Raw genomic sequence first — 144179 nt, forward strand, 5'->3', positions numbered from 1 at the left:
TTGCCAAGCCAGTGGTAAGTCAGGTGGCACGACAAAGGCCCCCCTTATACCAATGCCTGTGGTGGGGGTGCCCTTTGAACGTGTGGGGATTGACATTGTCGGTCCAATGGAACCACCAACAGCATCAGGGCACAAGTTTATACTGGTGGTAGTGGATCATGCCACCAGGTATCCTGAAGCTATTCCCCTTAGGACCACTACAGCACCTGTAGTGGCAAGAGCCCTAGTTGGAGTATTCTCCAGAGTGGGCTTCCCTAAGGAGGTCGTCTCCGACAGAGGTGCAAACTTCATGTCGAGCTACTTAACTGCTATGTGGAAGGAATGTGGTGTCAGCTACAAGTTCACTACACCCTATCATCCACAATGCAATGGGCTTGTTGAGCGATTCAACAGGACCCTGAAAGGGATGATTCATGGACTACCTGAAAAGCTTCGGCGTAGATGGGACGTCCTGATTCCCTGCCTTTTATTCGCTTACAGAGAAGTCCCACAGAAGGGGGTTGGCTACAGCCCTTTTGAACTTTTGTACGGGCATCCTGTAAGAGGACCCCTGTGTTTGGTGAAGGAAGGATGGGAGAGACCTCTCAAAAAGCCTGCAACCAGCATAGTGGACTATGTGCTTGGTCTCCGCTCGCGGATGGCTGAGTACATGGAGAAGGCATCCGAAAACCTTAAGGCCAGCCAAGAACTCCAAAAAGCTTGGCATGACCAAAAGGCTGTCTTGACTGTTTATCAGCCCGGCCAGAAGGTGTGGGTGTTGGAGCCAGTGGCCCCAGCAGCACTCAAGGACAAATGGTCCGGGCCCTACACCATCCTGGAGAAAAAGGGAGAGGTCACCTACCTGGTAGACCTTGGAACTCCCCGGAGCCCCACAGGGTGCTCCATGTCAACAGGCTCAAAGCATATGTCGACAGGAAGGACATGAGTTTGCTCATGGCCATAGATGAGGGACAGGAGGAGGAGAGTGACCCTCTTCCCGACCTGCTCACTCAGAATCCTGACGATGGATCGGTAGACGGTGTTGTCTTTTGTGGCAGCGTCTCCGAACATCAACAGGAGGATTGTAAACAGGTTCTTCAATCCTTCCGGCATATGTTCTCTCTAACACCCAGTCAGACTAATTGGTGTAACCATGCGGTTGACACTGGTGACAGCTTGCCCGTCAAGAGTAAAATCTACAGGCAGCCCGATCACGTTAGAGACTGCATCAAAAGTGAAGTGAAGTACAGAAAATGTTGGAGCTGGGAGTCATTGAACCCTTGGATTGCCCCTGGGCTAGTCCCGTAGTTCTAGTGCCGAAACCTCACACCCCGGGCGGTAAGAAAGAGATGAGGTTCTGCGTAGACTACAGGGGTCTCAATGCAGTCACTAAGACTGATGTCCACCCAATACCAAGGGCAGACGAGCTTATAGATAGATTGGCTTCGGCCAACTACTTAAGTACGTTTGACCTGACAGCTGGGTATTGGCAAATCAGGTTAGCTGAGGACGCCAAGCCTAAGACAGCATTTTCTACCCCTGGTGGGCACTATCAGTTCGTGGTGATGCCCTTTGGTTTGAAAAATGCACCTGCCACCTTCCAACGGTTGGTGAATCACGTTCTCACTGGGCTGGATGACTTCTGTGCGGCGTATCTTGACGATATCGCTGTCTTTAGCTCCACCTGGGAGGATCACCTGGTCCACCTGCGGAAAGTGTTAGAGGCTCTGCAAGCAGCAGGCCTCACTATCAAGGCTACCAAGTGCCAGATAGGGCAGACACAGGTTGTATACTTGGGCCACCTTGTCGGTGGAGGCCAAGTTCAACCACTGGAGAGCAAGATACAGTCAATCAGGGACTGGGCTCCTCCAACCACCCAGACTCAGGTTCGAGCTTTCTTGGGCCTGACTGGTTACTACCGAAAGTTCGTCAGAAATTACGGATCGATTGTGACTCCGCTCAATGAGCTGACGAGTAAGAAAATGCCAAAAAAGGTTCAGTGGACAGCGAGCTGTCAAAAAGCATTCGATGACCTAAAACAGGCCATGTGCACGGCACCTATCCTCAAGAGTCCAGACTACTCCAAACCATTCATTGTCCAAACAGATGCTTCTGAGTTGGGTGTGGGAGCTGTTCTATCTCAACTGAATTTTGATGGTAATGACCAGCCCATTGCTTTTATAAGCAGACGGCTGACCCCCAGAGAGAAAAATTGGTCAGCTATAGAGAGGGAGGCCTTCGCTGTGGTGTGGGCCCTGAAGAAACTGAGGCCATACTTGTTTGGCGCTCATTTCAAGATTCAGACCGACCATAAGCCCCTCCTATGGCTAAATCAGATGAAGGGTGAAAACCCCAAACTGCTTAGGTGGTCCATTTCCCTACAGGGGATGGACTTCACAGTGGAGCATAGACCTGGCACTGATCATGGCAATGCAGATGGACTCTCCAGGTATTTCCACTTAGAACAAGAAGACTCACCTGGTCAAGGTTAGTTTATTGTCCCAACGTTTGGGGGGGGGGGGGTCATGTCGGAGAGTAGGGTCTGCAATCCTATGATCACCCGGACTTTTTGCTTTTGTTTCACTGGTTTACGAATTTCTCGGCCTGTGGGCCTGCTAATCAGACCCACAGCCTAGCTGTTCTCTCACTAAATTGATGTGTGTACCTTAGGTGCATTACCCAATTGGAACTGGGCCACCTTGTCAGACCCTGTAACTCAGGGCATCGGTGTACCCAGGGCCTACCAGGGGCTGAAGCATGTATTATGCCACCCCTGGATGGCCATCTAAATCTGACACAACTGGCTGCACGACAGCTGGGGCAACGTGGCGTACTCGCTCGTTGCTTTAGGTATAGTATCCCTATATCTAACCTTACAATGGACACCCGAGTTCCTATCAGTCACTCCTATGGCAGGCCTTGACAATCCTGAAGGCAGAGTGCATGGAACCGTGTGAATTGGGCTCTGGCACGAGCCGAGCCCGGTTGCAGCTTGCGGAACCAAGACCCAATGGCTGTTCCATGATAACGCGTATCATATCGGTAACTTCGGTATAGCGTTATCAAGACATGTCGAGTAAGGTGTCATACGAATCGGGATGCTGCCCCCTCACCAATTCTGGCGACGAGGTTAGCATTCCGCCCTTCTAGAGGGACACGACATGTATGTAACTGTGAACCCCGGGTAAAGTTAACTGAAGCCTCAGCTCCACAAAATGGACGCTGCCACCACAGACACGAGTCTGACCTCCTGCTGCTGGGAGTCCTTCCAGCGAGGAGAGCTTGGACAAAGGGTTTCCTGTCAGGGGCGGTGTTCGCACCATCCCAGACAGGGTTTTGTGTATTCTGGGTAGGTAGGGCTTTGCAAGAAGGTGACTGCGGAGTGGCACCCCGGTGCTCACTACGCATCTGCCGGCTAGAACCAGTTCCAGGGGCGCGCAGCCCCTGACCTGGGGAAAGTCCGGCAGGGGAGAGGGGTGTAACTACCCCCCTTCCTGGTCCCACCCCTAGGGCAGGACCTAGTCATGTACCCACCCCTTTCTTTAGGATAAAGGCTGGAGCGGGGAACCTTCCAAATTAGATCATCTTTGAATCAAGAACTACTTTCTACGAAAGGACATTCGAGACTCTTCTCAAGATTTCTCCCTTGTGGCTAAGGAGTAGTCACCCTGCACCCGCAGGCACCATCTAAGAACTCTGCGGTTTGCTGCAAGTCCTTCCTCAGGAATCCGACGACCCAGCTCGACGAGAACCGGCTTCCCTGGCACCTCTGACCTCTACCCACATCGTCAGCTCAGCTGAGATCTGTGGGTGCGACGAGACCTCAAGGGACCGGCCATCATCAAAACCTGCACGCTTTCTTAAACCAGCACGATCACCGAAGGAATCCTCTGGTGAGTGCTCTGGGGTCCGAGAAGCCCCGACCCTGAGCCGCTCCAGCATCGAAGTGCAGTCTCCCAGCATCTCCACGATCTGCGTGGGGCCCTTCTGCTTTGCTGCTCAGCACGTTGTCCGATCACTAGCCGCTGGCTTGTGACCTCCTTGACGACATCCGACAACCACCGCTGCTGGTCTGGTTGCTCCAGACCGGCCTTTGCTCCCTTTTACGAGAGGAGCACCCCGGACCCTCCTGGTCCACCCAAGACGCCATTTTAGGCCCACCACGTGGCCCTGAAATCTGCCAAGGCTTGTTGCCCCAATCCTGGGCCCAGCGACGCCGACAGCATCAACCTTCGTGGGACAGCTCGCACCTCCATCCTGGTCGCCGACAACGCCTCCTGGTCCGTGAGACTGCAGAGCCTAGCGTCGCCCACTCACCTGGTCGAGGTGACGGCCATCCGGTGCCTTCCTGGTACCCTCTGACTACTGGCTAGTAGTACGAACTTGGTCCCCTCTGCTTTCAGGTATCAACGATCTCTGATCCAGGCTTGGATCTCTACGAACTATTCTTCACTGGTCGCCGGCCAGCAACTCCTTCCTTCCGGCTCCTGGCTCGTCAGCGAAGACCCCCGACGCCTGTAAGACTTGTGCAGCCGCAGCCCTTGGGGCTAGGTAACTCCGGCATTTCGGTGCCCGCATAGCCTCCTTACTTAAGGGTCCCGAGTCCCTCGCTTCCGACTTGCCTTATCGGGTCCGCCCGAGACCACTAAACTTTCTGTGCCCTCGGGCACTTGTATTGATTGTGCACTTGAAGTATTTTCCTAAGAGTTTTGTTCTGTGCTTAGTACCCTGTCCTCATAAAGAGTACAGGGCTGTTGTGATTCTAATAAATATACTGTTTATTTTCATAACACTTGTGTGGTGTCCTTTCACTTGGTGTTCAAGAGGTATGTGATGGTATAACAGCTGACTTAACACGCCCTCTAGAGTTTAGCCCAAAGACTGCTCGTATCCACGCTACTAGGATAGCTGGTCTAAGGTTGACTTACAACCAATCACCATAAGGGTCGTTTGGACCGATGCATAGTGGTCGCTAGAATAGTGAACACTGCATATCGGGCCAACTTCTCACACCCATTGTTCCTGAAGCCTTGCGTCCTCCCTAGGTCTAGTTACATTGCCCCCGTTATCCCTAAGTTCAGGTAATTCTGGAAAGAAAAGAGAATGCACTTCTCTCATGGGATTCTGCGTTCCCCAATCGGTACATCTCCGATGCATTCGCTCACGATACTGCAAGAGAGTTGCCACATTCTGATATACTTCATCGGCCTGTAGGTGGAATTTGTGGGCTCTGTCTCTTATATCCTTTAAAATTTGTGGGGCATACCCCTCCTCAAAACACTGTTCCCATAGCAAAATCAAACGAATTGCCATCTTTTCTAAAGCTAATTGTTGTGCAACAGGCTGGTAATCTTTCATAGTACTCCAAATATCCTCCATTGTGTAAATAGCATTCCGCATCCATTGGGACGCCTGGTTTATTATAGTTTTTCGTTCTTCCATATTCAGCGCAGATCTGGTATAAACCCGTGGGTCACTCGGATCCGACCCCAAATTTTTAGGGGTCGTGTCTAGGGTAGCCAAAGCTCGAGGATCTATCATACTTCGAGCCGGAGGGGTGAGAAATATTGGACTCGATATAGACGGTACAACCGAATCCGGTTGTAATGTAACCAGGGGTGAAGTAGAGGGTCGGAGCGAAGGAGGGGGAAGCAGTGCATTCCGTACAGACTCATCTAGCGGGGCCGTAGCCATTGCTCCTAAAACATTTCGTATGGGAGGTGCTGGCGGAAGTAGGGGCGCCAGCGGAGGCGCAGGCGCTGGCGCAGGCGCAGGCCTTTGGTGAGCCAATGGCACTGCTGGGTATAGACCTTGTGTGCTTAAGGAGGAGGTGGGCGAGCTTCTAACAACCCTTCTAATTCATCTCCTGTATCGGGTCGAGTCACATAACTTTTGTCTGTTCCTAAACGAAATTGTCTATCCATTTGAGCAATATTTTCCTCCAGTTTTCCTTTATCATAAGCTATAGCTTTTTGAGTTATAGTTTGTCCAGATTTAATCCTTCCCAATTTCTCTTCCCTTATTCGCCGTCATTTAGCCTCCTTTAACCATAGGTTCAAGGAGTCAAACATAGACTGGCAACTTTTCTTCATTAACATTTTATTCTGTAAATACGATATTTTGTTTTCATCAAACGACCCTGTGAGGGGCCATTGCAATTCAGCATTATCTCTCGTATACTTATTCCATAGAGTATTAAATAAAATTGGTGTAAGACCATGTTTAACATACATATCGAAAAAGGGGCTTCCTTCGGGAGGGACAGGCTGTCTTTCTTCCAGCCGAGCATCTCTCCGACAGCAGCACCCAAAACATAGTTTACTAAAAGAAGGCATGTTAACAACAATATTACAACTTTTATAAATTCTTCAATCGCTTCTTTCATACGGGCGCGCCCTCTTCACCATTCACTCTCATATACTCTTCCTTGTTCTCTTTATACAAAGCGTCGCAAAAACTGCAGGGTTACAAACATGAGCTCTACACAAAATCAAATACAAATGACATGTCCTTTAATACGAACGGAGCCCGTCGACTCCCGTTCGGGGAATCAAATTCCAAAGAATTCCAGCAAATACAAATAAGCCTCTTGGTAGAAAGACCACAAACTCACTACTTGGATATCCCCTGGTCGTATTCTGGTTGGGCCGGTGTTTCGGGGCACAAGGCTCCAGAACCCTGGCTTACCCAGCTGCTCCCAGGGCTTCTCCTGAGTGAGTCTGGCCGAGAGAACACCCCGTGCTTCGCAAGGTACCAAGTGCAATTTCACGAAATTAAGACAAATCCAAAAAGGTGTCTGCCCGGGCAGCCCCTGCACCTCAACGCCAGACCCTTTTCCTGATTCCCTCGTGGTCCGGCTTCCCCGGCCACCGACAAACAAACAGTTACAATTTCCAAATGGACACTTCCTTCAAGTATCCATTTCCAATCTTAATCAGAAAATTCACTCACCTGGTGCACTCAGGTCGATCCCGACATCTCCACTGCCAATTTCTAGACAGACCGACTTAGTCTGTGTTTCTCTCGGGTTAAGCCCGTAGGACTCCGGCGTAGGGTCTTCCGCAACCAGTAGGGATACTGGGTTAGAGGGCGCGCTTTTCACTAACGGGTGTCTTTAAATAAATACTTCTCGTCCACCCATCCGGCCAGAACTCCTCCCTGTCCCTTCTACTACTGATTACAGGAGGGGACGACCCAAACGCGGAGTCCCGGCGGAGTCGCCAATTGAAGGATCTAGATTTCTGAAGGCCGGACTATACTTACCGATAGTCCATGGATATATAAATATATCTATAATAACAGAATAACAAGGCAGTCGGCAATGGAGAAGGACGTATCGTTTATTGAATCAAAATACAAGCCCTGACAGGGGAGCCTCTGTCTACACGACCCATGGAGGTGCGCAGAGGAGATTAACTAATCACACATAATACAAAGTATATATACGTTTCACATATTCTGGTTAACACCCAAAAAAGGAAGTACACAAGTCGTCCATTAGTCTACAGGAAAACCCATTTAAGGTTCTTACACATTTGTCAATAGCTAAGCTAAAAGCTATTCCAAGGGTAGGTCAGTGAGGTGCCCTTTTCGTCTATCTTAGATCCGAGGAGTACAGAAACGGACCCTGCTAGAATGTATGCATCCTACAAAAAAGGGCAAGTGTGACCTTGGGTTTCCCTGCGCCATGTTCGAACGAGAAGAGAAGCAGACTTAGCAATATAGCCTGGTTTCGTATCCTGCGTTATGCCATGTAACTTCTGAGACTTTGTACGTAAATGAAGGGGGACGAAACAAGGTGGCCCTGACTATATCAATAGGTCTGAACGGACCTTCATAACCTATCATTAAGCTATCTTACAATATTTGTTCATTCGCGATTATTAAATACGTATATGCGGTTATATGGTGCATAGTGGGACAATCATGATTATATATGATTTCATATTCCAACAGTGCCCGTACTCCCCATTAACAGTTTTGCACCCCTGCGGAGAAGTGCAGGTACTCACTATCCCTGTGTACCTGTCTGCTAATGAGAAGTGCCCATACTCCCCATTAACAGTTTTGCACCCCTGCAGAGAAGTGCAGGTACTCACTATCCCTGTGTACCTGTCTGCTAATGAGAAGTGCCCGTACTCCCCCATTAACAGTTTTGCACCCCTGCAGAGAAGTGCAGGTACTCACTATCCCTGTGTACCTGTCTGCTAATGAGAAGTTCCCGTACTCCCCCATTAACAGTTTTGCACCCCTGCAGAGAAGTGCAGGTAGTCACTATCCCTGTGTACCTGTCTGCTAATGAGAAGTGCCCGTACTCCCCCATTAACAGTTTTGCACCCCTGCAGAGAAGTGCATGTACTCACTATCCCTGTATACCTGTCTGCTAATGAGAAGTGCCCCTACTCCCCCATTAACAGTTTTGCAACCCTGCAGAGAAGTGCAGGTACTCACTATCCCTGTGTACCTGTCTGCTAATGAGAAGTGTCCCTACTCCCCCATTAACAGTTTTGCACCCCTGCAGAGAAGTGCAGGTACTCACTATCCCTAGGTACCTGTCTGCTAATGAGAAGCGCCCGTATTCCTCATTAATAATTTTGCACACCTGCAGAGAAGTGCAGGTACTCACTTTCCCTGTGTACCTGTTTGCTAATGAGAAGTGCCAGTACTCCCCATTAACAGTTTTGCACCCCTGCAGAGAGGTGCAGGTACTCACTATCCCTGTGTACCTGTCTGCTAATGAGAAGTGCCCCTACTCCCCCATTAACAGTTTTGCAACCCTGCAGAGAAGTGCAGGTACTCACTATCCCTGTGTACCTGTCTGCTAATGAGAAGTGCCCGTACTCCCCCTTTAACAGTTTTGCACCCCTGCAGAGAAGTGCAGGTACTCACTATCCCTGTGTACCTGTCTGCTAATGAGAAGTGCCAGTACTCCCCATTAACAGTTTTGCACCCCTGCAGAGAAGTGCAGGTACTCACTATCCCCGTGTACCTGTCTGCTAATGAGAAGTGCCCCTACTCCCCCATTAACAGTTTTGCAACCCTGCAGAGAAGTGCAGGTACTCACTATCCCTGTGTACCTGTCTGCTAATGAGAAGTGTCCCTACTCCCCCATTAACAGTTTTGCACCCCTGCAGAGAAGTGCAGGTACTCACTATCCCTGTGTACCTGTCTGCTAATGAAAAGTGCCCGTGCTCCTCATTAACAATTTTGCACCCCTGCAGAGAAGTGCAGGTTCTCACTACCCCTGTGTACCTGTCTGCTAATGAGAAGTGCCCGTACTCCCCATTAACAGTTTTGCACCCCTGCAGAGAAGGGCAGGTACTCACTATCCCCGTGTACCCGTCTGCTAATGAGAAGTGCCCGTACTCCCCATTAACAGTTTTGCATCCCTGCAGAGAAGTACAGGTACTCACTATCCCAATGCATCTGTCTGCTAATAGGAAGTGCGCGTACTCCCCCATTAACAGTTTTGCACCCCTGTGGAGTAGTGCAGGTACTCACTATCCCTGTGTACCTGTCTGCTAATGAGAAGTGCCCGAACTCCCCATTAACAGTTTTGCACCCCTGCAGAGAAGTACAGGTACTCACTATCCTAATGCATCTGTCTGCTAATAAGAAGTGCCCGTCCTCCCCCATTAACAGTTTTGCATCCCTGCAGAGAAGTACAGGTACTCACTATCCTAATGCATCTGTCTGCTAATAAGAAGTGCCCGTACTCCCCCATTAACAGTTTTGCATCCCTGTAGAGAAGTGCAGGTACTCACTATCCCTGTATACCTGTCTGCTAATGAGAAGTGCCCGTACTTCCCATTAACTGTTTTGCACCCCTGCAGAGAAGTGCAGGTTCTCACTATCCCTGTGTACCTGTCTGCTAATGAGAAGTGCCTGTACTCCCCCATTAACAGTTTTGCACCCCTGCAGAGAAGTGCAGGTACTCACTATCCCTGTGTACCTGTCTGCTAATGATACGTGCCCGTACTCCCCCATTAACAGTTTTGCACCCCTGCAGAGAAGTGCAGGTACTCACTATCCCGGTGTACCTGTCTGCTATTGAAGAGCCCGTACTCCCCCATTAACAGTTTTGCACCCCTGCAGAGAAGTGCAGGTACTCACTATCCCTGTGTACCTGTCTGCTAATGAGAAGTGCCTGTACTCTAAGTATGGGCGGAAAATCCGTTACGCTCGCGGATTTTGCGGATTTTCGGTAAATTTGCAATCCGCGAGATTTGCGAATTTCAAGCAAAATCCACAAATTCGCACGCAGCAGATTTTTTTTGCGGCGCGCGGCGTTGGTGATACAATTTTTGCGGCGCGCGGCGTTTATCATCGTTTCCCGAGTTGTTTTTCTCGATATTTTGCGAGTGCTGCGCCATTTTGGATCTTGCTGTGTGATCCTGCGGGAATTTGGCGAGCGCGATTACGTCATCGTGGCTTGCCAACTTGCACAGCAAAAGTTTGTCAACGCGAGTACGGCGAGATCACGTCTCGCGGTACTTCGCAATTGCGAGATTTGAGATGCGGCGAGCAGCAACAATCTCGCACAAGCGAAAATATAAAATTTGCAATTCTGCACAAGAAATCCACCAGCAAGCAGCATAAACCTTCTTGAAATGATGATTTTTATCTAAATAACTCCTTAGGTTGACATTTGCCTGCACTTTTTTAGCGAGGAGTCCATTTTGGGGAGGGGGGAGGGGGGTGGGAGGAAGGAAGTGCCCCACAGTCTTCAACTTCCTGTTCCTGTCCAGCAGGCTCCTCCCAGTGCTTTGTCCATCTCCTGGTCACTTTTCATTTGGATCTGGAGCTGGAAGGATTACTTTTTGTGGATGCTGCTGGATATTTGGATTTGAGGCCTTTTTGACTTTCTTTGGATCACTGTTGGATTAGAAATTTTACAAGTAAGTTTGTATGGGGCATTACAGTTGCTGCAAATACAATTTTGGAATTTTCGATGTTTTGGCTGTTTTGGGGCCTTTTGCCCAGGGGTACTCAGTGGTGGGTGGACTGAGTCTTTCTGTGGGTTGTCTTGAACTTAAACATCATGGAGGGCATGGATGGATTGGGATTGTGCTGATGTTTCAGTGATTTTCGTTTTTTGGGGCTGTACTTGTGGCCTTTTCACCAGGGGTATTTAAGTCTAGCATGGGCCTAGTCTTTCTGTGGGGTGTCTTGAACTTAAACATCATGGAGGGCATGGATAGAATGGGATTGTGCTGATTTTTCAGTGATTTTCGTTTTTTGGGGCTGTACTTGTGGCCTTTTCACCAGGGGTATTGAGTCTAGCATGGGCCTAGTGTTTTTGTTGGGTGTCTTGAACTTAAACATCATGGAGGGCATGGATGGAATGGGATTGTGCTGATTTTGCAGTGTTTTTCGATTTTTGGGGGTGTTCATGGGGAGGGACAGGCCATGTGGCTGGGGGCCATTTTGAGTGCTGCTACAGGCCCTGGCCATGTGCTGGGAGGCAAGTGGCCATTTTGAATGCAGGCATTGTTGTTAGGCCTGCAACCATTTTGCCTACTTTTCAACCTTTATGCCCAGGGGTAGTGAGTCTTGCATGGGCCTAGTCTTTCTATGGGTTGTCTTGAATTTAAATATCATGGAGGGCATGGATGGAATGGGATTGTGCTGATTTTTCAGTGATTTTCGTTTTTTGGGGCTGTCCTTGTGGCCTTTTCACCAGGGGTATTTGAGTCTAGCATGGGCCTAGTCTTTCTGTGGGGTGTCTTGAACTTAAACATCATGGAGGGCATAAATGGAATGGGATTGTGCTGATTTTTCAGTGATTTTCGTTTTATGGGGCTGTACTTGTGGCCTTTTCACCAGGGGTATTGAGTCTTGCATGGGCCTAGTCTTTCTGTGGGGTGTCTTGAACTTAAACATCATGGAGGGCATGGATGGAATGGGATTGTGCTGATTTTTCAGTGATTTTCGTTTTTTGGGGGCTGTACTTGTGGCCTTTTCACCAGGGGTATTGAGTCTAGCATGGGCCTAGTGTTTTTGTGGGGTGTCTTGAACTTAAACATCATGGAGGGCATAGATGGAATGGGATTGTGCTGATTTTTCAGTGATTTTCGATTTTTGGGGGTGTTCATGGGGAGGGACAGGCCATGTGGCTGGGGGCCATTTTGAGTGCTGCTACAGGCCCTGGCTATGTGCAGGGAGGCAAGTGGCCATTTTGAATGCAGGCATTGTTGTTAGGCCTGCAACCATTTTGCCTACTTTTCAACCTTTATGCCCAAGGGTAGTGAGTCTTGCATGGGCCTAGTCTTTCTATGGGTTGTCTTGAATTTAAACATCATGGAGGGCATGGATGGAATGGGATTGTGCTGATTTTTCAGTGATTTTCGTTTTTTGGGGCTGTACTTGTGGCCTTTTCACCAGGGGTATTTGAGTCTAGCATGGGCCTAGTCTTTCTGTGGGGTGTCTTGAACTTAAACATCATGGAGGGCATGGATGGAATGGGATTGTGCAGATTTTTCTGTTTTTTTTCCGATTTTTTTGGGGTATATAACTGAACTGATGTTCCTCTGTCTTACATTGTTTTTAGGTGCACAAGACTCAAGAGAACCACCAGTGCCAGGAAGAAGTCCTGCAGCGGTGTGTGTGTGCAGCATAACATCACGCAACGTCACGTCTGGCCTCAGACAACTCTATAATTCGTGCAACTGCGGCCTGCTGTCTGACCTGCTCTGAAGAAGATGGCCCCCAAAAAAGGTCTCCGTAGCTCCTCTAGCAAGAAAGTTGGGAGCAGAAGAAGCAAGTTACCAAGGAGGCTGGTGTGCCAACCACCACGTTTTTTGGGAGCAAAAAAAAAAGTACGCCTGCAGCAGCAGCAGGATCTGCTGGGGACCAAGCTAGGAGCAGCACCCCCGCTCCATTGGGTTCAGTGCCTCCACCACCACGCCAACTTAAGTCAAAGCCCTTGAGTGCTTCAGAGGCAGTCAGTGTACTTCTCCAATCACCATCGACCAGTGATGTTGGCTCATCGCAAGAAAGTAGCAGCAATGTCCCTGAATCAACACAGCTTGTTGTAAGTCATCTGACAAGTGTTGAACAACCACAGCCGCAACAACAACACCATGTGCAAGTACAAGCCCAAGTACATGTGGAAGGAGAGGCAGCGCAAGGAGATGCGCAAGCAGAGGTGCATGGAGGGTCACAAGTGCCCACAATAGTTGTTCCTCCCGACGTAGGGGCACATCAGGAAATCGACAATCAAGGCGAGGTATCATTTGAGGAAAGCCACTCCTCCTGATGATCATTCATTGTCTTCCACACCCCTAGCAAGGAAGAGATCAAGGGTGAGGTCTACATCTTCTTCAAGCACACCTCCTTCTGATGATCGGGATGAAGATTGGGAACCACCAAGGCTGTCTGAGAGTGAGGCACACCATGATCTGACAAAGATACCTAAGCGTAAAAGGAAGGTCGTCGAAAAACTCCTAGCTATGGAGTGTGATGAGGCACAACAAGAAGTGACGCATACTGCTGCTGGTGAAGCCTCTCACGATGACGACGAGCCAGTCATCATAAAGGTCACTGCAGCCCCAGCGGGCATGCAGCAAAGAGACATTTTGACCCTATCCCGAGAAGCTGCTGAGCGTGATGATGATGATGTCGACGAGGAGGCAATGGAAATGGAAACACAACAATCATTAGATTTGGAGTTAACTAGTACACCAACACCTACCGCTTCCATATTTCTTCCTCGCAAGAAGGGACCTCCATCCACCTCGACCTCAATTCGTGGTGGTGAAAGTGCAAAACGTACTGAAGTTCGGCAATCCACATCCTCCACTTCATCTGGCATTAGCAGCAGGACCACCACCACCAGTATCGCCGCCTCCTCCGGCCCCGAAAGACATTTCAAGTCTCCAATTTGGGACTTCTTTAGTGTTTGCCCAAAAAAGGAAAACCTCGCCATTTGTAGCATTTGTAAGCATGCAGTTAGTCGTGGTAAGTTTGGTACCAACTATGGTACCGGAGGCCAGAGAGGTCATCTTGAGAGACAGCACGCTGTCCAATGGTTTGCACACCTAAAGGAGATCAAGGAAGCCGGAATTGCAAGTCAAGAAAACGTTGATGTTTCATCTGATGATGACGAGGAGGAAGAAGACGTGTCAAACACTTCACTTACACCCAGTACCCCTGTCAGCAGCACAGCCCATGTGAGACACACTAAGAGTGTGGGAGAGAGTGAGACATCAATGCGAAAAAGTTCATCAGCGAGCGTAACTGGGTCGAAGATATCATCATCATCCCGTAAATCTTTGGTCCAGGGCAACATTAAAAAGATGTTGTTTACAGAAGCGCAATATGAACGCAACCACCCACTGACGCGTCTGTATAACACTAAGCTGGCTAAAATGCTAGCTCTGGACCTTCTCCCTTTTTCTTTTGTAGAAGGGGTTGGTTTTCTAGAATTAGTGGCAGCGCTCTGCCCTAAATGGAAGGTTCCTAGCCGGTTCTATTTTGCCCAAGTTGCGGTTCCAGCACTACATGAAGATGTTCTGAAGGTGATTGGGGCAGCTTTGCAGAAGAGTGCTGTTCACACTATGCATCTGACAACAGACATGTGGACCAGTGGCGCAGGCGCTGATTACATGTGCATCACTGCACACTGGGTCTCTTTTTCAGGGGCTAAAGCAAAGCTAAACACAGGTGTTGACACAGACATTGTTTTTAAAGCTGCTCGGAAACATGCAAAACTAGCCATGTTTGGTTTGGAGAAACGTCACACAGCAGAAAACATTTTGGATGTCTTTAACACAAAGGTCCTCAACTGGCTGTCCCCACTAACATGCCAGGTTGGTTATGTTTCCACGGACAATGGCGCCAATATAGTTAAGGCCATGAGGGAGGGTGACTATTTCAGAGTACCGTGTTTGGCGCACTGTATAAACCTGGTTGTCCAAAAATTCTTGGGTAATAAAGGCAGTGCAGCGTACAGAGTATTGGACACCTGCCGAAAAATGTGCAACCATTTCAGCCATTCTTTTAAGGCCCGGAAGCAGCTGAGGAGCCTGCTATATCAACGTCAAATGCCAGTGAAAGCACTCATCCAGGAGGTGGTAACACGTTGGAACTCAACCTTCTACATGCTTGAGCGTCTGTATGAGCAGTATACGGTACTCGATCAATATTTCTTAACAGAGGGTACAGCTCAGGAGGACCTGAGGATGGGTGCGGCGCAATGGAACATAGTTCAAAGCCTGACACGCATGCTTCGTCCTTTTGAGTTCTTCACGCGTGCAGTCAGCAAGGAGGACTGTAATTTGGGAAAAGCTATCCCATTGTTGTACATGCTGGAAGATCAACTGAAGGAGGTGTGTTCTGTGTTTGAAAAAGATGTAAAAAACCAAGACTCTTTTGTTCTGGCTGAGAATTATTAGAGCTCCTACAAGGTGATGAACGTCTTAAAAAGATCCACTCAGAAGAGGATTACATTTGTGCTACTATTCTGGATCCACGCTACAAAAAGGCGCTGGCAGGCCAAGCATTCTTTCCTTTTGATGATGAACATGTTCCAAAGTACAAACATTGGCTAGCCTTGTCAGCCAAGAGGTTTGAAAGAGAACGGCTGAAAATTGAAGGAAATGGCAGTACATCAGCAGGCCATCCCCAGTCAAAACAATCCACTTCTGCACCTGTGGCTGTGGCACAAATGACCTCTCAGCCGTTAAAGACACCGGCAACCGGATCATCTGCACCAGACACAACAGAAACATTGGAGGCTGAAGAGGATTGGCTAGCTCTGCGTGGGTTTGGTTCTCAAAAGGTCAGAGGCACAGCAAGAGCTAAGCAAAGTGGAGGAACCTTGGATGAGGACCTTGAGTCGATGGTGAAGGACTATCTGAATGACTCAACAGAGGTCTATGTTAATTCTGACCCATTGGCGTATTGGCATGGGAAAAAAGAATTGTGGCCACAGCTCACCAACCTGGCTTTAAACTACTTGTCTTGCCCACTCGCAAGCGTGTCTTCTGAACGTGTTTTCAGTGCTGCTGGTGGCATTGTAACTCCCAAACGGAGCCGCCTCTCGCCCAAAAATGTGGAGAGGTTAACAATGATCAAGATGAATCAGCACCTCATACCACCAGATTACAGAGTACGAGAAAGCGCGCCGGATGAAGACGAGGTGGCCAGCAACATAGATGAGGGAATTTCTACTCTGTCAGGTGACACTGAGCTCACCCTGCCTGAATTCTCAGAGTATGATGACGAAGCCTTATTCTCATTCCTGGACCGTGATACCGAGCCCTGAAAATGAGACAACGAATCAATAACTTTCTTTTTCGTCCTTATTCACTTTTATTCCTGTGTGTCTGTCTTTCTTTGTTGTGCACAGTTAATATATTTCAAACTTTAATCATATAATCACAAAAACAAGCCCATCAGCAGAACTGTCTTCACTGGTTTGCTAATTGATTTGAAGTTGCCGCAGTCTGCATTCCTCAGGTTCACAAGTTCAGAAGAACATGCTCCTCTATCCTCCTCCTCCAGACTCCTATTTCCATCAAACCAGAGGGCTGGTTTACGCCCAATGAAGAAAGACTCAGCACTTGTGGGGGTGTTGTTCTACCTCTTTGCAGGTGAGTTGACGGCTCTGGGACCATTGTTGGGAAGCTCTAATACCGGATAAAAGTGGTTTGGACCAAATCCGAGGCGCACATTTTTTAGTGTTTTTGCTGACTTGCTTGCCTTTGAGGTGCTCTTAGGGGGTGTTCCGTCTGTTTGTGGGTGAGTTTCGGGGTCTGGGAGCACTGCTGGGACACTCTAATCTTGATTGCATTTGCTTTTCAGGAAATCCGTGGTGGCAACCCCGACTTATGGCCTAGCTACGCAGCGCGTTTGGACCGAAGGCCGAAAAATATTGCAAGTATGAGATTTTGCTTTTGGCCTGTTTGGGGGTGTTATGCTTTTTGGCGGGTGGGTTGGCGGGTCTTGGGGCATTCCTGGGAAGGTCTAATACCGGGTAGAAGTGGTTGGGACAAAATCCAGGCTGATTTTTTTTTGGCTATTTCTGACATTTTGCTCAATGTAGCGTTTTCGGGGGCCTGTTTGGGGGGCTTCCTGGTGTTTGTGGGTGAGTTTCGGGGTCTGGGAGCACTGCTGGGACACTCTAATCTTGATTGCATTTGCTTTTCAGGAAATCCGTGGTGGCAACCCCGACTTATGGCCTAGCTACGCAGCTCGTTTGGACCGAAGGCCGAGAAATATTGCAAGTATGAGATTTTGCTTTTGGCCTGTTTGGGGGTGTTATGCTTCTTGGGGGGTAGGTTGGCGGGTCTTGGGGCATTCCTGGGAAGGTCTAATACCGGGTAGAAGTGGTTGGGACAAAATCCAGGCCGATTTTTTTTTGGCTATTTCTGACATTTTGCTCAATGTAGCGTTTTCGGGGGCCTGTTTGGGGGGCTTCCTGGTGTTTGTGGGTGAGTTTCGGGGTCTGGGAGCACTGCTGGGACACTCTAATCTTGATTGCATTTGCTTTTCAGGAAATCCGTGGTGGCAACCCCGACTTATGGCCTAGCTACGCAGCGCGTTTGGACCGAAGGCCGAGAAATATTGCAAGTATGAGATTTTGCTTTTGGCCTGTTTGGGGGTGTTATGCTTTTTGGCGGGTGGGTTGGCGGGTCTTGGGGCATTCCTGGGAAGGTCTAATACCGGGTAGAAGTGGTTGGGACAAAATCCAGGCTGATTTTTTTTTGGCTATTTCTGACATTTTGCTCAATGTAGCGTTTTCGGGGGCCTGTTTGGGGGGCTTCCTGGTGTTTGTGGGTGAGTTTCGGGGTCTGGGAGCACTGCTGGGACACTCTAATCTTGATTGCATTTGCTTTTCAGGAAATCCGTGGTGGCAACCCCGACTTATGGCCTAGCTACGCAGCTCGTTTGGACCGAAGGCCGAGAAATATTGCAAGTATGAGATTTTGCTTTTGGCCTGTTTGGGGGTGTTATGCTTCTTGGGGGGTGGGTTGGCGGGTCTTGGGGCATTCCTGGGAAGGTCTAATACCGGGTAGAAGTGGTTGGGACAAAATCCAGGCCGATTTTTTTTTGGCTATTTCTGACATTTTGCTCAATGTAGCGTTTTCGGGGGCCTGTTTGGGGGGCTTCCTGGTGTTTGTGGGTGGGTTTCGGGGTCTGGGCGCACTGCTGGCTATATATACTTTACTTTGCAAGAGGTTTGAAGCAAATCCATGGTGGCAGAGGGGAGTTAGGGCCTAGCTGCAGAGCGCGCGCGGAGTGATTTGGGAAATTTGGGAAAAACTGACAAAGTCCCCATTTTTGTACTTTTGCTCTTTGGCTGTTTGGGGGTCTTCTACTCGTTTTCTCCTGGGTTGACGGCTCTGGGGCCATTGCTGGGAAGCTCTAATACCGGATAAAAGTGGTTTGGACCAAATCCCAGGCGGAATTTTTTTGTGTTTTTGATGACTTGCTTGCCTTTGAGGTGCTTTTAGGGGGGGGTTCCGTCTGTTTGTGGGTGAGTTTCGTGGTCTGGGAGCACTGCTGGGACACTCTAATCTTGATTGCATTTGCTTTTCAGGAAATCCGTGGTGGCAACCCCGACTTATGGCCTAGCTACGCAGCGCGTTTGGACCGAAGGCCGAGAAATATTGCAAGCATGAGATTTTGCTTTTGGCCTGTTTGGGGGTGTTATGCTTTTTGGCGGGTGGGTTGGCGGGTCTTGGGGCATTCCTGGGAAGGTCTAATACCGGGTAGAAGTGGTTGGGACAAAATCCAGGCCGATTTTTTTTGGCTATTTCTGACATTTTGCTCAATGTAGCGTTTTCGGGGGCCTGTTTGGGGGGCTTCCTGGTGTTTGTGGGTGAGTTTCGGGGTCTGGGAGCACTGCTGGGACACTCTAATCTTGATTGCATTTGCTTTTCAGGAAATCCGTGGTGGCAACCCCGACTTATGGCCTAGCTACGCAGCGCGTTTGGACCGAAGGCCGAGAAATATTGCAAGTATGAGATTTTGCTTTTGGCCTGTTTGGGGGTGTTATGCTTTTTGGCGGGTGGGTTGGCGGGTCTTGGGGCATTCCTGGGAAGGTCTAATACCGGGTAGAAGTGGTTGGGACAAAATCCTCGCGGAAAAGCCTTTTGGCACTTTTTGTAACTTAGGGTTCGTTAGGGTTAGCCCTAGCAGCAGGATTGCATGTGTTTCGGGGTGTTATAGATTTTTGCAACTGAGTTCTGGGGTCTTAGAGCACTCGTGAGAATGTGTAATTTTGGTTGCAAGTCATTTGAAGAAAATCCATGGTGGGAAAGGGGGGATTTGGCATAGTTAAAGAAAGCCTTTGCCGCTATTCTTAACTTAGGGTTCGTTAGGGTTAGCAGTATTTCTATTGCATGTGTTTGGGTGGGGGTTTTCGAGTCTTGGAGCGATGCTGGCTATGGATACTTTTGCTTGGATGATTGCAAGTGGTTTGAATGCAATCCACGGTGGGTAAGGGTGTACTTGGGCCTACTTTTACTTTCAAAGTACGTTTTGTCACCAGTTTTCTGCTAGGCCTCGTTTTTTGAGATTTGATTGGGGGTCTTCTACATTTTTGCGACTGGCTTTAGTAAGGGTCTGGGACCGTGGGAGCACTGCTGGGAAGATCTGATTTTGTTCTAAAACACAGTTTACAGTACACCTAGCTTGAGGGGAAAGATCCGCTACATTAATTTGCCCCTACTTATTTATCCTTCAAAAGGTGACTCAGACAGAGTACGCACTTTCAAAAATATTGTATGGCTGAGATACCCGCCACCCCCTCTCAACACAATCCCCAAGAATGGGAATACGGAAACGGTTCTGAACTTTTGGAAGGCGGGAGGGAGTTACCCTCCCGGCCGTATTTATTAAAATATGAAACAAAATTAAAACATTAAAATAACAGTTTCATATCATGTACAATTTCATTTCCACATTACGATGTTCTTGGCTAACCTTAACACATCTCTAATACAAAGGTTCTCCTAGCCGATACTAAACATCCTGCACATGCATTTCTAAAAATTGAAATTGTACATCCTAACATTACGGGCCAACGGCAAGGTCGTAACCGGTGTCAGATCCCTAACCCAGAACTCCCCCCTCACTTGTGAGGGGCGGTCGCACAGAGGACTACACCTTTTGTGCCTATTTCCAATTTCCCTTGTCTTGACGGGGGCCCCATGTTAACTCAACGCCATCTTAGTGGTCGTTCGAGGACTCGTGTGAGGTGTCTAGAAGGTAGCGTAGGCAACCGGAAGCAACCCTCTTCGGAATCGAGCTCTATTCCAAGAAACTCAAGCGAAGTAAACAGTCCCACAGTCTTACCTGGCGCCAATGGCACACCGAAATGACTCATGAGATCACAAAATTCGTTCAAAGCCTGTGCACATTCGGTGTCCCCGGCTGCCCCCAGGAACAGAAAATCGTCAAGATAATGCATAACATGCGTAAACCCCGTTGTTGGACAGGCCACATGAAGGGCCGCTCTCCCCCGGCCCGACCAGGCCCGAGCCCGGTCACGCAGGTACCACACACCACCATTACACGTCCACCGTCCCCTCAGGGACCCCTACCCTCGAACATGTCGACCTCGTGGGCCCGATCCACTGCCGGCCTGCGCGCCCATCCTGGGCGCCATCTTGGACACTCCACCACGAGGCCGCCTGGCCCCCGATCGACCCCAACCCTGGGCCTGGCCAGGCCTCAGACATCCCGGCACCACCATCCACCCAGGAGGTGAGCGGGCTACTTGGCAAGTCAATGGGAGAAAGAGGTGTCGATGGCTCTCCCCCGCCAAGTGCCGCTCGCCCATCGCCTCCCCGGGCGCTGGCTCCACCCCCCTGCTGGGTGTCTGGACTCCCTCATCCCGGACCTCCCGACCTCCAAGTGCGAGGGTCCGGACATCAAAGAACACCAGCCCTATAACAGGGGCAGCTCCAGAGCAGGAAGGAGTTGTATCTTGGAGTCGAGAGACGCAAAGAAGAACTCATCCTTGACGGACTACTGGCGCTGCCGTAGCTCTGTCTTGTGCACCATCGTCTTGCCTGCTGGCGCTGCCGCAACCTTCGGAACCTTCTTATCCTTCATCGTCGTCGGGACCTGCTGGCATGGCCGCGGACCGTTTGTAACCATCATCTTCATCGGGACCTGCTGGCTCCGCCGCGGACCGTCGTTTCCTTCGTCCATCTCGGGACCTGCTGGCTCCGCCGCGGCCCGATCATCTAGAACGCCGAGCTCGAGGATTGAGAGCTATTTTCATCTTTTTGGTAACAAGACTGTCCCGCTACCCTTTTCCCAAACCAGAGACTAGAATCGAGGGGACCCCTGAGTCCAGACCTCCTTGTACCATTCCATCGTAACCTTAAAGAATTGCCTATAAAGTCTCGTTGAACTTTAACCTTGTGTGGTGTCCGTCTGTGGGGGGGAAGTTACTTGTCTGTACGATCGCTGGAGACGGCTCTCCCCGGAGACCTCTCCCCTTATCCTCGGCCGACCCTCCCGGTCCGTCTAACATTGGTGGCCAGCGGCGCGATCCGAATCACCGCATAACCGTACGGAGAGTAGCTCACCCCACAGCGAATCACGATGACAACTAAAGAAAGCGGATCAACGGAGAAATTCCAGATGGAGAAATTGGACGAGTACAGCCATCGTGAACTAAAGCAGTTCTGCATCGAACTAGGTATCGCTACCACCGGACTAAGTACCAAAGACGATTTTAAGCATGCCCTAGAATCTTGGGCAGAAACCGGGGCTGCCGGAACCCCCGATCAAAGCATCGCAGCAAAAACCACCACGGCCCCTGAAGAGCGAAGAACGGGTCTCTCGCAAGACGAGATCCAGGAACGAGAAAAAACCCGACTACACGAGCTGGAAATGGCCCGGCTCAAAATGGACGTTGAACTTAAGTTGGCCGAACAAAAAATCAACTTAGAGCACCTGCGTCTCCGAGAAGAAAGAGAGGAGAAACAGAGACAAAGGGAGCTCGAGGAAAAGAAACTGGCATATGAACATGAGCGGAAACTAGCCGAGATCGACCTACGCAAGCAGAATAAAGAAGTAGGGGTGTCCGAGCAACCCCACACTCCAGGGGCAACAGAGAAAAAGGTACACATCCCCAAGGATGTCGTTCGAGAATACTTCCGAGAGGACGACATCCAGCAATGGTTTAAGGCCTATGAAATCGCTATGACTGCACACCGGATCGATAGAAGCGATTGGGGAGCCGGTCTATGGGGGAGATTCCTCAATGAGGGCCGCGATGCCCTGCTGCAACTCCCGGACCATCAGATGACCTCCTATGACCATATGAAAGCTGCACTCCTCACCCGCTATGGCCTCACACCCGAGATGTACCGTCAGAGGTTCCGAGACTGCACCCGCATCCCGGGTACAACTTGGGTGGACTATGTAAACTACTTTAGCCGAGCCTTCGAGGGCTGGATCAAAGGAAGCAAGGTCACAACCTACGAACAACTGTTCAATCTTATGGTATGGGAGCATCTGTCGAACAATTGCTTCATTGAACTCCGCCAACACCTCCTCGACAGCAAGTTAACGGATCCCCGGCAGCTCGCAGCCGAAGCTGACCGGTGGGAAATCACCAGAGTGGGCCGAAATGGGTCCTACGAACAGAACCGGAACAATAATGGTCAGCACCGTCCCCGAGGAGGAGGAGGAGGCCAAGGACGCGGAAGAGACAACGCTCCGGTCGCCCCCGCTACCAGCACCACCCCCCCGGCCAACCGGGGCAGCACCCCAGCGCGACCGGGATATCGAGCCAATGTTACGTGCCATCGATGCCAACGAGTCGGACACTATGCAAACGACCCAAACTGCCCCCAGTACCAGAGCCCAAGACCCCGCCAAGTAGCCGCTGCTGCTCTGGGGGAGGAACAGATCTCAGAGGAACAAGAGGAATATGAACAGGAACACCAAGAATGGGAGCCAGCCGCCATGGCTCTAGCCTGCCTAGGGGGGAGAGACATGATCCCGCGGGTCCCCCTACCCGCTAACACCCAGAAGTACAGCCAATGGGTGAGCATCAATGGACGCCGGGCCGAAGCCCTTCGTGACACCGGGGCCAGTGTAACAGCCGTCCGCTGTCACCTGGTGACCCCAGAACAGTATTTACCAAACATTCTCTGCCCTGTACGTTCAGCCGATAACTCGGAAAGTCTGTGTCGGATGGCCTGCGTCCCCTTCGAATGGGGAGGGGTCTCCGGCATGTTAAAGGTAACGGTCCGAGACGATGCCCCCGTAGACTGCCTCCTGGGGAATGACCTTGAAAGCTCTCCGTGGGCAGCCGTAGAACGAAAAGAACACCTGGGGATGTTGGGCGTCCCGGACTGGGCGTGCGTCACCACCCGGTCCATGGCCGCCCGTGCCAACCCCCGCCCAGAGGAACCCGAATGGCCGGCGCCACCGCCTCCGGTCGCCCCAGCCGAAACCACCGACCGTGACGTCCCCCCCGAACCAGCTCAACCCCCAGACCTCGCTAACCTCGACCAGTGGCCTCAAGAGGGGGGGCCCACGCAAGAACAATTCCGCCAAGAACAAAAGACCTGTCCCTCCCTCGAGGGACTCCGCCAGCAAGCGCTCGCCCAAAGCGCAGGGGATACCTCCGGAACTCACTGGGTCTACTGGGACAATGATCTGCTGTACAGTGAGCAAAGAATCGCGGAGCTGGGGGCCAGCCGAGTACTGGTGGTGCCCCTCCGTTTTCGAGACTTTCTGCTAAACCTGGCCCACGATGTCCCCCTGGCGGGACACCTGGGTCAAGATAAGACCTATAGCCGTCTAGTGACCCACTTCTTCTGGCCCAAAATGAGGAACGATGTACACCAGCATTGCCGATCTTGCCCCACGTGCCAAGCCAGTGGAAAGAGCGGCCGCAAACTAAAAGCCCCCCTGCAACCTTTTCCCGTGGTCACCACCCCGTTCGAGAGGGTCGGGATAGACATCGTGGGGCCCCTGGACCCGCGCACAAAACAAGGCCATCGATTCATCCTGGTGCTAGTGGACCACGCCACCCGCTACCCCGAGGCTGTTCCCCTGCGAACTGTGACAGCCCCGGTAGTCGGCCGGGCTCTAATGGGATCTTCTCCCGTGTGGGCTTCCCCCGAGAAGTCGTCAGCGACAGAGGCACGAACTTTATTTCTAAATATATGAAGTCCCTCTGGCAACAGTGCGGGGTTACCTACCGGTTCACGACCCCCTATCACCCTCAAGGAAACGGACTCGTTGAGCGGTTCAACCGCACGCTCAAAGGGATGATCGGGGGGTTGGAAGAGCCCCTCCGTCGCCAGTGGGACGTGCTGCTGCCGTGCCTCCTCTTCGCATATCGAGAGGTTCCCCAGAAGTCCCTGGGCTTCAGCCCATTTGAACTGCTATATGGACACCCAGTGCGGGGGCCGCTCAGCCTAGTCAAGGAAGGCTGGGAGATGCCCCCTCTAAAGAACCCACCAGATGTCTTCCGGTACCTCCTAACCCTCCGCAACCAGACCCGGCGGTTCAGAGAGCTGGCAAAAGCCAACCTAGAGGCCAGTCAAGAGGACATGAAAAAGTGGTATGACCGGAATGCCTCCTCCATCGAATTTGAACCTGGACAACGGGTGTGGGTGATGTCCCCCACCGAACCCTGCGCCCTGCAAGACAAGTGGACAGGGCCCTTCAAAGTTGTCGAGCGCAAGGGTCCTGCCACCTATCTCATCGACATGGAATCTTCCCGGAACCCCCTCCGGGTCCTCCACGCTAACAGACTGAAACCCCACTTTGTGCGTTCAGAACTCAGCCTCCTGATGGCCACAGACAATGGGGCTGAAGAGGACTCCGAGCCCCTCCCTGACCTCCTACGGACTCGGGAGAAAGACGGCTCCGTGGATGGGGTCCGACTCTCGGAGGCCCTCACCCGAGAGCAACGCCAGGAGTGTCGAGTCCTCCTATCACAGTTCGCCAGCCTGTTCTCCCTCGCCCCAGGTGTCACTTCCTGGTGTGTGCACGATGTGGACACGGGGGACAGCCCCCCTATCCGCCACCGGGCCTACCGCGTGCCAGATCGGGTACGGGCCTGCATCCAGGAAGAGGTAGCAAAAATGCTCACGCTCGGGGTCATCGAGCCCTCAGACAGCCCCTGGGCCAGTCCTGTAGTACTGGTCCCCAAAGCGGCCGCCCCTGGCGCCACACCGGAACTCCGGTTCTGCGTCGATTACCGGGGCTTGAATGCGGTCACCAGAACAGACGCACATCCCATCCCCCGGGCGGATGAACTAATCGATCGCATGGGAGCTGCCCGCTACCTCAGTATTTTCGACCTGACGGCGGGCTACTGGCAAATCGGCCTCACACCCCGGGCCCAAGAACGTTCTGCCTTTTCCACCCCCGATGGCCATTACCATTTCAAGGTCATGCCCTTCGGCATGAAGAATGCCCCAGCAACATTTCAGCGGCTCGTCAATCAGGTCCTGGCGGGGCTCGAAGGGTTCAGCGCCGCCTACCTAGACGACATCGCTGTATACAGCCATCATTGGTCCGAACACCTCCACCACCTCCGAGTAGTGCTACAAGCCCTTCAGCGAGCTGGCCTCACGATCAAGGCCAGCAAATGTCAAATTGGTCAAGGGTCTGTAACCTACCTCGGGCACCAGGTGGGAAGCGGCCTGGTGGCCCCTCTGCAGCTCAAAATTGCCGCCATCCAGTCCTGGCAGCCCCCCATCACCCAGACCGAGGTACGAGCCTTCCTGGGCCTCACGGGCTATTACCGCAGGTTCGTGAAAGACTATGGTACTATAGTGGGGCCCCTCACAGAACTCACGTCAAAGAATCAACCCAAGAAAGTCAACTGGACCCCAGAGTGTCAAACAGCATTCGAACAATTGAAAGCAGCCATGTGTTCCGCCCCTGTGCTCCAGGCCCCCGACTACAGCCGGGAGTTCGTCGTCCAGACGGATGCCTCCGACCATGGCATTGGGGCAGTCCTGTCCCAAGTGAACACCGAAGGCCTTGACCAGCCAGTGGCCTTCATCAGCCGGCGACTCCTACCCCGAGAACAACGCTGGAGCACCATCGAGAGGGAGGCCTTCGCCGTGGTATGGGCCCTCAAGAAACTCCGGCCCTACCTCTTTGGCACACACTTTCGGGTGCAGACCGACCACCGACCCCTGCAGTGGCTGATGCAGATGCGGGGGGAAAACCCGAAGTTACTACGTTGGTCCATCTCCCTTCAAGGGATGGACTTCACGGTCGAACACCGGCCTGGGCCAGATCACGCCAATGCAGATGGCCTGTCCCGGTTCTTCCGCCTTGACGAGGAGAGTCCCCAAGAGGATGGGTAACTCTCCCCGCCTTCAGCTGGGGGGGACGCATGTTGGACAGGCCACATGAAGGGCCGCTCTCCCCCGGCCCGACCAGGCCCGAGCCCGGTCACGCAGGTACCACACACCACCATTACACGTCCACCGTCCCCTCAGGGACCCCTACCCTCGAACATGTCGACCTCGTGGGCCCGATCCACTGCCGGCCTGCGCGCCCATCCTGGGCGCCATCTTGGACACTCCACCACGAGGCCGCCTGGCCCCCGATCGACCCCAACCCTGGGCCTGGCCAGGCCTCAGACATCCCGGCACCACCATCCACCCAGGAGGTGAGCGGGCTACTTGGCAAGTCAATGGGAGAAAGAGGTGTCGATGGCTCTCCCCCGCCAAGTGCCGCTCGCCCATCGCCTCCCCGGGCGCTGGCTCCACCCCCCTGCTGGGTGTCTGGACTCCCTCATCCCGGACCTCCCGACCTCCAAGTGCGAGGGTCCGGACATCAAAGAACACCAGCCCTATAACAGGGGCAGCTCCAGAGCAGGAAGGAGTTGTATCTTGGAGTCGAGAGACGCAAAGAAGAACTCATCCTTGACGGACTACTGGCGCTGCCGTAGCTCTGTCTTGTGCACCATCGTCTTGCCTGCTGGCGCTGCCGCAACCTTCGGAACCTTCTTATCCTTCATCGTCGTCGGGACCTGCTGGCGTGGCCGCGGACCGTTTGTAACCATCATCTTCATCGGGACCTGCTGGCTCCACCGCGGACCGTCGTTTCCTTCGTCCATCTCGGGACCTGCTGGCTCCGCCGCGGCCCGATCATCTAGAACGCCGAGCTCGAGGATTGAGAGCTATTTTCATCTTTTTGGTAACAAGACTGTCCCGCTACCCTTTTCCCAAACCAGAGACTAGAATCGAGGGGACCCCTGAGTCCAGACCTCCTTGTACCATTCCATCGTAACCTTAAAGAATTGCCTATAAAGTCTCGTTGAACTTTAACCTTGTGTGGTGTCCGTCTGTGGGGGGGAAGTTACTTGTCTGTACGATCGCTGGAGACGGCTCTCCCCGGAGACCTCTCCCCTTATCCTCGGCCGACCCTCCCGGTCCGTCTAACACCCGTTATTCTTGTGAACGCCCATTGAAGAAAACTACTGAATTTCTCAAAATACGCACAAGATATGGAGCAACCCATCGGCATACATTTATCCATGTAATAGCGTCCCTGAAACATGAAACCAAGGAGACGCTGGTCGTCTGGGTGTACCGGGAGCAACCGGAACGCTGACTCGATGTCCGATTTGGCCATCAGCGCTCCGGGCCCCAGGCGATTCAACATGGCGACGGCCTCATCAAAAGATGCATACCGCACCGAACAAACTCCCGGGTCAATCGCATCGTTCACCGAAAGACCCCTCGGAGCTGACAAGTTATGTATCAACCTAAATTTGCCTGGGTCCTTCTTGGGGACTACTCCCAGGGGTGAACAAACAAAATCAGGAACTGGCGGTCTGTCATATGGTCCGGCAACCCGACCCCGGGTCACCTCTTTCCCAATCTTTGCTTGAACCACAGTTGTATTCTGCAGAACCGACAGTTGGTTCCTACATTGTGTTTTACCCTGAAAATTCCCCGCCGGGATGCGGAAACCATACAAGAACCCGTCTCGCAACACCCCAGCGGAGCTATGATCCGGGTATTCATTGAGCCAAGGAATCATTGCCATGGTATCAACCGGGGTAGGTAGAGGCACCCCTCGGACTATTTCAGACCTGTTTGGCGCCCCCGCTACTTCCCGTGTCACCCGTTTTGGCTCTGCACATGGTCTCGGGATGCGAGGACTGCCCACACCCTGTACATTCATGTCTAAACTTGCATGACCCCTGGGGCCTTGTACACTTGCCTCTGTTAAAACTCCAGCATGCCCCTTTTTTACCTGAGTTGCCATTGGTCCTTGAGTGTTGATCATTGCCTGATCCCGCCCGAAAGGGCGCCCCAGACGAGTGGCGGGAAAACTCACCCCCGTTCCCCCCCAACAATGGCGACTTTGCCATGCCCGATTTCTCCATTTTATGCCAGGAAATGGAGTCGAAACAATCCCACGTCAGAGATGTGTCGAACTCCTTGGACTTACGGAATATGCTATCGTACAAGAACCATTGATTACCCTCATATGTCTGAGAAAACTCCATGATACGTGTCTGATACACGGGTAGTTCAGCCAACAGTTCGGGCCTTCGTTCCCCCATAATTGCGGTGAACATCCCAAACGCTCTGCCCCAATTACCTATCGTTTCGTCAACTCTGAAGGCGGCCATTTTTGCGCGCCAAACACTAGGGTGCAGAAATTCCTTTTGAATTTTCACATGCTAAATCTCATAATGATCAGTTAGTAAAGAAAACATGTTTACATATTTATCAGCCCATATCCTCTCTCTGACTTCCATCGGGATATGCTGAGCCACTTTTTCCCTCCTTGAGGGTACTGACCCCTCCCCGGCCATCGGCAATAGCTGCTTACCTGAACCGGTAGCTGTGACCGTAGTCGTTGCCGAACTCACGCCCGCTACTGGTAGTTCCACGGGAGCCTGCGGGGGAACAAGAGGACATGGTGCCTTCGCAGCATCTTTCGATTGCCGCAACTGCTTCATCACTGCTCTGGCCTCATCAGCCGTGGCCCCCTCGCTATCCTTCCCCAACCATGCTGCCAACTGTGCAGCCAGTTCGGGAGGCATATCGTCCCCATTCACGGGGGTGACTACAACCGGAATTGGTTGCCCCTCGTTCGGGACTGGGATCGGGGCCTCAGTTGGTGTATCCGGGTGTGCCGGCGGCGCCTCGGGAACTGGGGCCTCCCCCCCTGACGCTCCCTTCTTGGCCCTTCTACCTCTCCCGTTAGGGACTACTCCCGGCAATGCTGGTCCAACGTCACACCATTCATTGCCGCCATCTGCTTCTTCATCTCGGCCATGTCTTTCACCAGCATGCGGAGCATCTGATCAGTACCGACCCGTTTTCCGACTTTCTTGCCCGGCATCGTCCAACGCTGACTTTCTGAAAGAACAAAGACAAAATTAAATCCTTCAAAATTGGCTCTTCGTTCCGTCTCGAGCTCACGTGCAAACGGGGAGGTGCAGCTTCAGAGCACAGGAACAAGAGGATGCTTTCTTGGCTTGTCGCTCCTTTTATCCTTCTTCGGGCGGGCGTGGACCCACCTCCAATCCGCCTCCGGGGCGTGGCTAGCAGCTTCGGTGTCTAGGACAACCTACTCTTGGGCGGGAAAAGGCGCGCCCCGGCTACGCCGCTTCGGGCATACCAGCCGAGACTCGCCTCCCGCCCAAAATGGCTTCCCGGGGGGATCGGGGTACTCCACCATACTTTCGGGGGGACCGAGTGGTCGCCCCTTTCCATACTGTCTACTAGGAAAATCAAAGTGTGACTTTTTGCACTCCACAGCCTACATACCTTATATTTATTTATCAGTGGTGTTGTAATATTATATCACTTCCTGTTTTTCGTTGAATAATTACAGGCCGGGTTTCAGTCTCTGCAATGGGGAAAAAAGGATGGAGTCAGGCTTCACATTAACGAGCCACAATTCAGCATCAGGCAGGCAGTGGACAGGGTGTCTTCTGGTCACCAACATTGATGGACGAAGCGTCAGCTGCAATGGAGGAGTGCCGCTAATGAGAGGAATTTTTTTCTGAATGCAACTTACTTACCAAATTCAACAGGACAACTACAACAACATACAGATACAGTATCCTTAGTGTTTTTCTCTGACTGTGACTGCATTTCTTGGATCTCTCTCTGCTTCTAAATTGATCCCTTAACACATCACTTAGTCCACTCCACTATCACATCTGCACCACACATAGTCATTTGTAAGTGCTCCTATGTAATTCACAAGTCGCAGCACGCCCCAGCCCGTAGAGGACTGGGATGGCCCCAATGATGAAGCATGTCACCAAGGGGCAACCCTGGTGAGTGAGGGGACACCTAGAAAAAAAGCAATTTCTCCTTTTCTATCTACTATACCTTCCAGATCAACCCGATTGAGTGTTGTGAATGGATTTATAGTGACCAGCAAGGCTCTCAGGTATCTGGCTACAGAGACCTTATGTTGAATATAGTTATCAATATTTCCACACACGCCCTGTACTGTCGCATTCTTTCTTCCACAGTTGTCGAAAGTACTACTTACTTTTCACTGACATGCATGCAGTAGTGCATGCACTTTCAAAGATTGATGGATAGGTTTGTACCCAAAGATTTGTTTATGTTCAATTGTTTGTCCATGCTGTGCTTTTTTTACAGGGTGTCTTCTGGTGACCAACATCGATGGACTAAGCGTCGGCTGCAATGGAGGAGTGCCGCTAATAAGAGGATTTTTTTTCTGCAGGCAGCTTACTTACCACTTTCAACAGGACAACTACAACAACATACAGATACAGTATCCCTTGCCTTTTTCTCTGACTGTGACTGCATTTCTTGGATCTCTCACTGCTTCTAAATTGATCCCTTAACACATCACTTAGTCCACTCTACTATCACATCTGCACCACACATAGTCATTTGTACGTGCTCCTACGTAATACGCAAGTCGCAGCACGCCCCAGCCCGTAGAGGACTGGGATGGCCCCAATGATGAAGCATGTCACCAAGGGGCAACCCTGGTGAGTGAGGGGACACCTAGAAAAAGAGCAATTGCTCCTTTTCTATCTACTATACCTTCCAGACCAACCCCATTGAGTGTTGTGAATGGATTTATAGTGACCAGCAAGGCTCTCAGGTATCTGGCAACAGAGACCTTATGTTGTGAAGTAGTGTGGCTCACTGGTTAGAGGCGGCAGACCCGAGAGCAGAGGACGGCCCGGGACCAGGGTTCGATTCCCGGCGCGGCAGGTTTCTGGACCAGGGTCAGCGGACTCGATAATTCTCTCGCCTCGGTGCCCACTCTGATCAGCGATCACACTCGGCAACTCTGGGCATTAGCTTGCCTCATCTTCACTAACGGCCCCACCAGACCGCTGGGGATGCCTGGTCTCACCCTGGAGATACCCATTAAGGGACCATCTCTCAGGGAAGCCAGGAAGGGTTTCGCAGCGGTCGAAGCGCCTTGGGACCCTACGGGTAAGTAGTGCTCTATATAAATGCCAGTACATTTACACATTTACATGTTGAATATAGTTATCAATAATTCCACACACGCCCTGTACTGTCGCATTCTTTCTTCCACAGTTGTCGAAAGTACTACTTACTTTTCACTGACATGCATGCACTTTCAAAGATTGATGGATAGGTTTGTACCCAAAGATTTGTTTATGTTCACAATTGTTTGTCCATGCTGTGCTATTTTTTCTTGTCTCCCAAAACCTTTCCCAAAAACCCCCGTACCCATCCATTTTTCAAACCCTAACCCTCTTCCCCCGGGCTGTGTGGTTTTGATTGATGTGTGACTAAATTACAGCAATAAATCCACACACTTGCTGGGGAGGATAAGGTGATAGCAACAGGCTGGTGAAGAAATCCGAAGATATATTCTTACTCTGCTTGACAAAGACCCATGGCTAATGTCAAAGACTTCAACCGAATTAGTAGTTATACTTTACCATTTGTTAGGCTACAATGTGGCACTGTTCTAGTGTACTTCTGTCACCTGCTATATTCTCTATTGTACGTTGAATTGCTCAGGAGGACAAACCAGATTTAATTTTCTTTTTTTTCATAGGCATGCAACTGCCACTGTGTCACACCACTAGTACCACCGCTATGAGGAAATTTTATCCGACCAAGATTGCCAACCTTATTCGCTGTTTCCCGTGGAGCCAGCCCTGGGTCTAGCCCTACTTTCAAACACAAATTACAGGTAATATAAGCGTTTGGTGGTTTGGGGGTATAATGGAGTATTAGGAGGAGAGACGAGAGACTGACGGTAGTACTACTAAAGTCCTAGGACTCTTGGATTCACTTCACTTACTCTGTGAGAGGCACTTAGTGTTGAAAACATTTGGGCATTTACACTTAAAGGAAGAAAATGGAACTAAACTTTCAGGAAAACAAAGTCACTGTTAAACCCCCACCCACCAGGCAAGCAGTAAAAAACAGGTATGCTCAGATAAAGTTTGAAAAAGTATATTTATATCCCTAACAAAATAATCTCCCGCAAGACCCTCCCTAACCCCAACGATTGTCCTTCAAAAGTCCCCAAAAACCCAACTCCCAATTCCCACCCCCCAAAAGTCTCTAAAAAAGGGGCAAGGGACACTATGGGTGGATGCTGTCTACTTTTTGGGCCAGGGCATCATGCTCCTGGCGGAGCAAGGCGTGCTCTACGCGGAGCCCCTCCACCACGTTTGAAAAGTGGTGGAGCTCCTGCTGAAGGCGGGACACCATCAGGGTACTGCGGCGCAGGCGTACCTTCACTGCCTTGCAGGTGCAACGGCTGTGAGAGGAAGCTGTTGTCCTTGCTACTCGGCGGTGGCGTTTGGCTTTGGCAGCCCGGCTCAGTCTGGGTGGACCACTGTGCTGGGTGGCAGCCCGTGGGGGCACGGAGGCCGATGCAGACGACGTTGTTGTTGTGGTCGACTGCACACTTTCTTCGTCCTCCAGGGCCACCAGCCGCCGATATTCGGCCACAGTGGCATCGATCCTCCGTTGCCGGGCCGCTCTAGCCAGCTCCTTCCTCCTTGTTCGTTTGGAAGGAGCATCTATATGAAGAAAGAAAGACATAGTCTGTAACCAATGCTCTTTAAGATTAACTCAATCATTCAGCAGAAATTTGTGTTGCAGTACAACTAGCAACTTGCAAGCGCATTACATAACTATTGAGACCAGTATCTATCTAACCTCACACTTCTTCATCCTTGCTCTAACATTAGTGGGAGTTTAAGAAACAAATTCTACGAGCACTATGGACTTCCATTGGAGTCGACTATGAAAGTACACCAGTCTTATTCTTCTTCTTGTCTCTTGTTTAGGAAAATTGGTACGTTATCTTCTGCAAGCCGGCATAATGCCAGCGCAGTAAACTTGCACCCGAGAAAAAGAGACGCACGCCATGATGAGTGACCTAGACTTGCATTGCGTTACTGTACCCGTCCAGTACATGCAGGTGGTGAAGCTCTTACTTTTCTATTACGGGTGGCACTGAGAATACTCTGTTACAACTCAAGGGCTCCTGCTTAATTAATTTAACTTTCACCCTACAGTGCAAATGAGTACTAGAAATGGAAAATTGAAGAAGATAAATAATCTGATTATCTATCACTTCACATGGGATGTTTTTGCTGATATATGGGATGACTTTAGGTGCTATGCTTTTTATTGAGTGACCAGTGATACATCCACACATGAATGACTGAGTACTACTAAACTTATTAAGAGAGGTAGGGAGTGTCCACCGTAATAACCGGATCTATGCTGTGCTTGCAATACAAACTACTGCTACTATTGATGGTAGTATTTGGACAAAATTAAAACTTCTTTTCCTTGCCTTTCCTACACTGGAACGGACGTGCGGGTGCAGTGTTACATGCTCTTCAAAGTTACACTTAGTTCATCCACTGACCGTCTACTCTCTCTAGATCATGGGTACTCACAAACTTTCTCTCAGGGGCTAAATTTACAGTGTAGTTTGTGGCCGAGGGCTGCACTGGTGGGGGCGGAGTCAGAGGGGGCGGGGCTAAAGCAAAACGAAAACTTGTGACCATGAGGTTGCACACAGGTCCCTGCAGCAGATGCCTTCATCCACTGAGCCACCAGACCCAGCATTTACATACATCTCTCTCACTCATGCTCTCCCTCCTGCCCTCCCTCTCCATCTCTCTCTCCCTCCTGCCCTCCCTCTCCCTCCCCCTCTGTCATCTCACTGTGTGTGTGTCTGTCTGTGTCAGCCTTCAGCCCGGGCTGAGACAGCTTCCTCAACGTGCATACACAGACAGCCACACCAAAGTACTTAACAGGTCTTTAAAAGACCATTAACATATTATTGAGGCTTTGTTTGTTGTAGCGCCCCTGCATCTCCACCCTGACAATCACTGCTTGCCCGGCCCCACAGAGCAGAGGCTTTGTTCTATTTCACCTCTTTGTGGCCCTGCATCTCCACTCTGCTCTGTGGGGGCCGGGGGAGCAGTGATTGTCTGCAAGGTCTGCACACCGCCAAGGAAGGCTTGCCGGTCCGCCACCGGCCCGCGGTCCGTACTATGAGTACCCCTGCTCTAGATACACATATGCTATCTAAGAGTCAGATAGTAGCATGATCCAGGTATATGGACACATACAGTTTCTGTGTCACCCACCCAGGCTGTTGTCCTTCCACCAATCATTGCTTCATCATTCACCCAGCCATGCATCTCATATTCTTTCCTTCCCAGCCACGTCTTCAATCTCAATAAGTAAGGAATATATAAGAGCTTTCTTCTGCCCGCCACCACCACCGTCTGAACTCTCACAGCCGGCACTGGAACCGCCGCATCCTCCCCTGAGGAATTGCCCTCCGCCTCCGTGTCGAGCACCACCACCTCTGCGTTGGCCCCGCCACCAGATGTTCCACCTACAAAGTACATTTAAGAATGTTAGAATAAACCACTCACTAGTATTTGGTCTAGGAATGAAGACATGTGAAAACAATGTAATGCAGCACTTTTTGGCACAACTGATGAAGGCTGGCTTTTTAACACGCACCATTTTTTTCCACAGACAGAAGATGGACTTCTAACAACAAGATCAAGTTGAAACAAGGTGAGAGCTCGGCTCGACCACAAGAAATGTCTTCAATTAATCGTCAGCACTAACCACTTTTACATTCTCAGTTAAACGTTTCGTTTTTTTATTATGACTTCATTTTAATAAATGTGTTTACTTTTAATAAAGCTTTTAAACTTAGAGAGACTCTGTGTTTTTTGGTCCAGAGTGACTAGAGTGACTGAGCGAAAGGTTTTGCAATTTTTGCAAGCATGAGTCCGTGCCTCTGACACTTCTTGACTCTGACTCCGTACTCTTCAGCTACGTTGGATAATAATCATCATTGGGGATCAATGATCGATGAATTCGGGAGGTAAATGACTGTGCCACACTATGTAGTCAGTCAGTAAGGACATTGGGGGTTCAAAGTCTGTTATCACAGAGGTATGTGGAAACTCTAACAGCGCCTATTATAATTGATAAGCAATGCACTATTTATTGTCCATAGTTCTGTTTCTGCAGAAGAATTGTCCGCGCCACTGTAGTGGTATGGATTGTTCTCCTATCCAAACCAAAAGGTAGTATCTTATTCTTTCTTGGTGGTCATTCACATTTTATAGTTGGGAATTTTCAAAGCAGATAGAACACTTCAAAAGACATTATGGACAATCCCAGAGGACTGCACTAAGTTGATAGAGCTATTGCTGACTAGAATGGGAGTTTCGCCAACCGTGCAATCTTAGTTAGCTACACAGACAGACTAATAAGAATAATCTAGTAATACCACAGGGAGTCATAGTAGAGGCAGGATAAGAATTTAGATACAGTCTACAAGAAGATCAAAGACGATTTTGAAAAAATCAAATGAGGAACGCTAGGAAAAATAGGTACTAGTCTAAAATGAAAACTTACTGGGGCCAACAAAGGAGCCCTCGCTTGCCCGATCCTGGCCCTGTTCAACAGCATCCGCCGCCTGCTGCTCCTGTGTCCTCCCCTCGCCCCTGGGGGGAGCTGACGTACAACATGAAAGAAAGAACAGAAAACATGGATGATTGTTGCTTGTCAATGTCAACCAAATCAAACATTTCAAAAGAACAATAACAAAATATTTCCGCGAAATTATATTGATTAGGGTTAGCTTTCATTTATTTGCGGACCTGTGACTTCGAAAGTCACGTAACTCACTAAACAAAGTACTGAAAGGTTCACCTAGGACTGGCAGGCAGCAGTCCGCAGGCAAGACGCAAAGTGACAGACAAACTCCATTGTGATTTCAGTCAGATCAGTGACAACACTAACAGTTGCCTGCTACATTACCAGTCATTTAAATAGTCAAACTATCAATCCACCGCCACTATTTTTCTTATTGTCAGGGGTACAAAGGAAGGGGCAGATTTAAGCCCCTTGCGGCTCTTTTGCTACGTTCTTGCGTGACTTTTGTGACGCAGCAGCTAAACAAAAAAGGGCGCCATGGTGCGGCGTATAATATTATAACAACGTGACGCATTTGGGAGATGCATCCCGTTATAAAGCCCTGCGCCATCAGGGGGCGTTCTGGCGCAAGGGAGGGCATTCCTGCGCTGGAACACATCCTAAAAGTGGCTGAGGGAAATCTACAAAATTTCAATCAGTCACCTTTAGGACAATGATGCGTCACACAAACCCTGCACCTGCTTGAAGCAGACGTACGGCTTGACCCAGCATTGGGGAGATAGGGTACCCCAGAGCATTGCTGGAGCTGCGCCATCGTTGCGACGCAACTCCAGCAGTAAAGCTTCGGTGACGTTTTGGGCCCATGGTGCGCCGCATTGCAAATACGGCGCACCATGTTTGGTGGTGGTAGCGGGCCGCACAATTAATGGCGCATCCCTGCTACTTTGCAGGGATGCGACGGTAATTGCAATTCTGCCCCTTAGGGGCATACTTACTTACGCGTTCTGGCGCATCTCCAGAGATGCGCCAGATCAAATGCGTCACGCAAAACTACCCTTGCGACACGGCAGATGCGCCTCATTTACAATGCGGCGCGCCCTGGCGCAAGGGTAGGCACTTGCGTGATGCATCTCGTCACGTAAGAGCGGCGCATCGCTGGAGTCACGTCGCCAACGCAATGCAACTCCAGTAATGCTCAGGGCCACCCAATACTTAACATGCTGTGTCAGTCCTTACGCCTGCTTCAAGCAGGCATAAGGAATTGAATTGACGTAGCAGCGTCACAGAAGTGCCTGCGTTAAATCTTGTAGATTTCACGCAGGCAATTTTGCGAGGCGCACAGCCGCCGGACCGCCCACCCTGCGCACTAGGAACGCACCCATTGTGGTGCAGGCCCATGGCTTTATAACATGACGCATCTCCCTAGATGCGTCATGCTGTAAATGACTCGCAGGGATGCGCCACGTTTACGCCGCTGTTGCGTCACGCAAGGCAACGTAAACATGGCGCAAGGGGCTTGTAAATGTAATCTGCCCCCTAGTGTCTAGCATTACGCAGTTCTGTAAAGTACACTCATACATAATAGTTACTCAGGCCAATGAGACCACAAAATAGAAAACAAATAAGCATAGTAGCAACGCCACTGAGAAGGAGAGCAGTGCACCTGAAATGCACAGAAGATTTTGAAATATAATTTAACTACAATGTAATCGTCATCAGTGGCATTATTGGCTTGCTCCATGTAAAAAACAAATATTTGCAATACAACAACACAGAGCAGGAAAAAACATCATAGTAGTGAGTGATGAAATGGCTACTACTACTCACCAAGCCCGGGGATCTCCAAGCCGAGCTGGTCCAGCAGGTCGCGCTCCCGGTCCAGGAGGTCCGTCCAGCGATGGGTGACCTGGCTGTAGGTGCGCTGGACCCTGTAGAGGTGGGATATGGCCCAGCACACCTTCTCCCACCGCTTCCGGCGCTCCCGGATGTTGTAGCCGCCGGCCGCGATCCTGCCGCCTCCCGCGATGGTCCTGGGCAGGCGGTGCTGGACGAAGTAGACCAGCGCGCCCACTTCCTCCGGGCTGAAGATCTCCCGTCGCATCACCTGCTCCCCCCTCAATCGACCGCATGGTGTCCTGGCACGGGGTCCAGGACTCCTCCTCCCCGCCGCCGCTGCCGCCCTCAAGTGCCTGGGCAGCTTCACGGCGTAAGGGTAGGAAGTAGAAAATTAAGAAGGAATAGGATAGGGAAGAAGAAAAGAAAAGAGTTTAAAAAAGTAGTTTAAAAGTAAAGAAAAATAGCAGAAAAGACAAAAATATACAGCTAGGAAAAGAGAGGGATAGATAAGAAGCAAAATCGTAAAAAAAAAAATAAAACAAGCAAAGGATGGCAAAGATAGCAAGAGGATTAAACACCAGGCCCAGACACAGGAAATGAATGAAAAACAAGATGGCCGGCGCCCGTTCACGAGCGCGAAAGTAAGTTCGCACGAGATTTTCCTCGCGATCTCGTGCGAACTTGTACTCGCAATGCGCTTACTGCGCGAGATTATACATAGCGGGCGGAAACGGAAATACGTCACGCAAACAAAATGGCCGCGCCCGTACTCGACCTTGGGGTAAATTCGCGTGTTGCGCTGCAAGCGGCTCGCGAATACTGCAAAAAAACTCGCGAAACAACAAGCTGCAAAAAAATATAAAGCTCATTCGCACGAATTGGCGGCTTCCGCGGTCGGTTTCGCACGACGCCGCGCCCCGCAAATAGCGCGAAAAAACCAAAAAACGATTTTTGCAAAAGCAAAAGCAATGAGCAGGTGCAAAAGGTCAACCTCATGATTTGTAACGATTCCCTGTAGTGCTTCCTGAGGGGGCCCTCCAGAATTCGGTTGCCTGCTTGCAACTATTGTGTGACCCTGCTCTGACCTTAACTGTATGCCACAAAGGTCCTGATTTACAGCTAAGGGAGCAGACAAGCAGGTGCCAGGCTGGAACTTCAAATTCTGTCACACATTAATTAGCCCCTAATTCATTATTGTCAGTTGGGGCAGGGCAGGTGTTGTTAATAAAGTAACCCCAAATTAATTCATGTCAGTTCAAGCAGGGCAGGTGGGCTTGCTTTTCCCCCCATCGTCTACAGTGATGATGAACCAGAGGGTCAAGAAACAAACAAAACAATTTGCCAGTACTGTGCAATTTTTTGATTTTTTAGTAGAAGAGCTACTAATTACTCCTCGACAAAGACCAATCTTTCAGTCCAAACAGTTTATGAAAACATCAGTTTTTTATTTTGTTATTTTATCTGAACTGTCTTTCAGTTCTAGTTCATATATTTCACAATAATTTGTTCTGCGATATTTTCAGAATATGTATATACCATCTGTCAATATACATAACACAGGGGAGGAACAGGGGAGTGAACGCAGGAACAGATAAATCAATATGTTATTGGACAATTAGACGATTGACACGAGACAAAGACACTGAACAACAACAAACATTCATGGCTATCTACAAGGGGTTGGGGCGGTAGGGGTTGGTGGCGTTTCTTTCAAGTTGTTTATCATAGAAACACAGGATGTGACCTAATTATATGAGCAATTCACCTTATTTACACTTAAATCATATTTAGATCCTACTGGATAAATGCTTCCATTCACTATTAAACAAAACAAACAATTTCAGGCCACCTAACAAATAGCGCCTCAAGTGGTCGACGCGTTTCGAATCCTAAACCTTTGATTAGGATTCTCTTCAGGACCATGCAAAATCAATCTGTGAAAAAAATAATAAAAAGCAAACTGTCAGTGGAAAATAGAGGGACTCTCAACTCTCACTTAGCAACCAAACCACATTCAAATAGTTACCTGTCAATGAAATGACTTGGGCACGATGAATAGCTGAAAAATCAAAGGACATACATATTCAGAATCTATTTTGATCTCAAGGATCACCTACACTCGGATGTACGGAAAACTTGTGAACTCACTAGATTATAGTGGTAGAAGAGACCTCATGGGAGCATCCTCGCTGGCGGAAGGTCCATCGCCTTTGTTCATTCTTACTCAATTCGGGATCGCACCTCAAACCAAGTTCTAAAAATAAAGAGGAGAAAAGCAGCTTTGAATGTGCTGTTTCGGGCTCCTTACTTTATCACTGTGCCATTCTCACAAGTCGGAATCGCTCCTCAATGCCCGTTCTAAAAAGGGAGAGGAGCCGCTTTCGATGCGCTGTATTGGGGGCTTTTGTTCTCGATTGAGTCAGTCTTTCACTCATCATGCAAAACCGGTGACGGAAGACGGATAGCTGTCTAGTTACCTGGGGGTTCATTCATCAAACCAAGTTCTAAAAATAATGAGGAGAAAAGCAGCTTTGAATGTGCTGTTTCGGGCTCCTTACTTTATCACTGTGCCATTCTCACAAGTCGGAATCGCTCCTCAATGCCCGTTCTAAAGAGGGAGAGGAGCCGCTTTCGATGCGCTGTATTTGGGGCTTTTGTTCTCGATTGAGTCAGTCTTTCACTCATCATGCAAAAACGGTGACGGAAGACGGATAGCTGTCTAGTTACCTGGGGGTGTGCGTCTTATTCCTCCACTGGGTCGCGGTCGTCAGTACACGCGATGCTAGTGTTCGCCGGGTTGTGCTATTTTGAACTTGCGGTTGTTTCCGGGTATTAGCGCTATGACTCATGGGAGTTGTAGTTTAAATGGTGGGGCTCATGGGGATTGTAGTTTAAAAGGTGGTTGGCGTGTTCCAGCGCTGACTCGAAGGAGTTGTAGTTTAGGTGGTAGACCTCATGGGAGTTGTAGTTTAGCGAAACCTTGGAGCAGGCATTGCACTTCATGAAGATTGGGGGCTCCCAATTGACAACGGATGCACAAATAGATAACTCAGAATTTGACGCGCTCAATGGAGATAGGAGTAAGGAAAGACTCCGATCAAACAATAAAAAGCCTACGGATGTGTGAAGGATTACTCAGAGGTTGAGTTCACTTAGCTGGTGGAGAGCCTGTGACGAGTGTTCACTTACAGACTATATAGTTCCGACATTTCGTTCAGTCCTTGTGTAGTTGTATTAAATTTCAAGATAAGCATGGCTTCTCTTTGGCGTAGTTTGGCCTCTACATCTCCGCCTCGAGGGTCATGGTCGATTTTGGATATTATGGTCCACTTCAGATCTTGTTCTCCATGTAGCTCATCAAGCCAATGTTGGACCAATGGGGCGGTAACTACTTTCTTCTTTATTCGAGACTTATGTTGGGACATCCTTTGTCTTGCTTCTTGTGTTGTTTTCCCTATGTACAACTTATCGCAGGGGCATAAGATGCCATAAACAACATTCTTGGATTTGCAATTCGTGAATTGTTTGTGTTTCCACGAAATTCCCGCATGCTGAAACAGATCCCCTTCTATGGTAGATGAACAACATAGGCAAGTGCCGCATTTACGGTGTCCAGTTATGGGAGGGAGATTGACATATTCCCGAACTGTCAGTGGTCTTTGTTTTGGTATAGCTGCTCGCACAATATAATTTGCAATACTCTTATCTTTTTTATATGCGAACAAGGGGCTTTCTGTGAATTGACTGTTAAGGTCTTTGAGCAAGTGCCAATTTTGGTGGATCAGTCTTTTAAGCATATTCGATGATGGACAATATGTCGAAACGCAGACCACACGTTGTTGTTGATGTTTTTTTCTCCTCTCTAGCAGCTCCTCTCGTGGTGTCCACCACGCTCGTTTGATAGCTTGATTTAATAGTTTTGCCGGATAGCCACGAGCTAGAAGTTTTTCTTTGAGGACCTCCGCATGTTCCATAAATTCATCCTTAAAGGTACAATTCCTGCGGATGCGCAGAAATTGGCCTACTGGGAGATTTTGTTTGAGGCTTCTCGGGTGATTACTAGAGAAATCCAGTGCCTTGTTACGGTCTGTGTCTTTTTTGAACAAGGTAGTGACTAATTGTCCATTTGTACAATATACCTCTACATCCAAAAAAGACATTCTGGTGCTTGAGGTCTGCAGTGTGAACTTTATGTCCGTTGTCCTGTCATTAATCCAGACATGAAATTGGTGTAATTGTTCTGATGTTCCTGACCATGTGAAAAAAACGTCGTCAATGTATCTTACCCAGCCTCCTATCCATTGGAGAAATGGGTTGTCGTTATAAATGTACCTTTCTTCATATTGACACATATAGAGAATCGCCAATTCCGGGGCAAAAGGACAGCCCATGGCGACTCCCTTGGTCTGAAAGTAGAAGTCATCGCCAAATTTGAAGTAGTTTTTTGTTAGCGCTAATTTAGCGAGTCGCAATATGAATTCAGTTGGTATTTTTGAAGGTTTAACCCGTTTGTCCAAATAGATCTCCAGGACCTCCAATGCCTGATCTTGGGGAATTTGTGTGTACAGTGAGACTATATCCATGCTCACTAACAGATCTTGGTTCTCATTGTATGGTATTTGCTCCAGTTTTTTCAAGAAGTCAGTGGTGTCCAACAGAAAGGATTTCACCGTCAATGTAAAAGGTTTCAAAAAGAAATCTATAAATTTCGAGACCGGTTCGAACAGTGAGTCACATCCAGAAATTATAGGTCGTCCTGGGGGGGTTTTTCTCATTTTTATGTACCTTTGGGAGTACATAAAATAATGGAATGCGTGGGTGTTTGTTCGATAGAAAATTAAATTCATTTTTTCCAAGGAAACCTTGTTCTAGTCCATTGTTTAAAATCTGACTTAGTTCTTCCTGTAATTCCAAAGTAGGGTCCTTGTTGATTTTCCGGTAACAATTTGGATCTGATAATTGTTTGGTCACTTCCGAGATGTATTCATTAGTTCCCCACACTACTATCGATCCGCCTTTATCGGCTTGCTTCACTATAATGTTTTCGTTTTGCTTGATAGATTGCAGGGCCGATTTCTGTTCTTGAGACAAGTTAGGTTTAACATATCCATTCCTTCTCTTTTCTTGTGCAGCCAGGGCTGAAAGTATGGTTTTTTCAAAGTATGTGACCTCCTTGGGTACTTTAAATGCTGGCGGGCAAAAGCTCGATTTCTTCCTAAAGCCAGTTGTTTCAATTTGGGGAGGACTCTCTTTATCCGCAAAAAAGGTTATCAATCGAATCTTGCGGCAGAATTCTATAAATTCCAGTTTCAACCTGACAAAGTCCGTAAATTTTGATGGTACAAAAGTAAGTCCCTTTTCCAGGACACTTATTTCCGATGAAGTCAGAACAGTTTGAGAAAGATTGAATACTGAAGATTTTTGATATGGTATTAGTTCTTGTAATTTTGCCTTCTTGTTGACATCTCCCATGGTTGGTTGAATCTCGTTTTTCCACGGGGCTTTTGCTCAAGGAGGTCACATACTTTGAAAAAACCATACTTTCAGCCCTGGCTGCACAAGAAAAGAGAAGGAATGGATATGTTAAACCTAACTTGTCTCAAGAACAGAAATCGGCCCTGCAATCTATCAAGCAAAACGAAAACATTATAGTGAAGCAAGCCGATAAAGGCGGATCGATAGTAGTGTGGGGAACTAATGAATACATCTCGGAAGTGACCAAACAATTATCAGATCCAAATTGTTACCGGAAAATCAACAAGGACCCTACTTTGGAATTACAGGAAGAACTAAGTCAGATTTTAAACAATGGACTAGAACAAGGTTTCCTTGGAAAAAATGAATTTAATTTTCTATCGAACAAACACCCACGCATTCCATTATTTTATGTACTCCCAAAGGTACATAAAAATGAGAAAACCCCCCCAGGACGACCTATAATTTCTGGATGTGACTCACTGTTCGAACCGGTCTCGAAATTTATAGATTTCTTTTTGAAACCTTTTACATTGACGGTGAAATCCTTTCTGTTGGACACCACTGACTTCTTGAAAAAACTGGAGCAAATACCATACAATGAGAACCAAGATCTGTTAGTGAGCATGGATATAGTCTCACTGTACACACAAATTCCCCAAGATCAGGCATTGGAGGTCCTGGAGATCTATTTGGACAAACGGGTTAAACCTTCAAAAATACCAACTGAATTCATATTGCGACTCGCTAAATTAGCGCTAACAAAAAACTACTTCAAATTTGGCGATGACTTCTACTTTCAGACCAAGGGAGTCGCCATGGGCTGTCCTTTTGCCCCGGAATTGGCGATTCTCTATATGAGTCAATATGAAGAAAGGTACATTTATAACGACAACCCATTTCTCCAATGGATAGGAGGCTGGGTAAGATACATTGACGACGTTTTTTTCACATGGTCAGGAACATCAGAACAATTACACCAATTTCATGTCTGGATTAATGACAGGACAACGGACATAAAGTTCACACTGCAGACCTCAAGCACCAGAATGTCTTTTTTGGATGTAGAGGTATATTGTACAAATGGACAATTAGTCACTACCTTGTTCAAAAAAGACACAGACCGTAACAAGGCACTGGATTTCTCTAGTAATCACCCGAGAAGCCTCAAACAAAATCTCCCAGTAGGCCAATTTCTGCGCATCCGCAGGAATTGTACCTTTAAGGATGAATTTATGGAACATGCGGAGGTCCTCAAAGAAAAACTTCTAGCTCGTGGCTATCCGGCAAAACTATTAAATCAAGCTATCAAACGAGCGTGGTGGACACCACGAGAGGAGCTGCTAGAGAGGAGAAAAAAACATCAACAACAACGTGTGGTCTGCGTTTCGACATATTGTCCATCATCGAATATGCTTAAAAGACTGATCCACCAAAATTGGCACTTGCTCAAAGACCTTAACAGTCAATTCACAGAAAGCCCCTTGTTCGCATATAAAAAAGATAAGAGTATTGCAAATTATATTGTGCGAGCAGCTATACCAAAACAAAGACCACTGACAGTTCGGGAATATGTCAATCTCCCTCCCATAACTGGACACCGTAAATGCGGCACTTGCCTATGTTGTTCATCTACCATAGAAGGGGATCTGTTTCAGCATGCGGGAATTTCGTGGAAACACAAACAATTCACGAATTGCAAATCCAAGAATGTTGTTTATGGCATCTTATGCCCCTGCGATAAGTTGTACATAGGGAAAACAACACAAGAAGCAAGACAAAGGATGTCCCAACATAAGTCTCGAATAAAGAAGAAAGTAGTTACCGCCCCATTGGTCCAACATTGGCTTGATGAGCTACATGGAGAACAAGATCTGAAGTGGACCATAATATCCAAAATCGACCATGACCCTCGAGGCGGAGATGTAGAGGCCAAACTACGCCAAAGAGAAGCCATGCTTATCTTGAAATTTAATACAACTACACAAGGACTGAACGAAATGTCGGAACTATATAGTCTGTAAGTGAACACTCGTCACAGGCTCTCCACCAGCTAAGTGAACTCAACCTCTGAGTAATCCTTCACACATCCGTAGGCTTTTTATTGTTTGATCGGAGTCTTTCCTTACTCCTATCTCCATTGAGCGCGTCAAATTCTGAGTTATCTATTTGTGCATCCGTTGTCAATTGGGAGCCCCCAATCTTCATGAAGTGCAATGCCTGCTCCAAGGTTTCGCTAAACTACAACTCCCATGAGGTCTACCACCTAAACTACAACTCCTTCGAGTCAGCGCTGGAACACGCCAACCACCTTTTAAACTACAATCCCCATGAGCCCCACCATTTAAACTACAACTCCCATGAGTCATAGCGCTAATACCCGGAAACAACCGCAAGTTCAAAATAGCACAACCCGGCGAACACTAGCATCGCGTGTACTGACGACCGCGACCCAGTGGAGGAATAAGACGCACACCCCCAGGTAACTAGACAGCTATCCGTCTTCCGTCACCGTTTTTGCATGATGAGTGAAAGACTGACTCAATCGAGAACAAAAGCCCCAAATACAGCGCATCGAAAGCGGCTCCTCTCCCTCTTTAGAACGGGCATTGAGGAGCGATTCCGACTTGTGAGAATGGCACAGTGATAAAGTAAGGAGCCCGAAACAGCACATTCAAAGCTGCTTTTCTCCTCATTATTTTTAGAACTTGGTTTGATGAATGAACCCCCAGGTAACTAGACAGCTATCCGTCTTCCGTCACCGGTTTTGCATGATGAGTGAAAGACTGACTCAATCGAGAACAAAAGCCCCCAATACAGCGCATCGAAAGCGGCTCCTCTCCCTTTTTAGAACGGGCATTGAGGAGCGATTCCGACTTGTGAGAATGGCACAGTGATAAAGTAAGGAGCCCGAAACAGCACATTCAAAGCTGCTTTTCTCCTCTTTATTTTTAGAACTTGGTTTGAGGTGCGATCCCGAATTGAGTAAGAATGAACAAAGGCGATGGACCTTCCGCCAGCGAGGATGCTCCCATGAGGTCTCTTCTACCACTATAATCTAGTGAGTTCACAAGTTTTCCGTACATCCGAGTGTAGGTGATCCTTGAGATCAAAATAGATTCTGAATATGTATGTCCTTTGATTTTTCAGCTATTCATCGTGCCCAAGTCATTTCATTGACAGGTAACTATTTGAATGTGGTTTGGTTGCTAAGTGAGAGTTGAGAGTCCCTCTATTTTCCACTGACAGTTTGCTTTTTATTATTTTTTTCACAGATTGATTTTGCATGGTCCTGAAGAGAATCCTAATCAAAGGTTTAGGATTCGAAACGCGTCGACCACTTGAGGCGCTATTTGTTAGGTGGCCTGAAATTGTTTGTTTTGTTTAATAGTGAATGGAAGCATTTATCCAGTAGGATCTAAATATGATTTAAGTGTAAATAAGGTGAATTGCTCATATAATTAGGTCACATCCTGTGTTTCTATGATAAACAACTTGAAAGAAACGCCACCAACCCCTACCGCCCCAACCCCTTGTAGATAGCCATGAATGTTTGTTGTTGTTCAGTGTCTTTGTCTCGTGTCAATCGTCTAATTGTCCAATAACATATTGATTTATCTGTTCCTGCGTTCACTCCCCTGTTCCTCCCCTGTGTTATGTATATTGACAGATGGTATATACATATTCTGAAAATATCGCAGAACAAATTATTGTGAAATATATGAACTAGAACTGAAAGACAGTTCAGATAAAATAACAAAATAAAAAACTGATGTTTTCATAAACTGTTTGGACTGAAAGATTGGTCTTTGTCGAGGAGTAATTAGTAGCTCTTCTACTAAAAAATCAAAAAATTGCACAGTACTGGCAAATTGTTTTGTTTGTTTCTTGAACTGGCGCAGCCTTACTGTGCCATACGCCAGACCCGGTTTGTTACATGATGAACCAGAGGGTGGCATTGATGTAACAGAGGGTGGCATGGGTCAAAGAGAGGGTGGCAGTGGTGAAACAGAGGGTGCTGGGAGGCTGTGATGATGAACCAGACGTAGAAACAACATAGTCGCGACCGTTGCAAGCCGACAAGTAAGTTCACAATTGCGAACTAGTACCAAATCCTCGCGAACTGGCAGAAACACTTGCGAACACACAAAAAAAATCTGCAAATTCGCGAGAATTCGCGGATTTTGAGGATTGCGAGTTCGCAAATCCGCTAAATTCGCGAACGCGAGATTCGCAAAATTCGCCCATGCTTACTGTACTCCCCCATTAACAGTTTTGCACCCCTGCAGAGAAGTGCAAGTACTCACTATCCCTGTGTACCTGTCTGCTAATGATACGTGCCCGTACTCCCCCATTAACAGTTTTGCACCCCTGCAGAGAAGTGCAGGTACTCACTATCCCTGTGTACCTGTCTGCTAATGAGAAGTGCCCGTACTCCCCATTAACAGTTTTGCACCCCTGCAGAGAAGTGCAGGTACTCACTATCCCGGTGTACCTGTCTGCTAATGAGAAGTGCCCGTACTCCCCCATTAACAGTTTTGCACCCCTGCAGAGAAGTGCAGGTACTCACTATCCCTGTGTACCTGACCGCTAATGAGAAGTGCCCGTACTCCCCATTAACAGTTTTTCACCCCTGTAGAGAAGTGCAGGTACTCACTATCCCTGTGTACCTGTCTGCTAATGAGAAGTGCCCGTACTCCCCATTAACAGTTTTGCACCCCTGCAGAGAAGTGCAGGTAGTCACTATCCCTGTGTACCTGTCTGCTAATGAGCAGTGCCCGTAATCCCCATTAACAGTTTTGCACCCCTGCAGAGAAGTGCAGGTACTCACTATCCCTGTGTACCTGTCTGATAATGAGAAGTGTCCCTACTCCCCCATTACCAGTTTTGCACCCCTGCAGAGAAGTGCAGGTACTCACTATCCCTGTGTACCTGTCTGCTAATGAGAAGTGCCCGTACTCCTCATTAGCAATTTTGCACCCCTGCAGAGAAGTGCAGGTACTCACTACCCCTGTGTACCTGTCTGCTAATGAGAAGTGCCCGTACTCCCCATTAACAATTTTGGACCCCTGTGGAGTAGTGCAGGTACTCACTATCCCTGTGTACCTGTCTGCTAATGAGAAGTCTCCGAACTCCCCTTTAACAGTTTTGCACCCCTGCAGAGAAGTACAGGTACTCACTATCCCTGTGTACATGTCTGCTAATAAGGAGTGGCCGTACTCCCCCATCAACAGTTTTGCACCCCTGTAGAGAAGTGCAGGTACTCACTATCCATGTGTACATGTCTGCTAATAGGGAGTGCCCGTACTCCCCATTAACAGTTTTGCACCCCTGCAGAGAAGTGCAGGTACTCACTATCCCTGTGTACCTGTCTGCTAATGAGAAGTGCCAGTACTCCCCCATTAACAGTTTTGCACCCCTGCAGAGAAGTGCAGGTACTCACTATCCCTGTGTACCTGTCTGCTAATGAGAAGTGCCCGTACTCCCCATTAACAGTTTTGCACCCCTGCGGAGAAGTGCAGGTACTCACTATCCCTATGTACCTGTCTGCTAATGAGAAGTGCCCGTACTCCCCATTAACAGTTTTGCACCTCTGCAGAGAAGTGCAGGTACTCACTATCCCTGTGTACCTGTCTGCTAATGAGAAGTGCCCGTACTCCCCATTAACAGTTTTGCACCCCTGTGGAGTAGTGCAGGTACTCACTATCCCTGTGTACCTGTCTGCTAATGAGAAGTGCCCTTCCTCCCCATTAACAGTTTTGCACCCCTGTGGAGTAGTGCAGGTACTCACTATCCCTGTGTACCTGTCTGGTAATGAGAAGTGCCAGTACTCCCCATTAACAGTTTTTCACCCCTGTAGAGAAGTGCAGGTACTCACTATCCCTGTGTACCTGTCTGTTAATGAGAAGTGCCCGTACTCCTCATTAACAGTTTTGCACCCCTGCAGAGAAGTGCAGATACTCACTATCCCTATGTACCTGTCTGCTACTCAGAAGTGCCCTAACTCCCCCATTAACAGTTTTGCACCCCTGCAGAGAAGTGCAGCTACTCACTATCCCTGTGTACCTGTCTGCTAATGAGAAGTGTCTGTAGTTTTGCACCACTGCAGAGAAGTGTAGGTACTCACTATCCCTGTGTACCTGTCTGCTAATGAGAAGTGCCCGTACTCCCCATTTACAGTTTTGCACCCCTGCAGAGAAGTGCAGGTACTCACTATCCCTGTGTACCTGCCTGCTAATAAGAAGTGCCCGTACTCTCCATTAACAGTTTTGCACCCCTGCAGAGAAGTGCATGTACTCACTATCCCAATGCATCTGTCTGCTAATAGGAAGTGCGCGTACTCCCCCATTAACAGTTTTGCACCCCTGTGGAGTAGTGCAGGTACTCACTATCCCTGTGTACCTGTATGCTAATGAGAAGTGCCCGAACTCCCCATTAACAGTTTTGCACCCCTGCAGAGAAGTGCAGGTACTCACTATCCCTGTGTACCTGTCTGCTAATAAGAAGTGCCCCTACTCCCCCCATTAACAGTTTTGCAACCCTGCAGAGAAGTGCAAGTACTCACTATCCCTGTGTACATGTCTGCTAATGAGAAGTGCCCGTACTCCCCATTAACAGTTTTGCACCCCTGCAGAGAAGTGCAGGTACTCACTATCCCTGTGTACCTGTCTGCTAATGAGAAGTGCCCGTACTCCCCATTAACAGTTTTGCACCTCTGCAGAGAAGTGCAGGTACTCACTATCCCTGTGTACCTGTCTGCTAATGAGAAGTGCCCTTCCTCCCCATTAACAGTTTTGCACCCCTGTGGAGTAGTGCAGGTACTCACTATCCCTGTGTACCTGTCTGGTAATGAGAAGTGCCAGTACTCCCCATTAACAGTTTTGCACCCCTGCAGAGAAGTGCAGGTACTCACTATCCCTGTGTACCTGTCTGCTAATGAGAAGTGCCCGTACTCCCCATTGACAGTTTTGCACCCCTGCAGAGAAGTGCAGGTACTCACTATCCCTGTGTACCTGTCTGTTAATGAGAAGTGCCCGTACTCTCCATTAACAGTTTTGCACCCCTGCAGAGAAGTACAGGTACTCACTATCCCAATGCATCTGTCTGCTAATAAGAAGTGCCTGTACTCCCCCATTAACAGTTTTGCACCCCTGTGGAGTAGTGCAGGTACTCACTATCCCTGTGTACCTGTCTGCTAATGAGAAGTGCCTCTACTCCCCCATTAACAGTTTTGCACCCCTGCAGAGAAGTGCAGGTACTCACTATCCCTGTGTACCTGTCTGCTAATGAGAAGTGCCCGTACTCCCCATTAACAGTTTTTCACCCCTGTAGAGAAGTGCAGGTACTCACTATCCCTGTGTACCTGTCTGTTAATGAGAAGTGCCCGTACTCCTCATTAACAGTTTTGCACCCCTGCAGAGAAGTGCAGATACTCACTATCCCTATGTACCTGTCTGCTACTGAGAAGTGCCCTAACTCCCCCATTAACAGTTTTGCACCCCTGCAGAGAAGTGCAGCTACTCACTATCCCTGTGTACCTGTCTGCTAATGAGAAGTGTCTGTAGTTTTGCACCACTGCAGAGAAGTGTAGGTACTCACTATCCCTGTGTACCTGTCTGCTAATGAGAAGTGCCCGTACTCCCCATTTACAGTTTTGCACCCCTGCAGAGAAGTGCAGGTAGTCACTATCCCTGTGTACCTGCCTGCTAATAAGAAGTGCCCGTACTCTCCATTAACAGTTTTGCACCCCTGCAGAGAAGTGCATGTACTCACTATCCCAATGCATCTGTCTGCTAATAGGAAGTGCGCGTACTCCCCCATTAACAGTTTTGCACCCCTGTGGAGTAGTGCAGGTACTCACTATCCCTGTGTACCTGTATGCTAATGAGAAGTGCCCGAACTCCCCATTAACAGTTTTGCACCCCTGCAGAGAAGTGCAGGTACTCACTATCCCTGTGTACCTGTCTGCTAATAGGAAGTGCCCCTACTCCCCCCATTAACAGTTTTGCAACCCTGCAGAGAAGTGCAAGTACTCACTATCCCTGTGTACATGTCTGCTAATGAGAAGTGCCCGTACTCCCCATTAACAGTTTTGCACCCCTGCAGAGAAGTGCAGGTACTCACTATCCCTGTGTACCTGTCTGCTAAAGAAAAGTGCCCGCACTCCCCATTAACAGTTTTGCACCCCTGCAGAGAAGTGCATGTACTCACTATCCCTGTGTACCTGTCTGCTAATGAGAAGTGGCTGTACTCCCCATTAACAGTTTTGCACCCCTGCAGAGAAGTGCAGGTACTCACTATCCCTGTGTACCTGTCTGCTAATGAGAAGTGCCCGAACTCCCCTTTAACAGTTTTGCACCCCTGAAGAGAATTACAGGTACTCACTATCCCTGTGTACATGCCTGCTAATAAGGAGTGCCCGTACTCCCCCATCAACAGTTTTGCACCCCTGTAGAGAAGTGCAGGTACTCACTATCCCTGTGTACATGTCTGCTAATAAGGAGTGCCCGTACTCCCCATTAACAGTTTTGCACCCCTGCAGAGAAGTGCAGGTACTCATTATCCCTGCGTACCTATCTGCTAATGAGAAGTGCCAGTACTCCCCCATTAACAGTTTTGCACCCCTGCAGAGAAGTGCAGGTACTCACTATCCCTGTGTACCTGCCTGCTAATAAGAAGTGCCCGTACTCTCCATTAACAGTTTTGCACCCCTGCAGAGAAGTGCATGTACTCACTATCCCAATGCATCTGTCTGCTAATAGGAAGTGCGCGTACTCCCCCATTAACAGTTTTGCACCCCTGTGGAGTAGTGCAGGTACTCACTATCCCTGTGTACCTGTATGCTAATGAGAAGTGCCCGAACTCCCCATTAACAGTTTTGCACCCCTGCAGAGAAGTGCAGGTACTCACTATCCCTGTGTACCTGTCTGCTAATAAGAAGTGCCCCTACTCCCCCCATTAACAGTTTTGCAACCCTGCAGAGAAGTGCAAGTACTCACTATCCCTGTGTACATGTCTGCTAATGAGAAGTGCCCGTACTCCCCATTAACAGTTTTGCACCCCTGCAGAGAAGTGCAGGTACTCACTATCCCTGTGTACCTGTCTGCTAAAGAAAAGTGCCCGCACTCCCCATTAACAGTTTTGCACCCCTGCAGAGAAGTGCATGTACTCACTATCCCTGTGTACCTGTCTCCTAATGAGAAGTGGCTGTACTCCCCATTAACAGTTTTGCACCCCTGCAGAGAAGTGCAGGTACTCACTATCCCTGTGTACCTGTCTGCTAATGAGAAGTGCCCGAACTCCCCTTTAACAGTTTTGCACCCCTGCAGAGAATTACAGGTACTCACTATCCCTGTGTACATGCCTGCTAATAAGGAGTGCCCGTACTCCCCCATCAACAGTTTTGCACCCCTGTAGAGAAGTGCAGGTACTCACTATCCCTGTGTACATGTCTGCTAATAAGGAGTGCCCGTACTCCCCATTAACAGTTTTGCACCCCTGCAGAGAAGTGCAGGTACTCATTATCCCTGCGTACCTATCTGCTAATGGGAAGTGCCAGTACTCCCCCATTAACAGTTTTGCATCCCTGCAGAGAAGTGCAGGTACTCACTATCCCTGTGTACCTGTCTGCTAATGAGAAGTGCCCGTACTCCCCATTAACAGTTTTGCACCCCTGCGGAGAAGTGCAGGTACTCACTATCCCTGTGTACCTGTCTGCTAATGAGAAGTGCCTGTACTCCCCATTAACAGTTTTGCACCTCTGCAGAGAAGTGCAGGTACTCACTATCCCTGTGTACCTGTCTGCTAATGAGAAGTGCCCGTACTCCCCATTAACAGTTTTGCACCCCTGTGGAGTAGTGCGGGTACTCACTATTCCTGTGTACCTGTCTGCTAATGAGAAGTGCCCGTCCTCCCCATTAACAGTTTTGCACCCCTGTGGAGTAGTGCAGGTACTCACCATCCCTATGTACCTGTCTGTTAATGAGAAGTGCCAGTACTCCCCATTAACAGTTTTGCACCCCTGCAGAGAAGTGCAGGTACTCACTATCCCTGTGTACCTGTCTGCTAATGAGAAGTGCCTGTACTCCCCAATAACAGTTTTGCACCCCTGCAGAGAAGTGCAGGTAGTCACTATCCCTGTGTACCTGTCTGCTAATGAGAAGTGCCCCTACTCCCCCCATTAACAGTTTTGCACCCCTGCAGAGAAGTGCAGGTACTCACTATCCCTGTTTAACTGTCTGTTAATGAGAAGTGCCCGTACTCTCCATTAACAGTTTTGCACCCCTGCAGAGAAGTACAGGTACTCACTATCCCAATGCATCTGTCTGCTAATAAGAAGTGCCCGTACTCCCCCATTAACAGTTTTGCAACCCTACAGAGAAGTGCAGGTACTCACTATCCCTGTGTACCTGTCTGCTAATGAGAAGTGCCTCTACTCCCCCATTAACAGTTTTGCACCCCTGCAGAGAAGTGCAGGTACTCACTATCTCTGTGTACCTGTCTGCTAATGAGAAGTGCCTCTACTCCCCCATTAACAGTTTTGCACCCCTGCAGAGAAGTGCAGGTACTCACTATCCCTGTGTACCTGTCTGCTAATGAGAAGTGCCCGTACTCCCCATTAGCAGTTTTGCACCCCTGTGGAGTAGTGCAGGTACTCACTATCCCTGTGTACCTGTCTGCTAATGAGAAGTGCCCGAACTCCCCTTTAACAGTTTTGCACCCCTGCAGAGAAGTACAGGTACTCACTATCCCTGTGTACATGTCTGCTAATAAGGAGTGCCCGTACTCCCCCATCAACAGTTTTGCACCCCTGTAGAGAAGTGAAGGTACTCACTCTCCCTGTGTACATGTCTGCTAATAAGGAGTGCCCGTACTCCCCCATCAACAGTTTTGCACCCCTGTAGAGAAGTGCAGGTACTCACTATCCCTGTGTACCTGTCTGCTAATGAGAAGTGCCCGTACTCTCCATTAACAGTTTTGCACCCCTGCGGAGAAGTGCAGGTACTCACTATCCCTGTGTACCTGTCTGCTAATGAGAAGTGCCCGTACTCCCCATTAACAGTTTTGCACCTCTGCAGAGAAGTGCAGGTACTCACTATCCCTGTGTACCTGTCTGCTAATGAGAAGTGCCCGTCCTCCCCATTAACAGTTTTGCACCCCTGTGGAGTAGTGCAGGTACTCACTATCCCTGTGTACCTGTCTGTTAATGAGAAGTGCCAGTACTCCCCATTAACAGTTTTGCACCCCTGCAGAGAAGTGCAGGTACTCACTATCCCTGTGTACCTGTCTGCTAATGAGAAGTGCCCGTACTCCCCATTAACAGTTTTGCACCCCTGCAGAGAAGTGCAGGTAGTCACTATCCCTGTGTACCTGTCTGCTAATGAGAAGTGCCCGTACTCCCCATGAACAGTTTTGCACCCCTGCAGAGAAGTGCAGGTACTCACTATCCCTGTTTACCTGTCTGTTAATGAGAAGTGCCCGTACTCTCCATTAACAGTTTTGCACCCCTGCAGAGAAGTGCAGGTACTCACTATCCCTTTGTACCTGTCTGCCAATGAGAAGTGCCTCTACTCCCCCATTAACAGTTTTGCACCCCTGTGGAGTAGTGCAGGTACTCACTATCCCTGTGTACCTGTCTGCTAATGAGAAGTGCCTCTACTCCCCCATTAACAGTTTTGCACCCCTGCAGAGAAGTGCAGGTACTCACTATCCCTGTGTACCTGTCTGCTAATGAGAAGTGCCCGTCCTCCCCATTAACAGTTTTGCACCCCTGTGGAGTAGTGCAGGTACTCACTATCCCTGTGTACCTGTCTGTTAATGAGAAGTGCCAGTACTCCCCATTAACAGTTTTGCACCCCTGCAGAGAAGTGCAGGTACTCACTATCCCTGTGTACCTGTCTGCTAATGAGAAGTGCCCGTACTCCCCATTAACAGTTTTGCACCCCTGCAGAGAAGTGCAGGTAGTCACTATCCCTGTGTACCTGTCTGCTAATGAGAAGTGCCCGTACTCCCCATTAACAGTTTTGCACCCCTGCAGAGAAGTGCAGGTACTCACTATCCCTGTGTACCTGTCTGCTAATGAGAAGTGCCTATACTCCCCCATTAACAGTTTTGCACCCCTGCAGAGAAGTGCAGGTACTCACTATCCCTGTGTACCTGTCTGCTAATGAGAAGTGCCTCTACTCCCCCATTAACAGTTTTGCACCCCTGTAGAGAAGTGCAGGTACTCACTATCCCTGTGTACCTGCCTGCTAATGAGAAGTGCCCGTACTCCCCATTAACAGTTTTGCACCCCTGTGGAGTAGTGCAGGTACTCACTATCTCTGTGTACCTGTCTGCTAATGAGAAGTGCCCGTCCTCCCCATTAACAGTTTTGCACCCCTGCAGAGAAGTGCAGGTACTCACTATCCCTGTGTACCTGTCTTCTAATGAGAAGTGCCCGTACTCCCCATTGACAGTTTTGCACCCCTGCAGAGAAGTGCAGGTACTCACTATCCCTGTGTACCTGTCTGTTAATGAGAAGTGCCCGTACTCTCCATTAACAGTTTTGCACTCCTGCAGAGAAGTACAGGTACTCACTATCCCAATGCATCTGTCTGCTAATAAGAAGTGCCTGTACTCCCCCATTAACAGTTTTGCACCCCTGTGGAGTAGTGCAGGTACTCACTATCCCTGTGTACCTGTCTGCTAATGAGAAGTGCCCCTACTCCCCCATTAACAGTTTTGCACCCCTGCAGAGAAGTGCAGGTACTCACTATCCCTGTGTACCTGTCTGCTAATGAGAAGTGCCCGTACTCCCCATTAACAGTTTTTCACCCCTATAGAGAAGTGCAGGTACTCACTATCCCTGTGTACCTGTCTGTTAATGAGAAGTGCCCGTACTCCTCATTAACAGTTTTGCACCCCTGCAGAGAAGTGCAGATACTCACTATCCCTATGTACCTGTCTGCTACTGAGAAGTGCCCTAACTCCCCCATTAACAGTTTTGCACCCCTGCAGAGAAGTGCAGGTACTCACTATCCCTGTGTACCTGTCTGCTAATGAGAAGTGTCTGTAGTTTTGCACCACTGCAGACAAGTGTAGGTACTCACTATCCCTGTGTACCTGTCTGCTAATGAGAAGTGCCCGTACTCCCCATTTACAGTTTTGCACCCCTGTAGAGAAGTGCAGGTACTCACTATCCCTGTGTACCTGTCTGTTAATGAGAAGTGCCCGTACTCCTCATTAACAGTTTTGCACCCCTGCAGAGAAGTGCAGATACTCACTATCCCTATGTACCTGTCTGCTACTGAGAAGTGCCCTAACTCCCCCATTAACAGTTTTGCACCCCTGCAGAGAAGTGCAGGTACTCACTATCCCTGTGTACCTGTCTGCTAATGAGAAGTGCCTGTAGTTTTGCACCACTGCAGAGAAGTGTAGGTACTCACTATCCCTGTGTACCTGTCTGCTAATGAGAAGTGCCTCTACTCCCCCATTAACAGTTTTGCACCCCTGTGGAGTAGTGCAGGTACTCACCATCCCTGTGTACCTGTCTGTTAATGAGAAGTGCCAGTACTCCCCATTAACAGTTTTGCACCCCTGCAGAGAAGTGCAGGTACTCACTATCCCTGTGTACCTGTCTGCTAATGAGAAGTGCCCCTACTCCCCCCATTAACAGTTTTGCACCCCTGCAGAGAAGTGCATGTACTCACTATCCCAATGCATCTGTCTGCTAATAGGAAGTGCGCGTACTCCCCCATTACCAGTTTTGCACCCCTGTGGAGTAGTCCAGGTACTCACTACCCCTGTGTACCTGTATGCTAATGAGAAGTGCCCGAACTCCCCCCATTAACAGTTTTGCACCCCTGCAGAGAAGTGCAGGTAGTCACTATCCCTGTGTACCTGCCTGCTAATAAGAAGTGCCCGTACTCTCCATTAACAGTTTTGCACCCCTGCAGAGAAGTGCATGTACTCACTATCCCAATGCATCTGTCTGCTAATAGGAAGTGCGCGTACTCCCCCATTAACAGTTTTGCACCCCTGTGGAGTAGTGCAGGTACTCACTATCCCTGTGTACCTGTATGCTAATGAGAAGTGCCCGAACTCCCCATTAACAGTTTTGCACCCCTGCAGAGAAGTGCAGGTACTCACTATCCCTGTGTACCTGTCTGCTAATAGGAAGTGCCCCTACTCCCCCCATTAACAGTTTTGCAACCCTGCAGAGAAGTGCAAGTACTCACTATCCCTGTGTACATGTCTGCTAATGAGAAGTGCCCGTACTCCCCATTAACAGTTTTGCACCCCTGCAGAGAAGTGCAGGTACTCACTATCCCTGTGTACCTGTCTGCTAAAGAAAAGTGCCCGCACTCCCCATTAACAGTTTTGCACCCCTGCAGAGAAGTGCATGTACTCACTATCCCTGTGTACCTGTCTGCTAATGAGAAGTGGCTGTACTCCCCATTAACAGTTTTGCACCCCTGCAGAGAAGTGCAGGTACTCACTATCCCTGTGTACCTGTCTGCTAATGAGAAGTGCCCGAACTCCCCTTTAACAGTTTTGCACCCCTGAAGAGAATTACAGGTACTCACTATCCCTGTGTACATGCCTGCTAATAAGGAGTGCCCGTACTCCCCCATCAACAGTTTTGCACCCCTGTAGAGAAGTGCAGGTACTCACTATCCCTGTGTACATGTCTGCTAATAAGGAGTGCCCGTACTCCCCATTAACAGTTTTGCACCCCTGCAGAGAAGTGCAGGTACTCATTATCCCTGCGTACCTATCTGCTAATGAGAAGTGCCAGTACTCCCCCATTAACAGTTTTGCACCCCTGCAGAGAAGTGCAGGTACTCACTATCCCTGTGTACCTGCCTGCTAATAAGAAGTGCCCGTACTCTCCATTAACAGTTTTGCACCCCTGCAGAGAAGTGCATGTACTCACTATCCCAATGCATCTGACTGCTAATAGGAAGTGCGCGTACTCCCCCATTAACAGTTTTGCACCCCTGTGGAGTAGTGCAGGTACTCACTATCCCTGTGTACCTGTATGCTAATGAGAAGTGCCCGAACTCCCCATTAACAGTTTTGCACCCCTGCAGAGAAGTGCAGGTACTCACTATCCCTGTGTACCTGTCTGCTAATAAGAAGTGCCCCTACTCCCCCCATTAACAGTTTTGCAACCCTGCAGAGAAGTGCAAGTACTCACTATCCCTGTGTACATGTCTGCTAATGAGAAGTGCCCGTACTCCCCATTAACAGTTTTGCACCCCTGCAGAGAAGTGCAGGTACTCACTATCCCTGTGTACCTGTCTGCTAAAGAAAAGTGCCCGCACTCCCCATTAACAGTTTTGCACCCCTGCAGAGAAGTGCATGTACTCACTATCCCTGTGTACCTGTCTCCTAATGAGAAGTGGCTGTACTCCCCATTAACAGTTTTGCACCCCTGCAGAGAAGTGCAGGTACTCACTATCCCTGTGTACCTGTCTGCTAATGAGAAGTGCCCGAACTCCCCTTTAACAGTTTTGCACCCCTGCAGAGAATTACAGGTACTCACTATCCCTGTGTACATGCCTGCTAATAAGGAGTGCCCGTACTCCCCCATCAACAGTTTTGCACCCCTGTAGAGAAGTGCAGGTACTCACTATCCCTGTGTACATGTCTGCTAATAAGGAGTGCCCGTACTCCCCATTAACAGTTTTGCACCCCTGCAGAGAAGTGCAGGTACTCATTATCCCTGCGTACCTATCTGCTAATGGGAAGTGCCAGTACTCCCCCATTAACAGTTTTGCATCCCTGCAGAGAAGTGCAGGTACTCACTATCCCTGTGTACCTGTCTGCTAATGAGAAGTGCCCGTACTCCCCATTAACAGTTTTGCACCCCTGCGGAGAAGTGCAGGTACTCACTATCCCTGTGTACCTGTCTGCTAATGAGAAGTGCCTGTACTCCCCATTAACAGTTTTGCACCTCTGCAGAGAAGTGCAGGTACTCACTATCCCTGTGTACCTGTCTGCTAATGAGAAGTGCCCGTACTCCCCATTAACAGTTTTGCACCCCTGTGGAGTAGTGCGGGTACTCACTATTCCTGTGTACCTGTCTGCTAATGAGAAGTGCCCGTCCTCCCCATTAACAGTTTTGCACCCCTGTGGAGTAGTGCAGGTACTCACCATCCCTATGTACCTGTCTGTTAATGAGAAGTGCCAGTACTCCCCATTAACAGTTTTGCACCCCTGCAGAGAAGTGCAGGTACTCACTATCCCTGTGTACCTGTCTGCTAATGAGAAGTGCCTGTACTCCCCAATAACAGTTTTGCACCCCTGCAGAGAAGTGCAGGTAGTCACTATCCCTGTGTACCTGTCTGCTAATGAGAAGTGCCCCTACTCCCCCCATTAACAGTTTTGCACCCCTGCAGAGAAGTGCAGGTACTCACTATCCCTGTTTAACTGTCTGTTAATGAGAAGTGCCCGTACTCTCCATTAACAGTTTTGCACCCCTGCAGAGAAGTACAGGTACTCACTATCCCAATGCATCTGTCTGCTAATAAGAAGTGCCCGTACTCCCCCATTAACAGTTTTGCAACCCTACAGAGAAGTGCAGGTACTCACTATCCCTGTGTACCTGTCTGCTAATGAGAAGTGCCTCTACTCCCCCATTAACAGTTTTGCACCCCTGCAGAGAAGTGCAGGTACTCACTATCTCTGTGTACCTGTCTGCTAATGAGAAGTGCCTCTACTCCCCCATTAACAGTTTTGCACCCCTGCAGAGAAGTGCAGGTACTCACTATCCCTGTGTACCTGTCTGCTAATGAGAAGTGCCCGTACTCCCCATTAGCAGTTTTGCACCCCTGTGGAGTAGTGCAGGTACTCACTATCCCTGTGTACCTGTCTGCTAATGAGAAGTGCCCGAACTCCCCTTTAACAGTTTTGCACCCCTGCAGAGAAGTACAGGTACTCACTATCCCTGTGTACATGTCTGCTAATAAGGAGTGCCCGTACTCCCCCATCAACAGTTTTGCACCCCTGTAGAGAAGTGAAGGTACTCACTCTCCCTGTGTACATGTCTGCTAATAAGGAGTGCCCGTACTCCCCCATCAACAGTTTTGCACCCCTGTAGAGAAGTGCAGGTACTCACTATCCCTGTGTACCTGTCTGCTAATGAGAAGTGCCCGTACTCTCCATTAACAGTTTTGCACCCCTGCGGAGAAGTGCAGGTACTCACTATCCCTGTGTACCTGTCTGCTAATGAGAAGTGCCCGTACTCCCCATTAACAGTTTTGCACCTCTGCAGAGAAGTGCAGGTAGTCACTATCCCTGTGTACCTGTCTGCTAATGAGAAGTGCCCGTACTCCCCATGAACAGTTTTGCACCCCTGCAGAGAAGTGCAGGTACTCACTATCCCTGTTTACCTGTCTGTTAATGAGAAGTGCCCGTACTCTCCATTAACAGTTTTGCACCCCTGCAGAGAAGTGCAGGTACTCACTATCCCTTTGTACCTGTCTGCCAATGAGAAGTGCCTCTACTCCCCCATTAACAGTTTTGCACCCCTGTGGAGTAGTGCAGGTACTCACTATCCCTGTGTACCTGTCTGCTAATGAGAAGTGCCTCTACTCCCCCATTAACAGTTTTGCACCCCTGCAGAGAAGTGCAGGTACTCACTATTCCTGTGTACCTGTCTGCTAATGAGAAGTGCCCGTCCTCCCCATTAACAGTTTTGCACCCCTGTGGAGTAGTGCAGGTACTCACTATCCCTGTGTACCTGTCTGTTAATGAGAAGTGCCAGTACTCCCCATTAACAGTTTTGCACCCCTGCAGAGAAGTGCAGGTACTCACTATCCCTGTGTACCTGTCTGCTAATGAGAAGTGCCCGTACTCCCCATTAACAGTTTTGCACCCCTGCAGAGAAGTGCAGGTAGTCACTATCCCTGTGTACCTGTCTGCTAATGAGAAGTGCCCGTACTCCCCATTAACAGTTTTGCACCCCTGCAGAGAAGTGCAGGTACTCACTATCCCTGTGTACCTGTCTGCTAATGAGAAGTGCCTATACTCCCCCATTAACAGTTTTGCACCCCTGTAGAGAAGTGCAGGTACTCACTATCCCTGTGTACCTGTCTGCTAATGAGAAGTGCCTCTACTCCCCCATTAACAGTTTTGCACCCCTGTAGAGAAGTGCAGGTACTCACTATCCCTGTGTACCTGCCTGCTAATGAGAAGTGCCCGTACTCCCCATTAACAGTTTTGCACCCCTGTGGAGTAGTGCAGGTACTCACTATCTCTGTGTACCTGTCTGCTAATGAGAAGTGCCCGTCCTCCCCATTAACAGTTTTGCACCCCTGCAGAGAAGTGCAGGTACTCACTATCCCTGTGTACCTGTCTTCTAATGAGAAGTGCCCGTACTCCCCATTGACAGTTTTGCACCCCTGCAGAGAAGTGCAGGTACTCACTATCCCTGTGTACCTGTCTGTTAATGAGAAGTGCCCGTACTCTCCATTAACAGTTTTGCACTCCTGCAGAGAAGTACAGGTACTCACTATCCCAATGCATCTGTCTGCTAATAAGAAGTGCCTGTACTCCCCCATTAACAGTTTTGCACCCCTGTGGAGTAGTGCAGGTACTCACTATCCCTGTGTACCTGTCTGCTAATGAGAAGTGCCCCTACTCCCCCATTAACAGTTTTGCACCCCTGCAGAGAAGTGCAGGTACTCACTATCCCTGTGTACCTGTCTGCTAATGAGAAGTGCCCGTACTCCCCATTAACAGTTTTTCACCCCTGTAGAGAAGTGCAGGTACTCACTATCCCTGTGTACCTGTCTGTTAATGAGAAGTGCCCGTACTCCTCATTAACAGTTTTGCACCCCTGCAGAGAAGTGCAGATACTCACTATCCCTATGTACCTGTCTGCTACTGAGAAGTGCCCTAACTCCCCCATTAACAGTTTTGCACCCCTGCAGAGAAGTGCAGGTACTCACTATCCCTGTGTACCTGTCTGCTAATGAGAAGTGTCTGTAGTTTTGCACCACTGCAGACAAGTGTAGGTACTCACTATCCCTGTGTACCTGTCTGCTAATGAGAAGTGCCCGTACTCCCCATTTACAGTTTTGCACCCCTGTAGAGAAGTGCAGGTACTCACTATCCCTGTGTACCTGTCTGTTAATGAGAAGTGCCCGTACTCCTCATTAACAGTTTTGCACCCCTGCAGAGAAGTGCAGATACTCACTATCCCTATGTACCTGTCTGCTACTGAGAAGTGCCCTAACTCCCCCATTAACAGTTTTGCACCCCTGCAGAGAAGTGCAGGTACTCACTATCCCTGTGTACCTGTCTGCTAATGAGAAGTGTCTGTAGTTTTGCACCACTGCAGAGAAGTGTAGGTACTCACTATCCCTGTGTACCTGTCTGCTAATGAGAAGTGCCTCTACTCCCCCATTAACAGTTTTGCACCCCTGTGGAGTAGTGCAGGTACTCACCATCCCTGTGTACCTGTCTGTTAATGAGAAGTGCCAGTACTCCCCATTAACAGTTTTGCACCCCTGCAGAGAAGTGCAGGTACTCACTATCCCTGTGTACCTGTCTGCTAATGAGAAGTGCCCCTACTCCCCCCATTAACAGTTTTGCACCCCTGCAGAGAAGTGCATGTACTCACTATCCCAATGCATCTGTCTGCTAATAGGAAGTGCGCGTACTCCCCCATTACCAGTTTTGCACCCCTGTGGAGTAGTCCAGGTACTCACTACCCCTGTGTACCTGTATGCTAATGAGAAGTGCCCGAACTCCCCCCATTAACAGTTTTGCAACCCTGCAGAGAAGTGCAAGTACTCACTATCCCTGTGTACATGTCTGCTAATGAGAAGTGCCCGTACTCCCCATTAACAGTTTTGCACCCCTGCAGAGAAGTGCAGGTACTCACTATCCCTGTGTACCTGTCTGCTAAAGAAAAGTGCCCGCATTCCCCATTAACAGTTTTGCACCCCTGCAGAGAAGTGCAGGTACTCACTATCCCTGTGTACCTGTCTGCTAATGAGAAGTGGCTGTACTCCCCATTAACAGTTTTGCACCCCTGCATAGAAGTGCAGGTACTCACTATCCCTGTGTACCTGTCTGCTAATAAGAAGTGCCCCTACTCCCCCCATTAACAGTTTTGCAACCCTGCAGAGAAGTGCAAGTACTCACTATCCCTGTGTATATGTCTGCTAATGAGAAGTGCCCGTACTCCCCATTAACAGTTTTGCACCCCTGCAGAGAAGTGCAGGTACTCACTATCCCTGTGTACCTGTCTGCTAAAGAAAAGTGCCCGCATTCCCCATTAACAGTTTTGCACCCCTGCAGAGAAGTGCAGGTACTCACTATCCCTGTGTACCTGTCTGCTAATGAGAAGTGGCTGTACTCCCCATTAACAGTTTTGCACCCCTGCATAGAAGTGCAGGTACTCACTATCCCTGTGTACCTGTCTGCTAATGAGAAGTGCCCGAACTCCCCTTTAACAGTTTTGCACCCCTGCAGAGAATTACAGGTACTCACTATCCCTGTGTACATGCCTGCTAATAAGGAGTGCCCGTACTCCCCCATCAACAGTTTTGCACCCCTGTAGAGAAGTGCAGGTACTCACTATCCCTGTGTACATGTCTGCTAATAAGGAGTGCCCGTACTCCCCATTAACAGTTTTGCACCCCTGCAGAGAAGTGCAGGTACTCATTATCCCTGCGTACCTATCTGCTAATGAGAAGTGCCAGTACTCCCCCAATAACAGTTTTGCATCCCTGCAGAGAAGTGCAGGTACTCACTATCCCTGTGTACCTGTCTGCTAATGAGAAGTGCCCGTACTCCCCATTAACAGTTTTGCACCCCTGCGGAGAAGTGCGGGTACTCACTATCCCTGTGTACCTGTCTGCTAATGAGAAGTGCCCGTACTCCCCATTAACAGTTTTGCACCTCTGCAGAGAAGTGCAGGTACTCACTATCCCTGTGTACCTGTCTGCTAATGAGAAGTGCCCGTACTCCCCATTAACAGTTTTGCACCCCTGTGGAGTAGTGCGGGTACTCACTATCCCTGTGTACCTGTCTGCTAATGAGAAGTGCCCGTCCTCCCCATTAACAGTTTTGCACCCCTGTGGAGTAGTGCAGGTACTCACCATCCCTGTGTACCTGTCTGTTAATGAGAAGTGCCAGTACTCCCCATTAACAGTTTTGCACCCTGCAGAGAAGTGCAGGTACTCACTATCCCTGTGTACCTGTCTGCTAATGAGAAGTGCCCCTACTCCCCCCATTAACAGTTTTGCACCCCTGCAGAGAAGTGCAGGTACTCACTATCCCTGTTTACCTGTCTGTTAATGAGAAGTGCCCGTACTCTCCATTAACAGTTTTGCACCCCTGCAGAGAAGTACAGGTACTCACTATCCCAATGCATCTGTCTGCTAATAAGAAGTGCCCGTACTCCCCCATTAACAGTTTTGCAACCCTACAGAGAAGTGCAGGTGGTCACTATCCCTGTGTACCTGTCTGCTAATGAGAAGTGCCTCTACTCCCCCATTAACAGTTTTGCACCCCTGCAGAGAAGTGCAGGTACTCACTATCCCTGTGTACCTGTCTGCTAATGAGAAGTGCCCGTACTCCCCATTAGCAGTTTTGCACCCCTGTGGAGTAGTGCAGGTACTCACTATCCCTGTGTACCTGTCTGCTAATGAGAAGTGCCCGAACTCCCCTTTAACAGTTTTGCACCCCTGCAGAGAAGTACAGGTACTCACTATCCCTGTGTACATGTCTGCTAATAAGGAGTGCCCGTACTCCCCCATCAACAGTTTTGCACCCCTGTAGAGAAGTGCAGGTACTCACTATCCCTGTGTACATGTCTGCTAATAAGGAGTGCCCGTACTCCCCCATCAACAGTTTTGCACCTCTGTAGAGAAGTGCAGGTACTCACTATCTCTGTGTACCTGTCTGCTAATGAGAAGTGCCCGTTCTGCCCATTAACAGTTTTGCACCCCTGCGGAGAAGTGCAGGTACTCACTATCCCTGTGTACCTGCCTGCTAATAAGAAGTGCCCGTACTCTCCATTAACAGTTTTGCACCCCTGCAGAGAAGTGCATGTACTCACTATCCCAATGCATCTGTCTGCTAATAGGAAGTGCGCGTACTCCCCCATTAACAGTTTTGCACCCCTGTGGAGTAGTGCAGGTACTCACTATCCCTGTGTACCTGTATGCTAATGAGAAGTGCCCGAACTCCCCATTAACAGTTTTGCACCCCTGCAGAGAAGTGCAGGTACTCACTATCCCTGTGTACCTGTCTGCTAATAAGAAGTGCCCCTACTCCCCCCATTAACAGTTTTGCAACCCTGCAGAGAAGTGCAAGTACTCACTATCCCTGTGTACATGTCTGCTAATGAGAAGTGCCCGTACTCCCCATTAACAGTTTTGCACCCCTGCAGAGAAGTGCAGGTACTCACTATCCCTGTGTACCTGTCTGCTAATGAGAAGTGCCCGTACTCCCCATTAACAGTTTTGCACCTCTGCAGAGAAGTGCAGGTACTCACTATCCCTGTGTACCTGTCTGCTAATGAGAAGTGCCCGTACTCCCCATTAACAGTTTTGCACCCCTGTGGAGTAGTGCAGGTACTCACTATCCCTGTGTACCTGTCTGCTAATGAGAAGTGCCCTTCCTCCCCATTAACAGTTTTGCACCCCTGTGGAGTAGTGCAGGTACTCACTATCCCTGTGTACCTGTCTGGTAATGAGAAGTGCCAGTACTCCCCATTAACAGTTTTGCACCCCTGCAGAGAAGTGCAGGTACTCACTATCCCTGTGTACCTGTCTGCTAATGAGAAGTGCCCGTACTCCCCATTGACAGTTTTGCACCCCTGCAGAGAAGTGCAGGTACTCACTATCCCTGTGTACCTGTCTGTTAATGAGAAGTGCCCGTACTCTCCATTAACAGTTTTGCACCCCTGCAGAGAAGTACAGGTACTCACTATCCCAATGCATCTGTCTGCTAATAAGAAGTGCCTGTACTCCCCCATTAACAGTTTTGCACCCCTGTGGAGTAGTGCAGGTACTCACTATCCCTGTGTACCTGTCTGCTAATGAGAAGTGCCTCTACTCCCCCATTAACAGTTTTGCACCCCTGCAGAGAAGTGCAGGTACTCACTATCCCTGTGTACCTGTCTGCTAATGAGAAGTGCCCGTACTCCCCATTAACAGTTTTTCACCCCTGTAGAGAAGTGCAGGTACTCACTATCCCTGTGTACCTGTCTGTTAATGAGAAGTGCCCGTACTCCTCATTAACAGTTTTGCACCCCTGCAGAGAAGTGCAGATACTCACTATCCCTATGTACCTGTCTGCTACTGAGAAGTGCCCTAACTCCCCCATTAACAGTTTTGCACCCCTGCAGAGAAGTGCAGCTACTCACTATCCCTGTGTACCTGTCTGCTAATGAGAAGTGTCTGTAGTTTTGCACCACTGCAGAGAAGTGTAGGTACTCACTATCCCTGTGTACCTGTCTGCTAATGAGAAGTGCCCGTACTCCCCATTTACAGTTTTGCACCCCTGCAGAGAAGTGCAGGTAGTCACTATCCCTGTGTACCTGCCTGCTAATAAGAAGTGCCCGTACTCTCCATTAACAGTTTTGCACCCCTGCAGAGAAGTGCATGTACTCACTATCCCAATGCATCTGTCTGCTAATAGGAAGTGCGCGTACTCCCCCATTAACAGTTTTGCACCCCTGTGGAGTAGTGCAGGTACTCACTATCCCTGTGTACCTGTATGCTAATGAGAAGTGCCCGAACTCCCCATTAACAGTTTTGCACCCCTGCAGAGAAGTGCAGGTACTCACTATCCCTGTGTACCTGTCTGCTAATAGGAAGTGCCCCTACTCCCCCCATTAACAGTTTTGCAACCCTGCAGAGAAGTGCAAGTACTCACTATCCCTGTGTACATGTCTGCTAATGAGAAGTGCCCGTACTCCCCATTAACAGTTTTGCACCCCTGCAGAGAAGTGCAGGTACTCACTATCCCTGTGTACCTGTCTGCTAAAGAAAAGTGGCCGCACTCCCCATTAACAGTTTTGCACCCCTGCAGAGAAGTGCATGTACTCACTATCCCTGTGTACCTGTCTGCTAATGAGAAGTGGCTGTACTCCCCATTAACAGTTTTGCACCCCTGCAGAGAAGTGCAGGTACTCACTATCCCTGTGTACCTGTCTGCTAATGAGAAGTGCCCGAACTCCCCTTTAACAGTTTTGCACCCCTGAAGAGAATTACAGGTACTCACTATCCCTTTGTACATGCCTGCTAATAAGGAGTGCCCGTACTCCCCCATCAACAGTTTTGCACCCCTGTAGAGAAGTGCAGGTACTCACTATCCCTGTGTACATGTCTGCTAATAAGGAGTGCCCGTACTCCCCATTAACAGTTTTGCACCCCTGCAGAGAAGTGCAGGTACTCATTATCCCTGCGTACCTATCTGCTAATGAGAAGTGCCAGTACTCCCCCATTAACAGTTTTGCACCCCTGCAGAGAAGTGCAGGTACTCACTATCCCTGTGTACCTGCCTGCTAATAAGAAGTGCCCGTACTCTCCATTAACAGTTTTGCACCCCTGCAGAGAAGTGCATGTACTCACTATCCCAATGCATCTGTCTGCTAATAGGAAGTGCGCGTACTCCCCCATTAACAGTTTTGCACCCCTGTGGAGTAGTGCAGGTACTCACTATCCCTGTGTACCTGTATGCTAATGAGAAGTGCCCGAACTCCCCATTAACAGTTTTGCACCCCTGCAGAGAAGTGCAGGTACTCACTATCCCTGTGTACCTGTCTGCTAATAAGAAGTGCCCCTACTCCCCCCATTAACAGTTTTGCAACCCTGCAGAGAAGTGCAAGTACTCACTATCCCTGTGTACATGTCTGCTAATGAGAAGTGCCCGTACTCCCCATTAACAGTTTTGCACCCCTGCAGAGAAGTGCAGGTACTCACTATCCCTGTGTACCTGTCTGCTAAAGAAAAGTGCCCGCACTCCCCATTAACAGTTTTGCACCCCTGCAGAGAAGTGCATGTACTCACTATCCCTGTGTACCTGTCTGCTAATGAGAAGTGGCTGTACTCCCCATTAACAGTTTTGCACCCCTGCAGAGAAGTGCAGGTACTCACTATCCCTGTGTACCTGTCTGCTAATGAGAAGTGCCCGAACTCCCCTTTAACAGTTTTGCACCCCTGCAGAGAATTACAGGTACTCACTATCCCTGTGTACATGCCTGCTAATAAGGAGTGCCCGTACTCCCCCATCAACAGTTTTGCACCCCTGTAGAGAAGTGCAGGTACTCACTATCCCTGTGTACATGTCTGCTAATAAGGAGTGCCCGTACTCCCCATTAACAGTTTTGCACCCCTGCAGAGAAGTGCAGGTACTCATTATCCCTGCGTACCTATCTGCTAATGGGAAGTGCCAGTACTCCCCCATTAACAGTTTTGCATCCCTGCAGAGAAGTGCAGGTACTCACTATCCCTGTGTACCTGTCTGCTAATGAGAAGTGCCCGTACCTCCCATTAACAGTTTTGCACCCCTGCGGAGAAGTGCAGGTACTCACTATCCCTGTGTACCTGTCTGCTAATGAGAAGTGCCTGTACTCCCCATTAACAGTTTTGCACCTCTGCAGAGAAGTGCAGGTACTCACTATCCCTGTGTACCTGTCTGCTAATGAGAAGTGCCCGTACTCCCCATTAACAGTTTTGCACCCCTGTGGAGTAGTGCGGGTACTCACTATTCCTGTGTACCTGTCTGCTAATGAGAAGTGCCCGTCCTCCCCATTAACAGTTTTGCACCCCTGTGGAGTAGTGCAGGTACTCACCATCCCTATGTACCTGTCTGTTAATGAGAAGTGCCAGTACTCCCCATTAACAGTTTTGCACCCCTGCAGAGAAGTGCAGGTACTCACTATCCCTGTGTACCTGTCTGCTAATGAGAAGTGCCTGTACTCCCCAATAACAGTTTTGCACCCCTGCAGAGAAGTGCAGGTAGTCACTATCCCTGTGTACCTGTCTGCTAATGAGAAGTGCCCCTACTCCCCCCATTAACAGTTTTGCACCCCTGCAGAGAAGTGCAGGTACTCACTATCCCTGTTTACCTGTCTGTTAATGAGAAGTGCCCGTACTCTCCATTAACAGTTTTGCACCCCTGCAGAGAAGTACAGGTACTCACTATCCCAATGCATCTGTCTGCTAATAAGAAGTGCCCGTACTCCCCCATTAACAGTTTTGCAACCCTACAGAGAAGTGCAGGTACTCACTATCCCTGTGTACCTGTCTGCTAATGAGAAGTGCCTCTACTCCCCCATTAACAGTTTTGCACCCCTGCAGAGAAGTGCAGGTACTCACTATCTCTGTGTACCTGTCTGCTAATGAGAAGTGCCTCTACTCCCCCATTAACAGTTTTGCACCCCTGCAGAGAAGTGCAGGTACTCACTATCCCTGTGTACCTGTCTGCTAAAGAGAAGTGCCCGTACTCCCCATTAGCAGTTTTGCACCCCTGTGGAGTAGTGCAGGTACTCACTATCCCTGTGTACCTGTCTGCTAATGAGAAGTGCCCGAACTCCCCTTTAACAGTTTTGCACCCCTGCAGAGAAGTACAGGTACTCACTATCCCTGTGTACATGTCTGCTAATAAGGAGTGCCCGTACTCCCCCATCAACAGTTTTGCACCCCTGTAGAGAAGTGAAGGTACTCACTCTCCCTGTGTACATGTCTGCTAATAAGGAGTGCCCGTACTCCCCCATCAACAGTTTTGCACCCCTGTAGAGAAGTGCAGGTACTCACTATCCCTGTGTACCTGTCTGCTAATGAGAAGTGCCCGTACTCTCCATTAACAGTTTTGCACCCCTGCGGAGAAGTGCAGGTACTCACTATCCCTGTGTACCTGTCTGCTAATGAGAAGTGCCCGTACTCCCCATTAACAGTTTTGCACCTCTGCAGAGAAGTGCAGGTACTCACTATCCCTGTGTACCTGTCTGCTAATGAGAAGTGCCCGTCCTCCCCATTAACAGTTTTGCACCCCTGTGGAGTAGTGCAGGTACTCACTATCCCTGTGTACCTGTCTGTTAATGAGAAGTGCCAGTACTCCCCATTAACAGTTTTGCACCCCTGCAGAGAAGTGCAGGTACTCACTATCCCTGTGTACCTGTCTGCTAATGAGAAGTGCCCGTACTCCCCATTAACAGTTTTGCACCCCTGCAGAGAAGTGCAGGTAGTCACTATCCCTGTGTACCTGTCTGCTAATGAGAAGTGCCCGTACTCCCCATGAACAGTTTTGCACCCCTGCAGAGAAGTGCAGGTACTCACTATCCCTGTTTACCTGTCTGTTAATGAGAAGTGCCCGTACTCTCCATTAACAGTTTTGCACCCCTGCAGAGAAGTGCAGGTACTCACTATCCCTTTGTACCTGTCTGCTAATGAGAAGTGCCTCTACTCCCCCATTAACAGTTTTGCACCCCTGTGGAGTAGTGCAGGTACTCACTATCCCTGTGTACCTGTCTGCTAATGAGAAGTGCCTCTACTCCCCCATTAACAGTTTTGCACCCCTGCAGAGAAGTGCAGGTACTCACTATCCCTGTGTACCTGTCTGCTAATGAGAAGTGCCCGTCCTCCCCATTAACAGTTTTGCACCCCTGTGGAGTAGTGCAGGTACTCACTATCCCTGTGTACCTGTCTGTTAATGAGAAGTGCCAGTACTCCCCATTAACAGTTTTGCACCCCTGCAGAGAAGTGCAGGTACTCACTATCCCTGTGTACCTGTCTGCTAATGAGAAGTGCCCGTACTCCCCATTAACAGTTTTGCACCCCTGCAGAGAAGTGCAGGTAGTCACTATCCCTGTGTACCTGTCTGCTAATGAGAAGTGCCCGTACTCCCCATTAACAGTTTTGCACCCCTGCAGAGAAGTGCAGGTACTCACTATCCCTGTTTACCTGTCTGTTAATGAGAAGTGCCCGTACTCTCCATTAACAGTTTTGCACCCCTGCAGAGAAGTGCAGGTACTCACTATCCCTGTGTACCTGTCTGCTAATGAGAAGTGCCTCTACTCCCCCATTAACAGTTTTGCACCCCTGTGGAGTAGTGCAGGTACTCACTATCCCTGTGTACCTGTCTGCTAATGAGAAGTGCCTCTACTCCCCCATTAACAGTTTTGCACCCCTGCAGAGAAGTGCAGGTACTCACTATCCCTGTGTACCTGTCTGCTAATGAGAAGTGCCTCTACTCCCCCATTAACAGTTTTGCACCCCTGTAGAGAAGTGCAGGTACTCACTATCCCTGTGTACCTGCCTGCTAATGAGAAGTGCCCGTACTCCCCATTAACAGTTTTGCACCCCTGTGGAGTAGTGCAGGTACTCACTATCTCTGTGTACCTGTCTGCTAATGAGAAGTGCCCGTCCTCCCCATTAACAGTTTTGCACCCCTGCAGAGAAGTGCAGGTACTCACTATCCCTGTGTACCTGTCTGCTAATGAGAAGTGCCCGTACTCCCCATTGACAGTTTTGCACCCCTGCAGAGAAGTGCAGGTACTCACTATCCCTGTGTACCTGTCTGTTAATGAGAAGTGCCCGTACTCTCCATTAACAGTTTTGCACTCCTGCAGAGAAGTACAGGTACTCACTATCCCAATGCATCTGTCTGCTAATAAGAAGTGCCTGTACTCCCCCATTAACAGTTTTGCACCCCTGTGGAGTAGTGCAGGTACTCACTATCCCTGTGTACCTGTCTGCTAATGAGAAGTGCCCCTACTCCCCCATTAACAGTTTTGCACCCCTGCAGAGAAGTGCAGGTACTCACTATCCCTGTGTACCTGTCTGCTAATGAGAAGTGCCCGTACTCCCCATTAACAGTTTTTCACCCCTGTAGAGAAGTGCAGGTACTCACTATCCCTGTGTACCTGTCTGTTAATGAGAAGTGCCCGTACTCCTCATTAACAGTTTTGCACCCCTGCAGAGAAGTGCAGATACTCACTATCCCTATGTACCTGTCTGCTACTGAGAAGTGCCCTAACTCCCCCATTAACAGTTTTGCACCCCTGCAGAGAAGTGCAGGTACTCACTATCCCTGTGTACCTGTCTGCTAATGAGAAGTGTCTGTAGTTTTGCACCACTGCAGACAAGTGTAGGTACTCACTATCCCTGTGTACCTGTCTGCTAATGAGAAGTGCCCGTACTCCCCATTTACAGTTTTGCACCCCTGTAGAGAAGTGCAGGTACTCACTATCCCTGTGTACCTGTCTGTTAATGAGAAGTGCCCGTACTCCTCATTAACAGTTTTGCACCCCTGCAGAGAAGTGCAGATACTCACTATCCCTATGTACCTGTCTGCTACTGAGAAGTGCCCTAACTCCCCCATTAACAGTTTTGCACCCCTGCAGAGAAGTGCAGGTACTCACTATCCCTGTGTACCTGTCTGCTAATGAGAAGTGTCTGTAGTTTTGCACCACTGCAGAGAAGTGTAGGTACTCACTATCCCTGTGTACCTGTCTGCTAATGAGAAGTGCCTCTACTCCCCCATTAACAGTTTTGCACCCCTGTGGAGTAGTGCAGGTACTCACCATCCCTGTGTACCTGTCTGTTAATGAGAAGTGCCAGTACTCCCCATTAACAGTTTTGCACCCCTGCAGAGAAGTGCAGGTACTCACTATCCCTGTGTACCTGTCTGCTAATGAGAAGTGCCCCTACTCCCCCCATTAACAGTTTTGCACCCCTGCAGAGAAGTGCATGTACTCACTATCCCAATGCATCTGTCTGCTAATAGGAAGTGCGCGTACTCCCCCATTACCAGTTTTGCACCCCTGTGGAGTAGTCCAGGTACTCACTACCCCTGTGTACCTGTATGCTAATGAGAAGTGCCCGAACTCCCCCCATTAACAGTTTTGCAACCCTGCAGAGAAGTGCAAGTACTCACTATCCCTGTGTACATGTCTGCTAATGAGAAGTGCCCGTACTCCCCATTAACAGTTTTGCACCCCTGCAGAGAAGTGCAGGTACTCACTATCCCTGTGTACCTGTCTGCTAAAGAAAAGTGCCCGCATTCCCCATTAACAGTTTTGCACCCCTGCAGAGAAGTGCAGGTACTCACTATCCCTGTGTACCTGTCTGCTAATGAGAAGTGGCTGTACTCCCCATTAACAGTTTTGCACCCCTGCATAGAAGTGCAGGTACTCACTATCCCTGTGTACCTGTCTGCTAATAAGAAGTGCCCCTACTCCCCCCATTAACAGTTTTGCAACCCTGCAGAGAAGTGCAAGTACTCACTATCCCTGTGTATATGTCTGCTAATGAGAAGTGCCCGTACTCCCCATTAACAGTTTTGCACCCCTGCAGAGAAGTGCAGGTACTCACTATCCCTGTGTACCTGTCTGCTAAAGAAAAGTGCCCGCATTCCCCATTAACAGTTTTGCACCCCTGCAGAGAAGTGCAGGTACTCACTATCCCTGTGTACCTGTCTGCTAATGAGAAGTGGCTGTACTCCCCATTAACAGTTTTGCACCCCTGCATAGAAGTGCAGGTACTCACTATCCCTGTGTACCTGTCTGCTAATGAGAAGTGCCCGAACTCCCCTTTAACAGTTTTGCACCCCTGCAGAGAATTACAGGTACTCACTATCCCTGTGTACATGCCTGCTAATAAGGAGTGCCCGTACTCCCCCATCAACAGTTTTGCACCCCTGTAGAGAAGTGCAGGTACTCACTATCCCTGTGTACATGTCTGCTAATAAGGAGTGCCCGTACTCCCCATTAACAGTTTTGCACCCCTGCAGAGAAGTGCAGGTACTCATTATCCCTGCGTACCTATCTGCTAATGAGAAGTGCCAGTACTCCCCCATTAACAGTTTTGCATCCCTGCAGAGAAGTGCAGGTACTCACTATCCCTGTGTACCTGTCTGCTAATGAGAAGTGCCCGTACTCCCCATTAACAGTTTTGCACCCCTGCGGAGAAGTGCAGGTACTCACTATCCCTGTGTACCTGTCTGCTAATGAGAAGTGCCCGTACTCCCCATTAACAGTTTTGCACCCCTGCAGAGAAGTGCAGGTAGTCACTATCCCTGTGTACCTGTCTGCTAATGAGAAGTGCCCGTACTCCCCATGAACAGTTTTGCACCCCTGCAGAGAAGTGCAGGTACTCACTATCCCTGTTTACCTGTCTGTTAATGAGAAGTGCCCGTACTCTCCATTAACAGTTTTGCACCCCTGCAGAGAAGTGCAGGTACTCACTATCCCTTTGTACCTGTCTGCTAATGAGAAGTGCCTCTACTCCCCCATTAACAGTTTTGCACCCCTGTGGAGTAGTGCAGGTACTCACTATCCCTGTGTACCTGTCTGCTAATGAGAAGTGCCTCTACTCCCCCATTAACAGTTTTGCACCCCTGCAGAGAAGTGCAGGTACTCACTATCCCTGTGTACCTGTCTGCTAAAGAAAAGTGCCCGCATTCCCCATTAACAGTTTTGCACCCCTGCAGAGAAGTGCAGGTACTCACTATCCCTGTGTACCTGTCTGCTAATGAGAAGTGGCTGTACTCCCCATTAACAGTTTTGCACCCCTGCATAGAAGTGCAGGTACTCACTATCCCTGTGTACCTGTCTGCTAATGAGAAGTGCCCGAACTCCCCTTTAACAGTTTTGCACCCCTGCAGAGAATTACAGGTACTCACTATCCCTGTGTACATGCCTGCTAATAAGGAGTGCCCGTACTCCCCCATCAACAGTTTTGCACCCCTGTAGAGAAGTGCAGGTACTCACTATCCCTGTGTACATGTCTGCTAATAAGGAGTGCCCGTACTCCCCATTAACAGTTTTGCACCCCTGCAGAGAAGTGCAGGTACTCATTATCCCTGCGTACCTATCTGCTAATGAGAAGTGCCAGTACTCCCCCATTAACAGTTTTGCATCCCTGCAGAGAAGTGCAGGTACTCACTATCCCTGTGTACCTGTCTGCTAATGAGAAGTGCCCGTACTCCCCATTAACAGTTTTGCACCTCTGCAGAGAAGTGCAGGTACTCACTATCCCTGTGTACCTGTCTGCTAATGAGAAGTGCCCGTACTCCCCATTAACAGTTTTGCACCCCTGTGGAGTAGTGCGGGTACTCACTATCCCTGTGTACCTGTCTGTTAATGAGAAGTGCCCGTCCTCCCCATTAACAGTTTTGCACCCCTGTGGAGTAGTGCAGGTACTCACCATCCCTGTGTACCTGTCTGTTAATGAGAAGTGCCAGTACTCCCCATTAACAGTTTTGCACCCTGCAGAGAAGTGCAGGTACTCACTATCCCTGTGTACCTGTCTGCTAATGAGAAGTGCCCCTACTCCCCCCATTAACAGTTTTGCACCCCTGCAGAGAAGTGCAGGTACTCACTATCCCTGTTTACCTGTCTGTTAATGAGAAGTGCCCGTACTCTCCATTAACAGTTTTGCACCCCTGCAGAGAAGTACAGGTACTCACTATCCCAATGCATCTGTCTGCTAATAAGAAGTGCCCGTACTCCCCCATTAACAGTTTTGCAACCCTACAGAGAAGTGCAGGTGGTCACTATCCCTGTGTACCTGTCTGCTAATGAGAAGTGCCTCTACTCCCCCATTAACAGTTTTGCACCCCTGCAGAGAAGTGCAGGTACTCACTATCCCTGTGTACCTGTCTGCTAATGAGAAGTGCCCGTACTCCCCATTAGCAGTTTTGCACCCCTGTGGAGTAGTGCAGGTACTCACTATCCCTGTGTACCTGTCTGCTAATGAGAAGTGCCCGAACTCCCCTTTAACAGTTTTGCACCCCTGCAGAGAAGTACAGGTACTCACTATCCCTGTGTACATGTCTGCTAATAAGGAGTGCCCGTACTCCCCCATCAACAGTTTTGCACCCCTGTAGAGAAGTGCAGGTACTCACTATCCCTGTGTACATGTCTGCTAATAAGGAGTGCCCGTACTCCCCCATCAACAGTTTTGCACCTCTGTAGAGAAGTGCAGGTACTCACTATCTCTGTGTACCTGTCTGCTAATGAGAAGTGCCCGTTCTGCCCATTAACAGTTTTGCACCCCTGCGGAGAAGTGCAGGTACTCACTATCCCTGTGTACCTGCCTGCTAATAAGAAGTGCCCGTACTCTCCATTAACAGTTTTGCACCCCTGCAGAGAAGTGCATGTACTCACTATCCCAATGCATCTGTCTGCTAATAGGAAGTGCGCGTACTCCCCCATTAACAGTTTTGCACCCCTGTGGAGTAGTGCAGGTACTCACTATCCCTGTGTACCTGTATGCTAATGAGAAGTGCCCGAACTCCCCATTAACAGTTTTGCACCCCTGCAGAGAAGTGCAGGTACTCACTATCCCTGTGTACCTGTCTGCTAATAAGAAGTGCCCCTACTCCCCCCATTAACAGTTTTGCAACCCTGCAGAGAAGTGCAAGTACTCACTATCCCTGTGTACATGTCTGCTAATGAGAAGTGCCCGTACTCCCCATTAACAGTTTTGCACCCCTGCAGAGAAGTGCAGGTACTCACTATCCCTGTGTACCTGTCTGCTAATGAGAAGTGCCCGTACTCCCCATTAACAGTTTTGCACCTCTGCAGAGAAGTGCAGGTACTCACTATCCCTGTATACCTGTCTGCTAATGAGAAGTGCCCGTACTCCCCATTAACAGTTTTGCACCCCTGTGGAGTAGTGCAGGTACTCACTATCCCTGTGTACCTGTCTGCTAATGAGAAGTGCCCTTCCTCCCCATTAACAGTTTTGCACCCCTGTGGAGTAGTGCAGGTACTCACTATCCCTGTGTACCTGTCTGGTAATGAGAAGTGCCAGTACTCCCCATTAACAGTTTTGCACCCCTGCAGAGAAGTGCAGGTACTCACTATCCCTGTGTACCTGTCTGCTAATGAGAAGTGCCCGTACTCCCCATTGACAGTTTTGCACCCCTGCAGAGAAGTGCAGGTACTCACTATCCCTGTGTACCTGTCTGTTAATGAGAAGTGCCCGTACTCTCCATTAACAGTTTTGCACCCCTGCAGAGAAGTACAGGTACTCACTATCCCAATGCATCTGTCTGCTAATAAGAAGTGCCTGTACTCCCCCATTAACAGTTTTGCACCCCTGTGGAGTAGTGCAGGTACTCACTAACCCTGTGTACCTGTCTGCTAATGAGAAGTGCCTCTACTCCCCCATTAACAGTTTTGCACCCCTGCAGAGAAGTGCAGGTACTCACTATCCCTGTGTACCTGTCTGCTAATGAGAAGTGCCCGTACTCCCCATTAACAGTTTTTCACCCCTGTAGAGAAGTGCAGGTACTCACTATCCCTGTGTACCTGTCTGTTAATGAGAAGTGCCCGTACTCCTCATTAACAGTTTTGCACCCCTGCAGAGAAGTGCAGATACTCACTATCCCTATGTACCTGTCTGCTACTGAGAAGTGCCCTAACTCCCCCATTAACAGTTTTGCACCCCTGCAGAGAAGTGCAGCTACTCACTATCCCTGTGTACCTGTCTGCTAATGAGAAGTGTCTGTAGTTTTGCACCACTGCAGAGAAGTGTAGGTACTCACTATCCCTGTGTACCTGTCTGCTAATGAGAAGTGCCCGTACTCCCCATTTACAGTTTTGCACCCCTGCAGAGAAGTGCAGGTAGTCACTATCCCTGTGTAACTGCCTGCTAATAAGAAGTGCCCGTACTCTCCATTAACAGTTTTGCACCCCTGCAGAGAAGTGCATGTACTCACTATCCCAATGCATCTGTCTGCTAATAGGAAGTGCGCGTACTCCCCCATTAACAGTTTTGCACCCCTGTGGAGTAGTGCAGGTACTCACTATCCCTGTGTACCTGTATGCTAATAGGAAGTGCCCCTACTCCCCCCATTAACAGTTTTGCAACCCTGCAGAGAAGTGCAAGTACTCACTATCCCTGTGTACATGTCTGCTAATGAGAAGTGCCCGTACTCCCCATTAACAGTTTTGCACCCCTGCAGAGAAGTGCAGGTACTCACTATCCCTGTGTACCTGTCTGCTAAAGAAAAGTGCCCGCACTCCCCATTAACAGTTTTGCACCCCTGCAGAGAAGTGCATGTACTCACTATCCCTGTGTACCTGTCTGCTAATGAGAAGTGGCTGTACTCCCCATTAACAGTTTTGCACCCCTGCAGAGAAGTGCAGGTACTCACTATCCCTGTGTACCTGTCTGCTAATGAGAAGTGCCCGAACTCCCCTTTAACAGTTTTGCACCCCTGAAGAGAATTACAGGTACTCACTATCCCTTTGTACATGCCTGCTAATAAGGAGTGCCCGTACTCCCCCATCAACAGTTTTGCACCCCTGTAGAGAAGTGCAGGTACTCACTATCCCTGTGTACATGTCTGCTAATAAGGAGTGCCCGTACTCCCCATTAACAGTTTTGCACCCCTGCAGAGAAGTGCAGGTACTCATTATCCCTGCGTACCTATCTGCTAATGAGAAGTGCCAGTACTCCCCCATTAACAGTTTTGCACCCCTGCAGAGAAGTGCAGGTACTCACTATCCCTGTGTACCTGCCTGCTAATAAGAAGTGCCCGTACTCTCCATTAACAGTTTTGCACCCCTGCAGAGAAGTGCATGTACTCACTATCCCAATGCATCTGTCTGCTAATAGGAAGTGCGCGTACTCCCCCATTAACAGTTTTGCACCCCTGTGGAGTAGTGCAGGTACTCACTATCCCTGTGTACCTGTATGCTAATGAGAAGTGCCCGAACTCCCCATTAACAGTTTTGCACCCCTGCAGAGAAGTGCAGGTACTCACTATCCCTGTGTACCTGTCTGCTAATAAGAAGTGCCCCTACTCCCCCCATTAACAGTTTTGCAACCCTGCAGAGAAGTGCAAGTACTCACTATCCCTGTGTACATGTCTGCTAATGAGAAGTGCCCGTACTCCCCATTAACAGTTTTGCACCCCTGCAGAGAAGTGCAGGTACTCACTATCCCTGTGTACCTGTCTGCTAAAGAAAAGTGCCCGCACTCCCCATTAACAGTTTTGCACCCCTGCAGAGAAGTGCATGTACTCACTATCCCTGTGTACCTGTCTGCTAATGAGAAGTGGCTGTACTCCCCATTAACAGTTTTGCACCCCTGCAGAGAAGTGCAGGTACTCACTATCCCTGTGTACCTGTCTGCTAATGAGAAGTGCCCGAACTCCCCTTTAACAGTTTTGCACCCCTGCAGAGAATTACAGGTACTCACTATCCCTGTGTACATGCCTGCTAATAAGGAGTGCCCGTACTCCCCCATCAACAGTTTTGCACCCCTGTAGAGAAGTGCAGGTACTCACTATCCCTGTGTACATGTCTGCTAATAAGGAGTGCCCGTACTCCCCATTAACAGTTTTGCACCCCTGCAGAGAAGTGCAGGTACTCATTATCCCTGCGTACCTATCTGCTAATGGGAAGTGCCAGTACTCCCCCATTAACAGTTTTGCATCCCTGCAGAGAAGTGCAGGTACTCACTATCCCTGTGTACCTGTCTGCTAATGAGAAGGGCCCGTACTCCCCATTAACAGTTTTGCACCCCTGCGGAGAAGTGCAGGTACTCACTATCCCTGTGTACCTGTCTGCTAATGAGAAGTGCCTGTACTCCCCATTAACAGTTTTGCACCTCTGCAGAGAAGTGCAGGTACTCACTATCCCTGTGTACCTGTCTGCTAATGAGAAGTGCCCGTACTCCCCATTAACAGTTTTGCACCCCTGTGGAGTAGTGCGGGTACTCACTATTCCTGTGTACCTGTCTGCTAATGAGAAGTGCCCGTCCTCCCCATTAACAGTTTTGCACCCCTGTGGAGTAGTGCAGGTACTCACCATCCCTATGTACCTGTCTGTTAATGAGAAGTGCCAGTACTCCCCATTAACAGTTTTGCACCCCTGCAGAGAAGTGCAGGTACTCACTATCCCTGTGTACCTGTCTGCTAATGAGAAGTGCCTGTACTCCCCAATAACAGTTTTGCACCCCTGCAGAGAAGTGCAGGTAGTCACTATCCCTGTGTACCTGTCTGCTAATGAGAAGTGCCCCTACTCCCCCCATTAACAGTTTTGCACCCCTGCAGAGAAGTGCAGGTACTCACTATCCCTGTTTACCTGTCTGTTAATGAGAAGTGCCCGTACTCTCCATTAACAGTTTTGCACCCCTGCAGAGAAGTACAGGTACTCACTATCCCAATGCATCTGTCTGCTAATAAGAAGTGCCCGTACTCCCCCATTAACAGTTTTGCAACCCTACAGAGAAGTGCAGGTACTCACTATCCCTGTGTACCTGTCTGCTAATGAGAAGTGCCTCTACTCCCCCATTAACAGTTTTGCACCCCTGCAGAGAAGTGCAGGTACTCACTATCTCTGTGTACCTGTCTGCTAATGAGAAGTGCCTCTACTCCCCCATTAACAGTTTTGCACCCCTGCAGAGAAGTGCAGGTACTCACTATCCCTGTGTACCTGTCTGCTAATGAGAAGTGCCCGTACTCCCCATTAGCAGTTTTGCACCCCTGTGGAGTAGTGCAGGTACTCACTATCCCTGTGTACCTGTCTGCTAATGAGAAGTGCCCGAACTCCCCTTTAACAGTTTTGCACCCCTGCAGAGAAGTACAGGTACTCACTATCCCTGTGTACATGTCTGCTAATAAGGAGTGCCCGTACTCCCCCATCAACAGTTTTGCACCCCTGTAGAGAAGTGAAGGTACTCACTCTCCCTGTGTACATGTCTGCTAATAAGGAGTGCCCGTACTCCCCCATCAACAGTTTTGCACCCCTGTAGAGAAGTGCAGGTACTCACTATCCCTGTGTACCTGTCTGCTAATGAGAAGTGCCCGTACTCTCCATTAACAGTTTTGCACCCCTGCGGAGAAGTGCAGGTACTCACTATCCCTGTGTACCTGTCTGCTAATGAGAAGTGCCCGTACTCCCCATTAACAGTTTTGCACCTCTGCAGAGAAGTGCAGGGACTCACTATCCCTGTGTACCTGTCTGCTAATGAGAAGTGCCCGTCCTCCCCATTAACAGTTTTGCACCCCTGTGGAGTAGTGCAGGTACTCACTATCCCTGTGTACCTGTCTGTTAATGAGAAGTGCCAGTACTCCCCATTAACAGTTTTGCACCCCTGCAGAGAAGTGCAGGTACTCACTATCCCTGTGTACCTGTCTGCTAATGAGAAGTGCCCGTACTCCCCATTAACAGTTTTGCACCCCTGCAGAGAAGTGCAGGTAGTCACTATCCCTGTGTACCTGTCTGCTAATGAGAAGTGCCCGTACTCCCCATGAACAGTTTTGCACCCCTGCAGAGAAGTGCAGGTACTCACTATCCCTGTTTACCTGTCTGTTAATGAGAAGTGCCCGTACTCTCCATTAACAGTTTTGCACCCCTGCAGAGAAGTGCAGGTACTCACTATCCCTTTGTACCTGTCTGCTAATGAGAAGTGCCTCTACTCCCCCATTAACAGTTTTGCACCCCTGTGGAGTAGTGCAGGTACTCACTATCCCTGTGTACCTGTCTGCTAATGAGAAGTGCCTCTACTCCCCCATTAACAGTTTTGCACCCCTGCAGAGAAGTGCAGGTACTCACTATCCCTGTGTACCTGTCTGCTAATGAGAAGTGCCCGTCCTCCCCATTAACAGTTTTGCACCCCTGTGGAGTAGTGCAGGTACTCACTATCCCTGTGTACCTGTCTGTTAATGAGAAGTGCCAGTACTCCCCATTAACAGTTTTGCACCCCTGCAGAGAAGTGCAGGTACTCACTATCCCTGTGTACCTGTCTGCTAATGAGAAGTGCCCGTACTCCCCATTAACAGTTTTGCACCCCTGCAGAGAAGTGCAGGTAGTCACTATCCCTGTGTACCTGTCTGCTAATGAGAAGTGCCCGTACTCCCCATTAACAGTTTTGCACCCCTGCAGAGAAGTGCAGGTACTCACTATCCCTGTTTACCTGTCTGTTAATGAGAAGTGCCCGTACTCTCCATTAACAGTTTTGCACCCCTGCAGAGAAGTGCAGGTACTCACTATCCCTGTGTACCTGTCTGCTAATGAGAAGTGCCTCTACTCCCCCATTAACAGTTTTGCACCCCTGTGGAGTAGTGCAGGTACTCACTATCCCTGTGTACCTGTCTGCTAATGAGAAGTGCCTCTACTCCCCCATTAACAGTTTTGCACCCCTGCAGAGAAGTGCAGGTACTCACTATCCCTGTGTACCTGTCTGCTAATGAGAAGTGCCTCTACTCCCCCATTAACAGTTTTGCACCCCTGTAGAGAAGTGCAGGTACTCACTATCCCTGTGTACCTGCCTGCTAATGAGAAGTGCCCGTACTCCCCATTAACAGTTTTGCACCCCTGTGGAGTAGTGCAGGTACTCACTATCTCTGTGTACCTGTCTGCTAATGAGAAGTGCCCGTCCTCCCCATTAACAGTTTTGCACCCCTGCAGAGAAGTGCAGGTACTCACTATCCCTGTGTACCTGTCTGCTAATGAGAAGTGCCCGTACTCCCCATTGACAGTTTTGCACCCCTGCAGAGAAGTGCAGGTACTCACTATCCCTGTGTACCTGTCTGTTAATGAGAAGTGCCCGTACTCTCCATTAACAGTTTTGCACTCCTGCAGAGAAGTACAGGTACTCACTATCCCAATGCATCTGTCTGCTAATAAGAAGTGCCTGTACTCCCCCATTAACAGTTTTGCACCCCTGTGGAGTAGTGCAGGTACTCACTATCCCTGTGTACCTGTCTGCTAATGAGAAGTGCCCCTACTCCCCCATTAACAGTTTTGCACCCCTGCAGAGAAGTGCAGGTACTCACTATCCCTGTGTACCTGTCTGCTAATGAGAAGTGCCCGTACTCCCCATTAACAGTTTTTCACCCCTGTAGAGAAGTGCAGGTACTCACTATCCCTGTGTACCTGTCTGTTAATGAGAAGTGCCCGTACTCCTCATTAACAGTTTTGCACCCCTGCAGAGAAGTGCAGATACTCACTATCCCTATGTACCTGTCTGCTACTGAGAAGTGCCCTAACTCCCCCATTAACAGTTTTGCACCCCTGCAGAGAAGTGCAGGTACTCACTATCCCTGTGTACCTGTCTGCTAATGAGAAGTGTCTGTAGTTTTGCACCACTGCAGACAAGTGTAGGTACTCACTATCCCTGTGTACCTGTCTGCTAATGAGAAGTGCCCGTACTCCCCATTTACAGTTTTGCACCCCTGTAGAGAAGTGCAGGTACTCACTATCCCTGTGTACCTGTCTGTTAATGAGAAGTGCCCGTACTCCTCATTAACAGTTTTGCACCCCTGCAGAGAAGTGCAGATACTCACTATCCCTATGTACCTGTCTGCTACTGAGAAGTGCCCTAACTCCCCCATTAACAGTTTTGCACCCCTGCAGAGAAGTGCAGGTACTCACTATCCCTGTGTACCTGTCTGCTAATGAGAAGTGTCTGTAGTTTTGCACCACTGCAGAGAAGTGTAGGTACTCACTATCCCTGTGTACCTGTCTGCTAATGAGAAGTGCCTCTACTCCCCCATTAACAGTTTTGCACCCCTGTGGAGTAGTGCAGGTACTCACCATCCCTGTGTACCTGTCTGTTAATGAGAAGTGCCAGTACTCCCCATTAACAGTTTTGCACCCCTGCAGAGAAGTGCAGGTACTCACTATCCCTGTGTACCTGTCTGCTAATGAGAAGTGCCCCTACTCCCCCCATTAACAGTTTTGCACCCCTGCAGAGAAGTGCATGTACTCACTATCCCAATGCATCTGTCTGCTAATAGGAAGTGCGCGTACTCCCCCATTACCAGTTTTGCACCCCTGTGGAGTAGTCCAGGTACTCACTACCCCTGTGTACCTGTATGCTAATGAGAAGTGCCCGAACTCCCCCCATTAACAGTTTTGCAACCCTGCAGAGAAGTGCAAGTACTCACTATCCCTGTGTACATGTCTGCTAATGAGAAGTGCCCGTACTCCCCATTAACAGTTTTGCACCCCTGCAGAGAAGTGCAGGTACTCACTATCCCTGTGTACCTGTCTGCTAAAGAAAAGTGCCCGCATTCCCCATTAACAGTTTTGCACCCCTGCAGAGAAGTGCAGGTACTCACTATCCCTGTGTACCTGTCTGCTAATGAGAAGTGGCTGTACTCCCCATTAACAGTTTTGCACCCCTGCATAGAAGTGCAGGTACTCACTATCCCTGTGTACCTGTCTGCTAATAAGAAGTGCCCCTACTCCCCCCATTAACAGTTTTGCAACCCTGCAGAGAAGTGCAAGTACTCACTATCCCTGTGTATATGTCTGCTAATGAGAAGTGCCCGTACTCCCCATTAACAGTTTTGCACCCCTGCAGAGAAGTGCAGGTACTCACTATCCCTGTGTACCTGTCTGCTAAAGAAAAGTGCCCGCATTCCCCATTAACAGTTTTGCACCCCTGCAGAGAAGTGCAGGTACTCACTATCCCTGTGTACCTGTCTGCTAATGAGAAGTGGCTGTACTCCCCATTAACAGTTTTGCACCCCTGCATAGAAGTGCAGGTACTCACTATCCCTGTGTACCTGTCTGCTAATGAGAAGTGCCCGAACTCCCCTTTAACAGTTTTGCACCCCTGCAGAGAATTACAGGTACTCACTATCCCTGTGTACATGCCTGCTAATAAGGAGTGCCCGTACTCCCCCATCAACAGTTTTGCACCCCTGTAGAGAAGTGCAGGTACTCACTATCCCTGTGTACATGTCTGCTAATAAGGAGTGCCCGTACTCCCCATTAACAGTTTTGCACCCCTGCAGAGAAGTGCAGGTACTCATTATCCCTGCGTACCTATCTGCTAATGAGAAGTGCCAGTACTCCCCCATTAACAGTTTTGCATCCCTGCAGAGCAGTGCAGGTACTCACTATCCCTGTGTACCTGTCTGCTAATGAGAAGTGCCCGTACTCCCCATTAACAGTTTTGCACCCCTGCGGAGAAGTGCAGGTACTCACTATCCCTGTGTACCTGTCTGCTAATGAGAAGTGCCCGTACTCCCCATTAACAGTTTTGCACCCCTGCAGAGAAGTGCAGGTAGTCACTATCCCTGTGTACCTGTCTGCTAATGAGAAGTGCCCGTACTCCCCATGAACAGTTTTGCACCCCTGCAGAGAAGTGCAGGTACTCACTATCCCTGTTTACCTGTCTGTTAATGAGAAGTGCCCGTACTCTCCATTAACAGTTTTGCACCCCTGCAGAGAAGTGCAGGTACTCACTATCCCTTTGTACCTGTCTGCTAATGAGAAGTGCCTCTACTCCCCCATTAACAGTTTTGCACCCCTGTGGAGTAGTGCAGGTACTCACTATCCCTGTGTACCTGTCTGCTAATGAGAAGTGCCTCTACTCCCCCATTAACAGTTTTGCACCCCTGCAGAGAAGTGCAGGTACTCACTATCCCTGTGTACCTGTCTGCTAATGAGAAGTGCCCGTCCTCCCCATTAACAGTTTTGCACCCCTGTGGAGTAGTGCAGGTACTCACTATCCCTGTGTACCTGTCTGTTAATGAGAAGTGCCAGTACTCCCCATTAACAGTTTTGCACCCCTGCAGAGAAGTGCAGGTACTCACTATCCCTGTGTACCTGTCTGCTAATGAGAAGTGCCCGTACTCCCCATTAACAGTTTTGCACCCCTGCAGAGAAGTGCAGGTAGTCACTATCCCTGTGTACCTGTCTGCTAATGAGAAGTGCCCGTACTCCCCATTAACAGTTTTGCACCCCTGCAGAGAAGTGCAGGTACTCACTATCCCTGTTTACCTGTCTGTTAATGAGAAGTGCCCGTACTCTCCATTAACAGTTTTGCACCCCTGCAGAGAAGTGCAGGTACTCACTATCCCTGTGTACCTGTCTGCTAATGAGAAGTGCCTCTACTCCCCCATTAACAGTTTTGCACCCCTGTGGAGTAGTGCAGGTACTCACTATCCCTGTGTACCTGTCTGCTAATGAGAAGTGCCTATACTCCCCCATTAACAGTTTTGCACCCCTGCAGAGAAGTGCAGGTACTCACTATCCCTGTGTACCTGTCTGCTAATGAGAAGTGCCTCTACTCCCCCATTAACAGTTTTGCACCCCTGTAGAGAAGTGCAGGTACTCACTATCCCTGTGTACCTGCCTGCTAATGAGAAGTGCCCGTACTCCCCATTAACAGTTTTGCACCCCTGTGGAGTAGTGCAGGTACTCACTATCTCTGTGTACCTGTCTGCTAATGAGAAGTGCCCGTCCTCCCCATTAACAGTTTTGCACCCCTGCAGAGAAGTGCAGGTACTCACTATCCCTGTGTACCTGTCTGCTAATGAGAAGTGCCCGTACTCCCCATTGACAGTTTTGCACCCCTGCAGAGAAGTGCAGGTACTCACTATCCCTGTGTACCTGTCTGTTAATGAGAAGTGCCCGTACTCTCCATTAACAGTTTTGCACTCCTGCAGAGAAGTACAGGTACTCACTATCCCAATGCATCTGTCTGCTAATAAGAAGTGCCTGTACTCCCCCATTAACAGTTTTGCACCCCTGTGGAGTAGTGCAGGTACTCACTATCCCTGTGTACCTGTCTGCTAATGAGAAGTGCCCCTACTCCCCCATTAACAGTTTTGCACCCCTGCAGAGAAGTGCAGGTACTCACTATCCCTGTGTACCTGTCTGTTAATGAGAAGTGCCCGTACTCCTCATTAACAGTTTTGCACCCCTGCAGAGAAGTGCAGATACTCACTATCCCTATGTACCTGTCTGCTACTGAGAAGTGCCCTAACTCCCCCATTAACAGTTTTGCACCCCTGCAGAGAAGTGCAGGTACTCACTATCCCTGTGTACCTGTCTGCTAATGAGAAGTGTCTGTAGTTTTGCACCACTGCAGAGAAGTGTAGGTACTCACTATCCCTGTGTACCTGTCTGCTAATGAGAAGTGCCTCTACTCCCCCATTAACAGTTTTGCACCCCTGTGGAGTAGTGCAGGTACTCACCATCCCTGTGTACCTGTCTGTTAATGAGAAGTGCCAGTACTCCCCATTAACAGTTTTGCACCCCTGCAGAGAAGTGCAGGTACTCACTATCCCTGTGTACCTGTCTGCTAATGAGAAGTGCCCCTACTCCCCCCATTAACAGTTTTGCACCCCTGCAGAGAAGTGCATGTACTCACTATCCCAATGCATCTGTCTGCTAATAGGAAGTGCGCGTACTCCCCCATTACCAGTTTTGCACCCCTGTGGAGTAGTCCAGGTACTCACTACCCCTGTGTACCTGTATGCTAATGAGAAGTGCCCGAACTCCCCCCATTAACAGTTTTGCAACCCTGCAGAGAAGTGCAAGTACTCACTATCCCTGTGTACATGTCTGCTAATGAGAAGTGCCCGTACTCCCCATTAACAGTTTTGCACCCCTGCAGAGAAGTGCAGGTACTCACTATCCCTGTGTACCTGTCTGCTAAAGAAAAGTGCCCGCATTCCCCATTAACAGTTTTGCACCCCTGCAGAGAAGTGCAGGTACTCACTATCCCTGTGTACCTGTCTGCTAATGAGAAGTGGCTGTACTCCCCATTAACAGTTTTGCACCCCTGCATAGAAGTGCAGGTACTCACTATCCCTGTGTACCTGTCTGCTAATAAGAAGTGCCCCTACTCCCCCCATTAACAGTTTTGCAACCCTGCAGAGAAGTGCAAGTACTCACTATCCCTGTGTATATGTCTGCTAATGAGAAGTGCCCGTACTCCCCATTAACAGTTTTGCACCCCTGCAGAGAAGTGCAGGTACTCACTATCCCTGTGTACCTGTCTGCTAAAGAAAAGTGCCCGCATTCCCCATTAACAGTTTTGCACCCCTGCAGAGAAGTGCAGGTACTCACTATCCCTGTGTACCTGTCTGCTAATGAGAAGTGGCTGTACTCCCCATTAACAGTTTTGCACCCCTGCATAGAAGTGCAGGTACTCACTATCCCTGTGTACCTGTCTGCTAATGAGAAGTGCCCGAACTCCCCTTTAACAGTTTTGCACCCCTGCAGAGAATTACAGGTACTCACTATCCCTGTGTACATGCCTGCTAATAAGGAGTGCCCGTACTCCCCCATCAACAGTTTTGCACCCCTGTAGAGAAGTGCAGGTACTCACTATCCCTGTGTACATGTCTGCTAATAAGGAGTGCCCGTACTCCCCATTAACAGTTTTGCACCCCTGCAGAGAAGTGCAGGTACTCATTATCCCTGCGTACCTATCTGCTAATGAGAAGTGCCAGTACTCCCCCATTAACAGTTTTGCATCCCTGCAGAGAAGTGCAGGTACTCACTATCCCTGTGTACCTGTCTGCTAATGAGAAGTGCCCGTACTCCCCATTAACAGTTTTGCACCCCTGCGGAGAAGTGCGGGTACTCACTATCCCTGTGTACCTGTCTGCTAATGAGAAGTGCCCGTACTCCCCATTAACAGTTTTGCACCTCTGCAGAGAAGTGCAGGTACTCACTATCCCTGTGTACCTGTCTGCTAATGAGAAGTGCCCGTACTCCCCATTAACAGTTTTGCACCCCTGTGGAGTAGTGCGGGTACTCACTATCCCTGTGTACCTGTCTGCTAATGAGAAGTGCCCGTCCTCCCCATTAACAGTTTTGCACCCCTGTGGAGTAGTGCAGGTACTCACCATCCCTGTGTACCTGTCTGTTAATGAGAAGTGCCAGTACTCCCCATTAACAGTTTTGCACCCTGCAGAGAAGTGCAGGTACTCACTATCCCTGTGTACCTGTCTGCTAATGAGAAGTGCCCCTACTCCCCCCATTAACAGTTTTGCACCCCTGCAGAGAAGTGCAGGTACTCACTATCCCTGTTTACCTGTCTGTTAATGAGAAGTGCCCGTACTCTCCATTAACAGTTTTGCACCCCTGCAGAGAAGTACAGGTACTCACTATCCCAATGCATCTGTCTGCTAATAAGAAGTGCCCGTACTCCCCCATTAACAGTTTTGCAACCCTACAGAGAAGTGCAGGTGGTCACTATCCCTGTGTACCTGTCTGCTAATGAGAAGTGCCTCTACTCCCCCATTAACAGTTTTGCACCCCTGCAGAGAAGTGCAGGTACTCACTATCCCTGTGTACCTGTCTGCTAATGAGAAGTGCCCGTACTCCCCATTAGCAGTTTTGCACCCCTGTGGAGTAGTGCAGGTACTCACTATCCCTGTGTACCTGTCTGCTAATGAGAAGTGCCCGAACTCCCCTTTAACAGTTTTGCACCCCTGCAGAGAAGTACAGGTACTCACTATCCCTGTGTACATGTCTGCTAATAAGGAGTGCCCGTACACCCCCATCAACAGTTTTGCACCCCTGTAGAGAAGTGCAGGTACTCACTATCCCTGTGTACATGTCTGCTAATAAGGAGTGCCCGTACTCCCCCATCAACAGTTTTGCACCTCTGTAGAGAAGTGCAGGTACTCACTATCTCTGTGTACCTGTCTGCTAATGAGAAGTGCCCGTTCTGCCCATTAACAGTTTTGCACCCCTGCGGAGAAGTGCAGGTACTCACTATCCCTGTGTACCTGCCTGCTAATAAGAAGTGCCCGTACTCTCCATTAACAGTTTTGCACCCCTGCAGAGAAGTGCATGTACTCACTATCCCAATGCATCTGTCTGCTAATAGGAAGTGCGCGTACTCCACCATTAACAGTTTTGCACCCCTGTGGAGTAGTGCAGGTACTCACTATCCCTGTGTACCTGTATGCTAATGAGAAGTGCCCGAACTCCCCATTAACAGTTTTGCACCCCTGCAGAGAAGTGCAGGTACTCACTATCCCTGTGTACCTGTCTGCTAATGAGAAGTGCCCGTACTCCCCATTAACAGTTTTGCACCTCTGCAGAGAAGTGCAGGTACTCACTATCCCTGTGTACCTGTCTGCTAATGAGAAGTGCCCGTACTCCCCATTAACAGTTTTGCACCCCTGTGGAGTAGTGCAGGTACTCACTATCCCTGTGTACCTGTCTGCTAATGAGAAGTGCCCTTCCTCCCCATTAACAGTTTTGCACCCCTGTGGAGTAGTGCAGGTACTCACTATCCCTGTGTACCTGTCTGGTAATGAGAAGTGCCAGTACTCCCCATTAACAGTTTTGCACCCCTGCAGAGAAGTGCAGGTACTCACTATCCCTGTGTACCTGTCTGCTAATGAGAAGTGCCCGTACTCCCCATTGACAGTTTTGCACCCCTGCAGAGAAGTGCAGGTACTCACTATCCCTGTGTACCTGTCTGTTAATGAGAAGTGCCCGTACTCTCCATTAACAGTTTTGCACCCCTGCAGAGAAGTACCGGTACTCACTATCCCAATGCATCTGTCTGCTAATAAGAAGTGCCTGTACTCCCCCATTAACAGTTTTGCACCCCTGTGGAGTAGTGCAGGTACTCACTATCCCTGTGTACCTGTCTGCTAATGAGAAGTGCCTCTACTCCCCCATTAACAGTTTTGCACCCCTGCAGAGAAGTGCAGGTACTCACTATCCCTGTGTACCTGTCTGCTAATGAGAAGTGCCCGTACTCCCCATTAACAGTTTTTCACCCCTGTAGAGAAGTGCAGGTACTCACTATCCCTGTGTACCTGTCTGTTAATGAGAAGTGCCCGTACTCCTCATTAACAGTTTTGCACCCCTGCAGAGAAGTGCAGATACTCACTATCCCTATGTACCTGTCTGCTACTGAGAAGTGCCCTAACTCCCCCATTAACAGTTTTGCACCCCTGCAGAGAAGTGCAGCTACTCACTATCCCTGTGTACCTGTCTGCTAATGAGAAGTGTCTGTAGTTTTGCACCACTGCAGAGAAGTGTAGGTACTCACTATCCCTGTGTACCTGTCTGCTAATGAGAAGTGCCCGTACTCCCCATTTACAGTTTTGCACCCCTGCAGAGAAGTGCAGGTAGTCACTATCCCTGTGTACCTGCCTGCTAATAAGAAGTGCCCGTACTCTCTATTAACAGTTTTGCACCCCTGCAGAGAAGTGCATGTACTCACTATCCCAATGCATCTGTCTGCTAATAGGAAGTGCGCGTACTCCCCCATTAACAGTTTTGCACCCCTGTGGAGTAGTGCAGGTACTCACTATCCCTGTGTACCTGTATGCTAATGAGAAGTGCCCGAACTCCCCATTAACAGTTTTGCACCCCTGCAGAGAAGTGCAGGTACTCACTATCCCTGTGTACCTGTCTGCTAATAGGAAGTGCCCCTACTCCCCCCATTAACAGTTTTGCAACCCTGCAGAGAAGTGCAAGTACTCACTATCCCTGTGTACATGTCTGCTAATGAGAAGTGCCCGTACTCCCCATTAACAGTTTTGCACCCCTGCAGAGAAGTGCAGGTACTCACTATCCCTGTGTACCTGTCTGCTAAAGAAAAGTGCCCGCACTCCCCATTAACAGTTTTGCACCCCTGCAGAGAAGTGCATGTACTCACTATCCCTGTGTACCTGTCTGCTAATGAGAAGTGGCTGTACTCCCCATTAACAGTTTTGCACCCCTGCAGAGAAGTGCAGGTACTCACTATCCCTGTGTACCTGTCTGCTAATGAGAAGTGCCCGAACTCCCCTTTAACAGTTTTGCACCCCTGAAGAGAATTACAGGTACTCACTATCCCTGTGTACATGCCTGCTAATAAGGAGTGCCCGTACTCCCCCTTCAACAGTTTTGCACCCCTGTAGAGAAGTGCAGGTACTCACTATCCCTGTGTACATGTCTGCTAATAAGGAGTGCCCGTACTCCCCATTAACAGTTTTGCACCCCTGCAGAGAAGTGCAGGTACTCATTATCCCTGCGTACCTATCTGCTAATGAGAAGTGCCAGTACTCCCCCATTAACAGTTTTGCACCCCTGCAGAGAAGTGCAGGTACTCACTATCCCTGTGTACCTGCCTGCTAATAAGAAGTGCCCGTACTCTCCATTAACAGTTTTGCACCCCTGCAGAGAAGTGCATGTACTCACTATCCCAATGCATCTGTCTGCTAATAGGAAGTGCGCGTACTCCCCCATTAACAGTTTTGCACCCCTGTGGAGTAGTGCAGGTACTCACTATCCCTGTGTACCTGTATGCTAATGAGAAGTGCCCGAACTCCCCATTAACAGTTTTGCACCCCTGCAGAGAAGTGCAGGTACTCACTATCCCTGTGTACCTGTCTGCTAATAAGAAGTGCCCCTACTCCCCCCATTAACAGTTTTGCAACCCTGCAGAGAAGTGCAAGTACTCACTATCCCTGTGTACATGTCTGCTAATGAGAAGTGCCCGTACTCCCCATTAACAGTTTTGCACCCCTGCAGAGAAGTGCAGGTACTCACTATCCCTGTGTACCTGTCTGCTAAAGAAAAGTGCCCGCACTCCCCATTAACAGTTTTGCACCCCTGCAGAGAAGTGCATGTACTCACTATCCCTGTGTACCTGTCTGCTAATGAGAAGTGGCTGTACTCCCCATTAACAGTTTTGCACCCCTGCAGAGAAGTGCAGGTACTCACTATCCCTGTGTACCTGTCTGCTAATGAGAAGTGCCCGAACTCCCCTTTAACAGTTTTGCACCCCTGCAGAGAATTACAGGTACTCACTATCCCTGTGTACATGCCTGCTAATAAGGAGTGCCCGTACTCCCCCATCAACAGTTTTGCACCCCTGTAGAGAAGTGCAGGTACTCACTATCCCTGTGTACATGTCTGCTAATAAGGAGTGCCCGTACTCCCCATTAACAGTTTTGCACCCCTGCAGAGAAGTGCAGGTACTCATTATCCCTGCGTACCTATCTGCTAATGGGAAGTGCCAGTACTCCCCCATTAACAGTTTTGCATCCCTGCAGAGAAGTGCAGGTACTCACTATCCCTGTGTACCTGTCTGCTAATGAGAAGTGCCCGTACTCCCCATTAACAGTTTTGCACCCCTGCGGAGAAGTGCAGGTACTCACTATCCCTGTGTACCTGTCTGCTAATGAGAAGTGCCTGTACTCCCCATTAACAGTTTTGCACCTCTGCAGAGAAGTGCAGGTACTCACTATCCCTGTGTACCTGTCTGCTAATGAGAAGTGCCCGTACTCCCCATTAACAGTTTTGCACCCCTGTGGAGTAGTGCGGGTACTCACTATTCCTGTGTACCTGTCTGCTAATGAGAAGTGCCCGTCCTCCCCATTAACAGTTTTGCACCCCTGTGGAGTAGTGCAGGTACTCACCATCCCTATGTACCTGTCTGTTAATGAGAAGTGCCAGTACTCCCCATTAACAGTTTTGCACCCCTGCAGAGAAGTGCAGGTACTCACTATCCCTGTGTACCTGTCTGCTAATGAGAAGTGCCTGTACTCCCCAATAACAGTTTTGCACCCCTGCAGAGAAGTGCAGGTAGTCACTATCCCTGTGTACCTGTCGGCTAATGAGAAGTGCCCCTACTCCCCCCATTAACAGTTTTGCACCCCTGCAGAGAAGTGCAGGTACTCACTATCCCTGTTTACCTGTCTGTTAATGAGAAGTGCCCGTACTCTCCATTAACAGTTTTGCACCCCTGCAGAGAAGTACAGGTACTCACTATCCCAATGCATCTGTCTGCTAATAAGAAGTGCCCGTACTCCCCCATTAACAGTTTTGCAACCCTACAGAGAAGTGCAGGTACTCACTATCCCTGTGTACCTGTCTGCTAATGAGAAGTGCCTCTACTCCCCCATTAACAGTTTTGCACCCCTGCAGAGAAGTGCAGGTATTCACTATCTCTGTGTACCTGTCTGCTAATGAGAAGTGCCTCTACTCCCCCATTAACAGTTTTGCACCCCTGCAGAGAAGTGCAGGTACTCACTATCCCTGTGTACCTGTCTGCTAATGAGAAGTGCCCGTACTCCCCATTAGCAGTTTTGCACCCCTGTGGAGTAGTGCAGGTACTCACTATCCCTGTGTACCTGTCTGCTAATGAGAAGTGCCCGAACTCCCCTTTAACAGTTTTGCACCCCTGCAGAGAAGTACAGGTACTCACTATCCCTGTGTACATGTCTGCTAATAAGGAGTGCCCGTACTCCCCCATCAACAGTTTTGCACCCCTGTAGAGAAGTGAAGGTACTCACTCTCCCTGTGTACATGTCTGCTAATAAGGAGTGCCCGTACTCCCCCATCAACAGTTTTGCACCCCTGTAGAGAAGTGCAGGTACTCACTATCCCTGTGTACCTGTCTGCTAATGAGAAGTGCCCTTACTCTCCATTAACAGTTTTGCACCCCTGCGGAGAAGTGCAGGTACTCACTATCCCTGTGTACCTGTCTGCTAATGAGAAGTGCCCGTACTCCCCATTAACAGTTTTGCACCTCTGCAGAGAAGTGCAGGTACTCACTATCCCTGTGTACCTGTCTGCTAATGAGAAGTGCCCGTCCTCCCCATTAACAGTTTTGCACCCCTGTGGAGTAGTGCATGTACTCACTATCCCTGTGTACCTGTCTGCTAATGAGAAGTGGCTGTACTCCCCATTAACAGTTTTGCACCCCTGCAGAGAAGTGCAGGTACTCACTATCCCTGTGTACCTGTCTGCTAATGAGAAGTGCCCGAACTCCCCTTTAACAGTTTTGCACCCCTGCAGAGAATTACAGGTACTCACTATCCCTGTGTACATGCCTGCTAATAAGGAGTGCCCGTACTCCCCCATCAACAGTTTTGCACCCCTGTAGAGAAGTGCAGGTACTCACTATCCCTGTGTACATGTCTGCTAATAAGGAGTGCCCGTACTCCCCATTAACAGTTTTGCACCCCTGCAGAGAAGTGCAGGTACTCATTATCCCTGCGTACCTATCTGCTAATGGGAAGTGCCAGTACTCCCCCATTAACAGTTTTGCATCCCTGCAGAGAAGTGCAGGTACTCACTATCCCTGTGTACCTGTCTGCTAATGAGAAGTGCCCGTACTCCCCATTAACAGTTTTGCACCCCTGCGGAGAAGTGCAGGTACTCACTATCCCTGTGTACCTGTCTGCTAATGAGAAGTGCCTGTACTCCCCATTAACAGTTTTGCACCTCTGCAGAGAAGTGCAGGTACTCACTATCCCTGTGTACCTGTCTGCTAATGAGAAGTGCCCGTACTCCCCATTAACAGTTTTGCACCCCTGTGGAGTAGTGCGGGTACTCACTATTCCTGTGTACCTGTCTGCTAATGAGAAGTGCCCGTCCTCCCCATTAACAGTTTTGCACCCCTGTGGAGTAGTGCAGGTACTCACCATCCCTATGTACCTGTCTGTTAATGAGAAGTGCCAGTACTCCCCATTAACAGTTTTGCACCCCTGCAGAGAAGTGCAGGTACTCACTATCCCTGTGTACCTGTCTGCTAATGAGAAGTGCCTGTACTCCCCAATAACAGTTTTGCACCCCTGCAGAGAAGTGCAGGTAGTGACTATCCCTGTGTACCTGTCGGCTAATGAGAAGTGCCCCTACTCCCCCCATTAACAGTTTTGCACCCCTGCAGAGAAGTGCAGGTACTCACTATCCCTGTTTACCTGTCTGTTAATGAGAAGTGCCCGTACTCTCCATTAACAGTTTTGCACCCCTGCAGAGAAGTACAGGTACTCACTATCCCAATGCATCTGTCTGCTAATAAGAAGTGCCCGTACTCCCCCATTAACAGTTTTGCAACCCTACAGAGAAGTGCAGGTACTCACTATCCCTGTGTACCTGTCTGCTAATGAGAAGTGCCTCTACTCCCCCATTAACAGTTTTGCACCCCTGCAGAGAAGTGCAGGTACTCACTATCTCTGTGTACCTGTCTGCTAATGAGAAGTGCCTCTACTCCCCCATTAACAGTTTTGCACCCCTGCAGAGAAGTGCAGGTACTCACTATCCCTGTGTACCTGTCTGCTAATGAGAAGTGCCCGTACTCCCCATTAGCAGTTTTGCACCCCTGTGGAGTAGTGCAGGTACTCACTATCCCTGTGTACCTGTCTGCTAATGAGAAGTGCCCGAACTCCCCTTTAACAGTTTTGCACCCCTGCAGAGAAGTACAGGTACTCACTATCCCTGTGTACATGTCTGCTAATAAGGAGTGCCCGTACTCCCCCATCAACAGTTTTGCACCCCTGTAGAGAAGTGAAGGTACTCACTCTCCCTGTGTACATGTCTGCTAATAAGGAGTGCCCGTACTCCCCCATCAACAGTTTTGCACCCCTGTAGAGAAGTGCAGGTACTCACTATCCCTGTGTACCTGTCTGCTAATGAGAAGTGCCCGTACTCTCCATTAACAGTTTTGCACCCCTGCGGAGAAGTGCAGGTACTCACTATCCCTGTGTACCTGTCTGCTAATGAGAAGTGCCCGTACTCCCCATTAACAGTTTTGCACCTCTGCAGAGAAGTGCAGGTACTCACTATCCCTGTGTACCTGTCTGCTAATGAGAAGTGCCCGTCCTCCCCATTAACAGTTTTGCACCCCTGTGGAGTAGTGCAGGTACTCACTATCCCTGTGTACCTGTCTGTTAATGAGAAGTGCCAGTACTCCCCATTAACAGTTTTGCACCCCTGCAGAGAAGTGCAGGTACTCACTATCCCTGTGTACCTGTCTGCTAATGAGAAGTGCCCGTACTCCCCATTAACAGTTTTGCACCCCTGCAGAGAAGTGCAGGTAGTCACTATCCCTGTGTACCTGTCTGCTAATGAGAAGTGCCCGTACTCCCCATGAACAGTTTTGCACCCCTGCAGAGAAGTGCAGGTACTCACTATCCCTGTTTACCTGTCTGTTAATGAGAAGTGCCCGTACTCTCCATTAACAGTTTTGCACCCCTGCAGAGAAGTGCAGGTACTCACTATCCCTTTGTACCTGTCTGCTAATGAGAAGTGCCTCTACTCCCCCATTAACAGTTTTGCACCCCTGTGGAGTAGTGCAGGTACTCACTATCCCTGTGTACCTGTCTGCTAATGAGAAGTGCCTCTACTCCCCCATTAACAGTTTTGCACCCCTGCAGAGAAGTGCAGGTACTCACTATCCCTGTGTACCTGTCTGCTAATGAGAAGTGCCCGTCCTCCCCATTAACAGTTTTGCACCCCTGTGGAGTAGTGCAGGTACTCACTATCCCTGTGTACCTGTCTGTTAATGAGAAGTGCCAGTACTCCCCATTAACAGTTTTGCACCCCTGCAGAGAAGTGCAGGTACTCACTATCCCTGTGTACCTGTCTGCTAATGAGAAGTGCCCGTACTCCCCATTAACAGTTTTGCACCCCTGCAGAGAAGTGCAGGTAGTCACTATCCCTGTGTACCTGTCTGCTAATGAGAAGTGCCCGTACTCCCCATTAACAGTTTTGCACCCCTGCAGAGAAGTGCAGGTACTCACTATCCCTGTTTACCTGTCTGTTAATGAGAAGTGCCCGTACTCTCCATTAACAGTTTTGCACCCCTGCAGAGAAGTGCAGGTACTCACTATCCCTGTGTACCTGTCTGCTAATGAGAAGTGCCTCTACTCCCCCATTAACAGTTTTGCACCCCTGTGGAGTAGTGCAGGTACTCACTATCCCTGTGTACCTGTCTGCTAATGAGAAGTGCCTCTACTCCCCCATTAACAGTTTTGCACCCCTGCAGAGAAGTGCAGGTACTCACTATCCCTGTGTACCTGTCTGCTAATGAGAAGTGCCTCTACTCCCCCATTAACAGTTTTGCACCCCTGTAGAGAAGTGCAGGTACTCACTATCCCTGTGTACCTGCCTGCTAATGAGAAGTGCCCGTACTCCCCATTAACAGTTTTGCACCCCTGTGGAGTAGTGCAGGTACTCACTATCTCTGTGTACCTGTCTGCTAATGAGAAGTGCCCGTCCTCCCCATTAACAGTTTTGCACCCCTGCAGAGAAGTGCAGGTACTCACTATCCCTGTGTACCTGTCTGCTAATGAGAAGTGCCCGTACTCCCCATTGACAGTTTTGCACCCCTGCAGAGAAGTGCAGGTACTCACTATCCCTGTGTACCTGTCTGTTAATGAGAAGTGCCCGTACTCTCCATTAACAGTTTTGCACTCCTGCAGAGAAGTACAGGTACTCACTATCCCAATGCATCTGTCTGCTAATAAGAAGTGCCTGTACTCCCCCATTAACAGTTTTGCACCCCTGTGGAGTAGTGCAGGTACTCACTATCCCTGTGTACCTGTCTGCTAATGAGAAGTGCCACTACTCCCCCATTAACAGTTTTGCACCCCTGCAGAGAAGTGCAGGTACTCACTATCCCTGTGTACCTGTCTGCTAATGAGAAGTGCCCGTACTCCCCATTAACAGTTTTTCACCCCTGTAGAGAAGTGCAGGTACTCACTATCCCTGTGTACCTGTCTGTTAATGAGAAGTGCCCGTACTCCTCATTAACAGTTTTGCACCCCTGCAGAGAAGTGCAGATACTCACTATCCCTATGTACCTGTCTGCTACTGAGAAGTGCCCTAACTCCCCCATTAACAGTTTTGCACCCCTGCAGAGAAGTGCAGGTACTCACTATCCCTGTGTACCTGTCTGCTAATGAGAAGTGTCTGTAGTTTTGCACCACTGCAGACAAGTGTAGGTACTCACTATCCCTGTGTACCTGTCTGCTAATGAGAAGTGCCCGTACTCCCCATTTACAGTTTTGCACCCCTGTAGAGAAGTGCAGGTACTCACTATCCCTGTGTACCTGTCTGTTAATGAGAAGTGCCCGTACTCCTCATTAACAGTTTTGCACCCCTGCAGAGAAGTGCAGGTACTCACTATCCCTGTGTACCTGTCTGCTAATGAGAAGTGCCTGTACTCCCCAATAACAGTTTTGCACCCCTGCAGAGAAGTGCAGGTAGTGACTATCCCTGTGTACCTGTCGGCTAATGAGAAGTGCCCCTACTCCCCCCATTAACAGTTTTGCACCCCTGCAGAGAAGTGCAGGTACTCACTATCCCTGTTTACCTGTCTGTTAATGAGAAGTGCCCGTACTCTCCATTAACAGTTTTGCACCCCTGCAGAGAAGTACAGGTACTCACTATCCCAATGCATCTGTCTGCTAATAAGAAGTGCCCGTACTCCCCCATTAACAGTTTTGCAACCCTACAGAGAAGTGCAGGTACTCACTATCCCTGTGTACCTGTCTGCTAATGAGAAGTGCCTCTACTCCCCCATTAACAGTTTTGCACCCCTGCAGAGAAGTGCAGGTACTCACTATCTCTGTGTACCTGTCTGCTAATGAGAAGTGCCTCTACTCCCCCATTAACAGTTTTGCACCCCTGCAGAGAAGTGCAGGTACTCACTATCCCTGTGTACCTGTCTGCTAATGAGAAGTGCCCGTACTCCCCATTAGCAGTTTTGCACCCCTGTGGAGTAGTGCAGGTACTCACTATCCCTGTGTACCTGTCTGCTAATGAGAAGTGCCCGAACTCCCCTTTAACAGTTTTGCACCCCTGCAGAGAAGTACAGGTACTCACTATCCCTGTGTACATGTCTGCTAATAAGGAGTGCCCGTACTCCCCCATCAACAGTTTTGCACCCCTGTAGAGAAGTGAAGGTACTCACTCTCCCTGTGTACATGTCTGCTAATAAGGAGTGCCCGTACTCCCCCATCAACAGTTTTGCACCCCTGTAGAGAAGTGCAGGTACTCACTATCCCTGTGTACCTGTCTGTTAATGAGAAGTGCCAGTACTCCCCATTAACAGTTTTGCACCCCTGCAGAGAAGTGCAGGTACTCACTATCCCTGTGTACCTGTCTGCTAATGAGAAGTGCCCGTACTCCCCATTAACAGTTTTGCACCCCTGCAGAGAAGTGCAGGTAGTCACTATCCCTGTGTACCTGTCTGCTAATGAGAAGTGCCCGTACTCCCCATTAACAGTTTTGCACCCCTGCAGAGAAGTGCAGGTACTCACTATCCCTGTTTACCTGTCTGTTAATGAGAAGTGCCCGTACTCTCCATTAACAGTTTTGCACCCCTGCAGAGAAGTGCAGGTACTCACTATCCCTGTGTACCTGTCTGCTAATGAGAAGTGCCTCTACTCCCCCATTAACAGTTTTGCACCCCTGTGGAGTAGTGCAGGTACTCACTATCCCTGTGTACCTGTCTGCTAATGAGAAGTGCCTCTACTCCCCCATTAACAGTTTTGCACCCCTGCAGAGAAGTGCAGGTACTCACTATCCCTGTGTACCTGTCTGCTAATGAGAAGTGCCTCTACTCCCCCATTAACAGTTTTGCACCCCTGTAGAGAAGTGCAGGTACTCACTATCCCTGTGTACCTGCCTGCTAATGAGAAGTGCCCGTACTCCCCATTAACAGTTTTGCACCCCTGTGGAGTAGTGCAGGTACTCACTATCTCTGTGTACCTGTCTGCTAATGAGAAGTGCCCGTCCTCCCCATTAACAGTTTTGCACCCCTGCAGAGAAGTGCAGGTACTCACTATCCCTGTGTACCTGTCTGCTAATGAGAAGTGCCCGTACTCCCCATTGACAGTTTTGCACCCCTGCAGAGAAGTGCAGGTACTCACTATCCCTGTGTACCTGTCTGTTAATGAGAAGTGCCCGTACTCTCCATTAACAGTTTTGCACTCCTGCAGAGAAGTACAGGTACTCACTATCCCAATGCATCTGTCTGCTAATAAGAAGTGCCTGTACTCCCCCATTAACAGTTTTGCACCCCTGTGGAGTAGTGCAGGTACTCACTATCCCTGTGTACCTGTCTGCTAATGAGAAGTGCCCCTACTCCCCCATTAACAGTTTTGCACCCCTGCAGAGAAGTGCAGGTACTCACTATCCCTGTGTACCTGTCTGCTAATGAGAAGTGCCCGTACTCCCCATTAACAGTTTTTCACCCCTGTAGAGAAGTGCAGGTACTCACTATCCCTGTGTACCTGTCTGTTAATGAGAAGTGCCCGTACTCCTCATTAACAGTTTTGCACCCCTGCAGAGAAGTGCAGATACTCACTATCCCTATGTACCTGTCTGCTACTGAGAAGTGCCCTAACTCCCCCATTAACAGTTTTGCACCCCTGCAGAGAAGTGCAGGTACTCACTATCCCTGTGTACCTGTCTGCTAATTAGAAGTGTCTGTAGTTTTGCACCACTGCAGACAAGTGTAGGTACTCACTATCCCTGTGTACCTGTCTGCTAATGAGAAGTGCCCGTACTCCCCATTTACAGTTTTGCACCCCTGTAGAGAAGTGCAGGTACTCACTATCCCTGTGTACCTGTCTGTTAATGAGAAGTGCCCGTACTCCCCATTAACAGTTTTGCACCCCTGCAGAGAAGTGCAGATACTCACTATCCCTATGTACCTGTCTGCTACTGAGAAGTGCCCTAACTCCCCCATTAACAGTTTTGCACCCCTGCAGAGAAGTGCAGGTACTCACTATCCCTGTGTACCTGTCTGCTAATGAGAAGTGTCTGTAGTTTTGCACCACTGCAGAGAAGTGTAGGTACTCACTATCCCTGTGTACCTGTCTGCTAATGAGAAGTGCCTCTACTCCCCCATTAACAGTTTTGCACCCCTGTGGAGTAGTGCAGGTACTCACCATCCCTGTGTACCTGTCTGTTAATGAGAAGTGCCAGTACTCCCCATTAACAGTTTTGCACCCCTGCAGAGAAGTGCAGGTACTCACTATCCCTGTGTACCTGTCTGCTAATGAGAAGTGCCCCTACTCCCCCCATTAACAGTTTTGCACCCCTGCAGAGAAGTGCATGTACTCACTATCCCAATGCATCTGTCTGCTAATAGGAAGTGCGCGTACTCCCCCATTACCAGTTTTGCACCCCTGTGGAGTAGTCCAGGTACTCACTACCCCTGTGTACCTGTATGCTAATGAGAAGTGCCCGAACTCCCCCCATTAACAGTTTTGCAACCCTGCAGAGAAGTGCAAGTACTCACTATCCCTGTGTACATGTCTGCTAATGAGAAGTGCCCGTACTCCCCATTAACAGTTTTGCACCCCTGCAGAGAAGTGCAGGTACTCACTATCCCTGTGTACCTGTCTGCTAAAGAAAAGTGCCCGCATTCCCCATTAACAGTTTTGCACTCCTGCAGAGAAATGCAGGTACTCACTATCCCTGTGTACCTGTCTGCTAATGAGAAGTGGCTGTACTCCCCATTAACAGTTTTGCACCCCTGCATAGAAGTGCAGGTACTCACTATCCCTGTGTACCTGTCTGCTAATAAGAAGTGCCCCTACTCCCCCCATTAACAGTTTTGCAACCCTGCAGAGAAGTGCAAGTACTCACTATCCCTGTGTATATGTCTGCTAATGAGAAGTGCCCGTACTCCCCATTAACAGTTTTGCACCCCTGCAGAGAAGTGCAGGTACTCACTATCCCTGTGTACCTGTCTGCTAAAGAAAAGTGCCCGCATTCCCCATTAACAGTTTTGCACCCCTGCAGAGAAGTGCAGGTACTCACTATCCCTGTGTACCTGTCTGCTAATGAGAAGTGGCTGTACTCCCCATTAACAGTTTTGCACCCCTGCATAGAAGTGCAGGTACTCACTATCCCTGTGTACCTGTCTGCTAATGAGAAGTGCCCGAACTCCCCTTTAACAGTTTTGCACCCCTGCAGAGAATTACAGGTACTCACTATCCCTGTGTACATGCCTGCTAATAAGGAGTGCCCGTACTCCCCCATCAACAGTTTTGCACCCCTGTAGAGAAGTGCAGGTACTCACTATCCCTGTGTACATGTCTGCTAATAAGGAGTGCCCGTACTCCCCATTAACAGTTTTGCACCCCTGCAGAGAAGTGCAGGTACTCATTATCCCTGCGTACCTATCTGCTAATGAGAAGTGCCAGTACTCCCCCATTAACAGTTTTGCATCCCTGCAGAGAAGTGCAGGTACTCACTATCCCTGTGTACCTGTCTGCTAATGAGAAGTGCCCGTACTCCCCATTAACAGTTTTGCACCCCTGCGGAGAAGTGCAGGTACTCACTATCCCTGTGTACCTGTCTGCTAATGAGAAGTGCCCGTACTCCCCATTAACAGTTTTGCACCTCTGCAGAGAAGTGCAGGTACTCACTATCCCTGTGTACCTGTCTGCTAATGAGAAGTGCCCGTACTCCCCATTAACAGTTTTGCACCCCTGTGGAGTAGTGCGGGTACTCACTATCCCTGTGTACCTGTCTGCTAATGAGAAGTGCCCGTCCTCCCCATTAACATTTTTGCACCCCTGTGGAGTAGTGCAGGTACTCACCATCCCTGTGTACCTGTCTGTTAATGAGAAGTGCCAGTACTCCCCATTAACAGTTTTGCACCCCTGCAGAGAAGTGCAGGTACTCACTATCCCTGTGTACCTGTCTGCTAATGAGAAGTGCCCCTACTCCCCCCATTAACAGTTTTGCACCCCTGCAGAGAAGTGCAGGTACTCACTATCCCTGTTTACCTGTCTGTTAATGAGAAGTGCCCGTACTCTCCATTAACAGTTTTGCACCCCTGCAGAGAAGTACAGGTACTCACTATCCCAATGCATCTGTCTGCTAATAAGAAGTGCCCGTACTCCCCCATTAACAGTTTTGCAACCCTACAGAGAAGTGCAGGTGGTCACTATCCCTGTGTACCTGTCTGCTAATGAGAAGTGCCTCTACTCCCCCATTAACAGTTTTGCACCCCTGCAGAGAAGTGCAGGTACTCACTATCCCTGTGTACCTGTCTGCTAATGAGAAGTGCCCGTACTCCCCATTAGCAGTTTTGCACCCCTGTGGAGTAGTGCAGGTACTCACTATCCCTGTGTACCTGTCTGCTAATGAGAAGTGCCCGAACTCCCCTTTAACAGTTTTGCACCCCTGCAGAGAAGTACAGGTACTCACTATCCCTGTGTACATGTCTGCTAATAAGGAGTGCCCGTACTCCCCCATCAACAGTTTTGCACCCCTGTAGAGAAGTGCAGGTACTCACTATCCCTGTGTACATGTCTGCTAATAAGGAGTGCCCGTACTCCCCCATCAACAGTTTTGCACCTCTGTAGAGAAGTGCAGGTACTCACTATCTCTGTGTACCTGTCTGCTAATGAGAAGTGCCCGTACTGCCCATTAACAGTTTTGCACCCCTGCGGAGAAGTGCAGGTACTCACTATCCCTGTGTACCTGTCTGCTAATGAGAAGTGCCCGTACTCCCCATTAACAGTTTTGCACCTCTGCAGAGAAGTGCAGGTACTCACTATCCCTGTGTACCTGTCTGCTAATGAGAAGTGCCCGTCCTCCCCATTAACAGTTTTGCACCCCTGTGGAGTAGTGCAGGTACTCACTATCCCTGTGTACCTGTCTGTTAATGAGAAGTGCCAGTACTCCCCATTAACAGTTTTGCACCCCTGCAGAGAAGTGCAGGTACTCACTATCCCTGTGTACCTGTCTGCTAATGAGAAGTGCCCGTACTCCCCATTAACAGTTTTGCACCCCTGCAGAGAAGTGCAGGTACTCACTATCCCTGTTTACCTGTCTGTTAATGAGAAGTGCCCGTACTCTCCATTAACAGTTTTGCACCCCTGCAGAGAAGTACAGGTACTCACTATCCCTGTGTACCTGTCTGCTAATGAGAAGTGCCTCTACTCCCCCATTAATAGTTTTGCACCCCTGTGGAGTAGTGCAGGTACTCACTATCCCTGTGTACCTGTCTGCTAATGAGAAGTGCCTCTACTCCCCCATTAACAGTTTTGCACCCCTGCAGAGAAGTGCAGGTACTCACTATCCCTGTGTACCTGTCTGCTAATGAGAAGTGCCCGTCCTCCCCATTAACAGTTTTGCACCCCTGTGGAGTAGTGCAGGTACTCACTATCCCTGTGTACCTGTCTGTTAATGAGAAGTGCCAGTACTCCCCATTAACAGTTTTGCACCCCTGCAGAGAAGTGCAGGTACTCACTATCCCTGTGTACCTGTCTGCTAATGAGAAGTGCCCGTACTCCCCATTAACAGTTTTGCACCCCTGCAGAGAAGTGCAGGTAGTCACTATCCCTGTGTACCTGTCTGCTAATGAGAAGTGCCCGTACTCCCCATTAACAGTTTTGCACCCCTGCAGAGAAGTGCAGGTACTCACTATCCCTGTTTACCTGTCTGTTAATGAGAAGTGCCCGTACTCTCCATTAACAGTTTTGCACCCCTGCAGAGAAGTGCAGGTACTCACTATCCCTGTGTACCTGTCTGCTAATGAGAAGTGCCTCTACTCCCCCATTAACAGTTTTGCACCCCTGTGGAGTAGTGCAGGTACTCACTATCCCTGTGTACCTGTCTGCTAATGAGAAGTGCCTCTACTACCCCATTAACAGTTTTGCACCCCTGCAGAGAAGTGCAGGTACTCACTATCCCTGTGTACCTGTCTGCTAATGAGAAGTGCCTCTACTCCCCCATTAACAGTTTTGCACTCCTGTAGAGAAGTGCAGGTACTCACTATCCCTGTGTACCTGCCTGCTAATGAGAAGTGCCCGTACTCCCCATTAACAGTTTTGCACCCCTGTGGAGTAGTGCAGGTACTCACTATCTCTGTGTACCTGTCTGCTAATGAGAAGTGCCCGTCCTCCCCATTAACAGTTTTGCACCCCTGCAGAGAAGTGCAGGTACTCACTATCCCTGTGTACCTGTCTGCTAATGAGAAGTGCCCGTACTCCCCATTGACAGTTTTGCACCCCTGCAGAGAAGTGCAGGTACTCACTATCCCTGTGTACCTGTCTGTTAATGAGAAGTGCCCGTACTCTCCATTAACAGTTTTGCACCCCTGCAGAGAAGTACAGGTACTCACTATCCCAATGCATCTGTCTGCTAATAAGAAGTGCCCGTACTCCCCCATTAACAGTTTGCACCCCTGTGGAGTAGTGCAGGTATTCACTATCCCTGTGTACCTGTCTGCTAATGAGAAGTGCCTCTACTCCCCCATTAACAGTTTTGCACCCCTGCAGAGAAGTGCAGGTACTCACTATCCCTGTGTACCTGTCTGCTAATGAGAAGTGCCCGTACTCCCCATTAACAGTTTTTCACCCCTGTAGAGAAGTGCAGGTACTCACTATCCCTGTGTACCTGTCTGTTAATGAGAAGTGCCCGTACTCCTCATTAACAGTTTTGCACCCCTGCAGAGTAGTGCAGATACTCACTATCCCTATGTACCTGTCTGCTACTGAGAAGTGCCCTAACTCCCCCATTAACAGTTTTGCACCCCTGCAGAGAAGTGCAGGTACTCACTATCCCTGTGTACCTGTCTGCTAATGAGAAGTGTCTGTAGTTTTGCACCACTGCAGAGAAGTGTAGGTACTCACTATCCCTGTGTACTTGTCTGCTAATGAGAAGTGCCCGTACTCCCCATTTACAGTTTTGCACCCCTGCAGAGAAGTGCAGGTACTCACTGTCCCTGTGTACCTGCCTGCTAATAAGAAGTGCCCGTACTCTCCATTAACAGTTTTGCACCCCTGCAGAGAAGTGCATGTACTCACTATCCCAATGCATCTGTCTGCTAATAGGAAGTGCGCGTACTCCCCCATTAACAGTTTTGCACCCCTGTGGAGTAGTGCAGGTACTCACTATCCCTGTGTACCTGTATGCTAATGAGAAGTGCCCGAACTCCCCATTAACAGTTTTGCACCGCTGCAGAGAAGTGCAGGTACTCACTATCCCTGTGTACCTGTCTGCTAATAAGAAGTGCCCCTACTCCCCCCATTAACAGTTTTGCAACCATGCAGAGAAGTGCAGGTACTCACTATCCCTTTGTACATGTCTGCTAATGAGAAGTGCCCGTACTCCCCATTAACAGTTTTGCACCCCTGCAGAGAAGTGCAGGTACTCACTATCCCTGTGTACCTGTCTGCTAAAGAGAAGTGCCCACACTCCCCATTAACAGTTTTGCACCCCTGCAGAGAAGTGCAGGTACTCACTATCCCTGTGTACCTGTCTGCTAATGAGAAGTGGCTGTACTCCCCATTAACAGTTTTGCACCCCTGCAGAGAAGTGCAGGTACTCACTATCCCTGTGTACCTGTCTGCTAATGAGAAGTGCCCGAACTCCCCTTTAACAGTTTTGCACCCCTGCAGAGAAGTACAGGTACTCACTATCCCTGTGTACATGTCTGCTAATAAGGAGTGCCCGTACTCCCCCATCAACAGTTTTGCACCCCTGTAGAGAAGTGCAGGCACTCACTATCCCTGTGTACATGTCTGCTAATAAGGAGTGCCCGTACTCCCCAATAACAGTTTTGCACCCCTGCAGAGAAGTGCAGGTACTCATTATCCCTGCGTACCTGTCTGCTAATGAGAAGTGCCAGTACTCCCCCATTAACAGTTTTGCATCCCTGCAGAGAAGTGCAGGTACTCACTATCCCTGTGTACCTGTCTGCTAATGAGAAGTGCCCGTACTCCCCATTAACAGTTTTTCACCCCTGCGGAGAAGTGCAGGTACTCACTATCCCTGTGTACCTGTCTGCTAATGAGAAGTGCCCGTACTCCCCATTAACAGTTTTGCACCTCTGCAGAGAAGTGCAGGTACTCACTATCCCTGTGTACCTGTCTGCTAATGAGAAGTGCCCGTACTCCCCATTAACAGTTTTGCACCCCTGTGGAGTAGTGCAGGTACTCACTATCCCTGTGTACCTGTCTGCTAATGAGAAGTGCCCGTCCTCCCCATTAACAGTTTTGCACCCCTGTGGAGTAGTGCAGGTACTCACTATCCCTGTGTACCTGTCTGTTAATGAGAAGTGCCAGTACTCCCCATTAACAGTTTTGCACCCCTGCAGAGAAGTGCAGGTACTCACTATCCCTGTTTACCTGTCTGCTAATGAGAAGTGCCTGTACTCCCCATTAACAGTTTTGCACCCCTGCAGAGAAGTGCAGGTAGTCACTATCCCTGTGTACCTGTCTGCTAATGAGAAGTGCCCCTACTCCCCCCCATTAACAGTTTTGCACCCCTGCAGAGAAGTGCAGGTACTCACTATCCCTGTTTACCTGTCTGTTAATGAGAAGTGCCCGTACTCTCCATTAACAGTTTTGCACCCCTGCAGAGAAGTACAGGTACTCACTATCCCAATGCATCTGTCTGCTAATAAGAAGTGCCCGTACTCCCCCATTAACAGTTTTGCAACCCTACAGAGAAGTGCAGGTACTCACTATCCCTGTGTACCTGTCTGCTAATGAGAAGTGCCTCTACTCCCCCATTAACAGTTTTGCACCCCTGCAGAGAAGTGCAGGTACTCACTATCCCTGTGTACCTGTCTGCTAATGAGAAGTGCCTCTACTCCCCCATTAACAGTTTTGCACCCCTGCAGAGAAGTGCAGGTACTCACTATCCCTGTGTACCTGTCTGCTAATGAGAAGTGCCCGTACTCCCCATTAGCAGTTTTGCACCCCTGTGGAGTAGTGCAGGTACTCACTATCCCTGTGTACCTGTCTGCTAATGAGAAGTGCCCGTCCTCCCCATTAACAGTTTTGCACCCCTGCAGAGAAGTGCAGGTACTCACTATCCCTGTGTACCTGTCTGCTAATGAGAAGTGCCCGAACTCCCCTTTAACAGTTTTGCACCCCTGCAGAGAAGTGCAGGTACTCACTATCCCTGTGTACATGTCTGCTAATAAGGAGTGCCCGTACTCCCCCATCAACAGTTTTGCACCCCTGTAGAGAAGTGCAGGTACTCACTATCCCTGTGTACCTGTCTGCTAATGAGAAGTGCCCGTACTCCCCATTAACAGTTTTGCACCCCTGCGGAGAAGTGCAGGTACTCACTATCCCTGTGTACCTGTCTGCTAATGAGAAGTGCCCGTACTCCCCATTAACAGTTTTGCACCTCTGCAGAGAAGTGCAGGTACTCACTATCCCTGTGTACCTGTCTGCTAATGAGAAGTGCCAGTACTCCCCATTAACAGTTTTGCACCCCTGCAGAGAAGTGCAGGTGCTCACTATCCCTGTGTACCTGTCTGCTAATGAGAAGTGCCCGTACTCCCCATTAACAGTTTTGCACCCCTGCAGAGAAGTGCAGGTACTCACTATCCCTGTGTACCTGTCTGCTAATGAGAAGTGCCCGTACTCCCCATTAACAGTTTTGCACCCCTGTGGAGTAGTGCAGGTACTCACTATCTCTGTGTACCTGTCTGCTAATGAGAAGTGCCCGTACTCCCCCATTAACAGTTTTGCACCCCTGTGGAGTAGTGCAGGTACTCACTATCCCTGTGTACCTGTCTGCTAATGAGAAGTGCCTCTACTCCCCATTAACAGTTTTGCACCCCTGTGGAGTAGTGCAGGTACTCACTATCCCTGTGTACCTGTCTGCTAATGAGAAGTGCCCGTACTCCCCCATTAACAGTTTTGCACCCCTGCACAGAAGTGCAGGTACTCACTATCCCTGTGTACCTGTCTGCTAATGAGAAGTTCCCGTACTCCCCCATTAACAGTTTTGCACCCCTGCAGAGAAGTGCAGGTACTCACTATCCCTGTGTACCTGTCTGCTAATGAGAAGTTCCCGTACTCCCCCATTAACAGTTTTGCACCCCTGCAGAGAAGTGCAGGTACTCACTATCCCTGTGTACCTGTCTGCTAATGAGAAGTGCCCGTACTCCCCCATTAACAGTTTTGCACCCCTGCAGAGAAGTGCCGGTACTCACTATCTCTGTGTACCTGTCTGCTAATGAGCATTAATAGTATTGCACAAATCACATAGCGCATTGAAACAGAGCAGATCTGCTGCAGCAGGCGCTATAAAAGAACCATACCTACAGCGCATGGCCTCATTTACAATATCTTGATCCACAGCTGTGCAGGAAGCCTTCCTATCGAGCAGTCAAGGGCGGGAATGCGCCATCTGTCCTCTCTCAGCGCACAAACAGCCGTGCGCAAGCGCTGACGCCCGTGCGTCATTTTGCAAGGGTGCCCACGCGGAGGGAACGATTGTTTTTGTGCAGGAAGGGACACCTTCCTGCACAAATACAATTTTTAAAGGTATTTTCATCTGCACGCACAGAAAGAGTAGAAAAAACGAGGGTAAATACAAGCGCCTCCCCCGGGGAGGTTTAGGATTCTGACGCATCAAGGTCCGTGGATGTTAGGTGCGTACACCCACAGCAGCACCCACAGCAGCACCCAGCGCAGCACCCACACCACAGCAGCACCCAGCGCAGCACCCACACCACAGCAGCACCCACAGCAGCACCCAGCGCAGCACCCACAGCAGCACATACAGCAGCACACACAGAAGCACCCAGCGCAGCATCCACTGCAGCACCCACAGCAGCACCCAGTGCAGCACCCACTGCAGCACCCACAGCAGCACCCAGACCACAGCCGCACCCACAGCAGCACCCAGCGCAGCACCCACAGCAACACCTAGCGCAGCACCCAGCGCAGCACCCAGCGCAGCACCCACAGCAACACCTAGCGCAGCACCCAGCGCAGCACCCAGCGCAGCACCCAGCACAGCACCCACAGCAGCACCCACACCACAGCAGCACCCAGCGCAGCACCCACAGCAGCACCCACACCACAGCAGCACCCACAGCAGCACCCAGCGCAGCACCCACAGCAGCACCCACAGCAGCACCCAGCACAGGACCCACAGCAGCACCCACACCACAGCAGCACCCAGCGCAGCACCCAGCGCAGCACCCACAGCAGCACCCATTTAACACCCCTTTCACGAAAAGTTATGGGTAAAAGAGGCCCATATTTACAAGAGCCATGAAAAACCACACAGAGTGACTTTGCATGTCCTTGTAAATATGGTGCATCAACGAAAGTGACGCACCAGCGGCGCAATTGGCTTGTAAATACACCCCACTGTTTCTTATTGAGGCTAATACTAGTAGTAGACGTTATATACTACTATTATATTTTTTGCTAATATAAGTCTTGTTTTATTTGTCTTTGATAGTAAGGTTATTATTAAGCAGCTGGCGTCTCACTGGGCATGCGCGGCCCCGGTTAGACTCACTTCCTCCTTCTCCTTCCTCTGACCTTTGACCCTGGGCTTCTAGTGGGTCTGGCCAGAGGTAGAGTGGCTTCGCTCTTCCCTGGGGGGAGGGTGCAGGTTGGGTTTGCGGTACCTAAGGGGGGGGGTGGGGGGTTACTCATCTGCCCCCTAGGCTAGGGTGACCAGATTCTCAAAACAAAAAACGGGGACAGGTCATAGACATAGAAGTAGGACTACTGTTTGCAGTAACCATCGACATAAAAGTAGGACAAGTTCAAAACTGTCATAGACATAGAAAAAGGACTACAATGACAGCTCCCTCCACCGACGGAGATGAAGCATTACAGACAACAAATCAGAGGTCTTTTATTACTACTTGCAAGTCCCTTTGTGACTACCAAAATTCATAAACTTAGACTTTTGGCCTAAGGTTACCATTGTGAATCATGCCCAAAGTACTGACGCTGTTAAGACCAAGTACAAATCAGCTTGAAGTGCATATTGTCACTGCACTCTAGCACTAAGCAGTGAGCCCGCTCGTGTGGACCTCCCCATTCTGCTTGCTTACAAGGCCAAACTCAAGTTGAATTTGGGCAGGAGAGGTGCGGCGAGGCAAACGGAAGGGCTGCCTGTAGATCTTAACCACATGGCTGCTGGGCGTTTCCCCCCCCCGTGCTGGAAAATGCCATTTTATTGGCACCATGACGAGCTCAGCTCGTCATCAGCACACGACACCCATGGGTGATGACGAGCTGAGCTCGTCATCAGCATCGAAAGGGTTAAGAATGTACAGAATGAGTGACTCCATTGTATTGCCTCTTGGCCACACACACACACACACGAGTCACACCCACGCACAGACTTGCACATAGCGGCCATCAGTGAAACGTACACACAACATGCATGGCACAGCACCTTTCACAGGCCGGCTGATGTAACCTGAATTCTCTGTGCTGGCCTAGATACTCACTTGACACTGCTTACTAATGCCACTACACATGATCAATCATCTCCCACATAATTTCTTATTAGTAGCGTAAGGCTGCTGGCCGCGCGGGATCTGACCAAGAAAGTGTGTGCATCAGCATCACAGGGCCCGAGGCTGGCTTGCCCAAAATGCTAGGGGAGGCGTGCTCCAGTCTGCCCCGGTCAGTTTTCACTTGACTTCACTGTGGCGCGCCAGCAGCCCAACTGGGCTTTAGTTGGATGATAGGTAATTAAATTAAGAGCTTACAAGATGCTTGTAGGTGTCTCGCGAAGGTGGTGCCCGTGTATGTGAAGGCGGCTGATACCCAGATGTATACCTGTGGTACATGACTGCTAGCTAAACTGAAGATGAAGTGCATTAAAAACACACTAATTATTGGAGCGTGTGGGTGGGAAATAGAGCAGGACGTTTATTTTGTATATTAACTCATTTGTGCTGAGCGGCCTCAAGTTAAACAGGCCATCCCTTAAAGAACTTTTAAACAAATGTCTAAGTGTTGCGAGAGACTCGTTTTAAAAATTATAAAAACTACAGCGCACTAGCAGTTTGCTATACTTGAGACTTCCCTGCGCCTCCAGGTGCTTTGCTTCAGCTGAAACATTTTTTGTTTCTCAAATTTAATTTATTGTAATATATTTCCCTCTCTTCATTGCTTGATTTTGCTCGCTAAAAAGTGTCACTCATAATTACATTGAAAATATGAAAATGTTACACATAGCAATATAAAACCTTGGCTGCCATGGCTGCTTAGTCTTGCTCGCTAAGGACTACCGTCCGATTTTCGGAAAATTAGTATTTGCAAAGTCTAATTCGGCCGGGACATTTCAGATGAAGATATTAAACAACATTAGGGCAAGCATTTAACCCTGGTTCAAGTCATTTATACCTTCCTGGATATGCACTTTCCATCACCAAGGTTGATCCTAACGCGTAGGTGGCGCTGCGTTGTACAAAGGGAAGGGAAATCCTGGGAGAATGCTCTCTCTTCAAAGGATTTCCCTTCCTGCTACAACGCTCAGCTCACCTACGTGACATCACTTAAGAAAAGAGAGCATGCGAGCGTTTGCTCAACCGAAACACCAATAAAAAACCGGGACATTTCTATGTTTACCCCGGACACGGTTTAAAAACCCGGACATTTCACCGACTTGGAGAAAAGTGTCGGGACACCGGGACATTTCTCCAAAAACGGGGACCGTCCGGGGAAAACCGGGACGTCTGGTCACCCTACCCTAGGCCCCCAAGAATGTAGATGTTAAATATGGAGGAAGGTACTTTAATGGGGTTCCTGTTGGTTTTTCCGTGGTCACCCCGCTGGTGTAGCCCACCCCCGCAGTGGTGCCACTTTATTTTCATGCTATAACACCGCTATTTCTGGGTAGAAACACTTAGGGCGATTCTTTACACTTCACTCTGCTCTAAATGACGCCCCAGACTTTAGATATTTACAGCACAGAGGCCAGTGTTTGTATGTGCAAGGCCCGTTTACATGGGGATGGGGGAGGTCTTTCCAAATCCAAACCATCTAAAGAGGCCGCCCTCTACAGAGAAGGTTCCACTTCACTCGCCTCTAAATTACGCCCTTAGACATTAGAAATCTGCAGCACAGGGGCCATTCTTTGTATGTGCAAGGAGTGTTCCCATGGAGATGGGGGGAGGGGGTTGCGTATCATCGAAAGAGGGTCTGCGCCATTCACCTCCAACTAATCTAAGGGGATGGTTGCCCTTGAGGTGTGGACCCCACAACGAAAGATGTAGCGCTTGGACGTGCGTAGCTCCGCCTCCGTCAGCCCTTGCAAGCCTGCCTGTTCCTTCAAGTTCGACCCCTGCTTATCCCCGCCTCGGGCCGCGCTCGTGTTATGTTAAGTAGTTAACTCGCTGTCTGTGCTCTTTTTAAGCTGACCTGGTGCACTCGCTCCGCTATTGAAATGGAAACCATGTCATTTATGAAGTCTCAACATATTGAATTGAATGTTAAGTTTCGAGATTTGTTAAGATATGTGTTTGCTTTTCCTCCAGCGTTTTGATTTTTTTAACACTGCTTTGCAAACAAGCATTCGCCCAGGCAGCTTTAGCTTGACATTTGCATTATAAAGCGAGACCTGTTGGCTTTGTCAGTGCTTGTTTCCTCTGCGCCTGCAGCGGTGATGCAGACCGGGTTTGGTGGTTGCTGGTGCGCACACTCCTGCGTTCTGTGTCTGACTTCATGGCCCCAGGTTCGAATCCTGGCACATCCGCTCAGACTTCCGTCCTTCTATAATAATATAAGTGGACAAGAACATGCATGCTGTACCTGTCAAGAGACCCCGACAGGAGTGAACATGCTTTACCCCCCCGCCTGTCATGACATCCTTTGGCCTATGAGTACATTGTCATTTGTGTAATGCATACAACTCGCAGATTGGGACATGTGAGCATGTGTACTTTATTTCTATACATATGTGGCCTTGTGTATGTTCTGTGAGTACTTATACATGTCTGACATGGGACGGTAGTAGCCAGGCGTGCTTCCGTTTAACCTTATACCCTCTGCAGGTTGTCAATCTGTTTGTATGTACATGTGTGTCTGCTTCTGCTTCATCCGTGTACCCTCTGCAGGTTGCCAGTGTGTTTGTATGTACATATGTGTCTGCTTCTGCTTCATCCGTGTACCCTCTGCAGGTTGCCAGTGTGTTTGTATGTACATATGTGTCTGCTTCTGCTTCATCAGTGTACCCTCTGCAGGTTGTCAATGTGTTTGTATGTACATATGTGTCTGCTTCTGCTTCATCCGTGTACCCTCTGCAGGTTGTCAATCTGTTTGTATGTACATATGTGTCTGCTTTTGCTTCATCCGTGTACCCTCTGCAGGTTGTCAGTGTGTTTGTATGTACATATGTGTCTGCTTCTGCTTCATCCGTGTACCCTCTGCAGGTTGCCAGTGTGTTTGTATGTACATATGTGTCTGCTTCTGCTTCATCAGTGTACCCTCTGCAGGTTGTCAATGTGTTTGTATGTACATATGTGTCTGCTTCTGCTTCATCCGTGTACCCTCTGCAGGTTGCCAGTGTGTTTGTACGTACATATGTGTCTGCTTCTGCTTCATCAGTGTACCCTCTGCAGGTTGTCAATGTGTTTGTACGTACATATGTGTGTGCTTCTGCTTCATCCGTGTACCCTCTGCAGGTTGCCAGTGTGTATGTATGTACATATGTGTCTGCTTCTGCTTCATCCGTGTACCCTCTGCAGGTTGCCAGTGTGTTTGTATGTACATATGTGTCTGCTTCTGCTTCATCCGTGTACCCTCTGCAGGTTGCCAGTGTGTTTGTATGTACATATGTGTCTGCTTCTGCTTCATCCGTGTACCCTCTGCAGGTTGCCAGTGTGTTTGTATGTACATATGTGTCTGCTTCTGCTTCATCCGTGTACCCTCTGCAGGTTGCCAGTGTGTTTGTATGTACATATGTGTCTGCTTCTGCTTCATCCGTGTACCCTCTGCAGGTTGCCAGTGTGTTTGTATGTACATATGTGTCTGCTTCTGCTTCATCCGTGTACCCTCTGCAGGTTGCCAGTGTGTTTGTATGTACATATGTGTCTGCTTCTGCTTCATCCGTGTACCCTCTGCAGGTTGCCAGTGTGTTTGTATGTACATATGTGTCTGCTTCTGCTTCATCCGTGTACCCTCTGCAGGTTGCCAGTGTGTTTGTATGTACATATGTGTCTGCTTCTGCTTCATCCGTGTACCCTCTGCAGGTTGCCAGTGTGTTTGTATGTACATATGTGTCTGCTTCTGCTTCATCCGTGTACCCTCTGCAGGTTGCAAGTGTGTATGTATGTACATATGTGTCTGCTTCTGCTTCATCCGTGTACCCTCTGCAGGTTGCCAGTGTGTTTGTATGTACATATGGTTCTGCTTCTGCTTCATCCGTGTACCCTCTGCAGGTTGCCAGTGTGTTTGTATGTACATATGTGTCTGCTTCTGCTTTATCGGTGTACCCTCTGCAGGTTGTCAATCTGTTTGTATGTACATGTGTGTCTGCTTCTGCTTCATCCATGTACCCTCTGCAGGTTGTCAATCTGTTTGTATGTACATATGTGTCTGCTTCTGCTTCATCCGTGTACCCTCTGCAGGTTGTCAATGTGTTTGTATGTACATATGTGTCTGCTTCTGCTTCATCCGTGTACCCTCTGCAGGTTGTCAATGTGTTTGTATGTACATATGTGTCTGCTTCTGCTTCATCCGTGTACCCTCTGCAGGTTGTCAATCTGTTTGTATGTACATATGTGTCTGCTTCTGCTTCATCAGTGTACCCTCTGCAGGTTGTCAGTGTGTTTGTATGTACATATGTGTCTGCTTCTGCTTCATCCGTGTACCCTCTGCAGGTTGCCAGTGTGTTTGTATGTACATATGTGTCTGCTTCTGCTTCATCCGTGTACCCTCTGCAGGTTGCCAGTGTGTTTGTATGTACATATGTGTCTGCTTCTGCTTCATCCGTGTACCCTCTGCAGGTTGCCAGTGTGTTTGTATGTACATATGTGTCTGCTTCTGCTTCATCCGTGTACCCTCTGCAGGTTGCCAGTGTGTCTGCATGTACATATGTGTCTGCTTCTGCTTCATCCGTGTACCCTCTGCAGGTTGCCAGTGTGTTTGTATGTACATATGTGTCTGCTTCTGCTTTATCCGTGTACCCTCTGCAGGTTGTCAATCTGTTTGTATGTACATGTGTGTCTGCTTCTGCTTCATCCGTGTACCCTCTGTAGGTTGTCAATCTGTTTGTATGTACATATGTGTCTGCTTCTGCTTCATCCGTGTACCCTCTGCAGGTTGCCAGTGTGTTTGTATGTACATATGTGTCTGCTTCTGCTTCATCCGTGTACCCTCTGCAGGTTGTCAATGTGTTTGTATGTACATATGTGTCTGCTTCTGCTTCATCCGTGTACCCTCTGCAGGTTGTCAATGTGTTTGTATGTACATATGTGTCTGCTTCTGCTTCATCTGTGTACCCTCTGCAGGTTGCCAGTGTGTTTGTATGTACATATGTGTCTGCTTCTGCTTCATCAGTGTACCCTCTGCAGGTTGTCAATGTGTTTGTATGTACATATGTGTCTGCTTCTGCTTCATCCGTGTACCCTCTGCAGGTTGCCAGTGTGTTTGTATGTACATATGTGTCTGCTTCTGCTTCATCTGTGTACCCTCTGCAGGTTGCCAGTGTGTTTGTATGTACATATGTGTCTGCTTCTGCTTCATCCGTGTACCCTCTGCAGGTTGCCAGTGTGTTTGTATGTACATATGTGTCTGCTTCTGCTTCATCCGTGTACCCTCTGCAGGTTGCCAGTGTGTTTGTATGTACATATGTGTCTGCTTCTGCTTCATCCGTGTACCCTCTGCAGGTTGCCAGTGTGTTTGTATGTACATATGTGTCTGCTTCTGCTTCATCCGTGTACCCTCTGCAGGTTGCCAGTGTGTTTGTATGTACATATGTGTCTGCTTCTGCTTCATCCGTGTACCCTCTGCAGGTTGCAAGTGTGTATGTATGTACATATGTGTCTGCTTCTGCTTCATCCGTGTACCCTCTGCAGGTTGCCAGTGTGTTTGTATGTACATATGGTTCTGCTTCTGCTTCATCCGTGTACCCTCTGCAGGTTGCCAGTGTGTTTGTATGTACATATGTGTCTGCTTCTGCTTTATCGGTGTACCCTCTGCAGGTTGTCAATCTGTTTGTATGTACATGTGTGTCTGCTTCTGCTTCATCCATGTACCCTCTGCAGGTTGTCAATCTGTTTGTATGTACATATGTGTCTGCTTCTGCTTCATCCGTGTACCCTCTGCAGGTTGTCAATGTGTTTGTATGTACATATGTGTCTGCTTCTGCTTCATCCGTGTACCCTCTGCAGGTTGTCAATGTGTTTGTATGTACATATGTGTCTGCTTCTGCTTCATCCGTGTACCCTCTGCAGGTTGTCAATCTGTTTGTATGTACATATGTGTCTGCTTCTGCTTCATCAGTGTACCCTCTGCAGGTTGTCAGTGTGTTTGTATGTACATATGTGTCTGCTTCTGCTTCATCAGTGTACCCTCTGCAGGTTGTCAGTGTGTTTGTATGTACATATGTGTCTGCTTCTGCTTCATCCGTGTACCCTCTGCAGGTTGTCAGTGTGTTTGTATGTACATATGTGTCTGCTTCTGCTTCATCCGTGTACCCTCTGCAGGTTGTCAATCTGTTTGTATGTACATATGTGTCTGCTTCTGCTTCATCCGTGTACCCTCTGCAGGTTGTCAGTGTGTTTGTATGTACATATGTGTCTGCTTCTGCTTCATCCGTGTACCCTCTGCAGGTTGTCAATCTGTTTGTATGTACATATGTGTGTGCTTCTGCTTCATCCGTGTACCCTCTGCAGGTTGCCAGTGTGTTTGTATGTACATATGTGTCTGCTTCTGCTTCATCCGTGTACCCTCTGCAGGTTGCCAGTGTGTTTGTATGTACATATGTGTCTGCTTCTGCTTCATCCGTGTACCCTCTGCAGGTTGCCAGTGTGTTTGTATGTACATATGTGTCTGCTTCTGCTTCATCCGTGTACCCTCTGCAGGTTGCCAGTGTGTTTGTATGTACATATGTGTCTGCTTCTGCTTCATCCTTGTACCCTCTGCAGGTTGCCAGTGTGTTTGTATGTACATATGTGTCTGCTTCTGCTTTATCCGTGTACCCTCTGCAGGTTGTCAATCTGTTTGTATGTACATATGTGTCTGCTTCTGCTTCATCCGTGTACCCTCTGCAGGTTGCCAGTGTGTTTGTATGTACATATGTGTCTGCTTCTGCTTTATCCGTGTACCCTCTGCAGGTTGTCAATCTGTTTGTATGTACATATGTGTCTGCTTCATCCGTGTACCCTCTGCAGGTTGCCAGTGTGTTTGTATGTACATATGTGTCTGCTTCTGCTTCATCCGTGTACCCTCTGCAGGTTGTCAATCTGTTTGTATGTACATATGTGTCTGCTTCTGCTTCATCCGTGTACCCTCTGCAGGTTGTCAATCTGTTTGTATGTACATATGTGTCTGCTTCTGCTTCATCCGTGTACCCTCTGCAGGTTGTCAGTGTGTTTGTATGTACATATGTGTCTGCTTCTGCTTCATCCGTGTACCCTCTGCAGGTTGCCAGTGTGTTTGTATGTACATATGTGTCTGCTTCTGCTTCATCCGTGTACCCTCTGCAGGTTGCCAGTGTGTTTGTATGTACATATGTGTCTGCTTCTGCTTCATCCGTGTACCCTCTGCAGGTTGCCAGTGTGTTTGTATGTACATATGTGTCTGCTTCTGCTTCATCCGTGTACCCTCTGCAGGTTGCCAGTGTGTTTGTATGTACATATGTGTCTGCTTCTGCTTCATCCGTGTACCCTCTGCAGGTTGCCAGTGTGTTTGTATGTACATATGTGTCTGCTTCTGCTTCATCCGTGTACCCTCTGCAGGTTGCCAGTGTGTTTGTATGTACATATGTGTCTGCTTCTGCTTCATCCGTGTACCCTCTGCAGGTTGCCAGTGTGTTTGTATGTACATATGTGTCTGCTTCTGCTTTATCCGTGTACCCTCTGCAGGTTGTCAATCTGTTTGTATGTACATGTGTGTCTGCTTCTGCTTCATCCGTGTACCCTCTGCAGGTTGTCAATCTGTTTGTATGTACATATGTGTCTGCTTCTGCTTCATCCGTGTACCCTCTGCAGGTTGTCAGTGTGTTTGTATGTACATATGTGTCTGCTTCTGCTTCATCCGTGTACCCTCTGCAGGTTGTCAATCTGTTTGTATGTACATATGTGTGTGCTTCTGCTTCATCCGTGTACCCTCTGCAGGTTGCCAGTGTGTTTGTATGTACATATGTGTCTGCTTCTGCTTCATCCGTGTACCCTCTGCAGGTTGCCAGTGTGTTTGTATGTACATATGTGTCTGCTTCTGCTTCATCCGTGTACCCTCTGCAGGTTGCCAGTGTGTTTGTATGTACATATGTGTCTGCTTCAGCTTCATCCGTGTACCCTCTGCAGGTTGCCAGTGTGTTTGTATGTACATATGTGTCTGCTTCTGCTTCATCCGTGTACCCTCTGCAGGTTGCCAGTGTGTTTGTATGTACATATGTGTCTGCTTCTGCTTTATCCGTGTACCCTCTGCAGGTTGTCAATCTGTTTGTATGTACATATGTGTCTGCTTCTGCTTCATCCGTGTACCCTCTGCAGGTTGCCAGTGTGTTTGTATGTACATATGTGTCTGCTTCTGCTTTATCCGTGTACCCTCTGCAGGTTGTCAATCTGTTTGTATGTACATATGTGTCTGCTTCATCCGTGTACCCTCTGCAGGTTGCCAGTGTGTTTGTATGTACATATGTGTCTGCTTCTGCTTCATCCGTGTACCCTCTGCAGGTTGTCAATCTGTTTGTATGTACATATGTGTCTGCTTCTGCTTCATCCGTGTACCCTCTGCAGGTTGTCAATCTGTTTGTATGTACATATGTGTCTGCTTCTGCTTCATCCGTGTACCCTCTGCAGGTTGTCAGTGTGTTTGTATGTACATATGTTTCTGCTTCTGCTTCATCCGTGTACCCTCTGCAGGTTGCCAGTGTGTTTGTATGTACATATGTGTCTGCTTCTGCTTCATCCGTGTACCCTCTGCAGGTTGCCAGTGTGTTTGTATGTACATATGTGTCTGCTTCTGCTTCATACGTGTACCCTCTGCAGGTTGCCAGTGTGTTTGTATGTACATATGTGTCTGCTTCTGCTTCATCCGTGTACCCTCTGCAGGTTGCCAGTGTGTTTGTTTGTACATATGTGTCTGCTTCTGCTTCATCCGTGTACCCTCTGCAGGTTGCCAGTGTGTTTGTATGTACATATGTGTCTGCTTCTGCTTCATCCGTGTACCCTCTGCTGGTTGCCAGTGTGTTTGTATGTACATATGTGTCTGCTTCTGCTTCATCCGTGTACCCTCTGCAGGTTGCCAGTGTGTTTGTATGTACATATGTGTCTGCTTCTGCTTTATCCGTGTACCCTCTGCAGGTTGTCAATCTGTTTGTATGTACATGTGTGTCTGCTTCTGCTTCATCCGTGTACCCTCTGCAGGTTGTCAATCTGTTTGTATGTACATATGTGTCTGCTTCTGCTTCATCCGTGTACCCTCTGCAGGTTGTCAATGTGTTTGTATGTACATATGTGTCTGCTTCTGCTTCATCCGTGTACCCTCTGCAGGTTGTCAATGTGTTTGTATGTACATATGTGTCTGCTTCTGCTTCATCCGTGTACCCTCTGCAGGTTGTCAATCTGTTTGTATGTACATATGTGTCTGCTTGTGCTTCATCAGTGTACCCTCTGCAGGTTGTCAGTGTGTTTGTATGTACATATGTGTCTGCTTCTGCTTCATCAGTGTACCCTCTGCAGGTTGTCAGTGTGTTTGTATGTACATATGTGTCTGCTTCTGCTTCATCCGTGTACCCTCTGCAGGTTGTCAGTGTGTTTGTATGTACATATGTGTCTGCTTCTGCTTCATCCGTGTACCCTCTGCAGGTTGTCAATCTGTTTGTATGTACATATGTGTCTGCTTCTGCTTCATCAGTGTACCCTCTGCAGGTTGTCAGTGTGTTTGTATGTACATATGTGTCTGCTTCTGCTTCATCCGTGTACCCTCTGCAGGTTGTCAGTGTGTTTGTATGTACATATGTGTGTGCTTCTGCTTCATCCGTGTACCCTCTGCAGGTTGCCAGTGTGTTTGTATGTACATATGTGTCTGCTTCTGCTTCATCCGTGTACCCTCTGCAGGTTGCCAGCGTGTTTGTATGTACATATGTGTCTGCTTCTGCTTCATCCGTGTACCCCCTGCAGGTTGTCAGTGTGTTTGTATGTACTTATGTGTCTGCATTATCCGTGTACCCTCTGCTGTTTGTCAGTGTGTTTGCATGTACATATATCTGTGCTTCCATTTTATCTGTGTACCCTCTGCAGGTTGTCAGCGCATTTATATGTACTTATCCATGTGCTTCTGTTTATCTGTGTACCGTCTGCAGGTTGTCAGTGTGTTTGTATGTACATATGTGTCTGCTTCTGCTTCATCCGTGTACCCTCTGCAGGTTGCCAGTGTGTTTGTATGTACATATGTGTCTGCTTCTGCTTCATCCGTGTACCCTCTGCAGGTTGCCAGTGTGTTTGTATGTACATATGTGTCTGCTTCTGCTTCATCCGTGTACCCTCTGCAGGTTGTCAATCTGTTTGTATGTACATATGTGTCTGCTTCTGCTTCATCAGTGTACCCTCTGCAGGTTGTCAGTGTGTTTGTATGTACATATGTGTCTGCTTCTGCTTCATCCGTGTACCCTCTGCAGGTTGTCAATCTGTTTGTATGTACATATGTGTGTGCTTCTGCTTCATCCGTGTACCCTCTGCAGGTTGCCAGTGTGTTTGTATGTACATATGTGTCTGCTTCTGCTTCATCCGTGTACCCTCTGCAGGTTGCCAGTGTGTTTGTATGTACATATTTGTTTGCTTCTGCTTCATCCGTGTACCCTCTGCAGGTTGCCAGTGTGTTTGTATGTACATATGTGTCTGCTTCTGCTTTATCCGTGTACCCTCTGCAGGTTGTCAGTGTGTTTGTATGTACTTATGTGTCTGCATTATCCGTGTACCCTCTGCTGTTTGTCAGTGTGTTTGCATGTACATATATCTGTGCTTCCATTTTATCTGTGTACGCTCTGCAGGTTGTCAGCGCATTTATATGTACTTATCCATGTGCTTCTGTTTATCTGTGTACCGTCTGCTGGTTGTCAGTGTGTTTGTATGTACATATGTGTCTGCTTCTGCTTCATCCGTGTACCCTCTGCAGGTTGCCAGTGTGTTTGTATGTACATATGTGTCTGCTTCTGCTTCATCCGTGTACCCTCTGCAGGTTGCCAGTGTGTTTGTATGTACATATGTGTCTGCTTCTGCTTCATCCGTGTACCCTCTGCAGGTTGTCAATGTGTTTGTATGTACATATGTGTCTGCTTCTGCTTCATCCGTGTACCCTCTGCAGGTTGCCAGTGTGTTTGTATGTACATATGTGTCTGCTTCTGCTTCATCAGTGTACCCTCTGCAGGTTGTCAATGTGTTTGTATGTACATATGTGTCTGCTTCTGCTTCATCCGTGTACCCTCTGCAGGTTGCCAGTGTGTTTGTATGTACATATGTGTCTGCTTCTGCTTCATCTGTGTACCCTCTGCAGGTTGCCAGTGTGTTTGTATGTACATATGTGTCTGCTTCTGCTTCATCCGTGTACCCTCTGCAGGTTGCCAGTGTGTTTGTATGTACAGATGTGTCTGCTTCTGCTTCATCCGTGTACCCTCTGCAGGTTGCCAGTGTGTTTGTATGTACATATGTGTCTGCTTCTGCTTCATCCGTGTACCCTCTGCAGGTTGCCAGTGTGTTTGTATGTACATATGTGTCTGCTTCTGCTTCATCCGTGTACCCTCTGCAGGTTGCCAGTGTGTTTGTATGTACATATGTGTCTGCTTCTGCTTCATCCGTGTACCCTCTGCAGGTTGCCAGTGTGTATGTATGTACATATGTGTCTGCTTCTGCTTCATCCGTGTACCCTCTGCAGGTTGCCAGTGTGTTTGTATGTACATATGGTTCTGCTTCTGCTTCATCCGTGTACCCTCTGCAGGTTGCCAGTGTGTTTGTATGTACATATGTGTCTGCTTCTGCTTTATCGGTGTACCCTCTGCAGGTTGTCAATCTGTTTGTATGTACATGTGTGTCTGCTTCTGCTTCATCCGTGTACCCTCTGCAGGTTGCCAGTGTGTTTGTATGTACATATGTGTCTGCTTCTGCTTCATCCGTGTACCCTCTGCAGGTTGTCAATGTGTTTGTATGTACATATGTGTCTGCTTCTGCTTCATCCGTGTACCCTCTGCAGGTTGCCAGTGTGTTTGTATGTACATATGTGTCTGCTTCTGCTTCATCAGTGTACCCTCTGCAGGTTGTCAATGTGTTTGTATGTACATATGTGTCTGCTTCTGCTTCATCCGTGTACCCTCTGCAGGTTGCCAGTGTGTTTGTATGTACATATGTGTCTGCTTCTGCTTCATCTGTGTACCCTCTGCAGGTTGCCAGTGTGTTTGTATGTACATATGTGTCTGCTTCTGCTTCATCCGTGTACCCTCTGCAGGTTGCCAGTGTGTTTGTATGTACATATGTGTCTGCTTCTGCTTCATCCGTGTACCCTCTGCAGGTTGCCAGTGTGTTTGTATGTACATATGTGTCTGCTTCTGCTTCATCCGTGTACCCTCTGCAGGTTGCCAGTGTGTTTGTATGTACATATGTGTCTGCTTCTGCTTCATCCGTGTACCCTCTGCAGGTTGCCAGTGTGTATGTATGTACATATGTGTCTGCTTCTGCTTCATCCGTGTACCCTCTGCAGGTTGCCAGTGTGTTTGTATGTACATATGTGTCTGGTTCTGCTTCATCCGTGTACCCTCTGCAGGTTGCCAGTGTGTTTGTATGTACATATGTGTCTGCTTCTGCTTCATCCGTGTACCCTCTGCAGGTTGCCAGTGTGTTTGTATGTACATATGTGTCTGCTTCTGCTTCATCCGTGTACCCTCTGCAGGTTGCCAGTGTGTTTGTATGTACATATGTGTCTGCTTCTGCTTCATCCGTGTACCCTCTGCAGGTTGCCAGTGTGTTTGTATGTACATATGTGTCTGCTTCTGCTTTATCCGTGTACCCTCTGCAGGTTGTCAATCTGTTTGTATGTACATATGTGTCTGCTTCTGCTTTATCCGTGTACCCTCTGCAGGTTGTCAATCTGTTTGTATGTACATATGTGTCTGCTTCATCCGTGTACCCTCTGCAGGTTGCCAGTGTGTTTGTATGTACATATGTGTCTGCTTCTGCTTCATCCGTGTACCCTCTGCAGGTTGTCAATCTGTTTGTATGTACATATGTGTCTGCTTCTGCTTCATCCGTGTACCCTCTGCAGGTTGTCAATCTGTTTGTATGTACATATGTGTCTGCTTCTGCTTCATCCGTGTACCCTCTGCAGGTTGTCAGTGTGTTTGTATGTACATATGTGTCTGCTTCTGCTTCATCCGTGTACCCTCTGCAGGTTGGCAGTGTGTTTGTATGTACATATGTGTCTGCTTCTGCTTCATCCGTGTACCCTCTGCAGGTTGCCAGTGTGTTTGTATGTACATATGTGTCTGCTTCTGCTTCATCCGTGTACCCTCTGCAGGTTGCCAGTGTGTTTGTATGTACATATGTGTCTGCTTCTGCTTCATCCGTGTACCCTCTGCAGGTTGCCAGTGTGTTTGTATGTACATATGTGTCTGCTTCTGCTTTATCCGTGTACCCTCTGCAGGTTGTCAATCTGTTTGTATGTACATATGTGTCTGCTTCTGCTTCATCCGTGTACCCTCTGCAGGTTGCCAGTGTGTTTGTATGTACATATGTGTCTGCTTCTGCTTTATCCGTGTACCCTCTGCAGGTTGTCAATCTGTTTGTATGTACATATGTGTCTGCTTCATCCGTGTACCCTCTGCAGGTTGCCAGTGTGTTTGTATGTACATATGTGTCTGCTTCTGCTTCATCCGTGTACCCTCTGCAGGTTGTCAATCTGTTTGTATGTACATATGTGTCTGCTTCTGCTTCATCCGTGTACCCTCTGCAGGTTGTCAATCTGTTTGTATGTACATATGTGTCTGCTTCTGCTTCATCCGTGTACCCTCTGCAGGTTGTCAGTGTGTTTGTATGTACATATGTGTCTGCTTCTGCTTCATCCGTGTACCCTCTGCAGGTTGCCAGTGTGTTTGTATGTACATATGTGTCTGCTTCTGCTTCATCCGTGTACCCTCTGCAGGTTGCCAGTGTGTTTGTATGTACATATGTGTCTGCTTCTGCTTCATCCGTGTACCCTCTGCAGGTTGCCAGTGTGTTTGTATGTACATATGTGTCTGCTTCTGCTTCATCCGTGTACCCTCTGCAGGTTGCCAGTGTGTTTGTATGTACATATGTGTCTGCTTCTGCTTCATCCGTGTACCCTCTGCAGGTTGCCAGTGTGTTTGTATGTACATATGTGTCTGCTTCTGCTTCATCCGTGTACCCTCTGCAGGTTGCCAGTGTGTTTGTATGTACATATGTGTCTGCTTCTGCTTCATCCGTGTACCCTCTGCAGGTTGCCAGTGTGTTTGTATGTACATATGTGTCTGCTTCTGCTTTATCCGTGTACCCTCTGCAGGTTGTCAATCTGTTTGTATGTACATGTGTGTCTGCTTCTGCTTCATCCGTGTACCCTCTGCAGGTTGTCAATCTGTTTGTATGTACATATGTGTCTGCTTCTGCTTCATCCGTGTACCCTCTGCAGGTTGTCAATGTGTTTGTATGTACATATGTGTCTGCTTCTGCTTCATCCGTGTACCCTCTGCAGGTTGTCAATGTGTTTGTATGTACATATGTGTCTGCTTCTGCTTCATCCGTGTACCCTCTGCAGGTTGTCAATCTGTTTGTATGTACATATGTGTCTGCTTGTGCTTCATCAGTGTACCCTCTGCAGGTTGTCAGTGTGTTTGTATGTACATATGTGTCTGCTTCTGCTTCATCAGTGTACCCTCTGCAGGTTGTCAGTGTGTTTGTATGTACATATGTGTCTGCTTCTGCTTCATCCGTGTACCCTCTGCAGGTTGTCAGTGTGTTTGTATGTACATATGTGTCTGCTTCTGCTTCATCCGTGTACCCTCTGCAGGTTGTCAATCTGTTTGTATGTACATATGTGTCTGCTTCTGCTTCATCAGTGTACCCTCTGCAGGTTGTCAGTGTGTTTGTATGTACATATGTGTCTGCTTCTGCTTCATCCGTGTACCCTCTGCAGGTTGTCAGTGTGTTTGTATGTACATATGTGTGTGCTTCTGCTTCATCCGTGTACCCTCTGCAGGTTGCCAGTGTGTTTGTATGTACATATGTGTCTGCTTCTGCTTCATCCGTGTACCCTCTGCAGGTTGCCAGCGTGTTTGTATGTACATATGTGTCTGCTTCTGCTTCATCCGTGTACCCTCTGCAGGTTGCCAGTGTGTTTGTATGTACATATGTGTCTGCTTCTGCTTCATCCGTGTACCCCCTGCAGGTTGTCAGTGTGTTTGTATGTACTTATGTGTCTGCATTATCCGTGTACCCTCTGCTGTTTGTCAGTGTGTTTGCATGTACATATATCTGTGCTTCCATTTTATCTGTGTACCCTCTGCAGGTTGTCAGCGCATTTATATGTACTTATCCATGTGCTTCTGTTTATCTGTGTACTGTCTGCAGGTTGTCAGTGTGTTTGTATGTACATATGTGTCTGCTTCTGCTTCATCCGTGTACCCTCTGCAGGTTGCCAGTGTGTTTGTATGTACATATGTGTCTGCTTCTGCTTCATCCGTGTACCCTCTGCAGGTTGCCAGTGTGTTTGTATGTACATATGTGTCTGCTTCTGCTTCATCCGTGTACCCTCTGCAGGTTGTCAATCTGTTTGTATGTACATATGTGTCTGCTTCTGCTTCATCAGTGTACCCTCTGCAGGTTGTCAGTGTGTTTGTATGTACATATGTGTCTGCTTCTGCTTCATCCGTGTACCCTCTGCAGGTTGTCAATCTGTTTGTATGTACATATGTGTGTGCTTCTGCTTCATCCGTGTACCCTCTGCAGGTTGCCAGTGTGTTTGTATGTACATATGTGTCTGCTTCTGCTTCATCCGTGTAGCCTCTGCAGGTTGCCAGTGTGTTTGTATGTACATATTTGTCTGCTTCTGCTTCATCCGTGTACCATCTGCAGGTTGCCAGTGTGTTTGTATGTACATATGTGTCTGCTTCTGCTTTATCCGTGTACCCTCTGCAGGTTGTCAGTGTGTTTGTATGTACTTATGTGTCTGCATTATCCGTGTACCCTCTGCTGTTTGTCAGTGTGTTTGCATGTACATATATCTGTGCTTCCATTTTATCTGTGTACCCTCTGCAGGTTGTCAGCGCATTTATATGTACTTATCCATGTGCTTCTGTTTATCTGTGTACCGTCTGCAGGTTGTCAGTGTGTTTGTATGTACATATGTGTCTGCTTCTGCTTCATCCGTGTACCCTCTGCAGGTTGCCAGTGTGTTTGTATGTACATATGTGTCTGCTTCTGCTTCATCCGTGTACCCTCTGCAGGTTGCCAGTGTGTTTGTATGTACATATGTGTCTGCTTCTGCTTCATCCGTGTACCCTCTGCAGGTTGTCAATGTGTTTGTATGTACATATGTGTCTGCTTCTGCTTCATCCGTGTACCCTCTGCAGGTTGCCAGTGTGTTTGTATGTACATATGTGTCTGCTTCTGCTTCATCTGTGTACCCTCTGCAGGTTGCCAGTGTGTTTGTATGTACATATGTGTCTGCTTCTGCTTCATCCGTGTACCCTCTGCAGGTTGCCAGTGTGTTTGTATGTACATATGTGTCTGCTTCTGCTTCATCCGTGTACCCTCTGCAGGTTGCCAGTGTGTTTGTATGTACATATGTGTCTGCTTCTGCTTCATCCGTGTACCCTCTGCAGGTTGCCAGTGTGTTTGTATGTACATATGTGTCTGCTTCTGCTTCATCCGTGTACCCTCTGCAGGTTGCCAGTGTGTTTGTATGTACATATGTGTCTGCTTCTGCTTCATCCGTGTACCCTCTGCAGGTTGCCAGTGTGTATGTATGTACATATGTGTCTGCTTCTGCTTCATCCGTGTACCCTCTGCAGGTTGCCAGTGTGTTTGTATGTACATATGGTTCTGCTTCTGCTTCATCCGTGTACCCTCTGCAGGTTGCCAGTGTGTTTGTATGTACATATGTGTCTGCTTCTGCTTTATCGGTGTACCCTCTGCAGGTTGTCAATCTGTTTGTATGTACATGTGTGTCTGCTTCTGCTTCATCCGTGTACCCTCTGCAGGTTGCCAGTGTGTTTGTATGTACATATGTGTCTGCTTCTGCTTCATCCGTGTACCCTCTGCAGGTTGTCAATGTGTTTGTATGTACATATGTGTCTGCTTCTGCTTCATCCGTGTACCCTCTGCAGGTTGCCAGTGTGTTTGTATGTACATATGTGTCTGCTTCTGCTTCATCAGTGTACCCTCTGCAGGTTGTCAATGTGTTTGTATGTACATATGTGTCTGCTTCTGCTTCATCCGTGTACCCTCTGCAGGTTGCCAGTGTGTTTGTATGTACATATGTGTCTGCTTCTGCTTCATCTGTGTACCCTCTGCAGGTTGCCAGTGTGTTTGTATGTACATATGTGTCTGCTTCTGCTTCATCCGTGTACCCTCTGCAGGTTGCCAGTGTGTTTGTATGTACATATGTGTCTGCTTCTGCTTCATCCGTGTACCCTCTGCAGGTTGCCAGTGTGTTTGTATGTACATATGTGTCTGCTTCTGCTTCATCCGTGTACCCTCTGCAGGTTGCCAGTGTGTTTGTATGTACATATGTGTCTGCTTCTGCTTCATCCGTGTACCCTCTGCAGGTTGCCAGTGTGTATGTATGTACATATGTGTCTGCTTCTGCTTCATCCGTGTACCCTCTGCAGGTTGCCAGTGTGTTTGTATGTACATATGTGTCTGCTTCTGCTTCATCCGTGTACCCTCTGCAGGTTGCCAGTGTGTTTGTATGTACATATGTGTCTGCTTCTGCTTCATCCGTGTACCCTCTGCAGGTTGCCAGTGTGTTTGTATGTACATATGTGTCTGCTTCTGCTTCATCCGTGTACCCTCTGCAGGTTGCCAGTGTGTTTGTATGTACATATGTGTCTGCTTCTGCTTCATCCGTGTACCCTCTGCAGGTTGCCAGTGTGTTTGTATGTACATATGTGTCTGCTTCTGCTTTATCCGTGTACCCTCTGCAGGTTGTCAATCTGTTTGTATGTACATATGTGTCTGCTTCTGCTTCATCCGTGTACCCTCTGCAGGTTGCCAGTGTGTTTGTATGTACATATGTGTCTGCTTCTGCTTTATCCGTGTACCCTCTGCAGGTTGTCAATCTGTTTGTATGTACATATGTGTCTGCTTCATCCGTGTACCCTCTGCAGGTTGCCAGTGTGTTTGTATGTACATATGTGTCTGCTTCTGCTTCATCCGTGTACCCTCTGCAGGTTGTCAATCTGTTTGTATGTACATATGTGTCTGCTTCTGCTTCATCCGTGTACCCTCTGCAGGTTGTCAATCTGTTTGTATGTACATATGTGTCTGCTTCTGCTTCATCCGTGTACCCTCTGCAGGTTGTCAGTGTGTTTGTATGTACATATGTGTCTGCTTCTGCTTCATCCGTGTACCCTCTGCAGGTTGGCAGTGTGTTTGTATGTACATATGTGTCTGCTTCTGCTTCATCCGTGTACCCTCTGCAGGTTGCCAGTGTGTTTGTATGTACATATGTGTCTGCTTCTGCTTCATCCGTGTACCCTCTGCAGGTTGCCAGTGTGTTTGTATGTACATATGTGTCTGCTTCTGCTTCATCCGTGTACCCTCTGCAGGTTGCCAGTGTGTTTGTATGTACATATGTGTCTGCTTCTGCTTCATCCGTGTACCCTCTGCAGGTTGCCAGTGTGTTTGTATGTACATATGTGTCTGCTTCTGCTTCATCCGTGTACCCTCTGCAGGTTGCCAGTGTGTTTGTATGTACATATGTGTCTGCTTCTGCTTCATCCGTGTACCCTCTGCAGGTTGCCAGTGTGTTTGTATGTACATATGTGTCTGCTTCTGCTTTATCCGTGTACCCTCTGCAGGTTGTCAATCTGTTTGTATGTACATGTGTGTCTGCTTCTGCTTCATCCGTGTACCCTCTGCAGGTTGTCAATCTGTTTGTATGTACATATGTGTCTGCTTCTGCTTCATCCGTGTACCCTCTGCAGGTTGTCAATGTGTTTGTATGTACATATGTGTCTGCTTCTGCTTCATCCGTGTACCCTCTGCAGGTTGTCAATGTGTTTGTATGTACATATGTGTCTGCTTCTGCTTCATCCGTGTACCCTCTGCAGGTTGTCAATCTGTTTGTACGTACATATGTGTCTGCTTCTGCTTTATCAGTGTACCCTCTGCAGGTTGTCAGTGTGTTTGTACGTACATATGTGTCTGCTTCTGCTTCATCAGTGTACCCTCTGCAGGTTGTCAGTGTGTTTGTATGTACATATGTGTCTGCTTCTGCTTCATCCGTGTACCCTCTGCAGGTTGTCAGTGTGTTTGTATGTACATATGTGTCTGCTTCTGCTTCATCCGTGTACCCTCTGCAGGTTGTCAATCTGTTTGTATGTACATATGTGTCTGCTTCTGCTTCATCAGTGTATCCTCTGCAGGTTGTCAGTGTGTTTGTATGTACATATGTGTCTGCTTCTGCTTCATCCGTGTACCCTCTGCAGGTTGTCAGTGTGTTTGTATGTACATATGTGTGTGCTTCTGCTTCATCCGTGTACCCTCTGCAGGTTGCCAGTGTGTTTGTATGTACATATGTGTCTGCTTCTGCTTCATCCGTGTACCCTCTGCAGGTTGCCAGCGTGTTTGTATGTACATATGTGTCTGCTTCTGCTTCCTCCGTGTACCCTCTGCAGGGTGCCAGTGTGTTTGTATGTACATATGTGTCTGCTTCTGCTTCATCCGTGTACCCCCTGCAGGTTGTCAGTGTGTTTGTATGTACTTATGTGTCTGCATTATCCGTGTACCCTCTGCTGTTTGTCAGTGTGTTTGCATGTACATATATCTGTGCTTCCATTTTATCTGTGTACCCTCTGCAGGTTGTCAGCGCATTTATATGTACTTATCCATGTGCTTCTGTTTATCTGTGTACCGTCTGCAGGTTGTCAGTGTGTTTGTATGTACATATGTGTCTGCTTCTGCTTCATCCGTGTACCCTCTGCAGGTTGCCAGTGTGTTTGTATGCACATATGTGTCTGCTTCTGCTTCATCCGTGTACCCTCTGCAGGTTGCCAGTGTGTTTGTATGTACATATGTGTCTGCTTCTGCTTTATCCGTGTACCCTCTGCAGGTTGTCAATGTGTTTGTATGTACATATGTGTCTGCTTCTGCTTCATCCGTGTACCCTCTGCAGGTTGCCAGTGTGTTTGTATGTACATATGTGTCTGCTTCTGCTTCATCAGTGTACCCTCTGCAGGTTGTCAATGTGTTTGTATGTACATATGTGTCTGCTTCTGCTTCATCCGTGTACCCTCTGCAGGTTGCCAGTGTGTTTGTATGTACATATGTGTGTGCTTCTGCTTCATCTGTGTACCCTCTGCAGGTTGCCAGTGTGTTTGTATGTACATATGTGTCTGCTTCTGCTTCATCCGTGTACCCTCTGCAGGTTGCCAGTGTGTTTGTATGTACATATGTGTCTGCTTCTGCTTCATCCGTGTACCCTCTGCAGGTTGCCAGTGTGTTTGTATGTACATATGTGTCTGCTTCTGCTTCATTCGTGTACCCTCTGCAGGTTGCCAGTGTGTTTGTATGTACATATGTGTCTGCTTCTGCTTCATCCGTGTACCCTCTGCAGGTTGCCAGTGTGTTTGTATGTACATATGTGTCTGCTTCTGCTTCATCCGTGTACCCTCTGCAGGTTGCCAGTGTGTATGTATGTACATATGTGTCTGCTTCTGCTTCATCCGTGTACCCTCTGCAGGTTGCCAGTGTGTTTGTATGTACATATGTGTCTGCTTCTGCTTCATCCGTGTACCCTCTGCAGGTTGCCAGTGTGTTTGTATGTACATATGTGTCTGCTTCTGCTTTATCCGTGTACCCTCTGCAGGTTGTCAATCTGTTTGTATGTACATGTGTGTCTGCTTCTGCTTCATCCGTGTACCCTCTGCAGGTTGTCAATCTGTTTGTATGTACATATGTGTCTGCTTCTGCTTCATCCGTGTACCCTCTGCAGGTTGTCAATGTGTTTGTATGTACATATGTGTCTGCTTCTGCTTCATCCGTGTACCCTCTGCAGGTTGTCAATGTGTTTGTATGTACATATGTGTCTGCTTCTGCTTCATCCGTGTACCCTCTGCAGGTTGTCAATCTGTTTGTATGTACATATGTGTCTGCTTCTGCTTCATCCGTGTACCCTCTGCAGGTTGTCAGTGTGTTTGTATGTACATATGTGTCTGCTTCTGCTTCATCAGTGTACCCTCTGCAGGTTGTCAGTGTGTTTGTATGTACATATGTGTCTGCTTCTGCTTCATCCGTGTATCCTCTGCAGGTTGTCAGTGTGTTTGTATGTACATATGTGTCTGCTTCTGCTTCATCCGTGTACCCTCTGCAGGTTGTCAATCTGTTTGTATGTACATATGTGTCTGCTTCTGCTTCATCCGTGTACCCTCTGCAGGTTGTCAGTGTGTTTGTATGTACATATGTGTCTGCTTCTGCTTCATCCGTGTACCCTCTGCAGGTTGTCAATCTGTTTGTATGTACATATGTGTGTGCTTCTGCTTCATCCGTGTACCCTCTGCAGGTTGCCAGTGTGTTTGTATGTACATATGTGTCTGCTTCTGCTTCATCCGTGTACCCTCTGCAGGTTGCCAGTGTGTTTGTATGTACATATGTGTCTGCTTCTGCTTCATCCGTGTACCCTCTGCAGGTTGCCAGTGTGTTTGTATGTACATATGTGTCTGCTTCTGCTTCATCCGTGTACCCTCTGCAGGTTGCCAGTGTGTTTGTATGTACATATGTGTCTGCTTCTGCTTTATCCGTGTACCCTCTGCAGGTTGTCAATCTGTTTGTATGTACATATGTGTCTGCTTCTGCTTCATCCGTGTACCCTCTGCAGGTTGTCAATGTGTTTGTATGTACATATGTGTCTGCTTCTGCTTCATCCGTGTACCCTCTGCAGGTTGTCAATCTGTTTGTATGTACATATGTGTCTGCTTCTGCTTCATCAGTGTACCCTCTGCAGGTTGTCAGTGTGTTTGTATGTACATATGTGTCTGCTTCTGCTTCATCAGTGTACCCTCTGCAGGTTGTCAGTGTGTTTGTATGTACATATGTGTCTGCTTCTGCTTCATCCGTGTACCCTCTGCAGGTTGTCAGTGTGTTTGTATGTACATATGTGTCTGCTTCTGCTTCATCGGTGTACCCTCTGCAGGTTGTCAATCTGTTTGTATGTACATATGTGCCTGCTTCTGCTTCATCAGTGTACCCTCTGCAGGTTGTCAGTGTGTTTGTATGTACATATGTGTCTGCTTCTGCTTCATCCGTGTAACCTCTGCAGGTTGTCAATCTGTTAGTATGTACATATGTGTGTGCTTCTGCTTCATCCGTGTACCCTCTGCAGGTTGCCAGTGTGTTTGTATGTACATATGTGTCTGCTTCTGCTTCATCCGTGTACCCTCTGCAGGTTGCCAGTGTGTTTGTATGTACATATGTGTCTGCTTCTGCTTCATCCGTGTACCCTCTGCAGGTTGCCAGTGTGTTTGTATGTACATATGTGTCTGCTTCTGCTTTATCCGTGTACCCTCTGCAGGTTGTCAGTGTGTTTGTATGTACTTATGTGTCTGCATTATCCGTGTACCCTATGCTGTTTGTCAGTGTGTTTGCATGTACATATATCTGTGCTTCCATTTTATCTGTGTACCCTCTGCAGGTTGTCAGCGCATTTATATGTACTTATCCATGTGCTTCTGTTTATCTGTGTACCGTCTGCAGGTTGTCAGTGTGTTTGTATGTACATATGTGTCTGCTTCTGCTTCATCCGTGTACCCTCTGCAGGTTGCCAGTGTGTTTGTATGTACATATGTGTCTGCTTCTGCTTCATCCGTGTACCCTCTGCAGGTTGCCAGTGTGTTTGTATGTACATATGTGTCTGCTTCTGCTTCATCCGTGTACCCTCTGCAGGTTGTCAATGTGTTTGTATGTACATATGTGTCTGCTTCTGCTTCATCCGTGTACCCTCTGCAGGTTGCCAGTGTGTTTGTATGTACATATGTGTCTGCTTCTGCTTCATCAGTGTACCCTCTGCAGGTTGTCAATGTGTTTGTATGTACATATGTGTCTGCTTCTGCTTCATCCGTGTACCCTCTGCAGGTTGCCAGTGTGTTTGTATGTACATATGTGTCTGCTTCTGCTTCATCTGTGTACCCTCTGCAGGTTGCCAGTGTGTTTGTATGTACATATGTGTCTGCTTCTGCTTCATCCGTGTACCCTCTGCAGGTTACCAGTGTGTTTGTATGTACATATGTGTCTGCTTCTGCTTCATCCGTGTACCCTCTGCAGGTTGCCAGTGTGTTTGTATGTACATATGTGTCTGCTTCTGCTTCATCCGTGTACCCTCTGCAGGTTGCCAGTGTGTTTGTATGTACATATGTGTCTGCTTCTGCTTCATCCGTGTACCCTCTGCAGGTTGCCAGTGTGTTTGTATGTACATATGTGTCTGCTTCTGCTTCATCCGTGTACCCTCTGCAGGTTGCCAGTGTGTATGTATGTACATATGTGTCTGCTTCTGCTTCATCCGTGTACCCTCTGCAGGTTGCCAGTGTGTTTGTATGTACATATGTGTCTGCTTCTGCTTCATCCGTGTACCCTCTGCAGGTTGCCAGTGTGTTTGTATGTACATATGTGTCTGCTTCTGCTTTATCCGTGTACCCTCTGCAGGTTGTCAATCTGTTTGTATGTACATGTGTGTCTGCTTCTGCTTCATCCGTGTACCCTCTGCAGGTTGTCAATCTGTTTGTATGTACATATGTGTCTGCTTCTGCTTCATCCGTGTACCCTCTGCAGGTTGTCAATGTGTTTGTATGTACATATGTGTCTGCTTCTGCTTCATCCGTGTACCCTCTGCAGGTTGTCAATCTGTTTGTATGTACATATGTGTCTGCTTCTGCTTCATCCGTGTACCCTCTGCAGGTTGCCAGTGTGTTTGTATGTACATATGTGTCTGCTTCTGCTTTATCCGTGTACCCTCTGCAGGTTGTCAATCTGTTTGTATGTACATATGTGTCTGCTTCATCCATGTACCCTCTGCAGGTTGCCAGTGTGTTTGTATGTACATATGTGTCTGCTTCTGCTTCATCTGTGTACCCTCTGCAGGTTGCCAGTGTGTTTGTATGTACATATGTGTCTGCTTCTGCTTTATCCGTGTACCCTCTGCAGGTTGTCAATCTGTTTGTATGTACATGTGTGTCTGCTTCTGCTTCATCCGTGTACCCTCTGCAGGTTGTCAATCTGTTTGTATGTACATATGTGTCTGCTTCTGCTTCATCCGTGTACCCTCTGCAGGTTGCCAGTGTGTTTGTATGTACATATGTGTCTGCTTCTGCTTTATCTGTGTACCCTCTGCAGGTTGTCAATCTGTTTGTATGTACATATGTGTCTGCTTCTGCTTCATCCGTGTACCCTCTGCAGGTTGCCAGTGTGTTTGTATGTACATATGTGTCTGCTTCTGCTTTATCTGTGTACCCTCTGCAGGTTGTCAATCTGTTTGTATGTACATATGTGTCTGCTTCATCCGTGTACCCTCTGCAGGTTGCCAGTGTGTTTGTTTGTACATATGTGTCTGCTTCTGCTTCATCCGTGTACCCTCTGCAGGGTGTCAATCTGTTTGTATGTACATATGTGTCTGCTTCTGCTTCATCCGTGTACCCTCCGCAGGTTGTCAATCTGTTTGTATGTACATATGTGTCTGCTTCTGCTTCATCCGTGTACCCTCTGCAGGTTGTCAGTGTGTTTGTATGTACATATGTGTCTGCTTCTGCTTCATCCGTGTACCCTCTGCAGGTTGTCAATCTGTTTGTATGTACATATGTGTCTGCTTCTGCTTCATCCGTGTACCCTCTGCAGGTTGTCAATCTGTTTGTATGTACATATGTGTCTGCTTCTGCTTCATCCGTGTACCCTCTGCAGGTTGTCAATCTGTTTGTATGTACATGTGTGTCTGCTTCTGCTTCATCCGTGTACCCTCTGCAGGTTGTCAATGTGTTTGTATGTACATATGTGTCTGCTTCTGCTTCATCCGTGTACCCTCTGCAGGTTGTCAGTGTGTTTGTATGTACATATGTGTGTGCTTCTGCTTCATCCGTGTACCCTCTGCAGGTTGCCAGTGTGTTTGTATGTACATATGTGTCTGCTTCTGCTTCATCCGTGTACCCTCTGCAGGTTGCCAGCGTGTTTGTATGTACATATGTGTCTGCTTCTGCTTCATCCGTGTACCCTCTGCAGGTTGCCAGTGTGTTTGTATGTACATATGTGTCTGCTTCTGCTTCATCCGTGTACCCCCTGCAGGTTGTCAGTGTGTTTGTATGTACTTATGTGTCTGCATTATCCGTGTACCCTCTGCTGTTTGTCAGTGTGTTTGCATGTACATATATCTGTGCTTCCATTTTATCTGTGTACCCTCTGCAGGTTGTCAGCGCATTTATATGTACTTATCCATGTGCTTCTGTTTATCTGTGTACCGTCTGCAGGTTGTCAGTGTGTTTGTATGTACATATGTGTCTGCTTCTGCTTCATCCGTGTACCCTCTGCAGGTTGCCAGTGTGTTTGTATGTACATATGTGTCTGCTTCTGCTTCATCCGTGTACCCTCTGCAGGTTGCCAGTGTGTTTGTATGTACATATGTGTCTGCTTCTGCTTCATCCGTGTACCCTCTGCAGGTTGTCAATCTGTTTGTATGTACATATGTGTCTGCTTCTGCTTCATCAGTGTACCCTCTGCAGGTTGTCAGTGTGTTTGTATGTACATATGTGTCTGCTTCTGCTTCATCCGTGTACCCTCTGCAGGTTGTCAATCTGTTTGTATGTACATATGTGTGTGCTTCTGCTTCATCCGTGTACCCTCTGCAGGTTGCCAGTGTGTTTGTATGTACATATGTGTCTGCTTCTGCTTCATCCGTGTACCCTCTGCAGGTTGCCAGTGTGTTTGTATGTACATATTTGTCTGCTTCTGCTTCATCCGTGTACCATCTGCAGGTTGCCAGTGTGTTTGTATGTACATATGTGTCTGCTTCTGCTTTATCCGTGTACCCTCTGCAGGTTGTCAGTGTGTTTGTATGTACTTATGTGTCTGCATTATCCGTGTACCCTCTGCTGTTTGTCAGTGTGTTTGCATGTACATATATCTGTGCTTCCATTTTATCTGTGTACCCTCTGCAGGTTGTCAGCGCATTTATATGTACTTATCCATGTGCTTCTGTTTATCTGTGTACCGTCTGCAGGTTGTCAGTGTGTTTGTATGTACATATGTGTCTGCTTCTGCTTCATCCGTGTACCCTCTGCAGGTTGCCAGTGTGTTTGTATGTACATATGTGTCTGCTTCTGCTTCATCCGTGTACCCTCTGCAGGTTGCCAGTGTGTTTGTATGTACATATGTGTCTGCTTCTGCTTCATCCGTGTACCCTCTGCAGGTTGTCAATGTGTTTGTATGTACATATGTGTCTGCTTCTGCTTCATCCGTGTACCCTCTGCAGGTTGCCAGTGTGTTTGTATGTACATATGTGTCTGCTTCTGCTTCATCTGTGTACCCTCTGCAGGTTGCCAGTGTGTTTGTATGTACATATGTGTCTGCTTCTGCTTCATCCGTGTACCCTCTGCAGGTTGCCAGTGTGTTTGTATGTACATATGTGTCTGCTTCTGCTTCATCCGTGTACCCTCTGCAGGTTGCCAGTGTGTTTGTATGTACATATGTGTCTGCTTCTGCTTCATCCGTGTACCCTCTGCAGGTTGCCAGTGTGTTTGTATGTACATATGTGTCTGCTTCTGCTTCATCCGTGTACCCTCTGCAGGTTGCCAGTGTGTTTGTATGTACATATGTGTCTGCTTCTGCTTCATCCGTGTACCCTCTGCAGGTTGCCAGTGTGTATGTATGTACATATGTGTCTGCTTCTGCTTCATCCGTGTACCCTCTGCAGGTTGCCAGTGTGTTTGTATGTACATATGGTTCTGCTTCTGCTTCATCCGTGTACCCTCTGCAGGTTGCCAGTGTGTTTGTATGTACATATGTGTCTGCTTCTGCTTTATCGGTGTACCCTCTGCAGGTTGTCAATCTGTTTGTATGTACATGTGTGTCTGCTTCTGCTTCATCCGTGTACCCTCTGCAGGTTGCCAGTGTGTTTGTATGTACATATGTGTCTGCTTCTGCTTCATCCGTGTACCCTCTGCAGGTTGTCAATGTGTTTGTATGTACATATGTGTCTGCTTCTGCTTCATCCGTGTACCCTCTGCAGGTTGCCAGTGTGTTTGTATGTACATATGTGTCTGCTTCTGCTTCATCAGTGTACCCTCTGCAGGTTGTCAATGTGTTTGTATGTACATATGTGTCTGCTTCTGCTTCATCCGTGTACCCTCTGCAGGTTGCCAGTGTGTTTGTATGTACATATGTGTCTGCTTCTGCTTCATCTGTGTACCCTCTGCAGGTTGCCAGTGTGTTTGTATGTACATATGTGTCTGCTTCTGCTTCATCCGTGTACCCTCTGCAGGTTGCCAGTGTGTTTGTATGTACATATGTGTCTGCTTCTGCTTCATCCGTGTACCCTCTGCAGGTTGCCAGTGTGTTTGTATGTACATATGTGTCTGCTTCTGCTTCATCCGTGTACCCTCTGCAGGTTGCCAGTGTGTTTGTATGTACATATGTGTCTGCTTCTGCTTCATCCGTGTACCCTCTGCAGGTTGCCAGTGTGTATGTATGTACATATGTGTCTGCTTCTGCTTCATCCGTGTACCCTCTGCAGGTTGCCAGTGTGTTTGTATGTACATATGTGTCTGCTTCTGCTTCATCCGTGTACCCTCTGCAGGTTGCCAGTGTGTTTGTATGTACATATGTGTCTGCTTCTGCTTCATCCGTGTACCCTCTGCAGGTTGCCAGTGTGTTTGTATGTACATATGTGTCTGCTTCTGCTTCATCCGTGTACCCTCTGCAGGTTGCCAGTGTGTTTGTATGTACATATGTGTCTGCTTCTGCTTCATCCGTGTACCCTCTGCAGGTTGCCAGTGTGTTTGTATGTACATATGTGTCTGCTTCTGCTTTATCCGTGTACCCTCTGCAGGTTGTCAATCTGTTTGTATGTACATATGTGTCTGCTTCTGCTTCATCCGTGTACCCTCTGCAGGTTGCCAGTGTGTTTGTATGTACATATGTGTCTGCTTCTGCTTTATCCGTGTACCCTCTGCAGGTTGTCAATCTGTTTGTATGTACATATGTGTCTGCTTCATCCGTGTACCCTCTGCAGGTTGCCAGTGTGTTTGTATGTACATATGTGTCTGCTTCTGCTTCATCCGTGTACCCTCTGCAGGTTGTCAATCTGTTTGTATGTACATATGTGTCTGCTTCTGCTTCATCCGTGTACCCTCTGCAGGTTGTCAATCTGTTTGTATGTACATATGTGTCTGCTTCTGCTTCATCCGTGTACCCTCTGCAGGTTGTCAGTGTGTTTGTATGTACATATGTGTCTGCTTCTGCTTCATCCGTGTACCCTCTGCAGGTTGGCAGTGTGTTTGTATGTACATATGTGTCTGCTTCTGCTTCATCCGTGTACCCTCTGCAGGTTGCCAGTGTGTTTGTATGTACATATGTGTCTGCTTCTGCTTCATCCGTGTACCCTCTGCAGGTTGCCAGTGTGTTTGTATGTACATATGTGTCTGCTTCTGCTTCATCCGTGTACCCTCTGCAGGTTGCCAGTGTGTTTGTATGTACATATGTGTCTGCTTCTGCTTCATCCGTGTACCCTCTGCAGGTTGCCAGTGTGTTTGTATGTACATATGTGTCTGCTTCTGCTTCATCCGTGTACCCTCTGCAGGTTGCCAGTGTGTTTGTATGTACATATGTGTCTGCTTCTGCTTCATCCGTGTACCCTCTGCAGGTTGCCAGTGTGTTTGTATGTACATATGTGTCTGCTTCTGCTTTATCCGTGTACCCTCTGCAGGTTGTCAATCTGTTTGTATGTACATGTGTGTCTGCTTCTGCTTCATCCGTGTACCCTCTGCAGGTTGTCAATCTGTTTGTATGTACATATGTGTCTGCTTCTGCTTCATCCGTGTACCCTCTGCAGGTTGTCAATGTGTTTGTATGTACATATGTGTCTGCTTCTGCTTCATCCGTGTACCCTCTGCAGGTTGTCAATGTGTTTGTATGTACATATGTGTCTGCTTCTGCTTCATCCGTGTACCCTCTGCAGGTTGTCAATCTGTTTGTACGTACATATGTGTCTGCTTCTGCTTTATCAGTGTACCCTCTGCAGGTTGTCAGTGTGTTTGTACGTACATATGTGTCTGCTTCTGCTTCATCAGTGTACCCTCTGCAGGTTGTCAGTGTGTTTGTATGTACATATGTGTCTGCTTCTGCTTCATCCGTGTACCCTCTGCAGGTTGTCAGTGTGTTTGTATGTACATATGTGTCTGCTTCTGCTTCATCCGTGTACCCTCTGCAGGTTGTCAATCTGTTTGTATGTACATATGTGTCTGCTTCTGCTTCATCAGTGTATCCTCTGCAGGTTGTCAGTGTGTTTGTATGTACATATGTGTCTGCTTCTGCTTCATCCGTGTACCCTCTGCAGGTTGTCAGTGTGTTTGTATGTACATATGTGTGTGCTTCTGCTTCATCCGTGTACCCTCTGCAGGTTGCCAGTGTGTTTGTATGTACATATGTGTCTGCTTCTGCTTCATCCGTGTACCCTCTGCAGGTTGCCAGCGTGTTTGTATGTACATATGTGTCTGCTTCTGCTTCCTCCGTGTACCCTCTGCAGGGTGCCAGTGTGTTTGTATGTACATATGTGTCTGCTTCTGCTTCATCCGTGTACCCCCTGCAGGTTGTCAGTGTGTTTGTATGTACTTATGTGTCTGCATTATCCGTGTACCCTCTGCTGTTTGTCAGTGTGTTTGCATGTACATATATCTGTGCTTCCATTTTATCTGTGTACCCTCTGCAGGTTGTCAGCGCATTTATATGTACTTATCCATGTGCTTCTGTTTATCTGTGTACCGTCTGCAGGTTGTCAGTGTGTTTGTATGTACATATGTGTCTGCTTCTGCTTCATCCGTGTACCCTCTGCAGGTTGCCAGTGTGTTTGTATGCACATATGTGTCTGCTTCTGCTTCATCCGTGTACCCTCTGCAGGTTGCCAGTGTGTTTGTATGTACATATGTGTCTGCTTCTGCTTTATCCGTGTACCCTCTGCAGGTTGTCAATGTGTTTGTATGTACATATGTGTCTGCTTCTGCTTCATCCGTGTACCCTCTGCAGGTTGCCAGTGTGTTTGTATGTACATATGTGTCTGCTTCTGCTTCATCAGTGTACCCTCTGCAGGTTGTCAATGTGTTTGTATGTACATATGTGTCTGCTTCTGCTTCATCCGTGTACCCTCTGCAGGTTGCCAGTGTGTTTGTATGTACATATGTGTGTGCTTCTGCTTCATCTGTGTACCCTCTGCAGGTTGCCAGTGTGTTTGTATGTACATATGTGTCTGCTTCTGCTTCATCCGTGTACCCTCTGCAGGTTGCCAGTGTGTTTGTATGTACATATGTGTCTGCTTCTGCTTCATCCGTGTACCCTCTGCAGGTTGCCAGTGTGTTTGTATGTACATATGTGTCTGCTTCTGCTTCATTCGTGTACCCTCTGCAGGTTGCCAGTGTGTTTGTATGTACATATGTGTCTGCTTCTGCTTCATCCGTGTACCCTCTGCAGGTTGCCAGTGTGTTTGTATGTACATATGTGTCTGCTTCTGCTTCATCCGTGTACCCTCTGCAGGTTGCCAGTGTGTATGTATGTACATATGTGTCTGCTTCTGCTTCATCCGTGTACCCTCTGCAGGTTGCCAGTGTGTTTGTATGTACATATGTGTCTGCTTCTGCTTCATCCGTGTACCCTCTGCAGGTTGCCAGTGTGTTTGTATGTACATATGTGTCTGCTTCTGCTTTATCCGTGTACCCTCTGCAGGTTGTCAATCTGTTTGTATGTACATGTGTGTCTGCTTCTGCTTCATCCGTGTACCCTCTGCAGGTTGTCAATCTGTTTGTATGTACATATGTGTCTGCTTCTGCTTCATCCGTGTACCCTCTGCAGGTTGTCAATGTGTTTGTATGTACATATGTGTCTGCTTCTGCTTCATCCGTGTACCCTCTGCAGGTTGTCAATGTGTTTGTATGTACATATGTGTCTGCTTCTGCTTCATCCGTGTACCCTCTGCAGGTTGTCAATCTGTTTGTATGTACATATGTGTCTGCTTCTGCTTCATCCGTGTACCCTCTGCAGGTTGTCAGTGTGTTTGTATGTACATATGTGTCTGCTTCTGCTTCATCAGTGTACCCTCTGCAGGTTGTCAGTGTGTTTGTATGTACATATGTGTCTGCTTCTGCTTCATCCGTGTATCCTCTGCAGGTTGTCAGTGTGTTTGTATGTACATATGTGTCTGCTTCTGCTTCATCCGTGTACCCTCTGCAGGTTGTCAATCTGTTTGTATGTACATATGTGTCTGCTTCTGCTTCATCCGTGTACCCTCTGCAGGTTGTCAGTGTGTTTGTATGTACATATGTGTCTGCTTCTGCTTCATCCGTGTACCCTCTGCAGGTTGTCAATCTGTTTGTATGTACATATGTGTGTGCTTCTGCTTCATCCGTGTACCCTCTGCAGGTTGCCAGTGTGTTTGTATGTACATATGTGTCTGCTTCTGCTTCATCCGTGTACCCTCTGCAGGTTGCCAGTGTGTTTGTATGTACATATGTGTCTGCTTCTGCTTCATCCGTGTACCCTCTGCAGGTTGCCAGTGTGTTTGTATGTACATATGTGTCTGCTTCTGCTTCATCCGTGTACCCTCTGCAGGTTGCCAGTGTGTTTGTATGTACATATGTGTCTGCTTCTGCTTTATCCGTGTACCCTCTGCAGGTTGTCAATCTGTTTGTATGTACATATGTGTCTGCTTCTGCTTCATCCGTGTACCCTCTGCAGGTTGTCAATGTGTTTGTATGTACATATGTGTCTGCTTCTGCTTCATCTGTGTACCCTCTGCAGGTTGTCAATCTGTTTGTATGTACATATGTGTCTGCTTCTGCTTCATCAGTGTACCCTCTGCAGGTTGTCAGTGTGTTTGTATGTACATATGTGTCTGCTTCTGCTTCATCAGTGTACCCTCTGCAGGTTGTCAGTGTGTTTGTATGTACATATGTGTCTGCTTCTGCTTCATCCGTGTACCCTCTGCAGGTTGTCAGTGTGTTTGTATGTACATATGTGTCTGCTTCTGCTTCATCCGTGTACCCTCTGCAGGTTGTCAATCTGTTTGTATGTACATATGTGCCTGCTTCTGCTTCATCAGTGTACCCTCTGCAGGTTGTCAGTGTGTTTGTATGTACATATGTGTCTGCTTCTGCTTCATCCGTGTAACCTCTGCAGGTTGTCAATCTGTTAGTATGTA

Source organism: Lissotriton vulgaris, chromosome 5 (assembly GCF_964263255.1).
Source record: "Lissotriton vulgaris chromosome 5, aLisVul1.2, whole genome shotgun sequence".
Classification (NCBI taxonomy): domain Eukaryota; kingdom Metazoa; phylum Chordata; class Amphibia; order Caudata; family Salamandridae; genus Lissotriton; species Lissotriton vulgaris.